This window comes from Scyliorhinus canicula, chromosome 18 (genome assembly GCF_902713615.1).
Source record: "Scyliorhinus canicula chromosome 18, sScyCan1.1, whole genome shotgun sequence".
Lineage (NCBI taxonomy): Eukaryota > Metazoa > Chordata > Chondrichthyes > Carcharhiniformes > Scyliorhinidae > Scyliorhinus > Scyliorhinus canicula.
Genome location: NC_052163.1, coordinates 24,135,836 through 24,257,731, shown reverse-complemented (window position 1 = coordinate 24,257,731; position 121,896 = coordinate 24,135,836). Strand labels below are relative to the sequence as shown.

Below are 121,896 nucleotides of genomic sequence, written 5' to 3'. Positions count from 1 at the left end.
AGGAGCTGTTCCGATACTGTGGCCAGATTAGAGGGATTCAAATGTAGGAGTTCCAGAAAAGGCAGGCAGCGACGTGGGCGAAGACATTGTCCTTGAGTTTGGGGAGGAAAAGGATGGGGGCCACCTGAAAAGTGTCACTGAGAGAAGAGAAATGAGGTGATAATAAAAGGATTTACACGCACACAAAACAAATGAACACAATCACTTCCCAATGGCAACTTCTGTTTCCCTGCACCTCACCTCACCGCTGGTCCTAAGGTGTGTGAGAAATGATAGATTTTACGAAAAGAGTGCAAGCAATTTACAACTGAATCTCAGAACATTTCCTGGGCAAATAATAATTTCAAATCATCCTATCCTTCAAGATTTGACAAGTTGCCCCAAGTTACTTGAATAATTCCGAGTTTCGAGTCACTGTGAGATGAAATACCTTTGGGATTTACCAGATTAGTTTGTCAGTGAACCTTGTGAAGTTCCTATCATCGCTCATCTCCGGGCACTCATTTCAGAATAATGGAGCAAGACTCTGTTAACACTTGGTTTGTCAAAATGAAGACCAAACTAAAAGTGTTTTTTTTCTTTTGTTGGTTTTATTCTTTTACTGTTACAAAGTGTAGTTATAAATCTTCGGTTTGTACCATAAGCCCCTTTCCAGCAAAAATGAAAGTTACAAAATTAAACAAAATATGTCCTTGATTCAGAGTTCCCAGATTGAGGATCGATCATCTTAATCCTGGGAACTGCTGCACGTGGCTTGTTGTGTACTATGGAGAAGTGTAGTAAAGGTGAGGAAGCGCTTCTCAATTATTGCACATCGCAAGTGGTTCGGGCAGAGTCCTCAGTGATGGAGAACCCACAGCACAAAACACCCCTAATAGCCTCAGCTCCTGGTTGTCTTCCGTGGGCCATTTGCACTGTCCAGAAAGAGAGAGAGAGAGAGAGAGAGAGAAGACTGCCTCCTCGATGCATGCAATATGTTCATTCCTTTTCCATTTCTGTCCTTTTGGTGTCGTATGCTGGCTGTGAGATTACACTTCAGTTGTCAGTTGATTGTCGATAATATTTTGGGGGAAATCTGGAAAAGAAACAATAGCGTGAGATATTTTATAACATAACTGAGTGCAAACCACTGATGATTTGATTCTGTTTTTACTAGTTAGTCAGTGGACGGAGTGGTAGAATGGATTCCGAAGAGGAAAAAAATAGTTCAGATTAGTATTCTAATTTCCCTGTTTTACTGGGAGTTTTTTTTTCTGGGTTTGAATGATGGCCTTGCACTTCAGGAAAACATCCTCTAAGGTTGATAATGTCCAAGTTTTTTTTCTCTCTGATGACCATGACAACCATATCTTCTCCCAGTGTGTCCGTTCAGCCCCAAACAGTCCTGGTGCTCACATGTTTTAAGCACAAAACTTTGCTTGTCAGCATTCTCATTTCAAATGTCTATATAGGTTTGGTTGGTGTGAGAGATGACACAACTCACACAGGTATAGCAGCTGCTCACAAGGCTTTTGACAGGAATCTTTCCTCTTCAATGATTCAAAAAATGTTTTGAATCAGGTAGCGACAGATGCTGTGGCGAAATTGAAAAAAGTGTTCCCTCAGCTCGATGAACACAGAAGTACATCGTGTAAATATTTTATTAGATCTTTGCCAGTGGTACAAAACGTGGAATTGATTAGAAAGTAATGGAAAAAAACATAGATATGTTCTATCTTAACAAGGTTTCAAAATAATGTTTTCCTGCACCTCAGCAATTCTTAATTATGACAAAAGTTCAAACAATGTAAATTGGAATAAAGGCCTGTTTTCCCAATAAGGATGTGTTCCCAATTCACCTTGAGCAATGTTTCCAATGTGCTGCTGTAGAGCAACTAACCTTTGGTGGAATGAGCTCTTTAAATGATCAAATACACGTCCTTGATAATATTCACAAAGCAGAAATGAAACTGACCATTTCTCATCCAGACCCTCACGACCTACAGTCTGAACTATAATCTCTGGCTGTCTGCTTCCTGCTTTAAACTGTTGATCAAAGGAGAGGACAACCATTTTGGATAGGCTTCTTCCGCAGTCCTGATTGGAGAGTTAATTTCCAACACCCTCAATCCTCAGTCAGCCTCCAATTCCCCATTTGAACACAAAAGTCTGGCCTTCTAACATTTTTTAAAATTAGACTTTGAGATAGAAGCTCAATCTAAACATTTAAGGAGTACAGATGCAAAGTACGCAAAGGGCATGTTGATCAAGGGATATAGTTTGAGTCGCTGTTTCTACTGTTGCCAGTAGGCGGAGTGCTGTTACCTTTCAAGATATGAGAGCAGAGATAGGCATTTGCTCAGATAACATGCATTCTTTTGACTTTAACCACATTAAACGTGATTCTTCCTAATAATCTGGGATTATAAAACACATTAAACTCCTCAAGCACTTGCATAGACAACTAAGCTCATTTCATTATTAAGAGTGGGTGACTTTTAAAAAAAATAAAGACTTCCATTTATATATCTCGCCTTTCATGACCGAAGGAGCTCCCAAAATATTTCAGAGCCAATGAATGTGTATTCATATTTTTAATTTAATGCGGAACTCCCACAAACAGCAACGTGACAATGACAGGCAGCGCGGTAGCATTGTGGATTGCACAAATGCTTCACAGCTCCAGGGTCCCAGGTTCGATTCCGGCTTGGGTCACTATCTGTTCGGAGTCTGCACATCCTCCCCGTGTCTGCGTGGGTTTCCTCCGGGTGCTCCGGTTTCCTCCCACAGTCCAAAGATGTGCAGGTTAGGTGGATTGGCCATGATAAATTGCCCTTCGTGTTGGGTGGGGTTATTGGGTTATGGGGATAGGGTGGAGGTGTTGACCTTGGGTAGGGTGCTCTTTCCAAGAGCCGGTGCAGACTTGATGGGCCGAATGGCCTTCTTCTGCACTGTAAATTCTATGATCTATGACCAGTTGTAAGCTGTTTTCACGGTACCTGTATTTATTGGGTGATTAAAATATTGGCCAAGACATTGAGACTAACTCCCTTAGTCTCCTTCAAAATACTGCCACGTGGCAGGGCATTGGTTTAATGTCTCGACCTATAGACAGCACCTCTAACAGTGCAGCACTCCCTCAACTTCAATGGGAGTGCCATCTTTAAATTCTATCCTCAAGTCCTGGAATGGGCCTTGAAGGCTAATTCTTCTGATCCAGAGGTGACAGTACTGCCACACGAGCCACAGCTAACACCAAAAAGTTAATAAAATGAAGTACAAAATTACAAATGAACCTGCAAATAATGAGCACAATTCTCTCGAGGAATTTCTAAGTGTGGTCTGCGGCTGTAAATGAGGTGCTGTTCCCATTGTGTGGTTCGCAATCCACCCACACTTCATAATTAATTTGGAGGCTGGGGTGAACTGCGCCGGGAATGAACTGTGCGGGACCTGAAAACTCTAGAGGTCCAGGTCTTACAAAAAACAAAACCAAGGGGAGGGCTACCCTCCCAAACCTATAATTCTACCATTGGATGGTGACGGCCGAGCGAACTAGGGGATGGATCAAGGAGCCAGAAGCGGAGAGGGTGCGTGCGGAAGAGGCCTCCTATAAGGGGACCTCCCTCCGGGCCATCGTCACGGCGGCACTCCTATCCCCACCTAAAAAACACTCCAGCAGCCCGGTGGTGATAGCCACCCTCCAGTCCTGGAACCAGCCACGGCAGCAATTTGGCCTGACCAAAATGTCGGACAAACCTCCCATCTACAACAAACATATGTTCACACCAGCACTGACTGATGCCACCTTCAAAAGGTGGAGACAGGACGGGGAGGTCATTGACAGTCAGGGACCTATACACCGATGGCAGGGTTGCGACACTGGACGAACTGGCAGAGAAATTCTAGCTAGCCAGGGGAATGAGCTAAGGTACCTGCAGCTCAGAAACTACCTACAAAAGGAGACAAGGACTTACCCTCCCCAGAAATAGATCTGGCTGGTCTGAAACCCCAAAGACCGCCACTTTCGGGCATGGCTCCACCCTCACCCCACCACTTTGGACATTGCCTCAAAGAAGGCTGTCCGGTACTCCACAAGCCTGGGGCAAGACCAGAACATGTGGGCGTGGTTGGCTGGGCCTCCTTGGCACCGTTCACATCTGGACTTACCCATAACTGCCACGACAGACATTGCTGGAAGAGTTACTGGCCCAAGCATATTAGAGAAAGGAAACTGTAGCAACATGTATGACCGACTGGTGGAAGGGGCCAACAAGAATGAAATGGGAGGAGGATCTGGGGATTGAGATAGGGGGGGGACTCTGGAGCGAAGCACTGCATAGGGTCAACTCCACCTCCACCTGCGCAAGGCTCAGCCTGAAGCAACTAAAAGTGGTACATAGAGCCCACTTAACAAGAACCCGTATGAGTAGGTTCTTCCCGGAGGTGGAGGATAGATGTGAACGGTGCCAAGGAGGCCCAGCCAACCATGCCCACAAGTTCTGGTCTTGCCCCAGGCTTGTGGAGTACTGGACTGCCTTCTTCGAGGCAATGTCCAAAGTGGTGGGGGTGAGGGTGGAGCCATGCCCGAAAGTGGCGGTCTTCGGGGTTTCAGACCAGCCAGATCTATTCCTGGGGAGGAGGGCGGACGCCCTTGCCTTTGCCTCCCTGATCGCCCGCCGTCGAATCCTGTTTGGCTGGCGGTCAGCAGCACCACCCAGAGCTGCAGACTGGCGGGCCGACCTCTCGGAATCTCTCCAAATGGAGAAAATTAAATTCGCCATCCGAGGGTCAGACGACGGCTTCCACAGAACGTGGGAGCCATTCACCCAATTGTTCCGGGACCTGTTTGTGGCCAACGTACAAGAGGAAGAATAGCCAGGTAGCCGAGAACCAAGGGAAAGCAGCCAAAGCATGAAAGGGAGAGATAGACTGGGACGTGAGGTGGGGGGGTGGGGGTCAGGAGGGAAGAGACAGGGAACAATAGAGGAGAGCCAGGGAGGTAGGTGGTGGTGGTGGTGGGGTGGGGGGGGGGGGGGGGGGGGGGGGGGGTGGAGGCAGGGAAACGTTAACTAACTTAACATCCACAGGAACAGAGAAAAAGGAGAATACAGAGGGAAGACGGGAGGGCCGGCTGAAGCGGTAATGAGCACGAGATGGCACCAGTGGCGAAATCCATCCCGGAGAAGCAAGGTGCAACACCGGCACCGGACCCATTCGAGAATTGCCCTCCGGAATTGTCTCTCCAGCACAAACAGATGCTTACTTATATATATCATATCCTGTGTACATAACAGCAAATATACTTTGTTCAAAAATCCAATAAAAAACATTTATAAAAATAAAAACTCTGGCAGGTCCAGCTCCAAATGGCACCCTAATCTCAGACTAATACTGCGCCCCACCCCCAGCCCCACCCCTCCACCTTGCCGACAATTACCGCTCCTCAGTCGGCAGTAGCAGCATTCCCCCCATGTGAGTGACACCTCGTTACGGGTTTGTCAAATGCCCTCTCTTCTAGCTCTGCCAGTTCAGGCCCCATCGCCTCGCCCCGTTTGGGCCCCCACCCCATAAGGCCTCTCTCCCTTCAACCCTCCTTCAGGCCCTGGTCTATCAGTCCCCCCCCCCCCACCCCCCAGGTCCCTTCAAAGCTCCCTTCGGGCCTTGCCCCATGGCGTTGCCAACCTGTAATCCGGGCATTGCCAACTTGTCAGTCAACCTGCTATGGTGTGATGGGGGGGGGGGGGGGGGGGGGGGGGGGCGGGGGGGGGGGGGGGGGGGAAGACGGTGAATGGGTGGAAATGGAGGGAATTGGGGGTGTAGGGGAATGGGGAGAGGGTTCGAGGGAGGGAGGAATGGAAATGTGTGAGGGGATTTGGGGGGAGGGAGGGAAATGGGGGGAGGGAGGGAAATGGGGGGAGTTGAGCTGCCCTGGGGGTGTGCATGACATCCACATGCTGGGGCACTCGGAGATCCCTGTTGTCTTCAAGGACCACCCTAGGATGACAGGACGGTTCATGGGGAACAAGGGATACCCGGTGAGGTCATGGCTGATGATGAGCTGACGGACACAGCCCTGTCCTAATAATAATAATTTTATTAGTGTCACAAGTAGGTTTACATTAACACTGCAATGCACTGCTCAATGACAGCCCAGGTGGCAGCGTGGGCACCATTGTATCGGGTCTCCGCCTCGGTCTCAGGCCTCTGCATCAGCATCATCAGCCATGACCTCACCGGGTATCCCTTGTTCCCCATGAACTGTCCTGTCATCCTAGGGTGGTCCTTGAAGACAACAGGGATCTCCGAGTGCCCCAGCATGTAGATGTCATGCACACCCCCAGGGCAGCAAGCATGAGTTGGAGGTGGTGGTCGCACACAATCTGGCAGGTCCTGAGGAGCCAAGCAAAGCCCTGGGAATTATTTAAAATGCAGTTGTAAAATTTAAACCTGTGACAATCTAATAAAACTTTCATTCAGACACACTGCCCTTGTTGCTGCAAAAAAGTCCACCATTTAAAAAAGTGAATCCTTTACAAGTCCATTAAGTTATGCGAACAAATAGCCATGAAGACTAAAATCACATCAAAGACAGAGTATGTTATTACAACTTCACAAAACTGTCAGGTAATTCTCCTGAGTACCTGCGGCAACAGACCATGAGCTTTCAGAACTCAGTCAAGCATTCATAATGGTTACAACTGTCCAAACATTAGCTTCCAACTGCAAAGCATGAAATTGAAAGGAGAGATGGTCTCTTCTCCATTTCAAAGCAGATTATCTGTCCATCAATGGAAGGGGGCATATCCTTGGATTTTTTTTCTACCTTAAGCTGGAGTTTTTTTTTTACCACCACAGAGCTGTCTGTACATTTATATTCCAGTGCCCAACAGGAGAGTTTACCAACATAGTTTTCTACACTTTTGAATGCATGACACTTGCTTGTCAACATTGATACAATGGTGGTCAATGTAATGGTCAACTCACCTTTGCCAGACAGTACCCTGTGACAAACCATTGCATTAAAAACACATCTGCAATATCAAACATCACCTAATAGTGACATTTGAAGGTGTGAAAACACATTATACTCACCTTTCAGATTGTTGCTGATTCATCAGCAACTTCCCCCAGTATTCATGAACTTTCCAAGGACGTGCTTTTTTTTTTAAAGTGCTTGTAAAACCCACACCAACACATGAAAATAGCATTCGGGAGAAATACAACTTTCCTGGGGTCCTCACATCCGACTCCAGGAGAGGACCATGTGCGATTTGCACCGAAAACCTACCTGACCAGTGAAAAGGCCACATAGAAATAGTGAGAGGTCGGGCAGGCAGAGGAAAATAGTTTTTTTTTTTTGCTAGTATAGATATGTCCAATGTTTCATGAGCCCATTCGTAGCTCCACTGGCAGCTGAGCATCCTGTCCCTAAACCCAAACAGTGGTCCATAAACTAGACACGACCAGAAGGGATCGAATTGCACCTTTGAATGTTTTGATTCGTGCATCAGAAACAGATGATTCAAATCACAGATGATTTTCTGCAGCTTCTTTTTTGATCCCCGCTTCAGCAACTTTCTCTGCGAGCTGCCAAAGATAATACATTCCCACTACTGGTAAACAAGGCCGAATTAGCCACATCTGCCAGGAAAGCAGCAAATGAATTCTGGGCAGAAGAACATTTTTGTGTTCCTGATTGGACACGCTGCAAGTCCCTAAATGCAAGCAGGCGAATGTAGGGAGAATCTGACATCAGAAAAAGCCTGTTGACAGTAAAAGGAAGGGAAACAAGGTGGTGATTTAATCGAGCACTCACCGACCACCTAGGGCAGGGGTGGGCAAACTACGGCCCACGGGCCGCATGCGGCCCGCCAAAGGTTTTTATGCGGCCCACCAAGATCAAGTCATAAAAAAAAAAAAATTTTTTTAATTTTTTTTTTTAAATATTTTTTTTAATAAGGTTAATTGGGGGGGGGGGGCTGTTGGGTTACTGGTATAGGGTGGATACGTTGACTTGAGTAGGGTGATCATTGCTCGGCACAACATCGAGGGCCGAAGGGCCTGTTCTGTGCTGTACTGTTCTATGTTCTATATGAGGCGCCCAGAATCATAACCGGGTGAAGCGCCATTTTTGAAAAGTAGAGAAAAAGAGGGCTAAAGGCAGGATGCCTCCGGGGGAAGCGCTGAGGTATATGCCGCACGCTAATTGGTTACAACCGGGACTATTAATTAATATACTATGCGGCCCTTTAAAATTGTGAATTTCTGAATGTGGCCCTTGCACGGAAAAGTTTGCCCACCCCTGACCTAGGGTCAGAGAGCAGGAAAAGCCAATGGAAATTGTTGGGGCCTAAACAAATGGAGAAATAGCTACCGAGTAGAGAGGAGATAGGCATCTATTTATATCCATAATTGCTTTTCAAAATGTGACTCCACGCACCTTTATGGGTGAAGTACAATGAAGTAAACTTTTACTTTTAAACTGTAAGTTGATGTACGGTGGGAGCTGATACTTTTATCTATTCCCTTGTTATCTCTAAATTTGACTATTCTAATGTACTCTTCTGGCCGTGATAGCTCTGTCTTCAACACACTAGTGGTCATTCAAAACTCTGCTACCTGTGTGCTAACTGGCACCAAACCCCACCTCCCCTATATTCGTTGAAAAACATTGGCTACTGGTTAAGCAATGCCTCAATTTTAAAATTCTCATCCTTGTTTTCAAATCCCACCATGTCTTCGCCCCTCCCTATTCCATTGCTCTCTCTCCCGTGGCCCCTCATCCTGCAAGGTAATTGCTCTCCGCCCCATTCTGGTTTCCCACATGTCTGCATGGGTTTTCTCCGAGTGCTTCAGTTTCTTCCCACAGTCCAAAGATTAGGTGAATTGGCCATGCTGAATTACCCTTAGTCTCCAAAAAGGTTGGGTGGGGTTACTGGCGATTGGGTGGAGGTGTGGGCTTAGGTAAGGTGCTCTTTCTAAGGGCTCGATGGGACGAATGGCCTCCTTCTACACTGTAAATTCTATGATTCTTGACCATCCAATCATTCCATCATTGGCAGCCATAACTTCAGCTGCCAATACCGTAAACTCTGAGAACCCCTCCCTAAATATCGCTGCCTCTTTACCCTCTTTTAAGATGCTTCTTAAAACCTACCTCTTTGACCAATAATTTGGTCATCTGGTCTAATATCTCCTTCTATGGCTTGGCAATGCACTTTGGCCTTTTGTTGTCACATTAGGCAACAAGATTGGCTAAAGGTTTAAATGTTGCCTCAATAAAATATGCTCATTGGATGTATCCCAGCTGTTCGCAATTTATATGAAAATGTAAATTGCTTATTGTCACAAGTAGGCTTCAAATGAAGTTACTGTGAAAAGCCCCTAGTCGCCACATTCCGGTGCCTGTTCGGGGAGGCAGGTACAGGAATTGAACCATGCTGCTGACCTGCCTTGGTCTGCTTTCAAAGCCAGTGATTTAGCCCTGTGCTATATCAACAACTATCTCATAAATACTTCACAAAAACATTCTTCACAACTTACATACGTGGAAAAACACATAAACATCTTTTCACAGATAAATTTGACCCAAAAAAGTCCTACAGTGCTTTTTGAAGAAGAATAGGTGAGTTCTCTGTGTCCTGGCCAATATTTATCCCCCAACCAACGTCATTAAAAATAAATGATCTCATAATAAAAATAATAAAATAAATAAGTAATCTCATTCATTGCTGTTTGCGGACGTTTGTGTGAGCAGATTGGTCATCATGTTTCCTCTACTATAACAATGATACACACAGTGCCTTGTGATTCCATAAAGTGCATTGCCTTGTCTCTTGAAGACACTATCAAGTGACCTCTTACCTTGGATGATGTCTTGCTAGCTCTGTACAGTTACAGCTTAGATGCTCTCTGATTGATACAGTGTGTAAGGTGAGCTCTTTTCTACCATATCGGAAAGTCAGCTTCGCTATCTGTGCAAAGCAAAATCAAGTAACAATATCACTCTGTCCAATGGCTTCTCTCAATATTCCATAAAAAAGTTGCATAGCCGCCAAGAGTAGTGACTCTGTGCTTCCGTAGGTACAGTGTAAAGGAGAAGGTCCTGTGCAGAAGCGGGTGGTGCAGTGGGCTGGAGCTGGTATACGCGTGTACAGGGACTTTACGGTGGAGCTGGCGAGAAGGCGGGCTGCCTTCAACCGGGTAAAGAGGGCACTGTACATTAGCAAGGAGCGGTGCGGCATTGTATATCCAGCGAAGCGGAGGGTGACCTACAATTTCAAGAACTTATATTTTGGGACGGCGGAAGCAGCGGAGGAGTTTGCGAAGGCAGAAGGACTGTGGCAGAATTGAGAAATGGTCATGTACCAATGTAGCCTCATGACTCTATTTTTTCTTTTTTTTTGTTTCACCGCATGCTGGTGTACGGGCTAAAGGAGCCAATGTTGTATATATTTGGACAAGGGAAGAAATGGGACTTTCAGTCGTAATGAGGGTTCTTTGGGGTGTGGGGGTGTATGCGGGGTTTGTGTGCTGAAGGGGTCTTCTGGGCTTTTCCTGGGGCCGGGCAAGGGGGAAAGAGACCCGGGCGGGGACCTCTACGCTGGCCGGTTTAAGCTGGTCAGTGAACAGGAGTGAGGTGGGGGGGGAGGGGCTGCGGCCATCGGAGCCTGGCAGAACAAGTTCCGAGGGGGTCTAGCCGGGGTGGAAAGTTGGGGGGAAGGAACCGAGGTTGGGGGGGAGGATTTTTACAAAAGGAAGTGGAGGGGAGGAGTTGTGAAGAGGGGGTGGAGGGGGTTTACAACTCTTTTTCGCCTTTGTTTTTTCCACCGTGGGAGGGTTTATTTTATTTGATGCATATATTGACCGGTGGGCCGCTGGTTGGGGTGGTGGGAGGATGGGATTGTTGTTGATGTTAAGTGTATTGAATTTGTAATTGTTACCGTTTACTGCTCGTTAGTGGGGTGTAAATTTTGAAGGAAAATGTGAAAATGGCGAATAAAAACATTTTAAAAAAAAAGTTGCATAAAGAAACACATAACATCACATCACGCTGTGAAATAAATATTCTTACATTGGAAAACACCTTTGAAGGAATGTATATATTCAAATCTGTGCACTTTACTGTGAATCTGCTCTGACCACCCTTTCAGGCAGTGCAATCTTGATCATCTCAACTCACTGCACAAAACAAATCTTCATGTTCCTTCTTATTCATCCATCAATTATTGTACAATTGGTCAAGGAAGAAAATGTGATGAACAGAAAGCGCACTGTGTGTGAGCTGGTTTGAATAGATGCAAACTTTATCTCCTTTGATCAGATATAGCAGCGAGCTGGGTGAATTGAAAGACAGGATTAACATGAGAGGGTGCAGGGTGGGAACTGGATGGAGGAGGGAAGAACTGGGTGCAGGAGCGAAGAACTGGGTGCAGGAGCGAAGAACTGGGTGCAGGAGCGAAGAACTTGATGCAGGTGCAAAGAACTGGGTGCAGGAGGAACTGGGTGCAACAGGGGGAACTGGGTGCTACAAGGGGAACTGGGTGCTACAAGGGGAACTGGGTGCTACAAGGGGAACTGGGTGCTGGGGAAACTGGGTGCTGGGGGAAACTGGGTGCAGGGGGAAACTAGGTGCTGGGGGAACTGGGTGCTGGGGAAACTGGGTGCTGGGGAAACTGGGTGCTGGGGGGAACTGGGTGCAGGGGAAACTGGGTGCTGGGGGAACTGGGTGCTGGGGGAACTGGGTGCTGGGGGAAACTGGGTGCTGGGGGAAACTGGGTGCTGGGGGAACTGGGTGCTGGGGGAACTGGGTGCAGGGGAAACTGGGTGCAGGGGAAACTGGGTGCTGGGGGAACTGGGTGCTGGGGGAAACTGGGTGCTGGGGAAACTGGGTGCAGGGGAACTGGGTGCAGGGGAACTGGGTGCAGGGGAACTGGGTGCTGGGGGAACTGGGTGCTGGGGAACTGGGTGCTGGGGAACTGGGTGCTGGGGAACTGGGTGCTGGGGAACTGGGTGCTGGGGGAACTGGGTGCTGGGGGAACTGGGTGCAGGGGGAACTGGGTGCAGGGGGGAACTGGGTGCAGGGGGGAACTGGGTGCAGAGGGGAACTGGGTGCAGGGGGAACTGGGTGCAGGGGGAAACTGGGTGCTGGGGGAACTGGGTGCTGGGGGAACTGGGTGCTGGGGGAAACTGGGTTCTGGGGGGAACTGGGTGCAGGGGTAACTGGGTGCTGGGGGACTAACTGGGTGCTGGGGGAATAACTGGGTGCTGGGGGAATAACTGGGTGCTGGGGGAATAACTGGGTGCTGGGGGAATAACTGGGTGCTGGGGGAATAACTGGGTGCTGGGGGAATAACTGGGTGCTGGGGGAATAACTGGGTGCTGGGGGGGGTGCAGTGGGGATCTGGGTGCTGGGGGGGGGGAACTGGGTGCTGGGGGGGGGAACTGGGTGCTGGGGGGGGGAACTGGGTGCTGGGGGGGGAACTGGGTGCTGGGGGGGGAACTGGGTGCTGGGGGGAACTGGGTGCTGGGGGAACTGGGTGCTGGGGGGGAACTGGGTGCTGGGGGAACTGGGTGCTGGGGGAACTGGGTGCTGGGGGAACTGGGTGCAGGGGAAACTGGGTGCAGGGGGAAACTGGGTGCAGGGGAAACTGGGTGCTGGGGGGAACTGGGTGCTGGGGGGAACTGGGTGCTGGGGGGAACTGGGTGCTGGGGGAACTGGGTGCAGAGGGAATAACTGGGTGGAGGGGAGGGGAGTTGGGTGCAGGGGGGAAAGTGGGTGCAGAGGGAACGACATTCAGGGGGGAATGGGATGCAGGGTGGGAATGGGATGCAGGGAGGAACGGGATGCAGGGTTGGAACGGGATGCAGGGAGGAACGGGATGCAGGGTTGGAACGGGATGCAGGGAGGAACGGGTTGCAGGGTAGGAACTGGGTGCAGGGGGGGAACTGTGCAGAGTGGGAATTGGTGCTAAGTAACGTGAAATGTGTGGTGCTTGCACATCAATTTCCAATAGGTGATGATGACAGTTCCTTGAGGATATCTAGAGACCTCCCACAGCACCATGCAGTAAGAAACTACACATTGGGCAAGATAAAGTGTACAAATGCAGTTGTCATAGGTGATTCAATACTCAGGATAATACTTTTGCAATCACCAGCATATCGCATGGTGTGTTGCCCCTTTCCGGCAGAGTAAAGGACATCACTGAACAGGTGGAGAAAGTTTTGTTGAGGTAAGGGGAGCAGCCAGAAGTTGTGGTCAGTATTGGAACCAATGGATCATGGGCGGCACGGTGGCACAGTGGTTAGCACTGTTGCTTCACAGTTCCAGGGTCCCAGGTTCGATTCCCGGCTTGGATCACTGTGCGGAGTCTGCACATTCTCCCCGTGTCTGCTTGGGTTTCTTCCGGGTGCTCCGGTTTCCTCCCACAAGTACCGAAATACATGCTGTTAGGTATTCTGACAATTTGGACATTCTGAATTCTTCCTCAGTGTATCCAAACAGGTGCCGAAATGTGGCGACTAGGGGCTTTTCACAGTTACTTCAGTACAATGTTAATGTCAGCCTACGTGTGACAATAAAGATTATTATTATGTAGGGAAATTGTTGTGATCCTAGAGGCAGAATTTCTAGAGTAAGGTAGGAGATTGCACCGTTGGACCTCATTGCAAATACAGCCACAAGTCATTCCCCAAAACGTCATGTAAGAAAGAAAAATTGAGAGGAAACATTATCCTGGTAGAGTATGTCAAATCCGGCTACCTAAACGCTGGCCGTGTCTGAAAACTGGACATTTTTATAACATTCTATGCATCAATTTACTTCAGTAGAATATTAAAAATATAAAACTTACCTGGACGATTTGGCTAGCTACTGCATTGACTTGATGTAGCTCCAGACTAGTTACTGGCTTTGCTATTTTGAGTGCCACTCCAGCCTGTGGTCTAAGCAATCCTTGACCCCACCTGATGTGGCCTGACCCAGCTGCCCACTGCCCGAAAAGTCCAACCCAAAAACCAGCAATATCTGAAATCTGGCATGACCTCAGTCCCAAGAGTGCTGAATGTGAGGTACTGCATTGCATTCATTTATTTTTTCAGCACGAGGAGTGGAAACGTAGGGATAGACATTCAAAGCGATATGGGCCTTTATTGTAATGCGTCCCTGTGTAAGAGAGTAGATGAAGGGCAACTAGTAGATGTGGTATATTTGGATTTCTTAGGTATTCTTTAAGATTCCACCTAACATGTTGATATGCATGATGAGGACTCATGTGGTCGGGAATAATTTATTAACAGGAAAGAAGGAATAATTAACAGACAGAAAACACAAATAGGGCATTTTCATATTGGTAGGTTGTAACTAGTGGAGTACCTCAAGGATCAGTTGTGGGGCCTCAATTATTTACAATCTCTACTAATGCCTTAGATGAAGAGACCGAGAGGAAAGTCACCACCATTGCTGACCAAAAAAGTTAGATGGAAATGTGAGTAGGGCACAAAGAGGCTGCAGAGAGATGTAGAGGAGTTAAGGTGATAAGAAAAGAGGTGTTTTTTTTTTAAGGTGTGAAACGTTTAAACATTGATGTTCAGTGAGATTTGGGTGCACTCATACAAGAAACACAGCAAGTTTAGCTTGCAGGTATAGCAGGCAAAAGGAAGGTAAATGGAATGTTGCCCTTTATTACAAGTTGATCGAAGTACAAGAATAAGGAAGACTTGCTACAAGGGCTTTGGCGAGACCATACCTAGAGTACCATGTGCAGTTTTGGCCTCCATGTCTAAGGAAGGATATACTTGCTTTGGAGGAGATGCAGTTCACTAGATTGTTTCCTGGGATGAATGCAGTATGATGAGAGGCTACAAAAATGGGCCTATATTCTCTGCAGTTTAGAAGAATGATGGCCAATCTCGTTGAAACATACGAGATTCAGAGGCGACTTGACAGGATAGACACTGAGAGGTTGTTTCCATTGGTCGGGGGATCTAGAACTTGTGGGCACAGCCTCAGGATAACGAGTCAATCATTGAGGAATGAAGTGAGGAGAAATTTTCTCACTGCAGGCATGTGAATCTTTGCGATTGTCCATCTCAGAGAGGTGGGGATGCTCCAATGCTGAGTGTATTTAAGAAAGAGATCAATGGATTTTTCACCTCAGAGAGTCAAAGGGTATGGGGAGAAGGCAGGGAAGTGGAATTTGGTAGAAGATCAGCATTTTCAATTGCGGAGAAGTCTGATGGAGATGAATGGTTTGCTCCAGCTCCTTTTTCTTATGTTCTTAGGAGAAGGGCTAATAACCAGGAGATCTTTGCGATTTTAAATGAATGGAAGCAGATTCAATAATAACTTTCAACGGGTAATTGGATAAATACTTGAAGTGTTTAAATTGGTAGAGCTATGAGAAAGAGAAGTATGGGACTAATTGGAGAGCTCTTCCCAAAACTGGCACAGACATGATGGGTCCAATGGCCTATTTTGTGCTGGATCATTCTCTGATTGGACGATTTACTGCAGTGAAGTCTGAGATTCAGAATGAGGCTGTGTTTATTACCAAGTTGCTAGGGCAGATCACATTTGAGCAACAGGACAATAGTCAACAAATGGAATGAATTGAGAGTGGAAGTGGTTTTTAAAGAAGTGTGGATTATCATTAGGGGACAGACACTGTACACATTGAACAGAGTAGAAATTGAAGAATATTGAAAGAAACAGAATCTGCGCTACAGCAGATACAACAGAGCTCATATACGTTTAAACATTTAAAAATAAAACCCTGTGCTTTGCATAAATGTTAAGCTGAAACAGTCCAACTTCTCATATTTGTTTTACTGTGGGCAACCTACTGAAGAAAGGTTACCATGAAGCCCAGTCTATAGCCTCTTTAAATAACAGTGCTCTTTATTATTTATTAATTCTAGGTGCTAAATAAAATGTGAATCCAGCAAAAGTATAAAAATCTTTTTTTAAAGTTGGTCAGTTGGTACCATGAAATCCCCTTTATGCACATCCAATATAAGCACGTTCATTATATAAGGAGGTTTTCACTGAGCACTAGATTGCTTCAGCTTGGTCAGTACTGAGTAGGTGTTGTGGGCAGCACAGTGGCGCAGTGGTTAGCATTGCTGCCTCACGGCGCCGAGGTCCCAGGTTCGATCCCGGCTCTGGGTCACTGTCCGTGTGGAGTTTGCACATTCTCCCTGTTTCTGCGTGGGTTTCTCCCCCGCAACCCAAAGATGTGCAGAGTAGGTGGATTGGCCACACTAAATTGCCTCCTAATTGTAAAAAAATGAATTGGGTACTCTAAAAAAAATTTTTTTTAATGTGTTGTGTACAAACATGGTTATGATAAGTTCCTTTTATATTTTCTACACAAATCTTGACTCAACTATCCAAATACATATTTATGTCTTTTATCAAAGAAACAAATGTAATCAGTTACTCTGTTGACTTCTCCACATTCTATAATTCGAGTTGTGATTTAGTTCTTTCTGGCTCACTCTTTTCTCTTAGACACCATTGATGTCCCAGCCACTAAGATGTTGAATTAGTCCACACTATGGCAGTTGGCCACAGCTTGCAAAGAAACCCCTCTTTCATAAGGTTGAGATTACAATTTACTACACCCTTGATCCTTCTCTGAGAGCCACTGCCAGTTTTTTGTAGTTTTCTTTTAACCTCAATGCATTAAATTCTGACTTGCGACTGTCCAAACTTGTTTAGCATAGAACTTGGACATTCATCAAAACAACTTTCAAAAGACCTGGAGGTGTTACATTCAATTCCAAGCTCCACAGGACTTACAGCCATGCCATAACCTACTGCACTATTAATCATCGCCCACAATCTATTTAGTCAACGCGGTGGTATCAGTCAATGCTACTCTCACATTCAAATCAGAAGACTATGGCTTCCGGTCGTGCTCCACGGTTTATCGCACTGACACTTCAGTGGAGTGCCACATTGTCACAGATGCCATAATTCGAGTAAAAATAGGTGTAACTTACCTTGTGTCACGATTTGAAGAATTGCTGAGAACTGAACTCTCAGCGAACACTATCGAAACAGATTAACTGGTCATTGGCTGAATTTATTGTTTGTGACATCTTGCTGTGTACAAAATGTCTGGCAAATTTGTCTACAGAAAAACAGTGACTGCACATTTAAAAACTGGTTGTGAATCGCCTTGCGATATCATGAGGATCAGGCAATATACTATATAAATTCAAGTTCTCTCTCTGTCCAATGGCATTTATTTTATAATAGAAGACAGCTTTAACAAACAAAAATGATTCACAGGATGTGAGCATTGCTGATAAGGTCAGTACTTAGTACCATCCCTAATTGCCCCTGAGGAGATGATGGTGAGCTGCCTTCTTGAATACCAACTGAGTGGTGTGGTGAGATAACCACTGTAGTTATGTGTACTGCAGTAGGGGGATGTATGCCTGTACCTGTAATACAGGTTCCTCCGGTAAGCCCCTGTCGGCTAGCTCCACCCACAGGGAGCTTATGTATAAATGTATGAGAGCTGCTCAGACCCTTAGTCTACAGTTGCAGATGGAGGGACAACATCGTACAACAATAAAGCCTCTATTGAACCAGTCTCTCGGCTTTGAGTATAATTGTTAGCGCTACAAGTGGTTTGCTGGGTCATTGCAGAGGACACTTAAGTGTCAACTACTTTGCTTTGTGACTGTTAGAGACAGGACGGACTGAGTTAGAACATCTGATTCAAAAACAAAAACTGCTGGATAATCTCAGCAGGTCGGGCAGCACTGATAGAGAGAGAACGGAGCTAACGCTTTGAGTCTGGACGACCAACATTAGTGCCATTCCCTCTTCACAGATACTGTCAGACCTGCTGAGATTATCCAGCATTTTTTCTTTCTGTTTCAGATTCCAGAATCCGCAGTGATTTGCTTTTAGCTTAAGAACATCTGATTTCCTTTTTTAAAGAAGATCAGTGAAGTCGCTGAGTTTTTTTGAGATTATCCATGGTCAGCAGTACCATGGTTTTATTGAATGAATCAAATTAATATTCCCCAGATGCCGCGATGGAATTTGAACTCAAGTTTCCAAATCATTAGCTCAATATTTACATATCATGTAAATAAAATTCCCGTACCAGCCTCCCCGGACAGGCGCCGGAATGTGGCGACTAGGGGCTTTTCACAGTAACTTCATTGAAGCCTACTCGTGACAATAAGCGATTTTCATTTCATTTTCATAAAGGGCTAACATAGTTAATGTGTGAACTTGGGATTTTAAGATTTTGGAACTTTTTCTTTGCTAATATATAATGGAGAAAAAGGCAGCAGTTGTTAGGTAGTATTTATTTTAGTGAATCATGGCCTATTTAAAAGCAAGGGCTGGATTCTCCGGTCCTCCAGTCACGTGTTTGTTGGTGGCGGGATTCTCTCTTCCTGCCGCTTGTCACTGGGCTTTCCCATTTAAGCCACCGCACGCCACCGGAAAACTTGCGGACGGGGGAGCACTGCCGGTGGGAAAGGAGAACCCTAATTCTGGCCAAGATTTTAATTACACAAAGCTACATTCAAAGTGGAGCTGAAAGCAGAATGGCCACGTGTGTATAGGGCAAGGACAACAGCCACTAACGTCCCATCGGGCTGTAGAGATGAAGCTATCTGAGGAATGAATTAAACACAGTGCACTAGCCAGCCTGCAAAGTTTCAAAAAAACACACTTGAAATGTGTCACAGAATAGAGGGGCTTTTCACAGTAACTTCATTGAAGCCTACTCGTGACAATAAGCGATTTTCATTTCATTTTCATTTTCAATATGTGAAACAACATTTTACTGCATACCTGAAAGGGCTTATATTTTGCATGAGAAGGAATGCATTTATAGGTCCTGGTGTTACAACAGCCAGAGCAGCGATGTATTTCAACACATGAAGGCCATAGAAAGAAACCCACTGAAGTGGGGTCCACCTTGTACCGAGGAACATCCACCGAAACTATTCTTGTTTTGCATCCAGCTGCTTTTGCATTTCCTTTAGTTAATGAGAAAGGAAAGTGGTAAAATTATTATTTACACTTACAATCTCGGCAAGTCGGCATTAAAATCCTAATTCCCACTCCCCAGTGCATCAGTCTACACAAATCAAATGCGCCAATAGTAAAGGTAACAGTGGCTGTTCTTCCCTCCGAAGGATGGCCCCTCCAAAAAAAAGCATTATATTACAAGAAGACCTGCTTTTCCAGCCAGCTCCAGAGCTGGTGCTGAAACATCTCTCAGCTCCTTATAACAACCATCATCACACATAGAACATAGAACAGTACAGCACAGAACAGGCCCTTCGGCCCTCAATGTTGTGCCGAGCCATGATCACCCTACTCAAACCTACGTATCCACCCAATATCCGTAACCCAACACCCCCCCCCCCCTTAACCTTACTTTTTATTAGGACACTACGGGCAATTTAGCATGGCCAATCCACCTAACCCGCACATCTTTGGACTGTGGGAGGAAACCGGAGCACCCGGAGGAAACCCACGCACACAGGGGGAGGACGTGCAGACTCCACACAGACAGTGACCCAGCCGGGAATCGAACCTGGGACTCTGGAGCTGTGAAGCATTTATGCTAACCACCATGCTACCCTGCTACCCTCTGCTACCCTGCTGCCCTCGGACAATTAACATTCCTATCCTCTTAAAAGAACAAGTCCTTCAATTAAATCACAGGTGGTCTGCAATAAAACAACTCAGGTCCTATTATAAAATAAAACAAAATGTGTTGAAAATAATAAAATCATTGAAATTTATTTCTTTGACATTAAGACAAATTTTGTGCATTGCCTTTGGAGGTAATTTTCTAACTCTGAATTCCCAGCAGGAAGACTAGAACCCCAGCAGCATCTATCACAGTGCTCTGAACACAATGTTCCAATCACTGATGTTCAGAAAATGTAGTTTAAGTACAATTTTTCCCATCCATACGAATGGAAGAACATAAGGAAAAGGTGGGACGAGAATGACATTTTGATAATTGAACCCGTCCCTCAAGGAGACCATGGGGCTCACCGATGACTACAAGATGTGTTTATTTACAAAAGATAAACTTGGCCTCACAATTGGAAACTGTTTTTGAAGCTGTTTCCATCGATTATGTAAAGCACTTTAACATTCCAAATAAAATAATTCCTCAGATAGTCAACAAGACTCCTTACTATATGATACACACTGTACCATAATTCCTGTCGTATCCACCTACTCCTACCGTCTTTCCTACTCTGGATTATGAACAGTGTACTCAGCTGTTTTTAGCAATGCTCTACGCGGCCTTTACTTTCACTGGATCATTTTTCATGAAACTGAAGTTACTCCAAATTTAAATCTTCAGGAACGTGTCAGCTTCAACCAAATTTGAATTTCTTTCTGGTTTTAATTTGAAGGGTTCCTCATTCCAATGGAAATCATGCCACTTCTACTTTTAACCACCGCTGGTATGCTTCTTCAAAACAACCTCCACAGTAGTACTGTCATAACACTGGACGCTACAAATTGCATCTGAAGATGTAGTGAGCACAGCAGATGTTGAAGAGGGAGTTAAAAGCTCTTGATCTTAGGGCAGCACGGTGGCACAGTGGTTAGCATTGCTGCCTACGGCGTTGAGGACCCGGGTTCGAATCCCGGCCCTGGGTCACTGTCCGTGTGGAGTTTGCACATTCTCCCCGTGTCTGCGTGGGTTTCACCCCCACAACCCAAAGATCTGTAGGATAGGCGGATTGGCTATGCTAAATTACCCCTTGATTGGAAAAAATAATTGGCTACTCTAAATTTAAAAAAAAAGAAAAAAAAGCTCTTGATCTTGCAAACATTTCTAACCATTTGAGTTAGATTATGCGGCTTAGCATTCAAATGAATTACAGCTTTTTGAATCCATGTGCCTTATTCCTTATTTTATATATATATAATTAGTACACCATTTTAACTCAGTAGGTCATTTTGATGTCACATTTTCAACAAGGGCTGTATTGCGGCTTCATATTTTCAGACATGAGTTTTAAACCATATCGCTTTGCAAGTTAAGCCTCAGTCATGTTAACTGCAATTACATCTGCTGATAGCCTGAGCAGTTCTTTTAACAGGCAGAGTCTTATGAATCTAACTTTGATCTTGTTTGTGTGAACAGGCTGACCTTTAGAGATGTGTCGGAAATTGGTTGTGCCGCATTTTTGGACACATAACCAACCACACAATAGCAGGGACACGCCTCAACCAAGAGGCCCAAGGCTTGCAGCAAATCAGACCAAGTTTGTACTGTCATGCTTCCACATACAGTTTTCACATATTGCCTGCATGAATGTCAGAGTGCCTGAGGGTAGTTACCTGGACAGGAACAGAGCACCAGAGAGGGATGGATGACAAACACAAATATTGTGGAGGAAAGGAAATACTCCAAATCTGAACAAAACCTCGTCTTTATTGGCAGATACCATGACCATAGTGTCCGCTGAAGAATATTGAGTGTCACAGGTCTGCTGCCAGAACAGCTCATCACAGATCATTCCCTGTTCGTGTCCCAATCTACCTCATTTACATATGTAGAGGGGCCACTGCCTGTTTTGGGCAGCTGACAGGAACGCCTGAAAAATAGCCGAGCCCAAAATGATAATGATAATGATGTCCAATGTCTACTCAAAGATATTGTAATCCTAACTAAAAAATTCCCAGCAAATTCAGTCAGTTATTGGAATGTTGTTCACTCAAACAAGTTCTTTATGCAGTTTTGTTCACATTGAGTTTATGCTTAATATTTCGAGTTTTAAATGGTGAATTATGCATGTTACTGGAGGAATTCAGTTTGTGATAGTCACACACAGGGTCTGTGGTTCAATTCCTATACTGTATTTTTGTTGTTGAATGTACGTCAACTTTTGATCACATTAGTGGTGGACCAGAGTTTTGAAAAGGTTTTGTTAAAAATTCTTCGTGGGATATGGGCCATCCCTAATTGCTCTTGTTGAGGGCATTTAAGAGTCAACCACATTGCTGTGGGTCTGGAGTCACATGTAGGCCAGACCAGGTAAGGGTGGGGGGTTTCCTTCCCAAAAGGACACCCGTGAACCAGATGAGTTTTTACAACAATCAACAATGATGTCATGGTCACCTTTAGACTTCTTAAACCCAGATTTCTATTGAATTCAAGTTTACCAATCTGCCATGGTGGGATTCGAACCCGGGTCCCCAGAGCATTATATTAGATCTCGAGAATACCAGTCCAGTGACAACACTACCATCTTCCCTAAAATATATTCTTCTCCATTTCAGTTACAAAATATGGCTTTTCCAGCATAACTTAGACAGTGCCAAATGCCTGCAAAATAGCAGTATTGAACTTGAATATTTAGACAAGGAACAGTCATGTCACACATAGTTCTTTTACAAATTGTGCAACATCGATTTGCTACTTAAATCGGGCCTTATTCTCCTACAGGTTGAACAGACACTGACATCCATACTGCTGCACCTACAACCCCCTGTATATGTTCTGATTAGGGTAACTGAAAACATTACATCTGAAACAATGTCCATTGGTGAGAATTCAAGCGATCGTCTCTGCAATGTAGCAATTCTGAGACAAGCATTTTGACGGGCATCACTCCTATCAATAATGAGAGGAAAGTTGACTATTAGATCATGGCCAATGCAACTGATTTGCCATTTCCATAGAAAAAATGGACAGAATGCAACTGCAGTAGCTGTTAAAATCCCCAAATTATATGTAGTAAAGATTAAATTTGCTTTATCCGGTCAGTGGTTCTGATTATTGCCCGAACTGCTTTTCAGAGATGTTTGTATCTCGCCTCTCCGAAGTCTGCTCCTCATTCATCTCCAGAACCACATGTTCTCTACCTTTACACTCAAATATACATTTGCGTGGATTCGGGAATGAGATAGGTTCTTGAAAGGCTGCGACAAACAGATGAGAATGACATTAATTTCCACTTCTGGAATCAGAAACGTAAATAGGTGCTTCCAGAAATCAAACCACCATTATGTGGTAGCATTTAGGATAGAGCTCTAAGCCAGTGCATTTGTAATTTCCACATGTAAAACATTTGAAAGGAAAACAGAATGAGGCCCAAACAAGTTGAAGTAACACCTAGCTTACTCTCACCCAACAATACTTGAGGAGAGAGGTGCTCCAGTTGATGAGTAGGATCTTGCTGTCAAACAGGAAATGGAAGCTGAGCATGAACTGGTAGTAATACTAGCAGACCTGCTATAAATGATCGCGGTTGAATCTGCCTTGGCGGTTCTCGCGTTACTGCTAGCGGAGAGGGCGAGTGTCCTTCACGGCTTGCCATTTGTCCAGAGTGTTCATTAGGACCTTTGTTTCTCCCCAGCCCAGGTGGCACACCTTAAAAAACACAAAGCACAAAAACCCTGCTCAGTTCAACAAGCACGCGATGCCAAGTCCAAATCTGCCACCAGACATCACGCAGCAGTGAAAATTACTCAGCTGGCGACACAATAGGCCCAAGCTTGCAATCACAGTCAATGATGAAGTCAGGAGATTCCAGAGATTGTTGAATGTGATGCAACTTGAATAAGCAACAGCACCAAGGAACCACTTTTCATGAGGCAATATTCCACAAAACTACAAAAGCATCAAAATAAGGAGTTGTGAGGAGAAAGTGTTCTCTATTTTGCATACAAGACAGCTGGCACAGCATCAGCACATGCAATAGGCACTTCACCCATTGCATGCCGGATTGTTCTCCACACTTTGGATGCTTTGGTGATTATTGAAGAACATACGCCTGAGTACAGATAGATTGAGTAAATCATTGCATGTTTATTATCAGATCATAGAATTTACAGTGCAGAAGGAGGCCATTCGGCCCATCGAGTCTGCACCGGCTCCTGGAAAGAGCACCCTACCCAAGGTTAACACCTCCACCCTATCCCCATAACCCGGTAACCCCACCCAACACTAAGGGCAATTTTGGACACACTAAGGGCAATTTATCATGGCCAATCCACCTAACCTGCACATCTTTGGACTGTGGGAGGAAACCAGAGCACCCAGAGGAAACCCACGCACACACGGGGAGGATGTGCAGACTCCGCACAGACAGTGACCCAAGCCGGAATCGAACCTGGGACCCTGGAGCTGTGAAGCGATTGTGCTATCCACAAGGCTACCGTGCTGCCAGCAGGGATGATAGTGATTAACAGAGTAAGAGCAACACATAAAGCTTAATACACATTATTCCACACATACTTTAACCCCTATTCATTTGAACAACAAAACAATACCATAGCATCAAAGTGGTAATATTTCTGACCATTTTCATGATTACATGAAAGTCTAAGCGAATTAGCAATGTACACTGACACCAGAACTGCTAGTCGGATTACACCAACCACATGGAATATTTAGTGAAGAAAACAAGACCTTAAAATGATGGGTATCAGTATTAGTGCACAGAGTCCCAAAGGACCATAGGTATCTCTCTCCATCAGAGAGAGAGACAATATTTGGGCAACTCCTAGCTTGAGAGGTGCTACTCTGCAAGCTCCGTGCTTGGTAAGAAAGCAGGATCACCATGAAATGCCACAGCCAATGTGGGTACTGAAGCTGCACTGCTGGCATCACATTCTAACCATTTAGGTAAGTTAGCTAACCGACTCCTGTACAGGAACATAGGCTTTCCAGCCCCGGTGGGTAACGTTGTGTGTTAGATTGGAAAATGTGGAGAGCTGTTGATTTTTAACGGCTCTCCATATTTCCCCATCCTACCCATGATGATGCCCTTGGTGTCGGTCTGGAAAATCCCACCCATAGTGCGCTCCTATTGAATTATTCCATGGGCTAATTTAACTGAGGTATTGAAACACTTATTTTAATTGGATTAATGCCTCTTTTAAAATACAATAATTTTATATGATCCAATTATTAGGGTTGGGCAATAAATGCTGGTCTAGCCAGCGAACCCACACCCCTTGAATGAATAAAAAGAAATTAAGGGCTAATCAACCAATATTCACATCGCATAATCTCAAGAGTCCAACGTCTACCAAATAGACTATCATGTGCAAATCATGGTGGAAACAGGAAACCTCATTAAAACTTATTTTTAAAATCAGTTTCCAAGTCTTAAGGAGATAAATGGTTGAATTATTCAGCGAATGCAAATTCCTTCTTGATGGAACACGTTAAATGGGAAGCGACTACCTTTAATATTTAATCTGATATATTTAATCTGATATTCAGCAGCAAACGGAGGTGGTGAAAAATTTAGAGAAATTTCACCAGTGACCAAAATGTAATTATATTTAATATGTGACAAGGTTTTTGATTAAGGGAAAGTAAAATTAATAAGATAGATTTCAACAGTTGTTTTGGCCCTGGAAATGTATAGACATTAGGCGGGTAATGACACCAAACAAAATTGGAATGTTTTATTCAGAATATAATCGAGGTAGATCACAATGCTATATAGTGCGTACTCAAAATTTAAAAAAATAAAAATGGAATTTCCTTAGTGTTGAATTGTCTTCAAGGTGGCACACTTGACTTTATTCCTAGGAGGGATCTGATACCACAGGCAAGAATATTCAGACTACATCAATGCACTAGTGATGCTGCCAACCTAGCCCTTCGCAGACAGATTACTCAATGGGACTCAGATTCTTCATACTTGGCATCATATAATAAACCCTGCAAGTTAAGCTGGCAGGGTGGTCCAGTTAATCAAGCAGTGAAATATTTACCACTGCACACTGTTAGTTGAGTTTCACCGAAACAGAATCACAGAGTCACCAGCTTGTTGCAGTGCAGAAGAAGGCCATTTGGCCCATCATGTCATCACCAGCTTTCCAAATGAGCATTATGACTCAGTGTCATTCCCCTGCCCTTTCCCTGTAACAATGCACACTTTTCTATTCAAAGAATCACCTGTGGAGGGCAACAGGGGCATTACCCACCCCTTTGGAATGGGTTCATCTACCTATTAGGCTTCAGGACTTTTATATTAATATTCAATCATGAGGTGTGGGTATTGCTGGTAAGGCCAGCATATATGACCCAACCTGAGTTCTCATTGAGAGGGTGATGGCGAATTGCCATCTCGAACAACTTCAGTCCATGTGGTCAAGGTATTCCCACAGTGCTGTTAGTTATGAGGTTACAGGATTTTGATGCAGTGGCGGTGAAGGAACGGTGATACATTTCCAAATCAGGATGGTTTGGGTACCTGGGAGGGGCTTGCAGGCCTCATTATTCATGTGTGCCTGCTGCCTTTGCTCTTCTACATGGTAGAAATCGCAGCTGACCATAAAGAAAATCAGGGGTGCTTAAATATTCGGTAGACATCAAGATAAGCTTAGAGTTCACGGAGCAGAAGTGAGGGTAGAATTATAGGATTCTCTTAGAACATAGAACATAGAACAGTACAGCACAGAACAGGCCCTTCGGCCCTCGATGTTGTGCCGAGCCATGATCACCCTACTCAAACCCACGTATCCACCCTATACCCGTAACCCAACAACCCCCCCCCTTAAACCTTACTTTTTAGGACACTACGGGCAATTTAGCATGGCCAATCCACCTAACCCGCACATCTTTGGACTGTGGGAGGAAACCGGAGCACCCGGAGGAAACCCACGCACACACGGGGAGGACGTGCAGACTCCACACAGACAGTGACCCAGCCGGGAATCGAACCTGGGACCCTGGAGCTGTGAAGCATTGATGCTAACCACCATGTTACCGTGCTGCCCTGCTGACCTTTCCTGGCTGTTCCCTGTCGATGTAGTGCCGTTAAACAAATAGTTAAGATTATTCCAAAAGCTAGAAAGACGAAGAAGAAATTACTAAATTTGTTCGCTTGGCATCAACAGTTGGAAACCAATGGAGTCTATGAAGAAAGAAGTGTGTTTGTCTGAAATCATGGTATTTGATTTCCTTCCCAGTTACACTTCTCTGAATCAATTTTTTTTCCCGAATATTTCTTGGAGTTCTCCGTTTGTTTTTATTTTCTGCCGTTTTTTTGTTCCTTTGCCACGTGAACTCTTTTGCCCTTTTTGTCTCCTTAAATCTCGCCCGTTCCATTCCTCCCACCATCACCTTTTCTGTCAGTGTTTTTTTCCCCTCTTTATCGAGTTTTCAATTTGCTTCTCACTGTTTCATCAGAGGTGCTGCTTGTGGCAATATTGAGCAAGATCAAGCAAGGAGACCAGTCTCCATGAAAAACACTAAGCAAGTTTGAGCAGGAGCCAGAGACCTAGCTCAAGAAAGGATTGAACAAGACTGGGCAGAAAGGGGAATAAGCACATCAGACACTCAGCTACTAAAAAAAAACAGAACCCGAGAGCATTTTGATAATGCGGAGGCGAATGTGATTCATGGCAAACCTAACGCTCAAACTAATCTTGCTTTGAGTTGGATTTTTTACATGAATCTGTGGAGCGTAAACACAAACATAAGAAACTGGTGCACTGTAACTGTTAAATGACTGAAGGAAGAGTCGTTTCAGAAGGCTGTGAAGCTGTTTCTTTGGATTATCGTATCTGAGGACAAGAGTAAATTATGTATATTTTTAAAATTAAGTTCCTGGCTGCAACAGCTTGTGAAATTCTTGAATTGCCACAAGAGCATTCAAGATCAATTTGGCCATTATCAGTCGACTGAACCAAATTACAAAGCCACCAACACTTAATGATACATTGAAACATTTGCAGAGAAAATAGCTTTGCCTAAAGCCACAGAGAATTGAAGGGGTATATCAATGTCGTTTTCAAGAAGAAACAAGTATGTTTTCGGACCATAACTGGACACTTGGTGCATGACCACTCTCCTAGAACTGATAGCTTTTGTATAGTTCACTGATGACTTTGTTAAGAATTTCTAGACTGTTCAAGATGCCCTGGACACAACGGGAAAGCTGGTGAGGAAGAAGGAATGACAATAAGGTAAAAGGGATAAGAATGAGACCACAGTCTGCACATCTGGACACAAAGAAGTCCACACAAGAAGATGCATAAAATTTTAAAGATCATAGCAACTTTAGCAGTTTTGAACACTTGTGATCTTTAGACAGTTGGCCAGCTTTTGCACAGAATTTGTAAGAAGCACTGTGTGTAATGTTCACTAAAATGACAAGTCGAGTAATTGGGTTGTATTTGTACTTGTGGATCAGCCAATAGTTTTAGGTTTCTTCCTCGCATCCAAAGAGCAATTACTTCATATTCTAAAAGTCAACTTGCCCTGCTCGGATCTGTCCGTGAGGTAAATATGGCTGTTGAATGATAATCAACTGAGTAAGTCTTCATCACCTTTGACAAGGAAACACACACAAACATGTGAAAATAAAAGGCAGGAAAAGACCAAGCTACCCCATTCTCATGATGACCAATGCCTGATGACTAGACAGTGCCTGCAGTCTCCTGGAATTGGCAAATAAGCAGGAAAAAACATGGGGCCAACAAGAGCAATAAATGGAAGGCCTGTTGAAACATTTTAACACAAAGATCAGGCTTGCGGCATTTGTGAACAACCAAGATAACAACAGACAGAAATTCTTTAAAAGTATCTTGTTTTGACAATCCACAGAACTCTTCTGGTGCTTCCGAACACCCGCAAAACAGCACTCAGTCTGCAGGGGATGAAGTAAGTCCTCCTCAGCATCATATTTACAAACCACTTCAGGTCATCTGATGATTCTATCTGTTCAATTTCAGATCAATGACTACCCAGTGGACCCTGTAATTTTTACATTGCAGTGTATTATTTAAAAAGTTGTAATTGTTTATTTTCAATGGCACATTTCCAATCCAATGCACAGCTCAGGTGCACAGCGGAAAACCATTTCATTTGCATTAACATGATTTATTCATGGTTTAACAAAACATTATGTTAATAGGTAGACAAAGGTGACATGCATTCATGCATGTTCAAAAATGTAATATTTTTGAATGTAAAAGATGTAATATTGCCAGTAATATAATTTATTTTCTTTGGAAGTTGGCGTCACTGGAAAAGCCAGCATTTGTTGCCCATCCCTAATTGCCCTTTAATTGTATTGCTTGCTATGATATTTAAGGCAGCAGTTAAGAGTCAACCACATTGTTGTGGATCAGGAGTCGCATGTAGGCCAGACCAGGTGAGGCTGGCAGATTTCCTTCCCTGATGGGCATTAGTGAAGCAGATGGGTTTTTACACCAATCAATGATAGTTATGGTCACCATTGCCTAGATTTGTTAATTGAACATAGAACATAGAGCATAGAGAAGTACAGCACAGTACAGGCCCTTCGGCCCACGATGTGCCGACCATTTATCCTAATCTCAGGTCGACCTAACCTACACCCCTTCAATTTACTGCTGTCCATGTGCCTGTCCAAGTGTCGTTTAAATGTCCCTAATGACACAAACTCCACCACCTCTGCTGACAGTGCATTCCACACACCCACCACTCGCTGTGTAAAGAACCTACCTCTGACATCTGCCCTATACCTTCCTCCAATCATCTTAAAACTATGTCCCCTTGTGACAGCCATTTCTGCCCTGGGGAATCGTCTCTGGCTATCACTCGATCGATGCCTCTGATCATCTTGTACACCTCTATCAAGTCAACTCTCTTCCTTGTTCGCTCCAGTGAGAAAAGCCCTAGCTCCCTCAATCTTTCTTCAAAAGACATGCCCTCCATTCAAGGCAACATCCTGGTAAATCTCCTCTGTACCCTCTCCAAAGCATCCACATCCTTCCTATAATGAGGTGATCAGAACTGGACACAATATTCCAAGTGTGGTCTAACTAGGGTTTTATAAAGCTGCAGCAAAACCTCGCGGTTCTTAAACTCAATCCCCCTGTTAATGAAAGCCACCATGCCATACACCTTCTTAACAACCCTATCAACCTGGGTGGCAACTTTGAGGATCTATGGACGTGGACCCCAAGATCCCTCTGTTCTTCCACACCTCCAAGAATCCTGCCTTTAACCCTGTATTCAACATTCAAATTTGACCTTCCAAAATGAGTTACTGCACATTTATCTAGGTTGAACTCCATCTGCCACGTCTCAGCCCATCTCTGCATCCTGTCAATGTCCTGTTGTAACCTGCAACAGCCCTCAACATTATCTACAACTCTACCAACCTTTGTGTCATCGGCAAACTTACTAATCCACAGGGCAGCACGGTGGCCTAGTGGTTAGCACAGCTGCCTCACGGCGCTGAGGTCCCAGGTTCGAATCCCGGCTCTGGGTCACTGTCCGTGTGGAGTTTGCACATTCTCCCCATGTGTGCGTGGGTTTCCTCCGGGTGCTCCGGTTTCCTCCCACAGTCCAAAGATGTGCGGGTTAGGTGGATTGGCCATGCTAAAATTGCCCGTAGTGTCCTAAAAAGTAAGGTTAAGGGGGGGGGGGGGTTGTTGGGTTACGGGTATAGGGTGGATACGTGGGTTTGAGTAGGGTGATCATTGCTCGGCACAACATTGAGGGCCGAAGGGCCTGTTCTGTGCTGTACTGTTCTAAGTTCTAACCCAAAAAAATATGCAGAGTAGGTGGATTGGCTGCGCTAAATTGCCCCTTAATTGGAAAAAATAATTGGGTAATCTAAATTTATTTTAAAAAAACAACTTACTAATCCACCCTTCCACTTCCTCATCCAAGTCATTTATAAAAACCACAAAGAGCAGAGGTCCCAGAACAGATCCCTGTGGGCCACCACTGGTCACCTACCTCCAGGCGGAATACTTTCCATCCACTACCACTCGCTGACTTCTTTCGGACAGCCAATTCTGTATCCAGACAGCCAAATTTCCCTGTATCCCATGCCCCCTAACTTTCTGAATGAGCCTACCATGGGAGCCTTATCAAATGCCTTACTGAAATCCATATACACCACATCCACTGCCCGACCTTCATCAATGTGTCTCGTCACATCCTCAAAGAATTCAACAAGGCTTGTGAGGCATGACCTGCCCTCACAAAGCCAAGCTGACTACCTTTAAACATACTTTGTTTTTCTAAACCATCATAAATCCTCTCCCTTAGAATCCTTTCCAATATTTTGCTCACCACAGATGTAAGACTGAAGGGTCTGTAATTCTCAGGGATTTCCCTATTCTGTTTCTTGAACAGGGGAACAGCATTCGCATCCCTCCAATCATGTGGTACTACTCCAGTGGAGAGTGAGGTTGCAAAGATAATCGGCAACGGCGCAGCAATCTCCTCCCTCACTTCCCGTAGTAACCTTGGGTATATCCCATCAGGCCCACAGGACTTATCTATCCTGATGCTTTTCAAAATTTCCAGCACATCCTCCTTCTTAATATCAACCTGTTTGAGTCTATTAACCTGGTTCACACTGTTCTGATGAGCAACAAGGTCCGTCTCTCCAGTGAATACTGAAGCAAAATATTCATTTAGGGCCTCCCCCATCTCCTCAGACTCTAGGCACAAGTTCCCTCCATTATCCCTGGTCGGCCCCACTCTCACTCTGATCATCCTCTTATTTCTTACATAAGTGTAGATCCCTTGGGGTTTTCCCTAATCCTTCCGCCAGGGCTTTTTCATGCCCCCTTCTAGCTCTCCTAAGTCCATTTTTGAGATCCTTCCTGGCTACCTTGTAACCCTCTAGAGCCAAGTCAGATCCTTGCTTCCTCAACCTTACGTAAGCTTCCTTCTTCCTCTTGACTAGAAGCTCCACTTCTCTTGTCATCCAAGGCTCCTTCACCTTACCATTCCTTCCTTGTCTCAGTGGGCCAAAACTATCCAGCACTCACAGCAAGTGCTCCTTAAACAACCCCCATATTACTGTTGTGCATTTCCCCAGGAACACTTTATGCTCCTCAGCTCCTGTCTAATAGCGGTATGATTTCCCCTCCCCCATACTCTCTGTTCCTATCCCTCTCCATGACTATGGTAAAGGTCAAAGGGTTGTGGTCACTGTCACTGAAATGCTCTCCCACCGTGACACCTGGCCTGGTTAGTTGCTGAGCACCAAGTCCAATATGGCCTCCCCTCCAGTCGGTCTATCTACATATTGAGTCAGGAAACCTTCCTGTACACACCTGACAAAATCTGCCATCCAAACCATTTGCAGGAGGTTCCAGTCAATATTAGGGAAGTTGAAGTCACCCATGACAACAACTCTGTTACTTCTGCACCTTTCCAAGATCTGCCGCCCAATCTGTTCCTCTACTCTGCTGCTATTGGGGGGTCGATAGAAAACTCCCAATAAAGTGACTGCTCCTTTCTTGTTTCTGACATCCACCCATACTGACTCAGTAGGCAAACCCTCCTCAACTACCTTCTTTTCTGCAGTTGTGATGCACTCCCTAATTAACAGTGCCACTCACCCTGCTATTTTACCTCCCTCTCTATTCTTCTGAAAAAATCTAAACGCCGGAACATCTCGCAACCATTCCTGCCCCTGTGAAATCCATGTCTCCATAATGGCCACAACATCGTAGTTCCAAGTACTGATCAATGCTCTTAAGTTCATCTCCCTCCTGACACTCCTTGCTTTGAAACAGACACACTTCAACCCATTCCACTGAGTGCAACTTTGCCCTATCAACTGTCTATCCTTCCGCACAGACTCGTGGCATACTATTTCATAGAATTTACAGTTCAGAAGGAGGCCATTCGGCCCATTGGATCTGCACCGGCTCTTAGAAAGAGCACCCTACCCAAACCCACACCTCCACCCTATTCCCATAATCCAGTAACCCCACTCAATACTAAGGGAATTTTGGACACTAAGGGCAATTTATCATGGCCAATCCACCTAGCCTGCACATCTTTGGACTGTGGGAGGAAACCGGAGCACACAGAGGAATCCCACGCACACACGGGGAGAATGTGCAGACTTCACACAGACCAAGTGATCCAAGCCGGGAATCGAACTTGGGACCCTGGAGCTGTGAAGCAATTGTGCTAACCACTATGCTAACGTTATGCAGCCATTTCTACCTGTTCAACAGCTGCTCCATCCTCTGATCCATAGCTCTGGTTCCCATCCCCCTGCCAAATTAGTTTAAACCCTCCCAAAGAGCTCTAGCAAACCTCCCACCCAGGATATTGGTACCCCTCCAGTTTAGGTGCAATCCGTCCTTCATGTACAGGTCCCACCTGCCCCAGAAGATATCCCAATGATCCACTTATCTGAAGCCTGCCCTCCTGCACCAGCCCTGTAGCACATGTTCAGCTGCACTCGCTCTCTATTCCTTGCCTCACTTGCATGTGGCACCGGTAGCAATCCTGAGATCACTACTTTGCTTGTCCTGCTCTTTAGCTTCTAACCTAACTCCCTAAAATCACTTTTTAGATCCTCATTCCTTTCCTTAGCTATGTCGTTGGTGCCTATGTGCACCACGACATCTGGGGCAGGATTCTCCGAACCCCCGCCGGATCGGAGAATCGTCGGGGGTGGCGTGAATCCCGCCCCTGCAGGCTGCAGAATCCTCCGGCGCCGGAGATTTGGCGGGGGCAGGAAGCGCGCCGCGCCAGTCGCCGGCCATTCACAGCGCCCCCCCCCCCCCCCCCCCCCCCCCCCCCGGGCGATTCTCCAACTCCGGCAATGGGCCGAAGTCCCGCTTGTTCTATGCCGGTCCCGCCGGCGTAAATTGGACTAGCTCCTGTACCGGCAGGACCTGACGGCGCCGGCGGGCGCCGGGGTCCTGAGAGGGGGGGGGGGGGCGTGGGGCGATCTGGCCCCGGGGGGGGGGGGCACGGTGGCCTGGCCCGCGATCGGGGCCCACAGTTCCGCGGGCGGGCCTGTGCCGTGGGGGCACTCTTTTCCTACGCGCCGGTGCTAAGGTGAAACCCCCACGCGCATGCGCGGGGATGACGTCAGCAGCCGCTGACGCTCCGACGCATGCGCGGAACCGCGCCGGCCGGCAGAGTCCCTTTGGCCCCATGTGGTGTGGCGCCAAAGGCCGTCCACGACAGCCGGTGGAGCGCAATCCACTCCGGCGCCCGCTTAGCCCCTGAAGGTGCGGAGGATTCCGCACCTTTGGGGCGGCCCGACGCCAGTGTGGTAAACGCCACTCCGTCCCGCCGGGACCCCCCGCCTCGCCGGGTACGGGAGAATCCAGCCTCTGGTTGCTCACCCTCCCTCTTAAGAATTCTGTGAACCGGAATTCCACCAGCTGCCATGGTGGGATTTGAACCCAAATCCCCAGCCCCTGCCCTAGGTCTCTGGGTTATTAGTCGGGTAGCATTTCCACTCCATCAGCATCTCCCAAAGTCGTGGACTACTTGCAATTCTGCAGCATGGCAATCTGAAAATGGAGGCACTGATCTAGTGATTGTCCTTGGTCATCTGTTTTACAGAATGTTTTACATTGCTGGTCTTTCGCCATGCTTCTCATGAGCTAATACCAGCTCAATTACCTCTCTCTACTCAGTATAAGTCGCGTGGTTATTTGCAGAGATTTATTGCTGCAGAAGTGCTTTAAAAGACCTTTCAGCCAAATGTATGATGGTGATGGCACTGAATCAACAACGTCAAGAGGTCATGGCTTCATGATCCCACCATGGAAAGTTCTGAAATTGGCTTCAATAAATCTGGAAATGATTATATAATAACTGCCAGATTGTGACTAAAGCCCATCAACTGCTGCAGTCAGGGCCTTTCGGGAATGGAATCTGCCAACACTACCTGGTCTGGCCCATATGTGACTCCAGTGCCACATCATGAGGGATAAAAAGGATGGGTAATAAATCCTGCCGGTGGAGTTGCCACCGTCCCAAAAACAAATGGGGCACAAAGTTGATAAGCCAGTCGTTCGTTGTGATCGGTTCGCTTGTTTGACAGCGAACAGAAAAAGGACAAAAATACTCCTCATCCGTAGTTTTCCATATCATTTCCGAGTAAATAACCTGGATAGGTTGACCAGCTGATATGCACTGACGGCTAATCCAAGTCCGTTTCATTGAAGCCAAGTGTGACATCACAAGTTGCGCAGAAATGTCGCACAAACCCTTTGGCATCACTAAGTAATACCTGAGGATTTTTGTTGAGCTGGAGATGGGTCAGAGGTTAAGCTGTTGAATGGATGGATGGGTAGATGGGTGAATCTTTGCCCAGTTTTCTTCCATGTGAGATGATCCCTCAAGCTCACGGCTCAAATCACAAAAGCACAGAAAAGAGGAGGGAAATTGACTCCGTTTGGCTGTGTTTTGCTTTTCCCTCCTCAGATTGTTTATACAACTTCTGCCTTGAGATTAGGCTCTCCACATATCAGCATATCCCAATGCCAAGTCATTCATTCCCACGAGATTATTTGGACGGATTCTCCTTTGGCTACCTTATAACACTGCCTTCCCCAGAGTCTAAGGAAAATAAATTAGAGTCATTTGCATCCATTTTCAGGGCACTCTGAGTGCCCTTAGAGCTCCAAAATGGTGTCCATGGAGCATCACAGAACCTTGGGGCGAATCATACCAGACGCCATATTGGTGAGGGCATTCACGGAATGCCGTGAATGGCCACCAAAAGAGAACAGGGAGATTGTGCTGTCAATCAGCATATAACGCTGATTTGATAATAGTGATGCCATTTTGGAGCTCAACGTCCAGCTAACACCTTGTCTTAACCTCGCACAGCTACACATGCATTCAGCAGCAAGGACTGCCCAGCAATGCTATTTAAAGCGATTGTCAACTATTTATGGATTCATTGTTGCTTGACTTCTTTCAGCTAGCTGCTGCATCGATTCTGCAAGTGATTTGTACTTTTCACAGTTGTTTGAAATTGCAGAAATTCTACAGGGACTGATGTGGCAGGTCCTGAAGGAGCTTTTGGTAACATCAAGGCTTCTGGACAAACTACTTGCTTCCAGGCATGAGTGTACCAGTCACCATTCCCCTTGGAATATACAGGACTTGGAGAATGAGCAGAGATTGCACAAAGCAGGACAAGCTGCTGAAAGAGTGAGGGAGAGGAAGAGGGAAAGGAGGGGTTCTCAGCAGGAGACCATATACCACCGAGGGTGTTCAGGGGGCAATTGTCCTCCCTGAAATGACATGTGAAATGTCTGGGCTTCAGTAAAGGCGCCTCACTGAAACGTCTCACATGCTGGAGCCACAACTGCACCCACAGAGCAGGGCAAGAATTGTTTTGTCAGCAGCTGTGAAGGCAATTGAGGCAATGAACCTTTATGCGTCTGCCTCTGTCCAGGCTGGGGATATTTGTAACATCTCGTAGTTTCCCATCTATTATTATGTAAGGGAAGTCACTGAAGCTGTCCATTTCAATGGGAGCTGACTAAACTTCATTATCCTTGGTCAGAGAGAAGTAGGCGAGCGAGCACAAGGTTTTGCTAAGACTGCAGACTTCCCCATGGTGCAGGAACCATTGACTGCACACACATTACTAAATAGGTGGAGCATAACAACTCTGTCCCTGTACTGCAGTTGAAAACAAATCCACTCCTTTAACGTCCAGCTGGTGTGTGATATTTGCAGCAGATTTTGCAGATCATCACATGATATCCTGGCAGCAGCCACGATGACTTCATTCTGTGCCAGTCTCCTGCGCCAGCCGCATTTGTGCCAGCATGGAAAACCAGAGGGTGGGGGCGTGGTTACAAGGGCTGTCCACTGACAGCACAACTGATGATTCAGGTGTGCAATCCATGCATATGTGGGCAGCATGTATTTAATAAAAGCCATTTTGCCACACGGGTATGTGACAATGGAAACCACTGGCATACGGAAACAGTGGCTGCCTGAACAGCTTTGGAGAAACCCTGGAGTAGTCGGCAGATCGGATGTCAATTTTGTGGTGGCCTACTACACAGTGCACACCTCGCCAAAATGGTGGCCCATACCACCAGCAAAATGGAAAGTAGCTGAGAAGCAGGAGCATGAAGAGCAGGAGGAAGTGGAAGGGGGAGGAATCCTTGACATCCCCTTTTTGTCCAGGTTGTCCATGGAGAACCCATCAGAGTGCAGTAGCAGCAGCTACAACCCTAATTCCCAAATCACCACCAGTCCCGCACCTTACTTCCCCTCTGTCACTGACCAGCACTGTGCTCCCTTGGCCATAATACAAAAATAAAAGTAACCTCAAACTAAACATTCCAAATAAAATTTATAAATGAATTGATGCTGTATTAACCACAAACGTCAACTTGTACATCCCCTTAGTGTCTGCCCTCTATGTGTCTTCGCCTGTCCTAGTGATCCTATGCTGTGCTACCCCAGTGAGAGCAACTTGGTTGATGGAAGATTGATGATTTAGCAGGGAGACTGCAAATGGTCTCTGCAGGCTCTTGAGCTGCTCTAGACTGAGAAGACCCAATTGTGGACTGCACCAACTCGGCATGGGTAACAGCCACTGAGGATGGCTAGCTGACAAGGACACAGGAAGAGTTTCAGTGGTAGGAGGCTGAATGCTGGCTTCCTGAGAAAGGAAAGGAGATTCTTACTCCATGGAGTTACTGCCTCTTTCCTAGGGCGCCACCTCAGGAAACTTACTGGTCAGCTGGTTGGCAGCTAGCTGGGCTGTTTTAACACCCTGTGAGCCTCTTTGCACACTCTAATCGATAACTCCACTGATAGAAGTCTGAGAGTCTCGGACTGGTTGCAGAAGGTGACCATTCGGCCCATCCTGTCTGCACCAGCTCTCCAAATGAGCATCTTGACATAGCGCCACTCTCCTGCCTTTTCCCATAACCCCTGCATATTGTGTCAATTCAAATGATCATCTAATGCCCTCTTGAAGTCCCCCTCTTGAACTTGCCTCCAGCACACATCCAGCGGCGCATTCCATATCCGAACCATTCATTGTGTTAAAAACTTTTTTCTCACACCACATTTGATTCCTTTGCAAATCACTTGAATCTGTGCCCTCCGATTCTTGATCATTTTATGAGCTGAAACAGTTTCTCCCTATCTATTCTGTCCAGCCCCCTCATGATTTCGAACACCTGCATCAAATTTTCTCTTGGCCTTCTTCTCTCCAAGGAGAACAGTCCCAACCTTTCTATTCTATCCTCATAACTGAAATTTCTCATCCTTAGAACCTTCCTTGAAAAACCTCTTCTTCACTCTCTCCAATGAGTTCACATCCTTCCTATAGTTTCGTGCCCAGAACTGTACACGATACTCCAGCTGAGATTTAACTAATGTTTTGTGTAAGTTGAGCATAACCTCCTTGCTCTGGTAGTCTATATTCCCATTAATAAAGCTCAGAATACTGTATGCTTTATTAACTTTTTTGTCCACCTTGAATGATCTATGGACATATAAACTGAGGCGTCTCTGCTCCTGCACCCCATTAAGAATTGTACCTCTTCATTTACATTGTTCGTCCATGTTCTTATCAAAATTCATCACCTCACACTTCTCCGCATTGAACTTCATCTGCCGCCTATCTGCCCATTCTACCAACCTCTTCATGTCCTTTTAGGTTCTACAATCCTCCTCACAGTTTACAATGCTTCCAAGTTTCATGTCATCGGCAAACTTTGAAATTGTCCCCTACTCACGAAGATCTAGATTATAGATCATTAATATATATCAGAAGGCAGAAAGCGCTATCTTGAGTGGCACACTCTAAGCTTCCACACTAGCTCGCAGACATTGGATGATTGCTTGTGCTGCTTGTGCTGCAATAGAAGCTGTAACGTCAGCCAGCAGACACTGTACCATGGTCGCTTCACGAGTTTGTGACTGACCATCACTTCCATACTGGAAAGCACTGTGCCAAGTTGGTGTGAGATTCCTCCGTGCTCCTTCACACTGACCACAGTTTTCCTCACAGGCTTCCCAATCCGCTAAGCATTTCTGTGTGTACCCATCAACATTCCCCGGTGGAAGCAATAGCCATCTCGATACTGATTATCACTGGTCTCTCCCTGGGCTTAGGATATGGTGCCTTGGGGCTATGCCCCTCCATTGGCCTCTGCAGCTATCAGCTTCCACTGCTTTCTGTACATTGGTCTGGAGGGTCTCCTCTGGTTGCAGGGCATCTCTCCTTCCCGCATCCTCCTCCAGCAAGGCCTCAACGCACAGTCTGAAGAATTTGGAGCCCGAGCTCTCCCAAGTTGGGCCATTCTTCATTGTTTCCCAGGTGAGATTCACTTCCTGCATGTCTACTAGCACCTGCTCCAATCACAATGCAACTCCCTGATGCGACCATCAATTCACACAAGACAGAGAGTTGAAGTGAACAGTGGTTTTAATCAGCTAGAACTGTGCCTGCCTGCGACTGCTCTGTACTGTGAGCCGCCTGCAGGCAGCAGGTCTATATACCTCCCCCAAGGGGGCGGAGCCAAGGGCGGAGGCCACAAGGGCACCAACATGATACAATGCAATGTAATGTAATACAGTGGTGAATGGTTGCCATAATACATTCACCACACTCCCCTTTGATTGGTGCAGTGTAGCTATAAATGGTGCTAACCACATTGTCCCCTGCTGATGTGTCCAATCAATTAACAGTATGGTTAGTGTTGGCTGAATGCTGAAGTAATTGAAATGCGAAGGCAGCATGACGTTGGTCTGGTGTGGGTGCTGCGATCAATGGATGCAGGTCAATCACTATCATGATCCCAGCACTCATTTTTGGCACTATTGTACGTAGCCCCCTTAGAATGTTTTCTGTTGCTACTTTGTCTCTGAATAAATATGAGTTTCCCTCCCCTATTTTACTCTGTCCTCCTTTTCAAAACTTGAGTAATTAGCAATAGGGGCAGCACGGTGGCTAGCACAGCTGCCTCACAGCGCCAGGGACCCAGGTTCAACTCCAGCCTTGGGTGACTGTCTGTATGGAGTTTACACATTAGCAAACTCCAGGTGCTCCAGTTTCCTCCCACAGTCCAATAATGTGCAGGTTAGGTGGATTGGCCATGCTAAATTGCTCCTTAGTGTCCAAAGATGTGCAGGTTAGGTAGGATTATGAGAGGTGGGGGCTAGTTAGGATGTTCTTTCAGAAGGTCGATGCAGGCTCGATGGGCTAAATGGCCTCCTTCTTCACTGTGGGGATTCTATGGATTCTAATGTGGCTTTCAGCGCAACTCTCCTGTTTGCAGACTAAGTACTCGTGCCAGCAGAAAAACCAAAATGATTCCCACTGGCGCTAGAAGCACCGAAGAGGCGAGATTCAGTTCCCGCAAATGGGCGATCACTCTTCCCACTTGAACCTCGTCAGATTCCCAATTCCCCAGGCGAGTGATTCTCTGGGGTCGGGAGTCACCTGTTCTCCTTGATGAGCTGGAGCAGCTTTTAAACTTTCCCCTCAGCACAGACTATCTTTCCAGAACTTCCTGGATGCGGACATCAGTAGGTGCCGGTTCAACCGCGCATGTGCGCACCCCGCGGCGCTGGGTTCAGGCCGGGAGCAGCAGCTGGGGCGGCGGAGGCTGCCCCTGCGCCATCCTGGTCGCCTGTGGGCCGCCGAATGGGGTCCTGGAATGGATGCCGACGCCATGGAGGAAAGTACAGGCACGCCACCCCAATGCCGGATGCAATGCGGAGAATCGTCGCCATTGGCGCCGGCGAGGTCAACGCGGCGCCGCTCGGGGTATGCATCAATTCACTGGCCCGGATGGGCCGGGTGGCCATCAACAAAATGCCGAGTCCCGCCGGCGCCGTTCTAACCTGCTCTGGGCTGGCGGGACCTCGGCGTTGAAGGGTCCGGGTGCGGCCTGCGGAGGGGAGAGGGTCCGACCCCGGGAGGGGGGGGGGGCCTCTGTAGTGGCCTGGCCCGTGATCGGGGCCCACCGATCGGCGGGCTGGCCTCTCTGCCCCCCAGCCTCCTTTCCTCCGCACTGGCTCCTGCACGCTCTCCGGGCAGCTGGCACAATGCATTCATCCTGGCACACTCGAAGGTCCCCGGCGCATTCGAGGTGCTCCCTCGGAGGGAGGCATTGACTAGTGGGTGATGAGGCTTAACCACTGAGGTCATGGCTAATAACACCTGTGTGGAGTCCCCAGACCAAATCGTGGAACCATTACAATGAAGCCCACTCTGCAATCATTTGGCATTGTGGCCGCGGCGGGGAAGAAGGCCACTGTTCATGCGCTAGTTGGTGCCGGTTCAACTGCGCATGCGCGCACCACGTGGCGCTGGGTTCAGGCCAGGATCGGCAGCTGGGGCGGCGGAGGCTTACCCAGCGCCATCCTAGCCCCCTGTGGGCCGTAGAATGGGATCCCGGAACGGGTGCTGACGCCGGAGTAAAACACTCCCGTTTTTACTCCGGTGTGGGCACTTAGCCGCCCGTTGGGAGAATCCTGCCCCCTATTTCCCAGAAGACACCAAGTCCATGTCAAGTCCCAAACCTGGGACGAGGTGGCAAAGGCCGTGGGTGCTGGCAGCATGACTAGGAGGACTGGCCTGCAATGCCGTAAGAAGATGAATGACCTCCTTTGGGCTACCAGGGTGAGTACCCATCTGTTCACCCATGGCATTACTCCCGTCCCTAACTTCTGGCATCTGCCCTTAAATCCTTGCAACCCTCTAACACATCCCCCTCAGAATCCACCCCCGAGTAATCCCAGCACAATCCCCTTTTGAGCAGCCCAATGCAATGCTCAATGGCACTCCTGGTTGCAGAGTGGGCTTCATTGTAATGGTTCCACGATTTGGTCTGGGGCTCCACACAGGTGTTATTAGCCATGACCTCAGTGGGTAAGCCTCATCACCCACTAGTCAATGCCTCCCTCCGAGGGAGCACCTCGAATGCGCCGGGAACCTTAGAGTGTGCCAGGATGAATGCATTGTGCCAGCTGCCTGGACAGCCTGCACATAGTGCATGTTGTGCAGTTGATGATCATTCACCAACTGCACATTCAAGGAGTGGAACCCCTTCCTGCTAATGAAGGGCACCTCTGTCGAGCCGGTGCTCAGATGGTGACATGTGTGCCATCGATTAACCCCTGGACGTGAGGCATGCCAGCAATGGCAGTGAATCCTGCAGCCCGGGCATCCTGCTGGGCCTGTTCAAGGTGAAAGGTGATGTAGTCTGATACCTGAGCGCATGGGGCCTCCATGACATCGCGGATGCACCTGTGTGCAGATGTTTGGGAGATCCCGCACAGAACCCCCTCGCAAACTGTAAAGAGCGAGAGGCAAATCATTTCAGGCAGCATTTACCTTGACAGCCAACAGGAGCGGGCGTCCTCCTCCCACTCTGTGCAAGGCCTGAGAGAACCTGGCACAAGTACCACACAATCTCCTTGTTAAGCCAGAGTCTTTGATGGCACAATGTGTCCAATAGCTGATTAAAAGACCAGCAACTCCTAAAGACACGCGGCTTATTGTACTGCTGCCTTGGTTCAGAGCCAGCACTTGAGCCTCACCACAGGTCCCTGCTGTTCAGGGACAGGCACCTGTCGTGCAAGGTCTGTCTGGGCTGGCCCTGGCACTCTCACTACCGTGCATCAGTGACAACGGCATTGGCCAGATGGACAGCTGTTAAAGGGGACAGCATTCCAAAATCCACCTTTCATCTGTGAGCAGGGGAGGTGAGAAAGCGAGCCAGTCAGAAAGCTCTTGCATCCTTTGACCCTCCATTTCCCCCCCATTCTTATGGTCATCCTGTGGCTAGGCAACCCTCACCATTCCCACCTCCCAGCGCAGCATTGATGAGCTGCTCGTCATGTCAATCAGTTTACACGGTCACTTACACAGCCGCACGTCCCCTAATGTTCATCCACAGCATCAGTCGGAGTGACCCCTCCCTTCTCTCCCTCAGTAATGGTGAGCCTCAAGTTCTGGTGAATTCCAACCCCCTTCCAGGAGATCGATTTGACACAGAAACCCTATCCCAGTCAGTGACTTGTACCCACCCCTTACTCTGCACATTTCCATTCCTCAGAATCCCTCTTGCACAAATGGAGAGCCTCTGGGCGCGACAAAGGATATTTGTGATGGGCGATGTGGCCCTTCTCCTGGGTTTCCTGAGTCTAATGAGGGGGGGTCCAATTGAGTGACCCTTGTGCCTTCTTGCCAGAATTGTGGCAGCTGTTTGTGTGGTGGAGATGTTCATACTGTGCTGTCATGTGGCTCTATCTTAAGAAGCTGAATCGGCCTTTTGCCTAAGATCAAGTGTAGTATCTGCTCTGCCTTTTGGCTCAGATCTGGTACCCTTGTGGGGACCATGAATTGGTTTCAATTTGAATTGGTTTTTGGAGCAGGCAAGGAGCTGGATTAGGGGTTCGCCACTGTCCACACTCTGAGCCCTAGCTTTGTAACTCAGAAAAGGTAACATAAAAAAAGCTGAATTGAGGGCACTTCCTAATGATGATAGTTGTTGAGAGATGTGCGTCTTTGCTGGGAACTTTGCAGCAATGACATATGCAGCCAATGTTTAACACAGAGGTTGTGTCGGAAAGCAGTTTAGGTCTCCTGGGTGGGTCGGGGATTCATAAACTGATACTGTGTGATACAAATGGGGCTAGATTAACATGCAGGACCGGGAGACGTCACCTATGCCTTAAGAGAGCATTAGTTGATTAACTCAACAATGAAGTCTTTACTCTGTCAGGGGCTGTATGCCAAAGAGGAATTCAGCAGCTACTGGTGCATCTAACCTCTGCTAATCGCTGCTTCATCTGCTGTAGAGCTGTGCATTTAAAGAGTCCAATAAGGTGTCCCAACACCTACCTGATGGTCCTGAGATTAACCATGCCAACCTCTTTGAACGGCGTGCTGATACAACTATGAGGGTCTCCAGATGGGAGGGGTGCGTGGAAATTAACATGAGGAACAGAGCTCACAGCTCTTCAATGAAACTGACATCATTCATCAGCATTACCAGTCAGGTGCCTGAAAGTTACATCTAAGGAGTGAGTTGCTGGTCTTTCACAGCAACAGTAGAGGTTCAGTGATGGCACCCCCATTGCACCCCTCCAGAGTACAATCACCTGCGAACAATCCTTAGGTAACCAGACAAACCCCCCTCTGCAAGCCAGATTACATTTGGAAAGTCATTTACTTCCCTACTCCCCCTCAGAGTCCGTGACCCAGGAACCCATTTTTAAATTCTTGCACCAAATCGCACCCATGTGATTCATGGCTGGGTAGGGCAGGGGCGGGTGGGGAGAGGAGCATCACAAGCACCAGTTATATCAGGCTTCCAACCCATTCATTGCATTCAAATAAATGCAGATGAGCACTTTGCATGATCCCACCAGCAGGGGAGGGAATCCCATCATGGCCGGCGGGGCAGGTCAGGAGACTTGAAATGGATTTAATGCTCGGTGTGAATCCCGTTTTTAACCCTATTCAGCGGGCCATCGGGATTTCCTTGGCTGCCGGGAGGCCCCAGAGAATCACAGCCTTTATTGCATTCCAACCATACCCAGTGCATTAAAGATTGGATATCTTTAATTGGCACTGTTGGCGGCAGGTTGCTTAATGTGACACTTCTATTATCAATTTGCAAATTATAGAGGTACAGTTTGAAACCAGCTGGATGTGTGATGGAACTGTAAAACAGCTCATATTGTTCGAAAACCAAACTTCAGAGAGAGAAAGTCGAGCATTATTTTTTTTCAAAAGTAAAACAGATCACCCCTCTGAATTTTAGTGCCAAGTCATTTACTCTCATCTGCTTGTCTGGACTCAGCTTGAACATGGATAATACAATTGAAACCTTCCCACCCACGAGATTTAAACAGACAGCCCAAGAGTATATACGTGAGGCCTACCTATTTTGTACGTTGGTCTGAAGCCAGGAGAATCTGTGGAAAAAAAATAAATTTTAAAAAGACGGATGCAAATATCTGGGACATGTTTTTGAGGCTATTACTAAAACAATTGCAATCCAGTGACACATAAATTTGAATAACGAGTGTTAATTTGTTGCAATGTAGCTTCGGTGTACAATGAAGCTCATTATTCATTGGCAGAAGAATTTTCACCAGCTGCACAAGCATAAGCAAGGGTATGACACATTGCTGAAAGTGTACACAAACGCATTTAGCAAAGCGCACACAAGATTAATACCAAGCAAATGTCTGAATTTCAAAACCACACATAGTTAATCCTCTGGGCAAATAGAAATGATGTGCTCAGCCTAACAAGCAGTTCACCTTGCAATTTGGCAGATAAAATAGCAGTGAGCTTGTTAGAAAGCAAAAAGGAAACTAAAATGAAAATAAATTGTATCAAAGACATTTTCAAGTGACATATTTACACAAGGTTAACCAAGTAAGTTTGAAAGGATTGATTTACTATCCTGACGAATGCCTGTTCCCGTGTCGTAAGGCTGATGCAATTTTGGAATTTTAATTATTGAACGAGTTACACATTTAACCCCCTCAGCAATGTCACAACTTGGTAGCTGTATTATTTAGGTTTATTTCCCAATCTGTTATTCCATCACCAAAGCAGGTGGTTTCACAGTATACGTTACTTATTAATCACTAGCATAGTTTCAATGCCAATGTCTACAACATTTAAACCCCAGGTATGATGGGCGGGATTCTCCAATCCTGCGGCAGAGTGTCCACGCCGTCGTAAATGCCGTCGCGTTTTACGACGGCGTGAATGGGCCGCTCCCACAACTAATTCTGGCCCCTCCAGGGGGCCAGCATGGCGCTGGAGCAGTCCGTGCCGCTCCAGCCGCAGGTCCCGGTGCGAACTGTGCGCCGCGGGATCCGTGCATGCGCAGTTGTGCCGGCGCCAACAAGCGCCTGCACAGTGGCCTCCTTCCGCCAGCCCCAACGCAACATGGCGCAGGACTACGCGTATGAAAGGAGGCCCCTCCCCCCAAAGGCTACCTGACCCTTACATGCCGAGGTCCTGCCAGCTCAGAGCAGGTTAGAACGCCGCCGGTGGGACTTGGCTCTTTTTTTACGGCTGCTCGGCCCATGCGGGCCGGAGAATCGGTGGGCGAGCCGCGTAGAACGGCCCGCGACCAGCGCGGGGTTGGAGAATCCCGCCCAATATTTTAGGCAATATCTAAAATCAATCACCTCACTCGTATAAAACTTACATGATATTAAAAAGAAATAGGAGGAGGTGCAATCAAGGCTCTGTCTCCTCAAATATGGACTGTTTGATGGAACTGAGCCAAAATTAAAATTTAATGGTTCAGGCTTAGGTGATTATTTCATCTTTTATTTGCAAATGGGGGTTGGAATTCAGCCAAGCTGTTCCTTTCACTGAGTTGAAGGAGACAACAGAGACCTTGTGGTTTTGATTTGGCACCAAGTTGTCCTCTTACCCCAATGGAAAAATGCCATTTAACCTGAAATGTGTCTGCAGACTGACTTTCAGCAGAGCTGCGGAGACGCAGCCTGTAATTCCTCGGTAATTCTTCCTTTAGGCAAGCGTGGCACTCTCTCTTTTCAATATGTGTGGGATGGTCCAAAATTGGCAAGAACAATGCTGCACAAATTCCTGCTCTTCTTTCCTGAGTCAATGTTTGCCACCCTAGTTCAGTTCAGGATTTATTTTTTAGACAGTCGCAGAGTGGGCTGGGAGCAGACACCTTCAGGTAACACTGTGACAGAACTGCGGGATGCATTCAAGAAGGAAATGGGGAGAGTACAGGGCCAACTTGTTTCATAGAACATAGAACAGTACAGCACAGAACAGGCCCTTCGGCCCTCAATGTTGTGCCGAGCCATGATCACCCTACTCACACCCACGTATCCACCCTATACCCGTAACCCAACAACCCCCCCTTAACCTTATTTTATTAGGACACTACGGGCAATTTACATGGCCAATCCACCTAACCCGTACATCTTTGGACTGTGGGAGGAAACCGGAGCACCCGGAGGAAACCCACGCACACAGGGGGAGGACGTGCAGACTCCACACAGACAGTGACCCAGCCGGGAATCGAACCTGGGACCCTGGAGCTGTGAAGCATTTATGCTAACCACCATGCTACCCTGCTGCCCAGATTCAATAATGTTTCAATAAAGAAAAAGGGTGGGACCAACAAATCCAGTGAACCCAGGACATGGACTGTGATAAAGTAGATTTACATAGACAGAGAGGAGATTCCGAGTGTCTGGCAGTAGATAAATCTCCAAGGCCAAATAAAATGTCTCCCAGGCTGTTGAGTGAGGCAATAATTTTCAGTTCCTCTCTGGCCACAGGAGAGGTGTCGGAGGATTGTAGGATAACCAATGCGGCACCATTATTCAAGAAGGGATAAAGCATGATACCACATTTCAGTCAGTCTGACCTCAGTGGTGGGGAAACTATTGGAAGCAATTCTGAGATTAATAATTAATCTGCATTTGGAGAGGCAGGGATTAATCAAGAATGGTCAATATGATTAACCTGATTAAATTTTTCGAAGAGGTGACCAGCTGTGTAGATGAGGACAATGCTTTAAACCTAGTCTACTTGGACTTCAGCCAGGCTTTTTATAAGGTCCCACATGGGAGACTGGCAGCAATGGGAAGAGCCCATGAAATCCAAGGAAAGTTGGACCCAGAATTGGCTGAGTGGCAGGCAGCACTGGGTGATGGTCGAGGGGTGTTTTTCTGACTGGATACCTGTGTCCAGTGGGGTCCCGCAGGGATCAGTGTTGGGGCCCTTACTGTTTGTGGTTTATATAAATGATTCAGACATTAATGTAGGAGGGTCGGATCAGTAAATTTGCGGATGTTATGAAAATTGGTGGTAAATAGTGAGGAGGATTGCCTTAGATTACAGGAAGATATAGATGGGCTGGTCAGATGAGCTGATCTGTGGCATATAGACTTCAATCTGGATAAATGTGAGGTGATGCACTTGGTGAGGACGAACAAGGCAAGAGGATACATTTTTAAAAATATTTTATTGGAGGTATTTTCAAATATACGAAGAACAGAAACAAGCAACCAACAACAGCAGCAGTTAAACATGCACAATCACCTCCATTTTCCCATACAACACCCTCCACTCCCTCTTTTTACACCCAGCCCCCATAACCCAAACAACCTCGCTCCACCCGCCCCCACAGATGAGCTACTGTCCCTTAAAGAAGTCAATGAATAGCCTCCACCTTGTGGAGAACGCCTCCTCTGCCCCTCTCATGGCGAACTTCATTTTTATTCCAGGCGGAAGAACTCTGCCAAGTCGTCCACCCATGCCCCTATTTTCGGCAGCTCCAAGTCCCGCTCACAAGATCCACCTCCGGGCTTTCAGGGAGGCAAAGGCCACCACATCAGCCCCTCCCCCCACCAGCACTCCCGGACCCTCCGACATTCCAAATATCACCACCCACGGGCTCGGCGCCACCTCCACTCCCAAGATCTTCGACATTACGTTCGCAAACTCTTTCGAGAACCCCTCCAACTTCAGACATGCCCAAATCATATGGACATGGTTCGCCGGACTCCCTGCACTCAGCCCACCCCTATCTTCCACTCCTGAAAAAAACATACTCATCCTGGACCGTTATATGAGCCCAATGCACCACCTTAAACCATATGAGACTCAGTCTTAGAACATAGAACATAGAACAGTACAGCACAGAACAGGCCCTTCGGCCCTCGATGTTGTGCCGAGCAATGATCACCCTACTCAAACCCACGTATCCACCCTATACCCGTAACCCAACAACCCCCCCTTAACCTTACTTTTTAGGACACTACGGGCAATTTTAGCGTGGCCAATCCACCTAACCCGCACATCTTTGGACTGTGGGAGGAAACCGGAGCACCCGGAGGAAACCCACGCACACACGGGGAGGACGTGCAGACTCCACACAGACAGTGACCCAGCCGGGAATCGAACCTGGGACCCTGGAGCTGTGAAGCATTTATGCTAACCACCATGCTACCGTGCTGCCTACGAAGAAGGGTTGCACACGATGAAGACGGGTTTATCCTCCTCAGCGCCTCACTCTTGCATCGCCGTTCTCAACTCCTCCTCCCACTTGTGCTGGACCCCCTCCACTGGAGCTCCCTCTCCCTCAGCTCCCCGTATATATCTGACACCTTGCCCTCGCCTATCTCATCCTCAGACAGAAGCTTGTCCTGCAGTGCTGGAGGCGGCAACTGCGGGAAAGAACCCAACTCCTTCCTCAAGAACCCCCTCACCTGCAGTTACCTGAACCCATACCCCTTCGGCAGCAAGAACACCTCCTCTAGCTCCTCCAATTCAGCAAATGGTGTCCCCCCCCACCCCCACCCCCACAAACAGATCTCGAAAATACTCTATCCCACAATCACCTCACCCCCGAAAACCCACATCCAGTCCCGCCGGAAGAAACCTGTGGTTGCCATACATCAGGGCCCACACGGACATGCCTTCCATCCTATAGTGCTGCCGACATTGATTCCACACCCTCAACGTTGACACCACCACCTGGAGTACCTGGATCGTGGAGTACTTGGCCGGTAAGAACGGAAGAGGTGCCAACAATAGCGTCCTCAGACTGGTCCCTTTACAAAGCCTCCGCCATCCCTCCCCACACCGACCTCTCCTCCACCACCCACTTCCGTACCATAACTATGTCCCCGCCCAATAGTTCTGCAGATGCGGCAGCATCAGCCCCTTTGCCCACCTGTCCCTTTCCAGAAACAGCTTCCTGGTCCGGGGAAACTTACCCACCCAGTATCAGCTTATTCACCCTACAAAAAAAAGAATTGCGCACGAAAATTGGAAGATTCTGGATCACGAACAAAACCTTCAGGAACACCTTTATCTTTGCAATCTGGACCCTTCCAGCCAATGACAAAAACTACACATCTCACCTCCTAATGTCCTCCTTCATTCTCTCCACCACTTTGCCAGATTCAATTTGTCTGGCTGGGCCCAGCTCTGCGCCATATGTATCCCAAGATACCGAACGCCTGCCCCTACCAATCTAAACGGTAACCTCCTTAAACTGCCACTCCCACCTCACCCGGGTGTTCATCGGGAATACCTCACATTTCCCCATATTTAGCTTATACACCGACAAAAGACTGAACTCCTCCAAGATCCCCATAATCCTGTCAAAACTTTCAACCGGGATTTCAACACATATACAAGAAGTGACTCAATGGTCCACCCCCCCCCCAATCCCCGCCCCCCACTCAATGCCCAATTCACGAACCCCCCCCCCCCCCCAATCCCCGCCCCCCACTCAATGCCCAATTCACGAACCCCGCCTGGTCTCCCCTTATTGCCCCGGCACACAATTCTCTGCACTGCCAGCACCTTAGCCAATAGCTTCGCATCCACATTGAATAATGCTATCGGGCAGTCCGACCCACACTGCTCCAGGTCTTTATTTTTCTTTAAAATGAGCGAAATTGACGACTGATACAGCATGGGGGAAAGCTCAGCCCTCCCCACCGACTCATTGTACATCTCCCCTAACAGGGACCCCGTACCACCCTTCCGAACAGGTGCCGGAATGTGGCAACTAAGGGCTTTTCACAATAACTTCATTTGAAGCCTACTTGTGACAATAAGCGATTTTCATTTCATTTCACTTTCATTTTCATTCAGCTCTGACCCAAACCTCTTACAAAAGTGGGCAGGGAACCCATACAGGCCTGCGGCCTTCCCCGATTGCATCGTCCCCACAAACTCCATTACTTCCCCAGACAAATCAGGCCCCCAGCCCCTATACCCTCACCTCATCCACCCTCGGAAACTCCAGCCCATCCAAAAACCTACTCATGCCCTCATCCCCGCCGGGGGCTCGGAACTGTACAACTTACAATAATATGCCTCTAACATCCTATTTACCTCCTCCGGCCCCAGTATATATTAATCTATAATAATCTTTATTGTCACAAAGTAGGCTTACATTGACTTTGCAATGAAGTTGTGAAAAGCCCCTAGGCGCCACATTCCAGCCCCTGTTCGAGTACACGGAGAGAGAATTCAGAATGTGCAAATTACCTAACAGCACGTCCTTCGGGATTTGTGGGAGGAAAGCGGAGCACCCGGAGGAAACCCACGCAGACACGGGGAGAACGTGCAGACTCTGCACAGACAGTTTTTCAAGCCGGGAATCGAACCCGAGACCTGGAGCTGTGAAGCAACAGTGCTAATTGCATCCCCTGTCCTTCATCCATCCAATCTTCCTCTCCACCGCCTACCTCTTCAGCTGATGCACAAGCATCCTGCTCGCCTTCTCCACATACTCATAAACTGCCCCTCTGGCCCTGCGTAGCTGTCCCACCACTTACTCTGTTGACACTAACCAAACTCCATTTGGAGCTTCTGCCTCTCCTTCACCAGCGCCTCCTCAGGCCCCACCAAGTGTCTTCCGTCCCCCATCAGCCTCAGCCTTTCCACCCGCTCCACCCCAACCATATGTTCCCTAATCGAGATAAACTCCCCTCTAACCACTACCTTCAGCGCCTTCCACAACTTGGCCTGTAAGACCTCCCCAGTCCCACTATGCTCCACATAGTTCTGGACAGCTACCCCTATCTTCTCACAGACCTCCTTATTGGCCAATAACTCCCTTCCACCCTCCCGAACAGCATTATAAATCTACCCTCCGGGTCCGCAACTATTCTCCCCACCGCAAAGGACATCCTCTTATTACTAACATTGCCAACCCCTCCGCCTTCATACCCAGTCCCGAATGAAACACCTGTCCCACCCATCCCTTCCTCAACTTGATCTCATCCGCCACCTTCAAATGAGTCTCTTGCATAAATACAACGTCTGCCTTCGGATTCCTCAAATGTGCAAACACACAAAACCTCTTAATCGGCGCGAACAATCCATGAAATCAGCTGGGTCGTCCCCCCCCAGGAATACTGCATCTGCCGACATATTTTCCTTGAGAAAGTCGACGAATGGCTGCCACCTCCGGGTGAACCCGGCCATTGACCCTCTTAAGGCAAACTTTATCTTCACAAGAAACCCAGCCATGTCACTAACCCAGGTCTCTACACTCGGGGGCTTTGAGTCCCTCCACATTAACAAGATCCGTCTCCAGGCTACCAGGGAGGCAAAGACCAAGACATCGGCCTCTTTCGCCCCTGAACCCCGGCTCTTCTGACACTCCAAAGATCTCTACCTCCGGACTCAGCACCGCCCGTGTTTTTAGTACCGTGGATATTGCCTTAGCAAAACCCTGCCAAAACCCTCTAAGCTTCGGGCATGCCCAAAATATGTGGACATGATTTGCTGGGCTTCCCGCGCACCTCGCACACCTATACTCTACCCCGAAAAACTTGCTCATCCTAGCCACAGTCACGTGCGCCCGGTGGACTACCTTACATTGTATCAGGCTAAGGCTGGCACATGATGAGGAGGTGTTAACCCTGCTTAGGGCATCCGCCCATAAACCCGCTTCTATCTCTCCTCCTAGCTCGCCCTCCCACTTGCCCTTAAGTTCCTCCACCGAGTTTCCTTCGCCTCCGTAAGCTCCTGGTAAATATCTGAAACCTTCCTGTTCTGTGCTGTATTTCTCTATGTTCTATGTTCCTCTCTCCCACCCAGGTACTGGAGACTACTCTGTCCTGTCTCCCCTGGGGCGGCAGCAGCGGAAAGGCCGGAACCTGCTTTCTCAGAAAGTCTCGTACCTGCAAATAGCTAAACCCGTTTCCTGCTGGCAATTCAAATTTATCCTCCAAGGCTTTCAAGCTGGGAAAGCTCCTGTCTATAAATAGGTCCCCCATCCTTCTAATTCCTGTCCTTTGCCATCTCCGAACACACCATCTAGCCTAGTCGGTACAAACCGATGATTATTATAAAGCAGGGTCCAAACCGATGCTCCCTCCACTCTCTTATATCGCCTCCATTGCCCCCAGATTCTCAGAGCCGCCACCACCACCAGACTTGTGGAGTGCTGGGACGGCGAGAAAGGATGAGGTGCCGTTATCAGTGCTCCCAAACTGGTGTCTTTGCATGACGCCGCCTCCATCCGCTCCCACAATGTCCCCGCTCCCACAATGTCCCCTCCCCCACTACCCACTTCCTAATCATGGCTATATTAGCCGCCCAGTAGTAATTGCAGAAGTTCGGCAGCGCCAACCCACCCACCCGCCGACTGCGCTCCAGCAACACTTTCTTCACTTTATCCGCCCACACAAAGCCCAAAATAACTTTATTCACCTGCTTGAAAAAGACCTTTGGGATGAAGATGGGGAGGCACTGAAAGACAAACAGAAATCTGGGGTGAATCGTCATTTTCACGGTCTGTACCCTCTCCGTCAGTGATAGCGGGAGCATGTCCCATCTCTTAAAGTCCCCTTCCATTTGTTCTACCAGCCGGGATAGGTTTAACTTGTGCAGTGCCTCCCATTCCCGGGCCACCTGGATTCCCAAATATCGAAAACTCTTTCCTACCATTCTAAGCGGCAGCTCTCCCAGTCTCTTCTCCTGTCCTCTTGCCTGGATCGCGAACATCCCGCTTTTCCCATGTTCAATTTATACCCGAAAAATTGCCAAATTCCCCCAAGATTCACAATACTTCCCCCAACCCCTCCAACGGGTCTGAAATATACAAGAGCAGGTCATCTGCGTAAAGCGAGGCCCGGTACTCTTCCCCCCCCCCCCCCCCCCCCCCACGCCATGGCCAATGGCTCTATGGCCAGAGCAAACAGTAACGGAGAGAGGGGGCATCCTTGCCACGTCCCTCGGCGTAGTTTAAAATACCCCGACCTCAGCCGGTTCATACGCACACTCGCTACTGGTGCCTGATAGAGCAACTGTGTCCAGTCAATGAAGACCTTACCAAACCCAAACCTTCCCAGCGCCTCCCACAGGTAATTCCACTCCAACCGATCAAAAGCCTTCTCCTCATCCATTGCTACCACCACCTCCACCTCCTCTCCTTCTGAGGGCAACATAACAAACATTCAAAAGCCTTCGAGCATTGGCCTTGAGATGCCTGCCCTTTACAAATCCCGTCTGGTCTTCCCCTATCACTTCCCCATACACCCCCAGTATCTTAGCCATCAGTTTGGGATCCACATTCAGTAGAGAAATTGGCCTGTATGACCCGCATTGCTCCGGTTCCTTCTCCCGTTTCAGGATCAATGAAATCGAGGACTGCGACATTGTTGGGGGGAGGACTCCCTTCTCTCTTGCTTCATTAAATGTCCGCACCAGCAGTGGGCTCAATATCTCTGAAAACGTCTTATAGAATTCCACCGGGTAGCTGTCAGGCCCCGGGGCCTTGCCCGACTGCATGCCCTCCAGCCCGTTGATTATTTCCTCAATCTCAATTGGGGCCAGCCATTCCCAGCCCTTCCACCAGATCCTCATCTACCTCGGAAACCTCAATTGATCCAAAAACTGCCTCATCCCCTCAACCCCAGCCGGGGGTTCCGGTTCATATAATTTACTATAAAAGTCCTTAAACACCTCATTCACCCCCATTGGGTCCAGGACAGTATTCCCGCCTCAACTCTTTACTTTACCTATCTCCCTGGCTGCCTCCCTTTTCCTGAGCTGGTGCGCTAACATTCTGCTTGCCTTTTCCTCGTACTCATAAATCGCCCCCCTTGCCTTCCTCAACTATTCCACTGCTTTCCCTGTGGTCAACAGCCCAAACTCCACCTGTAACCTCCGCCGCTCCCTCAGTAGCCCCGTGTCCAGGGCCTCCGAGTATCTCCTGTCCACCTGGAGTATCTCCTCCACTAACCTATCCCTCTCAGCCCGTTTCGCCTTTTCGCTTTGGGCCCATAGCAAGATTAATTCCCCTCTGACCACTGCCTGCAAAGCTTCCCAAACCGTCGCTGCAGAGACCTCCCCCGTATCATTTGTTTCCAGGTAGTTCTGGATGGACTTGTTAACCCGCCCACAGATCGCTTCGTCCGCTAGCAACCCCACATCCAGTCTCCACAGTGGGTGTTGCCCTCTCTCCACACTAACCCGTAGATCGACCCAATGTGGGACATGATCCGACACTGCGATTGCCGAGTACTCAGTATCTACCACGCCCGGTATTAGTGCCCTGCTCAGAACAGAAAAGTCGATGCGAGAGTATACCTTGTGGACATGTGAGAAAAAAGAAAACTCCTTCGTCCTTGGCCGTGCAAACCTCTATGGGTCTACTCCCCCCATCTGTTCCATAAACCCCTTCAATTCCGTTGCCACGGCCGGCCTCCTCCCTGTCCTGGATTTTGACCGGTCCAATTCCAGATCAATGACTGTGTTAAAATCTCCTCCCATGATCAGATTATGTGACTCTATGTCTGGGATCTTAACTAACACCCGCCTCATAAATTCCACATCGTCCCAATCAGAGCATATATGTTCACGGGTACCACCGGCACCCCCTCCAGCTTCCCACTCACCATTATGCACCAAGCCCCCTTGTCTGACACGATTCTTCCTGCCTTGAATGCCACTCATTTGTTGATCAAGATCGCTACCCCCCTGGTCTTTGAGTGCAGCCCTGAGTGGAATACTTGGCCAATCCACCCCTTTCTCAATCTTGCCTGCTCTATAACCTTTACGTGTGTCTCTTGTAGCATTGCCACCCACGTTTGCCTTCAGCCCCCTCAAATGTGCAAACACGCGAGCCCTCTTGACCAGCCCATTCAGCCCTCTGACGTTCCATGTAATCAGCCTGGTAGGGGGGGCTTCCACCGCCCCGCCCCCATCGACTAGCCATCACCCTTTTTAGGCCAGCCTCTAGCTCACGCCCTCCTCTTCCTCGAGCCCCCCCTTGGGCATTCGCAGTACCCGACCTCCCATTTGTCCCCTTGTCACAGTTCCCCTCCTGTCAGCAAAGCAGCTCCTGCTCCCCCTTTCCCCACCTAGCAACAACACTAGAAACCCAACCCCCCAAGTCAAGCTCCAGCTTAACACCTGCTCACCCCCCACTGCACTTCAGTGAGTCAGCTGACCCATGCTGACTTGATAGCGCTCGCCCCTGGCACCAAGCAGTCTGTCTCCCCATTGTTCTCTCACCTCTCCCCCTCCCAACTTGGACAAATATATTAAAAGCATCACATTCCCCAGTAAACAAACATCAGAAAAAACAGTGAAGAAACAGCCACTTTAGAAAAATAAACACCCAAAAACAGAACCAGCCCCAAAGACCACCCCCCCTCTAACCAGCTCCCTGCAAGACAAAGTTACCATTAGCCATCCAAACAGCCCCTTATTACACATAACACTACTTCCACTTGTACAGCCCAGCACAACAAATCGCCACCACTCTCCAAGGCTTCAGTGTCTTTTAATTCACCTCCAGCCTCTTTTCTTTAATAAAAGTCCATACTTCGTCTGGCGTTTCGAAGTAGAAGTCCCGTTCCTCATGTGTGACCCACAGACGGGATGGGTACAACATCCTGAACTTCACCCCCTTCTTAAGAGGGCCATTTTTGCCCAATTAAACACAGCTCGCCTCTTGGCCAAATCCACGCCCAGGTCCTGATAAATGCGCAGCTCACTATTCCCCCACCCGTGCTGCTCCGTTCCTTCTTGGCCCACTGCAGAACGTGTTCTTTGTTCAGGAATCAATGAAAGGGTACCACCATCGCCCTCGTCGGCTCGCTCGCCCGGGGCTTCTTCTCGAGGGCTCTGTGCACTCTATCCACAGAAAATCACAGAAAAACTTCACCAGCTGCTCCGTCGATCACTGTGCCGTCTCCCCGCAGCCCTTGCTCTCCGCCATGCTTTCCCCACGTTACCGGCTCTGCTCGCGTCTTCCTTATAAGATTTTGCCTTCTCACACGGCCACTTCTAGTCTAATTCTCCATACACCGGAGGGGGATTTCTCCTCACTGTCTCATTCTTCACCAATTTATCCCACAAAATCAAGAAAATAAGGGGGGAAAAAAGGTCCAAAGGTCCGTCACAGACGGGAGCTATCAAATGTGCAAACTACTCCTCCATTGCCGCCACCGGAAGTCCGCCATCATCCCTTAAGGAACAGCGCCATACCAACTCCCTCCACGTCAGCAACCCACCCCTCCCCCCACCATCCACAACAAAGAACAAAAAACAAAAACGAAAACCGGGTTTAAAGTAAGGAGGCAGAAGATTTAAAGGGGATGTGAGGAAAATTCTTTTTACCCAGAGGGTGTTGGGAATCTGGAACTCACTACCCGAAAGGGTGGTAGAGGCAGAGAACCTCATACCATTTAAGAAGTAGTTAAATGTGCATTTGCGATGTCATGGCATAAGAAAATAAGAACTAGGAGCAGGCGTACTGGCCCCTTGAGACTGCTCCGCCATTCAATAAGATCATAGCTGATCTTTTTGTGAACTCAGCTCCACTTACCCGCCCGCTCCACCATAACCCTTCATTCCTTGACTGTTCATAAATCTATCTATCTTTGCCTTCAAAACATTCAAAGAGGTCACATCAACTGCTTCACTGGGCAGGGAATTCCACAGATTCACAAGAAGGCTATGGGCCAGGTGCTGAATAATGGGATTAGACTACTTCGATGGTTGTTTTTGACCAGCACAGGCGGGATGGACAGAAGGGCCTTTTCTGTGCTGTAGATCTCAATGACACATTGGCAAGCAACCTGTCCATAATCTCTTTTAACAAAGACATTAACCTGCTGCAAAAGAATGGCATTAGAATTGTCGACAGTTTTGCCCCATTGGAGAAAGGAGGGTGACTTAGTAACAAATGGTGTCAGCAGTAAATGACTGACCTGCAAAATAAAGATTAGTTCCACAACAACAGCGAATTGTATCATGTGACATGGATTCGAAGGACTGTCGTCACTTTCTATGCCCCAGGGACTTTTAAAACAGCAACAGACCAACATTTTCCCTTGCACTTGGAGTTTTGCTTGTTTACATCTAGTGCTGCAGTATTTTATGCACAACATTCCTTGTACTGCTCGTTTATTTCCTTGCTCCAACATTATTTTAATGTATTTTATTACAAACATGTGTAAAAGGAACAGTAACATACACAACGACAAACTTAATAACCTACAGTTTGTACCATTTTTCCCATTTTATCCCCTATCCTTCCCCCTCAACAAACAATTCCTCTAACATTGTCATGAACAACCCCTACTGCACCTTAAAGCCCTCCTCCAACCCCCTCAACTCAAATTTGATCTATCCAACCATAGAAAGTCATACAGGTCTTCCCAGCCAGGCCGCCAGCCCCAGTGGCGTAACCGCCCTCCAATTCAACAAGATCCTCCGCCGGGCAAATTAGCGAGGGAAAGGCCGCAACATCGGTCCCCTTCTCCTCCATCGGCTCCGGCACTTCCCAACCTGGGAAACGACTTCCCACTCCTTTCTTGCGAAGTCCTGCACTTGCATATACTTAGGTTCACTCCCCCTCTCAACTCAAATCTCCCCGCAGCTCGTCCAATCCTGAAAACTGCCCTTCCAGATACAAGTCCCTCACCCTCTCCAGGCCCGCCTCCCTCCACCTCGTCCATCTCCCCCGGCTTAAACCTATGGTTCCCGTAGAGTGGCGTCAGCACCGACATCCTTTCCAACTTAAAGTGCCTCCTCCGCTGAATCCACGCCCTGACCATGGACTGTATCACTGGGCTCCCTGTATACATTCCCGGAGCCAATCGAAGTGGAACTGTCACCATAGCCCTCAAGCTGGCTCCCCTACAGGACCCCTCCCCTCACCTTCTCCATGTCAGTTGTAGTGTGTCCCATCTCTTAAAATTCCCCCTAACCTCCTCCACCAACGTTGTCAAATTCCACTTGTGCACCGTGGCCCGTTCCTCATCACCTAGATCTATTGGAGATGTGCAAACCACCCCATAAATCAACATCTAAACCGGCCTACATGTGGACAAGCACGGTTGATAATTTATAAAACTGCCAACCCCGATGGAATAGTTACCGTTTATTTTCAACTACTGCCAGCTTTCCGAAAAATAACCAACTTGGCTGTAAGATTGTGCTATATCTTACGTTGCTCAGGCGGGCACGTGGCCGATTTGAAAGGGAATAAAATCGTGCGCGCAAGGAGACGTTGGGCGCGTGTCTCTCCTTCGGCAGTGTGCGTTTGACAATAAAATCCTGTTGACGACGCAATCCCAAGCAGGAGACGTGCCCCGAATGCAAAACTCACATAATAAGTCTGTGGCAACATAATTCTACTGGAACACCTATGCAGGATAATGGCATGCAAGTGAAGAAATAATTCAATGGTGCAAGCTTAACCACCACAAACTCCAAAGTGATTGAGAACCCCCGGCAGAGGATGTTAAATGTTCACAAATTCCTAAATTTCCTTTTAGTTCAGGCTGCATTTAAATCTCCCCTGGGCCTTTTGGGATTATTCATGTGAATTTATTAATTAAGTGGGTGGATGTTTCCAGCAATAATTATCATTTATCATTATTTATTTGGCTTTACCACTTTCATTTTCCTGTTTCTGAGAAATTAAACAAATTGTTAGGTCTTTTCAAACTAAAATCTACTTTCCTATTTTTGGTACCATCTTGGCACAAAGATTATTTAATAGATATTTTGCCATCTGATTGCATCCAAAGCAGGATCTGATATTTATTGTCTATCATTTCATTTTAATTCCATGTCATTTTCCAAGCCTGCAATGAGCAACTCCTCATTGAGCGATTTTAACCTGCATCTCAAACCCTCCAACGTTCGCTCCACTGACTTGGCCACATTTCTGTACTTCCCAAATCACTTTCTGAACTTGCGAATCACAACACCAGGTTAAAGTCCAACAGGTTTCTTTTGAATCACTAGCTTTCAGAGCACTGCTCCTTCCTCAGGTGAATGAAGAGGTGGGTTCCAGAAACATATATATATATATATATATATATAGACAAAGTCAATGATGCAAGACGATACTTTGAATGCGAGTCGTTGGAGGTAATTAAGTCTTTACAGGTCCAGATGGAGCAACTGGAGAGAAAGAGATACTCACAGGTTAAAGAGGTGTGAATTGTCTCAAGCCAGGACAGTTGGGAGGATTTTGCAAACCCAGGCCAGATGGTTGGGGTGGGGGTGAATGTAATGCGTTGGTCAGGTCTTGGCAGAATTCTTCCCTACATATTCGGATCCTCCAGATAAAGAACCTACATTTCATTGGACCTTTATGCTGATCTTTTGCACCTCACCACTTCATTTTAGTGATCCATGTACATTAACCCCAAAACCTCTCTGGACATTCGCTTGCCCTAACTTTTCACCATTGAAATGATTTTCAATTTTTATTCTTTTTTGATGTGGTGCAAAATGGTAGCCTCTGTTTTGAAATTTATCTCCCACATTCTCACCCACTCACATAATCTACAAATACCTTTTTGTTAATTTATGCTCTCACCTACACTACTTCCTATGTCACCAATCTTTGTGTCAAAACTAAATAATTCAATAGAGAGCCATACATCTAAGTCATTAAAAAATATAGTGAAGCGCAGAGACCCCAGTACAGGTCCTTCCAAGATGCCTTTATTCACTTCCTTCCAATTCGAGTGCATATCCATTATGCAGATAACCAGCTCTACCTCTTCTCTTGAACCTTCACCTGACTTTGTGTTTGACCAACACCAAAGTCTAGAATGAGTCATAATTTCTCTCTACTAAACATCAGGAAGAATAAAGTGATGTCTTTCTCCGCCCCCACCACTTTCCCACAACATAAATTACATTATCTTTCTACTGTCTGCATCTCATTCCCCATCTACGTTCTCGAGAACCACTGCATACCATTCTCAACAATGGCATCTTATTTCACTCGCAATGTCCTATGAAGAGAGGTTGGGGAAACTAGGCCTGTGTTCTCCAGAGTTTCTAAGAATGGGACATACTCTCATTGAAACTTAAAGGAATAGACAGGTAGACAGGGTAGGACTGAAATTGGGAGAAACTCATTTATCATAGAATTCACAGTGCAGAAAGAGGCCATTCAGCCCATCGAGTCTGCACCGGCCCTTGGAAAGAACACCCTACTTAAGCCCACCCCCCCCACCCAGTAACCCCCATCTAACCTTTTGGTCACTGACGGGCATTTGATCACGGCCAATCCACCCAACCCGCACATCTTTGTACTCAGTGGGTTGTGAATATTTGGAACTCTCTACCCCAGAGGGATGTGGTAATTCAGTATTCGAACATATGAAAAAGGAGCAGAAATAGGCCATTCAGCCCCTCAAGCCTGCTGCCATTTAATAAGATCATGGCTGATCTGCCTCCTGCCTACCCTCTGGTAATCGATCACCCCCCTGCTTACCAAGAATCCATCCACCTCCGCCATGCTTCCACTGCCTTATCAGAAAGAGAGTTCCAAAGACTCACGACCTTGAGAGAGAAAAAACAATTTTGCCTCATCTCTGTTTTTTTTTAAATGTAGAGTACTCAATTATTTTTTTTCCAATTGAGAGGCAATTTAGCGTGGCCAATCGGCCCAACTTGCACATTTCCGGGTTGTGGGGGTCAGACCCACGCAGATACTCGGAGAATGTGCAAACTCCACACAGTGACCTGGGGCCTGGATCAAACCCGGGTCCCCAGCGCCGTAGGCAGCAGTGCTAATCACTGTGCCACCGTGCCGCCCCGCTCATCTCTGTTTTAAGTGGGCGATCCCTTATTTTTAAATAGTGAACCCCAGTTCTAGATTCGCCCACAAGAGGAAACATCCTCTCCACAATAAATCCAGTCAAGACCCCTCAGGATCTTCTAGATCGAGTATGTTTAAAGCAGAGATTGACAGATTTTTTATTGCCAATGACATCAAGAATTATGGGGACAGAGTGGGAAAAGGGTATTGAAGTGGATGATCAGCCATGATCATTTTGAAGGTGGAGCGGGTTCAATGGGCTGAATGGCACTACACCTGTTCCTATGTTCCTGTGACTGAGTTTGAACTGGATCTGACCTGAATCCTCCATTTATCTATGCACGAGAAATGTTACTTCACCGTTTATCTTCATTAGCTGGTTTGTCTTTCGGGAAATAAAATTACATTTTTACAGTAGCCCAAAAGTGAAATTAAAGTAGTTAGCCATTACAGTAACTTTTCACTGTACCTCGGTACACGTGACAATAAACAAATCCAATCCAATCCAATCTTTTTTAATTCCAAAATTTTTTTAGTTTTTTAATACAAAACAATATGGTATAACATTTGTCTCAAACCGGAGAAGTCAGAGACGCCATTTCAGGCTTGCCTTGAACCTCTCTCTCAGTATTTTTTGTGTGAACTGCTGGCCCTTGGTGTGTGTTTCACAGATGAAAGGCCTGGGAAGAGCTTTGGAGCTGGAATGGGTAAGGTGTGATCATGGTGCCTATGGATTAGGGAAATGTGCCTGCTTAGGTAGCAGCAGCCACTAAAGAATTTTGAATGGTGCAGGTTTGATGTCTGTGCTGTGCATCGCTGTCCAAATACTGTGAAGGGACGTAAAGGAGCAGGCTGCTCATTTTCATACTTAAAGGACCTCATGGATGATAGGCACCAAGACAAAACTTCAGATCAGATGCTTTTCAGGCATGGAATCATAGAATTTACAGTGCAGAAGGATGCCATTCAGCCCATCGAGTCTGCACCGGCTCTTTAAAAGAGCACCCTATCCAAGCCCACACCTCCACCCTATCCCCACAACCCAGTAACCCCACCCAACACTAAGGGCAATTTTGGACACTAAGGGCAATTTAGCATGGTCAGTTACCTAACCTGCATATTTCTGGACTGTGGGAGAAAACCGGAGGGCCAAGAGGAGACCCACGCACACACGGGGAGAACGTGCAGACTCCGCACAGACAGTGACCCAAGTTGGGAATGGAACCTGGGACCCTGGAGCTGTGAAGCAATTGTGCTAACCACCATGCTGCCCCTAGTGCATCTTTGTGGCACTAAAATTGGGCCTGGCTGTGTTGGTCTTAAGGCTATAAAAATGGACACAAGGATGTTCCATTTTACCCCAGTGAAATTCAGTTCAAAATTGTTCTAGATCTCGATCACGGAATTGGCCTTCCTCGTCGGTGAGTGTCTTGTGATCTTGTAAACATGTGGTAGCCTTTGCTGATGAACCCGGTCAAACATACTGCTACTTTCTCTTGCCTGGAGCTGAAAATCTGGTTTCGATTTCAGTTTCTTATGTAAGTCTAGTCTGATGGTTGAACTACAACAGCCTTAAAGAACTGTGAGAATAAAGTGCATTGAATTTCAAGAAGTTCTGCAGGTCACTGTTTCCCTAGCTGAGCACATGCCACGTTAGCCAAAATCTGAGTCTCAGATACAAGGAAGAAGAATGATAGCCAGTGCTGGGGTGATTTGAGCAGAATGATTACGTTCATTGAACACATTCAAACCTCATTTGCATATCAATAACTTTGCAGCCTTAAATACACAATATCCCTCTGTGGGTTCCGTGGGCTTTATTGTAGACTGAAAGCAGGGAGAAAAAAAGATATTTACAGTTTCAACTCACAGCCAAATAGCCACTGCTATAAAACTCTTTCCCTGGCTAAGAAGTAAAAAAAGTAGCCGGTATTTTTCTTAAAAAATGATCATCCTGGGAAGCCTCAATTTATGTTCTTTTAATTATTCCCAGCTTGAGCAAGGAAAACAGTTTGATAATAAAAATAGCGAGAGCACAGAAGTAATCTGCCACAAGTTATGCTTATATTCTCATGAAATCTATACGTTGGCACTTGCTTTTTGAAGTAAACATTAAGAACTTCTTCAGACAACTGAGAATGTTTGACTCCTGATTTTTTTTCAATTAGAGCCTGAGCTAGAGCAATCAATCTATTAGCACTCGTTACCCCTTCCGCAGATCCAATCTGTTACTTTCCAAGTGAGTTTTGTCGGTTCATTTTCTGCCACCTTGTCCAATGATGCCCGATTGAAAAGGCAAGATTTAACATGGGAAGGAAAATGTCATGTCTATATCTCCAGGTCCTTTTATATTAATAATCTTTATTAGTGTCACAAGTAGGCTTACATTAACACTGCAATGAAGTTCCTGTGAAAATCCCCTAGTTGCCACACTCCGGCACATGTTCACGTACACTGAAGGAGAATTCAGAATGTCCAATTCACCCGACAGCATGTCTTTCAGGACTTGTGGGAGGAAACCGGAGCACCCGGAAGAAACCCACGCAGACACGAGGAGAACATGTAGACTCCGCACAGACAACTGGGAATCAAACCCGGGTCCCTGGAGCTGTGAAGCAACAATGCTAACCACAGTGCTACCGTGGCATGGGAAATGACAACATGGCCATGCATGGTGGCAGTGATGGAAACATGCAGCCCTCCCAACCAAAGGAAGCTGGAGGCCTGAATATAAACTTTGAATGTATCAACTCAAGGGCCAGCAGAAAGATATAGTGACCAGGCATGATTCTTAAAATCTGTAAGACTTAGACACCGATTTTTGCTTATGATTTGAGTGTGCAGAGTCTGGACATTTCCCAGCACCCCAAACCCAACCCGGGAAAAAGAGGCCCAGAAGTTGAGATTTTCAGCTTGGAGGGGGGTGGACAGACTGGCAAGTGTAAGAGATGAGCTAGGCAGAAGTCCTGTCTCTGTGCACCGGCACTGTGAAAGATTGAAAAAAGAAAATCCCTCCGGCCCTCACCCCCCATACATTCCACATGTCACCTTATTCTCCCACCCATATATCATGGACCCTTCTACCTTCTGTGCCAACCTATTCCCCTGTACCCAGCCCAAGGGCCCCCATGCCAATCTATGCCCCCTTGCATCCCCATGGCCAACTTAGTGCCAACTCATGCCAACCCATGACTCCATCCAGCAACTCTTTGCCCTCACCCCCTCCATGCTAACTCATCTAGGGTCGACAATGGACAAACATCAGGGGTCATTTTGGCCTAAAGTAAAGTTGGGTGTCTATTGATAACACCACTTTTTAAAAATTGATTTGGAAAAAAACATTCAGTACATTGAGATTCCTTCAACTAATCTCTTATGAAAACAAACGTCTCTTTCCTATAACCTCTTGGCGCTGTCAATCAAATTGCTCATTTACCAGGTGGCCAGCTGTGAGAACATCAAGTTATAAAAGCAATCATATAGCACAAATCCTGGAATGACAACCCTCAAGTTTATTAGAACTGAAAAGTTAAATAGCCAGCACTTATTTTTTTATTAAAACTCCACACATATTATTAATTTAAAGACCATCAACATTATAGCCCATGACAGTTCCAATGAGCTTTGACTGTTCCAATGTTTTTGACAGTTCTTTTGACAGCTTGACAGTTCTTTAACAACTTTGACAGTTTCAATGAGTTTAGGCACTTCTCATGCAAATTCTTGTCTACTAACAATACCAGAGGGCACCTGGCCTTTCCCCAAAGGACCCTTACCTCTCCCAAAGGGTACCTTACCACTCCCAAACTTTACCTCCACCAAAGAGCAGCTGGCCACCCCAAAAAGTGTCCTTGTGCCTATATTGAAAGGGATAGCTAACCACTCCAAAGGGTACCCTGATTATGCAAACAATTTCACAAGTTCAAACCTGCGCCTACAATCTAATGTCTAACTGTTTACGCTGCATGCTTCAGGTTTCAGTCACCTAACTCACCAAGGTCACACAAGTGGAGGAAGCTGCTTATTCGTATGGGCAGCTGTCCTCAGGGACCATGGATGTGCAATTTAAAGCCTGCCCCCATTTTCCCCTTGAGAAAATGGCAGAGGCCCGGTTCGGGACTGGGACTTCTAGATTCAGGCCACTGCTGGCATTTTTGCACAGGCAGAGAACCTCTCCAATTGCATGAAAATTCAGACCATCAACTCAAAACACAACCAGCAGGACGACAGTCTTTTCTTATTCTGACACGAGCAATAGGCCATTGTGAAGCAATTTTGACACCACCTTGAAAAGAAATCACTCAACAGCATTTGCAATAAAACTAACAGTTTTGAAAGGCACATATTTAGTCCCGTTAAAAGGTTTTGTTGAAGTTTCACAAGCAGATTATTATTGCTAAAAATAAATTTCAGAAGAAAAACATTGAGTGCATGAGTTGCTGTATACAAAGCAGTCATAATTAAAGGACAGTTATATAAATTTGACGTGTCACTCAACCCTCAATGTTCTACGTAGAAAATATTATCAGAAAATGTATTCCATATGTACGCCAAACTGAATAATATCATAGGAATGAGTGGTCTGCCTAAGTAAAAATTACAGATTCAGCAGCTTATTATTGAGCCCTCTAATTATAGAGCAAGCTTTAAGAAGGATTAGGCGGGGATGTAACGAGAATGAATCTAAAGTCTTCTTTGTATTGAATGTCAGGGTGTCTGAAGATATCAAAAGGATCGATAACGGCCAAAAAGATGCTAAGTGTGAAGAATCCTCCTGTGTCTGTCTCTATCTGTGTGGGTAGTAAAATAACAGTCAGCTAACTGTGGTATCTGCAGCTTCCTGTAGGAATCCGGATTGTGGAATGAGAAAGGGGCCTGTGGATGGCTGAAAAGGTGGGGAGGCCGTTTGTCGGCGTCCTTGTGGAAAATTAATCGTCAGCAGACAGGGTGCCGGGGGGGGCAGCTTAGGTTAGAGTAGGGGGTTAATAAGGGTGGGACCTGTACAAAAGGTGAAGGGTTTTTGCTTTATGTTTATAAGACCATAAGACCATAAGACATAGGAGTGGAAGTAAGGCCATTCGGCCCATCGAGTCCACTCCGCCATTCAATCATGGCTGATGGGCATTTCAACTCCACCTCCCAGCATTCTCCCCATAGCCCTTAATTCCTCGCGACATCAAGAATATAAGATTATGATTTCATGTATATTGTTTATTTTGTCGTTGCTACCTCAATAAAATGTTTATTAAAAAATAAGAAAAGAAAAGGTGGGGAGGGGTGACAAGGGTTAGAAATTTGTGGCATCTTCCATGGCAATGATGACAATATACTGCAGAACAATTAGTTAACTTGAATAAAAACAGTGAGCTGAAAGAAGTAATCATGAGCAATTAATGCTGGTTCCAACTAAAACTATCGAAACACACTTTATCTATCATGAAAATGCTGTAACGGCAGATCTAAAGCCTGTTTAACTTAAGGACTACGGGAAAAAGTTGCCGTATGTAGAAAGTAGAAATTCAAAATTATTCTTAGGCCCACCAAATTTGCAGCAACCTTCATAGAGCTAGTCTTTTTAATGTTTGTATTTGACAGTAATTGCTCATGATTTATATTTTATTGCTGGTTGATGGCAGCAAGTTTATTCAATACTTTAAGTTGCCTTGAATGAAGAGCATCTTTAAAATGGAATACCAAGTGGGTTTAATTTGATGATTAATGCTTAGGGTAAGACTAGTTGCTGGTAATAGATGGTTAATGAGGTATTGCACCTTCTGTAGGAGTTTATGGTTTGCAAGTTTTTGATATCTAATAATAATAAATAATAATCTTTATGGTCATAAGTAATATTAACACTGCAATGAAGTTACTGTGAAAAGTCCTAGTTACATTAGTGTTTTGGCTTATAGATGCTTCTACATCCTTCAAATTGGTACGAGAAAAATTAACATTCAAAAACAATACCGAGTCTTCACTCCCTCTGGAAATTCTCCAGCCTTCTCCAGATAGAAAAAAAGAGCACAGTGTTTCCCTCTCCTAAACAATGTAACATCATACTATGCTCTATATAATGCATTCAACAGAATTTGCAATGAATGTATTCAGGTCTCGCACATAAGCAGGGATACATCAAGAGTTATCACCCTGATGATCCCAAATTATTCATTCCACTTTAACAGCTCAGCCAATGATGATTGGAAAAATTATCTCATGGAGTTAGTAATAGGTTTAAATGCCTCAGTAGTCCAGAAAATAAATATCACAGCTGAGGTTCAGGATCCATTTCTACTTTTAATTGTGAGGTCAAGGTGCGTGCAGATCTTTGCAGAGAGTAGACATTCAAAGATAACGGTGTCAAAATCTTTTTTTAAAATTTAGAGTAACCAATTCATTTTTCCAATTAAGGGGCAATTTAGCGTGGCCAATCCACCTACCCTGCACATCTTTTGGGTTGTTGGGCTGCAACTCGTGTAGACACAGGGAGAATGTGCAAACTCCACACGAACAGTGACCCAGAGCCGGGATCGAACCTGGGACCTCGGCACCGTGAGGCAGCAGTGCTAACCACTGCACCATTGTGCTGCCCTAATGGTGTCAACATCAATGGTGACTGCATATTTTTGCACTATATTAGTAGTCTCTTTGGTGCATTGTGGAGTTTTTTTGCTAGTATTAATAATAAAGCTGAAAATCTATTCCATGAATACAGAATCCTCCTTCAGTGATATTATGTATTTCCATTCCAACAACAACATGTCACTGGAACAAAGGTTAATCGTCTATTAATGTGTAACATCTGCTCCTAGGAAACCTTTAACAATGGGTTTTAAATAACTAAATGAGGGACAAGAGAGAGCCACCATCAACTGAAATTACACCAGTCTTTCTTTCTTTGTACAATATCATCACAACAGCACAAAAGGAGACTATTCAACCCATTCATGCCCGTTCTCCGCAGAGTAATCCAGTTAACGCCCTTCCTCACTCTTTCCGCAGTCTTGTGAGTTTATTTCCCTGAATATTGTCTATTTGTCTAATGAATATTGTCTAATGAAGTATTTATTGTCTAAAATTTATTTTCATACATCAGATGCCCTTACTTGTTTCACAGTAAATCCTTCCAACAATACTTTTCTTTCAAATCCTGAGTGGCTATCTGTAAAGCTAATGCATGATTTTTCTTTATTTATTTGTAGAATGTGGGCAACTGTTGCCCATCCCTAACTGCCATCGAGGAGGCAAATACAGCTTGCTAAATAATTTCATAGAATCACATTGTCCTGGATCTGAATTGCATACAGGGTGAGGATAGTAAATCTTCTTCTCCAAATAAATGAGCTGGGTGTGTTATTATGCCAATCAGGGAGTTTCATTCTCACCATTAATGATACTAGCTTCTGAAATAGAAAATATTGGAAATATTCAGTAGATGAGGCAGCATCTGTGGAGAGTAACAGAGTTAACGTTTTAGGTTGAAGTCCCTTGTGACTCACACAATTAGGCAATAATTATTGTTGACAATTCCATCCATGTATGAAAGAAATACATCAATGAAATTGTAGTTTAGCTTCTGAAGAACTACACTACCCAGAATACACTGTAACAACTCACAGGACAACTGAACAAAAACTTACAAGTAATTGCCGTTTGGAAAGGGATTTGTTTTCAGTGCTTTATTGGAAGCTCCCACTCCCGTTAACAAATCTCAAAATTCTGTTTGTGTGACAGCGACACTTCGTATTTTGTTGTAATGTGACAAATGTAGGATTTCAGGAATATTATAGGAATAGGATTTTAGGAATAGGATTATAAATATTGGGCAATGAAAGGGTTGGAGTGTGTATGACTGCAGTGGTCATGTTTTTAAAAAGGACATTTTTTGCAGGACCTGGGAGCTCTTAGCAGCCAAAAGGTGAAATTGACCAGAGGAATTTGAAAATGAAAATCGCTTATTGTCACGAGTAGGCTTCAATGAAGTTACTGTGAAAAGCCCCTAGTCACCACATTCCGGCGCCTGTTCGGGGAGGCTGTTACGGGAATTGAACCGTGCTGCTGGCCTGCTTGGTCTGCTTTCAAAGCCAGCGATTTAGCCCTGAGCTAAACAGCCCTTGTTTCCAGTCTGGGCTAATGCGCTGTAGTTTGACTAGGGAAAGTCCCTGGGAAGTTAATGTGCGTTCCACTTGGAGAGTTCTTTTGTTTTTCAGCTTGGGGTGATGATGTCATTTCTGAGTGGAACTAAAGAAAGACATTTTGAGAAAGCTTTAGAGAGAAGTTGGTATGGCAACCCTTGTTCTGACTACAAGTAAAGGCAGTTTTCTCTCCCAGGAGGATATTTATAAAATAGTAATAACATTTAAAGCAGAGCAATCTTGTCTGAGGACAAGGAAGAAGTTGAAAAAAGCCATTTAAAACAGCTTTTTGAAGACCGCCAACCAGACTCTGCAGTGGTTCTAACAGGAGACCAAATCTGTTCTGTAAAGCAAGTATTACTCTATGCTATGCTGGATTGAAAGCTGTATGTTTCTTTTCTTGTTGTTAATGGGGAATTGAGTAGTAGTATTTAAGGTGTAATTGTAAGTTGGTCCTTTCGGATGTAAAGTTAAAGAGTTTAATATTGTATTTATAATAAAGTTTTGTTTTAAAATACCTGATCCCAATTTTGTCATGCAATTACTCCTGGAGCAAACCATTCTTTCCACATAGTCTCACAAAATAAACAAAAATATTGGGGTTTCGGCCCAGTATCTGAGCCACTATTGGGATCTGTTCTGTCTTGTTATGCTCTCAGTGTGGCATAAGCGGCTTCCTTGTGGTGCACTTGACAAAGGAAGGTTCAGACGTGGAGATAACTTCAACACGTTTATTAAACTATATACACTTCTGTTACTCGGGTTCGACACTACTGCTTATCCTACGATAGCTACCCAGACTGACTAACCAGTCTGCTACAATCCACGTGGTGGGAGTGATATTGAATCAACCCTGTGTCTGTACTCACTGACTGTCTCCACTGGAAAGAGGCAGATCATGTGTGTGGTGTCCTTTATATATGGGTTGGTGTAATGCCCTCCTGTGGTCGTGTCACCTCTGTGGGTATCGTGAATGCCCACTGGCCGTGCCCTATCTAACTGTTCTATTGGTTGAGTGTCTGTGTGTCATGTCTCTGGTGCTCCCTCTAGTGTCTAGCTAGTCTACATGTATTTACATTAACCCCTTGTGTATTTACAGTGATGCACATCACCACATGTTCTGGGATTGTAATAGTAAGATCAACATTCATGGTATGCATATCAAAGATTTGAAAGCAATGTGATGTGGATGCAACTCACGCACACTATTAAAAAGCTGCTCTTCCCTTCATTGACCTGGCAAAATCAATAGGCTGGATCAGCGGGACAGCAACTGTGCTTGCCACTGTCCATAGAACTATAGAATTCCTAGCGTGCGGAAGGAGGCCATTCGATCCATCAAGCCTTCACTGACCCTCCGAAAGAGCACCCTACCTAGGCCCACTCCCCGCCCTATCCCCGTGACTCCAAATAACTTGCACACCTTTGGACACCAAAGGACAATTTAGCATGTACCAATCCACCTAACCTGTACATCTTCGGATTCTTGTAGGAAGAAACTGGAGCACCCGGAGGAAACCCTTGCAAACACAGGGCGAAACTCCAACATAAACAGTCACCCAAGGCGCTGTGAGGCAGCAGTTTAGTGTGAACCACTGTGCAACCGTGGACTTTGTAGAAGACCTGCTGACCTCTGTGGCCTAGATTTCCTATTTCCAACAACTGTTTGTTTCAGGCACCAAGACAATGGGGATCTCCAAGCACCCAACAGTATTGATGTCATCAAACAAGGTAGCTAATCACATTGAAGTATTCTCACAGAATCAATCTAGGAAGTTAAAAACCATTGAATCCATTAACTCTTAATCTTAAAGCTTTTACTGTTTCTGTGCTGTACTTTTCTTTGTTCTTTGTTTAAAATAAATTATTGGAACATGCGCAGGGGATTAAAATGGAAAACAAAATATTAGAAATAAACTTTTTAAAATTATTTTGAAAAATGTGGGATTTCTTACAATGGAGAAATGTGACCTTAGTAATTAAAAACCTAATTACATCGCATTCAACAAGGTGTACCTTTTTCAAGCATTTTTGCATTGAGCCTAAAAGCGTAAGAGTGGAATTTCTCATTAATTCATATATTTCCAATTGATTATAATCTGGTGGAACATTTAACAGTGCACTCTCTGGGGAGGTGTAGAATTAATGACAGCACCATCAGGATTTCCAGGCTTAACAGCACATGTGCAGACTCTGGAAGTTGCTGTTAGCTTCAGAGAAGGCTCATAGTGGATGCTGACAGTTTTACCATCACCACCACCACAAAATCTGGGCCATTAGACTTTTTCCAGTATTGTTCCCAAATACACCATATGATGCTCATGGCATTCATGCCAGTTGTCACCGAATGCCATTGTTTACGAGCAATTTCCTTGGGGGTGCGGAAGTGCACTCTTCTGAAGATGGCCAAACCCACTGGCTGATTTTCTGCAGATTAATTAGATTAGACTCATTTGAGACCCATGATCTAGTCAGTCAGCTGCAATCTTTCCAGACATTGTAAAACAAAGAACCCGACTGTATTCAGAACACAGTGTCTACCTCTTCGCTGTTAGGAAACTTTTAAAATCCTGCAGCAGCACCAGGTTCCTCAACTACCAACAGACAAGCTCCCAACCACAGGCATTTAAAAGCCAGGAGCTCCCCTATGTTATGTTAATTAGGTCCATAGTCAAAATACACGTGGGATCAATGCACTAAATGTCCTGCTGTCTTCTTACAACAACAGCCAATCTCTGGTCAAGTGTTTTCTGAATCTGAAAATATAGTTGTCATAAAATGGCAGTGACGCATCGGTGCATGATTCTCAGCAACTCATCCACTGCAAAGTTGGCTGAGAATATTGAGACCATCGAATCTCATTTAACGACAGGTTCTCAGCTGGTGAAAGATCATCAATGTGAATCCCTGTTTCTCTTTCCACATATGTTCCGTAACCTGCCGAGCGTTTCCTGTTTTCCTTTCCAAATTTCCTAAAGTGGACCATGGTTTGCTTCAACTTTGCAGTGGATGAGTTGCTGAGAATCGTGCACTGATGCGTCACTGCCACTTTATGACGTCTAGATTTTCAGATTCGGAAAACACTTAACCATGGTTTGCGTCCGTGTGGCTGGATTGAAACTTCACCTCCACAAATAAAAGATGGCCGTCTCTTCTACTCTACCTCCGAAACACCTCACTTAGAAATTTACTGTCAAAATCATGCTCTCAGATGGATTAAATTACAAGTCACTTAGAATCTTACAAAAAAAAACAAACCCTTAGTGTTTATCTCTACACAAAATTCTTCCCACCTTAATCTCACCGTGTCAACATATTCTTCTGTTTCTTTCTCCCTCCCCCCCCCATACTTCTATTGTTTCCCCTTAAATGCCTCGATGCTATTCACCTCAATTTGGTAGCAAGCTCTACATTCTTCTTCCCCTTACAGTAAAGAACTTACTGCTGCATTTCCTATTGGATTTATTAGAAACTATTACCTCTAGTTTAGGATTCTTCCACAAGTGGAAACAAATTCTGTTAGTCCACTCTTCCAGAATTTTACAAACCTCTATCAGATCACCTCACAGTCTTCAGTTTTCTACAGAAATGAATCCCGGCCTATTCAGATTTTCCTGACTGTTGTACCCTCTTGGCTCTGTTGTCATCCTCACAAATTCTTAGTAATACTGTTGTAGAACACTGACCTTTGGCCTCAACATCCAAGAGGTCTTCCAGGTCATTGATACTTCTGATATCTGCTTGAGCGATCATCCTCAGCACATCCTCTGGGAGACCTTCTTCTGTATTCATGTTTTTTGGCATTTGCTGTTAGAGAGACACAAAACAGTTATGAATGCCCAGGGAAATAAATCAATATGGAGCCAGTAATACATCTTTTCTCTGAGTTTCAATTGTATCCCAATGTTATATTAAGAGAGAGAAAGAGAGTGTTCTTTGTAATTTTCAAACAAATGATGACAGAATCACAGAAATACAGTGTGGAAGAGACCCTTTGGCCCATCGAGTCTGCACCAACGCATGAAAGATACCTGACCTGCCTACCTAATCCCATTTGCCAGCACTTGGCCCATAGTCTTGAAAGTTATGATGTGCCAAGTGCTCATGCAGGTACTTTTAAAGGATGTGAGGCAACCCGCCTCTACCACCCTCCCAGGCAGTGCATTCCAGACCATCACCACTCTCTGGGTAAAAAAACCTTTTCCTCAAATCTCCTCCTGCCCAAGACCTTGAACTTGTGTCCCCTCGTAATTGATCCTTCAACTAAGGGGAACAGCTGCCCCCTCTCCATCCTGTCCATGCCCCTCATAATCTTGCACACCTCGATCAGGTTGCTCCTTAGAAACAAAGTCAAGTAATGAACGGACAGTTTGATTTTGTAAAATTGAATGTCAGGGGAAAACTATCTGCTCCAATTTGCCTGCTATAATAAGCCATGTTGCCATAAAACATCACAAACCCAAATGTTCCCTAGCCACCAGCAACCATATATTAAAAGCGAAATACTGTGGATGCTGGAAATATAAAATAAAAAGGGAAGTTTTTACAGAATGTCTTCAGCAATGCTGCAGAAGTGTCATATGGATTTGAAATGTTAACTCTGTTTCTCTCTTCAAAGATGTTGCCATAGCTGCTGGGTTTATCCAGCATTTTCTGTTTTTATTTCAGCAACCAGGTAATACCTGGGAGAGAAAAAAGCTTGGGGAATGAAAGAGCTGGGCAATCCCTCTCTGATGATCAAGATGAGTTCCAGGAGGGTCACCTCGACAGCACTCCTGCCTTACAACTATGTTTCATATGCTGTGCTATCAGTCATGACCAGAACTTGGCCAGCTCTCTTTCAAATTCTTGCAGCAAATATGCATTCACGACACAAGCCAGCAACTTGTTCCAAAGGTCGTCAACCCTGTGTGAAAAAACAAACCTCCTGCCCTCTAACCCCATTCTATGCCATGTGACTTATGTACATTTCCTGTTTATTTCTAAACCTATCTAATTCAAACAGTCTTTCCACATGAACACAGTCTAAGTAAAGTCTAATACCAATTCTTCAATTAAATTTCTCCAAAAATACATTTCTTTAGAATAAAAAGATCCAGCTCTCCAAGCTTATTGTGCTAGTTAAGATATTTGAACTAGCAGCCAATTTTGCTAAATCTTTTCCAGCGTCTCCTCAGTACCCATCCTGTGACTGCACAGTGGCATAGTGTTTAGCACTGCTGTCTCACAGCGCCGGGGACCCGGGTTCAAATCCAGCCTTGGGTGACTGTGTGGAGGGTGCACTTTCTCCCCGTGTCTGCGTGGATTTCCCCTGGTGCCCCATTTTCCTCCCACAGTCCAAAGATATGCAGGTTAGGTAGATTGGCCATTCTATATTACCCCCTTTGTATCCAGGGATGTGCACGTTAGGGCAGCACGGTGGTGCAGTGGTTAGCACTGCTGCCTCTTGGCGCTGAGGACCAGGGGTCGATTCCGACCCCGGGTCACTGTCCGTGTGGAGTTTGCACATTCTCCCCGTGTCTGCATGGGTCTCAGCCCCACAACCCAAAGATGTGCAGGCTAGGTGGATTGGCCGCGCAAAATTGCCCCTTAATTGATTTTTTTTAAAAAAAGGTTAAGTGGGGTTATGTGGATAGGGTACATCAGTGGGCCTAGGTAGGTTACTCTTACAGACTCGATGGGCCGAATGGCCTCTTTCTACTGTGTATGAATTCTATGGGTCTAAATTTGGACACTGTGTTCTAGATGAGGCCTAACCAAGGTCTTTTTGCAAAATCATAACAACATTTTAAAGATTTTTTACAAATTTTTCTAGATTATTCTACCCAATACTCTTTTCCTATTTGCTCCGGAGCACTGCTTGTGAACCTTCATGGATTTGTTATAATACCTAAATCTCTCTCTTGTTGAACATTTAGCTGGAATCCTTCATGGCGTACACAAGCTTGGCGTTAGGCTGATCTGTGTGCATAACATTATATTTATTTTCATTAAATATCATGTGCCAGACATGCCAGACAGATTGAACTATAATTGGGTTATTTTCTCTCTTTTAAGGTTTAAAAATCATAGCAAATTTTTGTGTCATTTATGAACCTATGAATAGTCCCCCCCCCCCCCCCCCCCCCCCACCCCGCTCCCACCTCCCCCCACTCCCCCAAACCAGGACCTTCAACCAGACTGTTGGTATTGATGGTGAAAATCAATAATCTTCACACCAGTCTGTGCACTGGTTAAAGGCTCCATGCAGAACCATTACTGGGTGACATCCTAGCATAGCAGCTGGGACTGTGCCATTGATTTTTTTTCAGAAAAATCGTGACGTTCATGTGGAAAAACCACTGACTGAGTAGACAAGTCTACTCAGCTTGTACGCACGATCAATTCTACAAATGCATCTACCATCAGTTAATGAAAGGTTGTGCTGCACAGCGGCCTAAGACTTCAAGGTATCATTTTACCTGTAATTCAATCCAGTAAGGTCATTTGGCCTGTAAAAGACGGTCTGACAATGTAGTATTTCCTGTCACCCAAGGTAATGAGAGACACTGTGACCTTCCTAGCAATCAGTTTACAATAATCAGATTTAAGTGTCACACCTGCGCTGTGCTAACCCAAAATATTGCAGAGAATAAAAGCCCAAATTTCAAACCATTTATGACAACAGTTGTTTAACAATTTACACAGGTCGAGGTAACATGTCCAATGAGGAATAGCTCCTTTTCAAATAAATGCTTCTGTTCAGAGAATCTGTCACTTTCCAGTCGTCTCTCTCTCTCTCTCTCTCCCAATACACCCACTCTCCATCCACCATCCTATGAATAAGTAGAAGCTATATGACTAATGATGAGCTGGTTGTGTTCAAACTTGTTTATGATGGAAAGTTTCGCTCTCCATAGACCAGGTCAGCGTCCCAGTTACAATGCGTCTCTGTAAAACGAATAAACTGAAAGGATTGCGGTTATCCCTTTAACTGGCACAACCCTATATTTAGGATTGGGCCTATTGCCTATTGAATGTTTCAAACATCCATTTGGGTTGTACAGCTGTCTTTTCACTTTTAAACTCTCAAAAGAGCATTTCTGCTGCACTGATGAATAGATTCTGCACAGTGAGAGCCGAGCTATATAGTAAGAGTTTCAGCACAAGAATACACGACTTTAAAGAAATGTTGACCTTATTGAGATGCTCCAACTATAGCTCGCATTTGGAACTATTTTCCTCGGCACTAGCCTTTCAAAAGAAGTAGAGGTCTGTTCTCTAAAAGCTATTAAGTCATATCTAGTGGGACAAAGCAAGACTCTCCAGCAACAAAGTAGGAACTTCAGACCACTTCCCTGAAGCTAGTCGTACAATTGGATCGGAGCTGCACAAGATTGGACTCGCAGATATTGACCAATAATATTTAATTGTTTTGAAAGATCTAATCAAGTCTCTAAAACAAGTGAATTCAATTTTCTCCATCTGGAGAAATTCCAACAGGTCGGACAGCCAGTCGGCAGCTTTGGGTGGTGCCGCTGACCGCCAGCCGAGCAGGATTCTCCGGCGGCCGATTAGGAAGGCAAAGGCGTTGGCTGTCTTCCCCATGAAGGGATCTGGCTGTTCTGATACCCCAAAGACTGCTACTCTTGGGCAAGGCTCCACCCTCATCCCCACCACCTTGGACATTCGTCATCAGAGGGTCAGTGGAGGGCGTTCACAAAACATGGGAGCCATTCACTCGGTTGTTCCAAGACCTGTTTGTAGTCAACAACTATGAAGCCAAAGAACAGGACCGAAACCGACCGATATGTAAATATTTTTCTTTTTCCTCTGTCCCCTACTGTTTGTCCATATTTATCCTTGTTTTGTATACCACAAAAAGAATCAATAAAAACTTTTTTTTTTAAAACTTTTTCTAAAACAGAAAACATCACAGAAAGGTTCAGAAAGTATACTTTGTGCACATTTAGCATTCAGTGTTCTGATGGACAGGTTTGACATAAATATCTGGTTAAAAAGCTTAACACCAAGTGAACGGTGATAATGACTGAAAAGTTTGTGATGACACTCGAGTTGTGGCTGCATAAAATAAATATTACTGAAGTTAAAGTACAAAGCCACATGATCATAATCAAAAGAAGTCATAGAGCGGGACTTTAAGAGCTGATCAGGTGATATATTGATGACATCATCAGCCATTGCACAGGAAAACTGGCAATCTATCCAAGCAGCCTTTCGAGTAAACACCTTGCCAATAAAGCTCTTGTTTATTTATACCTTTGTGGTCTGAAAAACTATCCTTTGAAAGGGGCGGCATGTGGCACAGTGGTTAGCACTGGGACTGCGGCGCTGAGGACCTGGGTTCGAATCCCGGCCCTGGGTCACTGTCCGCGTGGAGTTTGCACATTCTTCCCATGTCTGCGCGGGTTTCACCCCCACAACCCAAAGATGTGCAAGTTAGGTGGATTGGCCACGCTAAATTGCCCCTGAATTGGAGAAAAAATAATTGGGTATTCTGAATTTATTTTTTAAAATACCACAAAGAAAAAGTGGCGGCGAGGTGTCGGAACCACGCTAGCAGACTCCTGGAGAAATCTTTTAAAACAGATAAATTGTCGATCTGTGCGCAAAGGGTTAAGAAGTTAAAAACTCCACTACACCAAAGCTGGTGATGGAGGAGTGCCAAATATCGATAGCAGCCATCAAAGGAACTAAAATTTTAATGTAGATTTCGGAGGAAACAACATCAAAAAGAAGCTCACCACGTGCTCAGCCTGGGAAGATATGAAAGGTACAGGGAGCACTATGGGTAGCAACTACCCTGCAACAAAGTTTAGAGCTGGGGGGGTGGTTCCAAAACCCAGAAGGAAACAGGTTGAGTTCAGGTGCTGGAAAAAAGTGAGATAGTGCTAAAAACTCCATAGGACGTCATGCTTACACAAGCCCTTTCCATGGCAAAATGGAGGGAATTTTTGGTGCCGTGGACCACATGATGAGAACACCGAGGGGTGGAACTCATATACTGAAAGATTCAATTATTTTGGCCAAGCGAATAAAATTGCAACGGATAGTATTGTCGTTGAAACTTTCCGGAATATAATGTGGGAGAAAAATTCAACCTCTTGTGAAGGCTGGTGCAGTCAGAAAAACCAGGCTCGAAAACCGATGATGAAATTGTGGAAATATTGCAGGCGCAAGAGGTTCATGTTCCATTAACAGTTCATAACTACTTTGAAGAAATTAGCTGAATACTGTGAATTAGAAGGTGTCTTGAACAACACCTTTAGAGACAGACGAGTGTGTGGGTTAAGAAGCAAAGTTATCCAAAAAAGGCTGTTAACAGAAAGCAACTTAAACCTAAAGAAAGCTTTATAAGTCACAATATTTATGGAATTAGCAGCTAAGGAAGCCCAACCATTACGTTTGAGCACTAGAATCCATTAAATGTCGGCTGAGACGCAAACACAGACACAGGATCGAAATTGCCACCGATGTGCAAAAACTGGGAATGCAGGAGCAGACTGCTGGTGCCAAGATACAAAATACGTCAATTGTGGTTAAAAAGGGGCATATCTAATGTGCGTATTTGGGAAAGAAACAAGTTCCAAACAAGAGCCATAAAAAGCAAGAACTAAGAGTATCTAATGGAAAACTGAATAGAGGAAAATGGATCAAGAAATCCAAAAGGGTGCAAGAAAGTCAGATAACAAAATGTCATTGAACATACTCACCATTGCGGGCACAAAAAAAATATTACTGGGTCACTCCTTTACTGGACAAATAACTGGTCAAAATGGAGGTGGACACTGGAGCACCAGAAACTGTTTCCCATTAGCAACCACAACGTATTGTCTTAAAACCCTCAAAGATTACGAACCTCACTGTCCGTGTGGAGTTTGCACATTCTCCCCGTGTCTGCGTGGGTTTCGCCCCCACAACCCAAAAATGTGCAGAGTAGGTGGATTGGCCACGCTAAATTGCCCCTTAATTGGAAAAAATAATTGGCTAATCTAAATTTAAAAAAAAAAGATTACGAACCTATATTGGGGAAGTGGTTCCGTTGCGTGGCTGTATCAATGTAAATGTGCAGTTAAATGGACAGATCGTAGACTTGTCCCTGCACATTGTTAAAGGTAACTATTCAACCCTAATGGGGAGAACCTGGCTGTAAAGAATCAAGCTAAAATTGGCCAAGGCGAATCCCATGTCAGAGTCCGAAGTAGGTCCACCGAAGATTTCAACGAAACATGCCATTGTCTTTAATGGAGAGCTGGTAGGCATGAAAGAGATCTCAGTCAAGCTAAAGATTAAGGACGAAGCCAAGCAAGGTGCTTAAAGGTCCAGTCAGTGCCGTACGCCATTAGGCCCACGGTCAAGGCAGAATTAGAGAGGCTGGTCAAGACGGGGGTCTTTGAACCCATTAATCTAAGTGATTGGACCATGCCAACAGTACCCATGATGAAGAAAGATGGTTTGGTATGCTTATGTGGCAATTTCAAAGTCACTATCAATCTGATTCTGTGCACAGAGCAGTACCCTTTACCTTTAATAAATTTTTTATTTGCTAGGTGGTCTGGATGCCAGCGTTTCAGTAATGCTGACATTAGTCAAGTTTATCTCCAGATGAATGTGGATCCAGATTCTCAACAATATTTGACAATCATGACACAAATATAATATCAGATGTAATAGGGGCTGGTTTAGCACATTGGGCTAAATCGCTGGCTTTTAAAGCAGACAAAGGCAGGCCAGCAGCATGGTTCAATTCCCATACCAGCCTCCCCGAACAGGTGCTGGAATGTGGCGACTAGGGGCTTTTCGCAATAACTTCATTGAAGCCTACTCGTGACAATATGCGATTTTCTTTCATTTCATTTCATTCATTTCATTTCATTTTCAAAATACTTCCATTTGGCATTGCGTTCGCACCTACGTTGTTCCAACATGCCATTGATCAAATTCGAAGCGGATTAGAAGGAGTCCAGTGCTACTTGGACGATATCTGAGTTTCTGGAATAAATGAAGAATCTTCAAAATTTAGAAGCTACACTCCAGAAACTAGAAGATTACACACTACGAGTACGGAAGGATAATTGTGAATACTTCAAATCTTATTTTGAATACCTGGAACAAGTTGTAGCTACAAAGGGACTGTACAAATCAGTTTCAAAAGTAAAAGCCTTAACTGAGGCAACTGCACCTCAATCTTAAATCAAACGTCGATCGTTTTGGGTTCATTAAACTATTATGGAAGGTCTGTCCTTAATCTAGCAACTATTCTCAAGCTTTTACACAACCTTCTGTGTCAAAACGGGAAATGGAAATGGGTCGATCAGTGAAAGAAGGCTTTCGTACGAACCAAAAAGGAACTACTAAAGTCAGAGGTCCAGACACACTTTGATCCGTAGGTACCATTGCAACAGGTTTGCAAAGCATCACCTTATGGGTTGGGAGTAGTGGTTTCTCAGATAGTGGCTGATGGTGAAGAGAAGCCAAAAGTGTTTGCATCAAGATCCTTGAACAAAGCAGATGTCAATCATTTCTCCATGGGACTCTCTAATTCAGTCATTTTCAAACTCAAGGTCTTGTGGCGCGGCATTCCTAATCACGGGAAAAAGTGCCCAACCGGCACGACCAACTTTAAAAAACGCCGGCTGTAACCAGCTTTCAGAATGCTGCTGTACCGTGCAGGCGTGCCCCCTCAGCAATACACAGCCCGGTGCCAGCAAGGCAGACCGCCTCCTCCTGACATCAGTACGCTGACCTAGGAGCAGACTCTTTTTAAAGATCGATGGCGTCTTCTCTCCAGAAGGGGCAGTGGAGAGCAGGACTCGCACCCTGTATACTGACATCACGTGCTCTGGGCGCGCGAGAGAGATTCCTCTAACTTGTAGCTGCCCGCAGTGCCGGTGTGAGCTCCAAGGCCTCTAGTGAACAACCCATGAAGAAGAAGCTGAAATCAGGAACAAATCAGGATAAATAGGTTTTCTTGAGGTATGGGTTTATTAATTTTGCCAATGCAACTCAGAGCTTATGTGTGTTAAATGCAGGGAAGTTCTGGCAAATGAATGATTAAAACACTCAAAACTTCAAAGGCATTTGAAGACTAAGCATGGTAAGTTTGATTTTTTTTCAATGGATGCAGTGGGAATTTATATCATCGGCTTAGCAGAAATATAGCATTGAATGACAAAGAAAGTGAGATTGTGAGGACTAAGCAGGCTCACCTGTCATATTAAAGGTAAGCAAAATTGGCGGATTCTAAAGTTTGGACAGCGTGGGTCGCGAAGGCCAGCCGGCGTGGATCCCGAAGGTCGGCCGGCGTGGGTCGCAAAGGGTGGCCGACATGGGTTGCAAAGGTCAGCCGACGTGGGTCGCAAAGGTCGGCTGGCATTGGTCCTGAAGAACAGCCGGTTGGTAAAAATGGGTCCCAGGCAAAAAGGTTTGAAAAACACTGCTCTAGACTATCTTTATTTAACAAGTCGTCAATAGTTTGAGTGGTAGTATTTTCTATTTCAAAAAAGTCAATAACACTCTGTAACCACAGGACATGCTAAGAAGGATACCAGAAATAATCCACTTCTGTTAGATGTTATGGACATGGTACTTCACGGCAAGACCGCGGGAGCAAACCCAGAGTTGAAGCGGAGTTGTTACCTGAAGACTCAAACTATCCGTACAGACTGGCTGTCTCCTCTGCGGAATGAGGGTCATCATTCTGCCATTGTTCAGGAAACAGGTCCTAAACTAACATCATGAAGGTAATTTTGGGACAGTACGGATGAAGGAGATAGCCAGAAGCTATTTTGGTGGCCAGAGCTCGATAGCGAAATCAAGGAGAAGGCAGGCACGTGTCCGGCTTGTGCAAAGGATCAAAATCTTCCACCACTAGTACCATTACACCCATAGGAATGGCCAGAAGGGTCATGGTAAAGAGTTCACATAAATAATGCTGGATCATCAAAGGACGCATGTTTTTTTATTGTGGTAAACGCACACTCGAAATGGCCTGAGTCGCCATTATGAAGACTACATCCTCAGAGAGAAGAATAGAAAGACTGGGTGAGATTTTTGTAATGTTCAGTCACCCTGAACAATTTGTTTGTGACACGGGCCACAGTTCATTTTGTGAGAATTCACATGCTATCTAAAGGAGAACGGAATCCAACAGATCTGATCCGCTCATTATCATCCTGCCACAAATGGACTGGCCGAAAGCTTTGTTCAGACAGTGAAGCATTCCTTGAAGGTAACCTAAGTGCAAGGACCGTTGTCTAAAGGACTAAGCCAATTCCTGATGATGACATACAGGAATATAACACATTCGACAACCCTAAGTTTTCAACCATTACTCATGGTAAAATGCCAGTTACGCACAGCGTACTGAAGCCACATAAGACAAGAGAAACTGTTGAGAGGAAACAGCAAAGTTAGGTTTTGTGATGTGTGAACAGGGCTAAATGCTGTGTTTTTCAGAAACGTCAGGAAATATTGGCAAGGAACTATACCACCAGTGAGAAGTGGATACCTGCCATCGCCTTGGCACAGACAGAACCAGTGTCCTACACTGTTCAAACTCCAGGTAGCAGTCAACATGAAAAGGCAGGCGCCTGAGGTTCACCGACAACCACACAGAAATCGCATCCTCTGAAGTGTCTAGCTCATTGACTGTGGTGTTTATTAATTGTTCATATTATAAATTTTGATTGTTAATGTTATATTGTGGTTCATTGCAAGGACCTCTAATGTAAAAGGGGAGTGAAGTGTTGTGTACTCATGTTTGTTCCTAGTTGGAACAAGGTCACTTTAGGAGTCCGACCACGGGACATATTGATGATGTCATCAGCCGTTTGCGCTGGCAAACAGGCAGTCTGTGCTAACAGCATGTAGAGTAAACGCCTTTCCAATAAAGTTCTTGTTTGTTTATACCTTTGTGGTCTGCAAGCCTATCCTTTAAAAATACCAGAGTTGCACTTTGCTTCCAAGTCTCATAGCCGCAGACACGCCCTTTTGGCACTTCATGCACCAAGGTCATAATGGTACTCTATACCGAGGGTGGGCCTGGAATACAGCAGAAATCTCCTCATCCTACCTCCCCCCCCCTCCCCCCCCACCCTTTTCACTTAATTTCTCCCCAGCTAATTCTCTCTTCCTGTGGTAACTTGACCACAAGAAAGGCAGTTGAACACGTTGCAAAAGTTCAATCTTCTTTACTTCAGAAAACATTGAGGTAATAATACAGCTTGGCTTCAGACACCAGCAGCAGCTAAACACAACTATACACAAACTCCTCATGGCTAAACTGAAAATCCACGCCAACACGTGCTCCCAATGATGTCATAGGTGCATGCACACTTTTGTTAAAGAAATCCATACACATAATTAAATACGAAGATGCTTATTAAAACACTACTAAAACAAGCTATAACACTTCCCAATTCACAAATACAATCTCCCTGCCATTTCCCAGTTGAAATAGGCATCCATTCTCCACTTCTATAAAATCATAAGACATAGGAGCAGATGTAGGACATTAGGTCTATCAAGTCTTCTCCACCATTCAATGAGATCATGGTTGATCTGATTTAATCCCCAACTCCACCTTCCCCGCCTTATTCCCACAACCCTTGATTCCCTTACTGATTAAAAATCTGTCTCATCCTTGAACTTCAACTTTCCTCTCTTGGGCCTACTGACAAAGATATACTATCCCTCAGTCTGAGTCCATTAGTTATAATAACATTCTCTTCATCTTTCCTCTTGGCAACACACCCAACGTTCCATCTCTCCTTCCAGTAAAACTTCCAGCTCCTGCCTTTAGTTGCTGCCGCTCCAAGGGATTGGGAGCCATCACACTCTCAGTGCACAGTCTGAAGAAACAGCAGTAAGAGAGAGGTGATGAGCGTTGTCCTGAGTAAAGGTGGCAGTTATTGATTTTCATCCAAGAGCACAGGTAAACATTTCCCAAAAACGCTTCTCTCAGGAAATGAGAATTCCTGGCCTTCTGAATGTACGTAATTTACGACAGCCAGGCACCTGTAAATTCACAGAGGCTTGCATGTGGAAGATATAGAAACATTGAAAATAAAAGCAAGAGTCAGTGATTCAACCCTTCCCGTCTACTCCGCCATTCATCATGATCATGGCTGATCATCCAACTCAGTAACGTGCTTCCGTTTTCCCTACATATCCTATGACCCCTTTAGCCCCAAGAGTTATATCTCACTCCTTCTTGAAAGCACATAATGTTTTGGCGTCACTCACTTTCTGTGCTAGCGGATTCCACAGGCTCACCACTGTCTGGGTGAAGAAATTTCTCCTCGTCTCAATACTAACTGGTTTACCTAATTTCTTTAGACTCTGACCCCTGGTTCCGCACCCCTCCGCCATCGGGAACATCCATCCAGCATTTACCCTGCCTCGTCCTATTAGGATTGTATAGGCTTCTTTGAGATCCCCCCTCATTCTTCTAAACTCCAGCAAATATAATCAAGACCGACACAATCTCTCCAAATACGTCAGTCCCGCCATCCCAGGAATCAGTCTGGTAAATCTTCACTGCACTCCCTCTATAGCAAGAACACCCTTCCTCAGATAAGGAGACCAAAACTGCACACAATATTCCAGGTGTGGTCTCACCAAGCCCCTGTACAATTGCAGCAAGACATGCCTGCTCCTGTAATTGAATCCTCTCCCTATAAAGGCCAACATACCATTTTCTATCTTTACCACCTGCTGCATCTCCATGCTTACCTCCAGCGACTGGTGCACAAGGGCACCCAGGTCTCATTGCACATTCCCCTCTCTCAATCTATAGCCATTCAGATAATAATCTGCCTTCCTGCTGTTGCTACCAAAGTGGATAACCTGACATTTATCCACATTATACAGCATCTATCATGCATTTACCCACTCACTCAACTTTTTAAATTGTGCGGTTACATTAGCTACACTCCAATCTATAGGAACTGTTCCAGAGTCTGTAGAATCTTGGAAGTGATCACCAATGCAACCACTATTTCTCGGGCCATTTGCTTAATTACTCTGGGATACAGATTATCAGGCCCTGGGGGTTTATCGGCTTTCAGTCCCATCAATCCCCCCCAACAACATTTCCCTACCAATACCAATTTCATTCAGTTCCTGTCTCTCACTAAACCCTGTGTTCCCCAACATTTCTGGGACGTGATTTTGTGTCCTCCTTTGTAAAGACAGAAAAAAGTTATGTATTTAGTTGGTCAGCCACTTCTTTGTTCCCTATTATAAATTCTGATAAGGGAGCTACATTTGTCTTCACCCACCTTTATCTCTTCACATAACTAGAGAAGCTTTTAAAGTCAGTTTTTATGTTCCCAGCATGTTTACCCTTGCACTCTATTTTTCCCTTCTTAGCCAATCCCTCTATCCACAGTGTACTCCACCTTTAAATTATGTTTTCATTATATAAGAACTCAGGATGCTCGAGAAGGTACATCCAAACAAAGTTTAATTTGACAACAAAGGTAAAGGCCGTATCTTGGCTTACAGTTTCAAAACCCCATTTGGGATTACTGTTCATGCCAGTCCCAGTTCGGGCCAGCATTTATGGGCAATTTCTACGAGCCGCAGCTAAAGAGCCTCTGGCCACCAGCGGGGAAGCTAGTATTCTACGAGATCCATGGGGAGATCAATTAGGATGCCCCCACAGGTCTCGTGAGAGTTATTACACATTCACCCCAAAGTAAGCTTCCTCTCCTTTTATAACTCCTCTTCCACACAGTGGGAATTGTTCTCTTACAAAGAAAGCAGCAAACAGCAGAACCATCTGCTCCCAAATTTCTGCCAAGTTTGCCCCAGAGGCAATCTGTTAAGTGTAAGAATTGATTCTGATCTTTGTTGTTCTGCCTGAAGAAAGGACGCACCTCCATGGAAGCCCAAGCAAGATCAGGAATTCAGAGTGCATGATCCTCTATATGTGAACTTCCGCTTTACCATGCCATGGTCTAGCAGATTGACTTGTTACCTGACCCAACCCCCAACTTAACATCTTACATGGAATGGATTGCTTTGGCTCGGCAAAATTCAGGAATGTAGGATGCAGGATAGGATATTCAACAATAGCCAAATTATCGCGCCAAGTTTTAATTTACGTGACCTATCGGTTGCCTGAATAATGGAAATATTCTTGATGTTTAAGTTGTTCTGATGGACCCGAAATAATTCATCTTAACTAATCCTAGAAAACATTACAGCAGCTTTAAAAGTAGGGTTAGTAAAATGTAGGGCAACCACACGCCATCGGGTCATGAGAATAAGGTTTTACCTCCATGGCACTGAGTTCCCAGTCTTAGCCACTACTGTGTTGGGAGGCACCAATTAGAAGTCCATTGTAGGGGAGAGGTAATTACAAGACTCGTTCCTGGATTACTCTTACTTGGCTAAGTTGGCTGTCATCTGCTAGTTTGGGCTAGGATAGATGGACGTGCCGACAAGAAGGATTTGTACATTTATTAAAACAAGAAGTAGCTTGCATACTTCTCTGATGATGCTGTTCACCCATGTTTAGGATGAGTCATTTCTTGCACCAAGCCATTTGTTATTGCTCAAGCTTTCACTGTACTTGGGATTTTTAAAAGGAAAATTGTAGTTCTTGGTCAGCAAACCAAACTAGACATTGTTGTAAGTGCAGAGATCAACAGTAGCTTCACTGAAGAGGGGAAAGAGAAGCGAGCAGCTTAGCTGGAATCTCTTCTCCTACTGTTCCCCGAGTACACAAAATGCAATCACGTAAAATCCCATTGGACAACAGATCTAAAAACAAAGGGGATAAATTACAGAGAGATAGAGGTTACGCATACAGGTGCACTTGAAATATAAAAATATAGTTAACAGTAAAATTGTGTTTTAAAAAAATGGCGCTCCTCCAATTATCACTTGTTATGTTGTTGCTCATATTGAGCACTCCCAAAGGAGGTTATCAATCTGCTGCTGCTGACTTTCAACAACTCGGACACATTCACAAAGATGACAAAACAAAGCCATTTAAACCTTGCTGCTTTCCCCCCGCCCCCGCCCCATTTCCTTACTATGGTGCATTTATGTTTCAAAACTATTGTTGTACAGAAATGTGTGTGTGTGCGTCTGTGTGTGCAACCTCTGGGAGACGGAACAAGAGGGAGAGAAAGAGAATTGGAAGACGGTCATTTCTGAAATGGAGATCAGGAAATGTTGTACTTTTGCAATACTGCCGAAATGAAATGAAATGAAAATCGCTTATTGTCACGAGTAGGCTTCAATTAAGTTACTGTGAAAAGGCCCTAGTCGCCACATTCCGGTGCCTGTCCGGGGAGGTTGGTACGGGAACGTGCCTGCATTACTGTACACCCTGTTCTTCTTATATTTCTATAACTCTCAGGGGCTCTTTGCTCTGAAAGACAGAAAGAGTTGCATTTATATAGCTCTTTTCATGACTACCGAGTATTTCAGAATGCCTTACAGCCAATAAGATAGTCATTAATAAGTCCAGTGAAGGGCGGCATGGTAGGATAGTGGTTAGCACTGCTGCTTCACAGCTCCAGGATCCCAGGTTCGATTCCCGGTTTGGGTCACTGTCTGTTCGGAGTCTGCACATTCTCCCCATGTGTGCGTGGGTTTCCTCCGGGTGCTCCGGTTTCCTCCCACAGTCCAAAGATGTGCAGGTTAGGTGGATTGGCCATGCTAAATTGCCCTTAATGTCCAAAAAGGGTAGGTGGGGTTACTGGGTTATGAGGATAGGGTAGAGGTGTGGGCTTAAGTAGGGTGCTCTTTCCAAGGGCCTGTGGTGCCACGCAGACTCGATGGGCCGAATGGCCTCCTTCTGTACTGTAAATTCTAAATTCTAAAGAATTCAGGAGAAACATCTTGACCCAGATAGTGACTAGTATATGGAACTTACATCATACAAAGTAGTTGAGGTAATTGGCATGAATCCATTTAGATGGGTAGATGGAAGCTCAAGGGGTACATGAGGGAGAGAGGTGTATGTTAAAGGACCAGATGAAGTAGGAAAGGAAGAGGCCAGTGTGGAGCCATTGACCATTTGGGCTGAAGGACCTGCATCTATGCTCTAACTTCTATGTAATTCTCACAAAGCACAGCTGTGGTGCCAGCAATTGACCATCGTACAAAAAAAATCATTTTTTAAAGAAGAAAATATGTATCTTGGTAACTGAGCAAAATTAGTAGGCAAGGTAATGGAATACTGAGGGACAGATGGCAAGTACAAGAGATGAGGAAGTAACAAAAGTTGGGGAGAATCTGTGGACAGTTCCACATAAAGGAACAGTTTGAAGCAACACTATAGGAGACAAGAACATAAGAAGTTGCAAGAACAGAAAGTGTTGCAGAGAAATAGAAAAGCTTCGGTCAGTATTTCTGAACATCTTTCGTCCCCTGCCCAAGAAACTGAGCCAAACCACGTCCCACAAAACTGAAATTAACTTTGGTCAAAAACTATTTTTAAAAGTTGCATTTTCAGCAAATGTGATTTTCCTGAACACGTTACAATGTAATCAGAATCATAAATTCTTCAACAAATGTTAAATACGTCTAAATTGGGCTGATTTCTCAAGGAATGATGCATCTTATACTTTGATGACAGTTCAGCTGTCACGATCGATATAAGCGAATCAATTCACAATCTGGTATCAGACAGTATGCATTAACTCTCCTGACTCCACGGCAGCACAATGGCACAGTGGTTAGCACTGCTGCCTCGCAGCACCGAGGTCCCAGGTTCGATCCCGGCTCTGGTCACTGTCCGTGTGGAGTTTGCACATTCTCCCCGTGCCTGCGTGGGTTTCGCCCCCACAACCCAAAGATGTGCAGGGGAGGTGCATTGGCCACGCTAAATTGCCCTTTAATTGGAAAAAATAATTGGGTACTGTAGATTTGTTTAAAAACTCTCCTGACTCCTTGCTTCCACAGACTTGCAGTACAAAATCTTATGATTGCACAACATTTCCATTATAAATTCCCATTTATATGTTAAAGATCAACAAAGAAGATAAAGGTGCACATTTGCAGGCAAATTACAGAAAGATGAAGTCAATAAAGAGTAGTGATATTTGGGGGCTTCACTTGCTTTAACATAGGCTGGGATAATAACAGAATAAGTGAGGGGATGGGGGTTGACAGGTTGGGAAGGGGCATTCCGGAATTATGTAAAAGAGAACTTTCTTCTTCAGTCTGTTTCCAGCCCCATGAAGAAAGAAGCATTGTTGGATCTAGTCCTGGGACAAAGTGGAGCAAATGGGGAACGTTTCAGTGGGGGAGCACTTGGGTGATGATTGTGTCAGGTCTGGGACCATTATGGAAAAGGTGAAGGATTAATCAAGAACAAAAATACTTAGTTGGAGGAGGGCTAACTTTGATGAGTTGAAAATGGATCCAGTCAATGTAGACTGGAATAAAGCAGTGGGAGGCTTCCAAGTGGAGTTGGCACAGGTTCAAAATAGACAGAATCACAGGAAACAAAAAGGAAGAACATCCAAAGTTAGAGCTCACTGGATGATTGGATTGGATTGGATTTGTTTATTGTCACGTGTACCGAGGTACAGTGAAAAGTATTTTTCTGCAAGCAGCTCAACAGATCATTCAGTACATGGGAAGAAAAGGGAATTAAACAAAATTCAAGAAAATACAAGAAAATACATAATAGGGCAACACAAGATATACAATGTAACTACATAAGCATTGGCATCGGATGAAGCATACAGGGTGTAGTGTTAATGAGGTCAGTCAATGAGAGGGTTTTTCTACATATTCACAGCAGTAACCACATTAATAAAGGAAAGCTTGGGTAGCACGGCGACGCAGTGGCTATCACCGCTGCCTCACGGCGCCGAGGTCCCAAGTTCGATCCCGGCCCTGGGTCACTGTGGGTTTACAAATTCTCCCCGTATCTGCATGTGTCCCTGTCCCACAACCCAAAAAGATGTGCAGGGTAGGTGGATTGGCCATGCTAAATTGCCCCTTAATTGGGAAAAAAAAATTGGATAGTCTAAATTTATAAAAACAAAAAAATAATAAATAAAGGAAAGCTTAAAGGCAATCCACTTATTGTAATCCACACGGAATCCGATATTCTGTGGAAAATGCAGTTTGTTACCTGCAAAGCAGCCAAAGGGATCTGATGTGAACTCTGTCACTTGTTGGCACACTTTCACATGACCTGTGTGGGAGTATGTTTAAGTGCATGCAGCATGTATTGTGATGCTCCTAAGCAACAAGATGATTAGCTGCAAGTTTTCAAACATGAATGTGGTGGTTTCTGAAATACAGAAACAAAATACCAGAAACCCTGCCCCTAGCCTCATCGAGGAGTGCACTGGAATTCCTATTGTCCACAGAAATACATTACAAACAATTTATAAAACATCTTTATCTCAAATTTATATCAATATCACACCTAAGCTGGCACTGAAAGGATCAACCGGCAATAAGTTAATAATTGCTTCACGGATTCATCTTTCCGATGGAAAATTAAGAAGAAGTAGATTTTGTTTTACAAGACCCGGAGAACTGAAAAGAAAAGAAGGTTGGGGTTGAAATTATGGCAGCCAGCCATATTATTGCAATAGAAAATTGAATACACATATTTTTCCCCCCAAAAAATCACAGAACCAGGGACAGGAAAATAAAGACAACACATATGTACATTGTACAGTAAGATTGAATCTGGATGTAGCTTTACAATTTCACAATTAAACTGTGATTTGGCAACTCGGGCATTGAAACATATGCAACAAAGTTCCGAAATAATATTTTCCATATTTATTTGGGTTTGTGGTAAAATGAAAATTTCAACATCTGCTTGGTGGGTTAGATGAGAAGCTCTGAAATGGTAATTACTGTAACTGTGAGCAATTTAGTTATTAAATATGGAATAATTCTATCTGTTTAACAATGTTTCCTGGTATTATTTTACACAACAGTGTCGTGAATGCCTAAAAATCATCTGCCATAGAGATGTGGAGGCTGTTAAGACTGCAGGAACAACTTAAATAGACGAAGCCTATGCAATAACTTCATCTAAAACATCACTCAAAGAAACGTATATGGCCCACTTTGACATTGTTATAACAAAGATTTTTAATAGTTTAAAATGCAGAAAACGTCATTATGTTAATAAAAGCACAGGACAGAAATGGATCATTGTCACAGTCTTTGATACTTCCAACCTTCATAGATTTTCGTAGAAGTTACAGTGCAGAAGGAGGCTATTCGGCCCATCGAGTCTGCACCGGCTCTTGGAAAGAGCACTACCCACACCTCCACCCCATCCCCATTACCCAGTAACCCCTGTGCTGTACTGTTCTATGTTCTAACACTAAGGGCAATTTTGAACACGAAGGGCAATGTAGCATGGCCAATCCACCTAACCTGCACATCTTTGGACTGTGGGAGGAAACCGGAGCACCCGGCGGAAATCCACGCACACACGGGGAGAATGTGCAGACTTTGCACAGACAGTGACCCAAGCCAGGAATCAAACCTGGGACCCTGGAGCTGTGAAGCAATTGTGCTAACCACTATGCTACCGTGCTGCCCTTATCATTGTAAATAGTACAGAATTGCTACAGTGCAGGAGACCATTCGATCCATCATGTCTGTCAGAGATTCTATCAAGAGTGTGGTTTTCGGGGTATTGAATGAAACAATTCATATTTTCCTCTTAATATCTACTCTGTCTAGAGGCAGCACGGTGGTGCAGTTGTTTGCTGCCTCACTGCGCTGAGGTCCCAAATTCGATCCCGGCCCTGGGTCACTGTCCACGTGGAGTTTGCACATTCTCCCCGTGTTTGCGTGGGTTTCGCCCCCACAACCCAAAGATGTGCAGGGTAGGTGGATTGGCCACACTAAATTGCCCCTTAATTGGAAAAACTCAATTGAGTACTCTAAATTCATAAGAAAAAAATATATACTTTCTACTCCGTCAGATAGATTTTCTAAAGCTGTGTAATCTTGTGGTTTAGAATGGTAATGTGAGGGAAATAACATAGTGGGTAGATAATGGACTATTAGTTTATGCAAACTATTTGTTATGATTTTAGACTGAACTCTCCCCTCCTTTCGATCAATACAACAGTTCTCCCAAACATTGTGCAGGGGGAAGAAATTTCAAAACTCTACCCTGAAAAAGAAAAGACAAAACTAAAAAATAAGTAGAGTTTTAAAAAACTAAGGCTGCATTACCTGTGGTTCTCCACGCCATCCTTTTTTTCAAAATAAATGTACAGTACCCAATTCTTTTTTTCTAATTCATGGGCAATTTAGCGAGGACAATTCACGTACCCTGCACATCTTCTTGTGTCTTGGGGGTGAGACCCACGCAGGCACAGGGAGAATGTGCAAACTCCACACGGACAGTGATCCGGGATCCAACACGGGTCCTCACGCGGTGAGGCAGCAGTGCTAGCCACTGCGCCATCCCTTCCATGCCATGCTGTGAGGATAAAGTCTACTGCTGAAAATTGAATTTTGCACTAAAAAATGAGTTATTCAATTATTAGAATCAAACAAATAAACTACAATGTGAATTTAGTGTCAAAAAGGTTAAACTATCAGATAATTGGAATTAAGTGGTAAATTTGGAGTAGGCAGTACAAGATGAAAGGAACTTTGAAATGTGTGAGGTCATATTAACTGACTTGCTTATTTCTGCTTTCCACGAAATGTTAAAACAATTTATCCCTTTGGATAAGCTCCTGTTGGGATTTCTCCTTTGGGACTTAAGTGATTAAATTTATTGGACCAAATTTTAGGGTGGGAAGAACGATGAGGCTCACAGCACTCTGTGTTATTTAATAACATGGTAAATTTTAACTGTTGATGACCAACCTCTCTAACATTGAAAATTAACTTTTATAAATATGGGGCGTAATTCTCCGACCTCCGCAGGGTCGGGGAATCGTCCGGGGCTGGCGTAAATCCCGCTCCCACCGTGGCCGGAATTCTCCGCCACCTGGGAATCGGCGGGAGTGGTAATCATGCCCCGTCGATCGGTGTGCCCCCCGCGCCGATCGGCGTGCCCCCCACGGCGATTCACTGGCCCGCGATGGGCCGAAGTCCGCCTCTGACAGGCCAATCCCGCCGACGTGGTTTAAACCACTTCTGTGCCGGCGGGATTGGCAGCGCGAGCGGGCCCCTGGGGTCCTGGGGGGGGCGTGGGGCGATCGGACCCCAGGGGTGCCCCTACGGTGGCCTGGCCTGCGATCGGGGCCCACAGATCAGAGGCGGGCCAGTGCCGTGGGGTCACTCTTTTTCTTCTGCAGCCGCCATGGCCTCCAGCATGGTGGAGGTGGAAGAGACCCCTTCCACTGCAAATGCGCCGGTGGTGACGTCAGTGGCCGCGGATGCTGCGGCGCATGCACGGACCGGCGAAGGCCTTTCAGCCAGCCCCGATGCCGGGCAGTGTACCGCCAAAGGCCGTTGGCGCCTGTTTTGGCGCCATCAGCGGAGCGGGAGCCACTCCGGCGCGGGCCTAGCCCCTAAAGGTGTGGAGAATTCCGCACCTTTGGGGAAGCCCGACACCGGAGTGGTTGGCGCCACTCCGCTATGCCGGGACCCCCGCCCCGCCGGGTTGGGGAGAATTTCGCCCATGGAGTCTCATTTCTTTGGATTTTAATCATCATTGGAAATTTTAAAAAGTTAACAATTTTACTTTTTTTTTGCCCCTTTAGCTTTCTATCAATCTAATCTATTTTTCCTTCTCTATTTTGCTTTTTATACTTCATTTGACAGTGTAAAAAAGAAAGATATGCATTTTTACAGCCCTTTTAAGGATCACCCGAAATGGATAGGGAGATTGGGGGGGTGGAACACAGCAGGTAGGCAAAAGTAAAGATCGATCCCGGGGGAGGTCCACTACACTAGTGAGCAAGCTAGCAGAGGGAAGTACGGGAGAAGGGGGCAGGGGCAAGTCACAGCTCCCAAAGGGGGAGAGAGTGCCTAGCAGAAGGGGGGGGGGGGGGGGGGGGGGGGGGGGGGGGGGGGAGAAAACTTTAGGTAGCGGGGAGGAAATGGGGGAGGTCCACAAGGGCATGGGTAAGGGGTTAAAAGGGGGTTGACAAGTACAGGAGGGGAACCAGGGGGTAGGAGGGGGGAGGGGTGTGGGTAGAACACTAGCTACGACAGCGCGCACATGGCATCAACAGAACCATGTACGCCATGATCAGCCATCCTGAATGACTCCCGGACAAAGGAAAGCCCCTGAGTGCAGGGACGCACCCACAAGGTATGGTTGACCCCGCAGAAGGTGGGGACAGAAACCCCCCCCCCATCAGGATAGTCACCTGGAATGTTAGGGGACTTAACGGCCGAGTAAAAAGATCCACAGTCTTCGCCCATTGAAAAGTCCGAGGGCTAGTGTTGTCTTCCTCCAAGAGACACAGCTGAGGGAAAAGGACCGACTGTGGGTAAGAAAGAGCTGGAGGGACAGGCTTACCAAGTGGGCTACGGGGCGAAGGTTGCCATAGTGCTCAACAAGAGAAATTAAATGACATTCTCCCACACACCGTAATACTATGTTATTTATCCAGTGAGCTATAAGATGCTAGTCATCACTCCAGCTTCCCAGTCCATCATTGTTTGCATCTACATGATAAAATAATTTATTTATCACAGTACTGCAATTACTCCATCATACATTGTTCATTGTACAGCACCACCACAACCCATTCCCCTTTTCTGTACAGCTTTTTCTGACATTGGTTATATCTCCTTCATTTGGATTATTACACACAGCATTATGCCAGCGTACAAGCAAGTGAACTACATTCCCCACATCTTCACCCGTAAAGGTCCAAAGCACAATGGGCTGAATGCTCCGGTCATCGACGGCAAAATCAGAGAATCAAAGTTACCGACCAAATCGGGGGAGGCGTTGCTTTCGCGATGCTCTGCCCCCTCCGAGGCACAGCCCTGATGCTCCGCCCCGGACTGGCCGAGTTCCCGACGACATTGGTTGCGTGTGGTCTCATTCGTCGGGAACTCGGCATGGTGGCTGTGGACTCAGTCCAGCGCCGTCACAGTCGGGGGAGGGCCGATCCGAGGGCAGAGGGGGAATTATCAGGGGCTGGGGGCACTGTGGGGGGGGGGGGGGGGGGGGGGGGGGGGGAGGGGGGGAGGGGGGGGGGGTCCGGGGTGCACGAGCCGGCCGAATGGGGGGGGGCCTATTTCACGGGTCCGCGAGCGGCGGGCGCCATGTTGCACGGTGCAGCTGCTGCAGGCCGCCGCCATGTACATGCACAGCCACGGACCCAGCAATTCTCAGGGCTGTATCAGCAGCTAGAGCCGGGTGCTCTACGCTGCTGCCATTCTAGCCCCCCCCAGCAAAACGGAGGATCGGTGGCCGTTTTACGCCATTTTTTCTGTCGGAAAACGCCACCATTCCCACGCCGGCTTGGGGACATAGCCTCAGAATCGGAAAATCTAGTCCAATATACTTCACCTTTGTATTTTTTAGAGGTATATTCTCATACATTTCAATTTTTTTCTGTTAGAACATGAATACTAACTTTTATAATCATGCACTTTCATTATCAAAGTGACTGCACTTCAAAAGTACTTCATTGGCTGTAACCCACTTTGGGAAGTCCTGAGGTGATGAAAGATCTTATGTATAACCTCAAGCCTTTTTGTCTTTTGCTTTGTGCTGTACCAATGTCACCACTTGCTTGCAGTTGTTCTCTACTAATGTAGTGAAATATGCCTTAATGCTAGATCTCCTTTCCATAAAAGTAAATGGAGATAAGTAGATACCCATCATCGCCCATTGATTTTGGAATCGTAGACAGACTCTCAGCTTCATGATTTGTCCATATGCTGACCCTAAACAAACCCAGCATCATCTACACATCTGCAATTCAATCCTAACCATCTATTATTTGATAAAAGCAAGTTATATGTTGAGCAGTGTGCATCAAAACCAACAAAGCACACACACTGTTCTATGCAATACACGCGGATGGACTAGTAAATTGCACATAACAGCATTTGCACACAGCAGGACTGACTATAATTTGCATAGATCAAGACATCGCAAGCTATTTCCTTCCATCGCAATTGAATCTACCGTGGATGTAACTATACTTAAGAGTTGCATTACAATTAACAGTACAGTGCATAAACCCAAATCAGCGTAGATGCTGAGACATGCAAAGATTTCTAGACATTACAGGCTGTTCGGTCTCACAGCAATGTTTATTACCTCAGAGATGACTGTCCAAAAGCAGAAGAGAGATAAGAAAACAAGGAGCTGAGATTTCATGTTGCTTTCAGTTGTTTTCTGCAAAAGATCCATTTACTGCGAGCATGTGGTAAAGAACTGAATTATAGTCTCGATAATTACAGGTATTTAGTCCCTTTTTCCCGGGCAGCCTGGCAATGTTTGTAAATCAGATCCTTACATTCTGCTCCCACACTAAACCCACGCCCACAAAAACCCAGTGGAATTTGTTAGTGAAGACTTCCCCTTTTAACTCTTAGACTGCCAACTTGCATTGCTCAACAAATCACAGAAATTACCACGGTGGCATTTTTAAAAATAACTTTATTTTTACTAGATTGTATATAACTTAGTGAAAAGTCAGAATTCTCCTAATCAAGGCTGATATGGCTAAACTGATTCGAAGATCACATTTAAACAGAAAGTCCTTTTTAAAGCTACAGTTTTGGAATTATTAAGAGGAGCTTTTCTGAGGCTCTCTTGATTGCCCAATGGATATGGGCACCACCCAATGTATCACTGTGAAATACAGGCCAGTGTTCTGCAGCAACTGGGATGCTTCAATTGATCTTGGCATCTCTTGGCAAGAGAGGGAGGAGTTATCATTCCTAATGCTTCTCATTATATTTAATGGACCACCCCTGTTCCCAACAGAGGGCGGGTGGGGGCATGGGTGAAGTTGGGCACTTGTCTCAGACCTTACACACTCTTTCTCCCTCCCCGCCAGGGATACTTTGTCTCATTGCAGCTATGTTGAGTCATGAAAATGAGCGGCAACGCATCAGTCCCATTTGCCTAACTGCATTCCAGTCAAGGCCTTTGGAAAGGGCATTAAAAGAGAAAAAGCGCTCCAAAAGCAGGGGTATGACAGCAAAACTACTCCTCGTGAAGCCTAACAGGACTCAATACTGCTGTCTTATGTAATATTTTCCAACAATATTCATGGCAAATTAAATAATTGGTTTAATTATAAACAGTACTGCAGCAAAGTCTACTGTTTACGTTTAATCATTTTGTCCACTTTTAGCATTCAGTAGAGTCCAGGGAGTGGTGTACAATCTGTGTCAACAACAGGTCCTTAAGTTATGCCACAACGGCAAAAGCAATTCATTAAATATGTGTGTTCAACCAGTTACGTGCAAGATACATGAAAACAGAATTATTGTGAGGGGTATGAGTAAAGTCAGAGGAAGCGCACACAAAACTGTTTCCATTAGCGGGAGAGTTGGTATCCAAAGGACATGAATTTAATATAATTGACAAAAAAAGCTGATGGGAGATGAGGAGAAATTTATATTACCCAGTGGCTTATGACGATTGCACTCAGTTTATGCCAAGTATACCTTTCCTTAGGGGCAGCAAGGTAGCATAGTGGTTGGCACAATTGTTTCACACCTCCAGGGTCCCAGGTTCGATTTCCGGCTTGGGTCACTGTCTTTGCGGAGTCTGCATGTTCTCCCCGTGTGTGCGTGGGTTTCCTCTGGGTGCTCCGGTATCCTCCCACAGTCCAAAGATGTGCAGGTTAGGTGGACTGGCCATGATAAATTGCCTTTAGTGCCCAAAACTGCCCTTAGTGTTGGGTGGGGTTACTGGGTTATGGGGATAGGGTGGAGATGTGGGCATGGGTAGGGTGCTCTTTCCAAGAGCCAGTGCAGACTCGATGGGCCGAATGGCCTCCTTCTGTACTGTAAATTCTATGATTAAGCAAGGAGACCAAAACTGTACACAATGCTTCTGGTGCAATGTCTCCAAGGCTCCACACAACTTCTTTACTCCTGTTACTCAAATCCTAACGCAATAAAGACCAATATGCCATTGATCTAAATAAAAGCAAAATACGGCAGAATCTGGAAATCCAAAATAAAAACAGGAAGTGCTGGATAAACTCAGCAGGTCTAGCAGCATCTGTGGAGAGAGAAAAGGAGATCACGTTTCAAGTCCATATGCCCCTTCATATTGTTATCGTATGAACTTTTAAGCATGGACGCGATTTAACACGCATAAAATAGTCCCTTTTTGGACACCTATGGCGGGGTGTTTCTTGGCGCGTGCAGCGCCGAGGATGACCCAGCTATCTAACGGAACTCTGCCACTTTTTTAGGCCTCGTAGGGAATGCCCCACCAAGGCTGCACTTACCAAATTTCCTGCACTGACACGCTCAACTTAGCAGTGCAGCAAGATGACTCAAAGATCAGTGCACGATGTTTAAATGCCATCCTGATCTTTCGAGACCCCTCTGCACATCTATCATGGCCTCGGCCTCCCCCCCCCCCCCCCCCCCCCCCCCACTGCCCCAACTTACCCCTTAGGGGGTCCTCAAGCCCACCCTCATCCCATCTCAAATTCAGAGCATCCCCTGGCCTGATCCCTGGCATGGGCACCCTGGCAGTGCCACCCGGGCACCATGACAGTGACAGGGAGGCACTGCCAGGGTGCCTGGGTGACAGTACCAAGGTGGCCAGTTGGCAGTTGGAGTGTCAGGGTACCACCCTGCCCAAAGCCCGCCCACCCAGGGGCCTCCAATGGCCTGGAGACCCCCCCAGGTGCCTTTATGCCTGGTCCACATTTGTGAGGACATGTGCTAAACGGCGCCCTGGATAGGTCTCCCAGGCGAGACCATTAGTGCCTGGGCCTAAGGAGAATCTGGTGTAGACAAATGTAAATGAGCCGAATGGCTTGCAAATGTTACTCAGGATCTCGCCATCACAATGTCTCGGAAGATCTCATTAGATCTTGCAAGGTATTCGGAGCACCACATATGTCACAAGAGGCCTCTCGCGAGATTTAATGGCTTTGTTGCGTCACCGAGTCGGGCAGAACGGGGTCATTAGGACATTCCCTCTGTTTCCCGCCCCACAGATGCTGCCAGGCCTACTGAATTAATCCAGCATTTTCTGTTCTCTCCCTAATTGCTTGGTGCACCTAAATATTAGACTACAACCTTTCTGCCCTGTAAATTCTATGAATGTCTTATGAATCAAGACATCGAGTTCGCTTCAGACTTCAACACTTCTCAATCTTTGATCATTTAAGAAATTCATAGAATCATAGAATTTACAGTGCAGAAGGAGGCCATTTGGCCCATCAGGTCTGCACCAGCCCTTGGAAAGAGCACCCTACTCAAGCCCACCCTTCCACCCTATCCCTGTAACCCAGAAACCCCACCTCACCATTTTGGACACTAAGGGTCAATTTAGCATGCTCAATCCACCTAACCTGCACATCTTTGGAATATGGGAGGAAACCGGAGGAAACCCACGCAGACACGGTGAGAACGTGCAGACATGCAGAGAGTGACCCAGGGCCAGGATTGAACCCAGGACCTCAGCGCCATAGGCAACAGTGCTAACCACTGCGCCACCGTGCCGCCCTGAGATAGCAGTGCTAACCACTGCGCCACCGTGCTGCCCTAAAAATATTAAAATTGGTAGCAGATTCGAAATTCAGACTGAGAAAGAAACTGAAATTACCTGCCAGAACAAGTTTGCTTAAATGGTCACGCGAGTGGAAAAGCACAAGAACCGATATGATAAAATGGTCGATGAAAAAGATGCTGAATTGAAATTCTGGAAGGAGAAGAAATGGAGGGATTGATGCAGCTGGTGGGTAGCTGGAGCCTGCCGTTCTCTGTACAGTCTTTCCTTATTCATAAAATATCATCTGCCGTGGTAGAATTTGAACCTGGATCCCAGAGCATTTCCATGGGTCTGTGGATTACTAGTCCAGCATCAATACCACCACGCCACTACCTCCCCATCTGCCTTGGCCTCTCTAACTGTATTGACTGTTGGTGGTGTCTTTTCACATCATCATCAGCTACATTTCTGACAAAATGTCTCTTAATGTTCACTTTCTCCTTATTTCACTGAGCGAAAGTAAAGCTACCATAGTCCTAGATGACCATAGGCTGATTTCCCCTGAGGGGGGAGAGCTGACTGGTGGTGATTTACCCTGAGGATCACTACACCTCTGGTGAGGGGCAAGGTTGAGACGACAGGGGCCTCATGAATGATCTCAACCAGTATGGGAATTGAACCTGCGCTGTTGGACTTGCTTAATTGGAAATGTTCTCCCTAAATTCTCTGATTTGCCTGCCTTTTCTCAATTTAACTGTCAGGAAACATTAACAAAATGATCTGTTTAGCACTGGAGTGTGTGCCATTATTTTAGAAAAGAAACAATGGGCACGATTAGAGTCCCGATTTGCAGTGCCGAGAACGACCCTGCTATCACGCTACCGCCTTTTAATTTGGCCTCTCCCCCTCTGCTCTTCCACTGCTGCCTCCTACCCCCTCCCCCACTGCCCCAGTTTAGCTTTTAGGGGGTCCTCGAGCCCCCTCTCACCCCACCTCTTAAAGGCCTGATCGGGCATCCCCTGGCAAGGGCAACCTGGCACCTGGGCACCTTGACATGGTCATCCTGGTATTGCCACCTGGGCACCCTGGCAGTGCCAAGGTGCCCAGGTGCCAGTGGGAGTTCCAGGGTACCACTCTGCTCAGAGCCGACCGCCCAGCAAACCAATGGTCTGGGCGACCACCCCCAGGCTGTTATGCCTGGCCTATGTTTGTGTGGACCAGTGCCAAACGGCACCATGGCAAAGTCTCCCAGACAAGACCATTAGTTCCCAGAGAATCTGACGCTGGCATGTTTAAATGAGCCCAATGGCTCATTTAAATATGTACATCTGGGTCACACCCAGTGAGGGGAAGATCCAGATTGCAACGTCTCGCGATAGCACAGAATCACAGAATACTACAGTGCAGAAGAGGCCCTTCGGCACATCGAGCCTGCACTTAAGGGCAGCAGGGTAGCATGGTGGTTAGCATAAATGCTTCACAGCTCCAGGGTCCCAGGTTCGATTCCCGGCTGGGTCACTGTCTGTGTGGAGTCTGCACGTCCTCCCCCTGTGTGCGTGGGTTTCCTCCGGGTGCTCCGGTTTCCTCCCACAGTCCAAAGATGTGCAGGTTAGGTGGATTGGCCAGGCTAAATTGCTCTTAGTGTCCTAAAAAAATTAATGTTAATTTGGGGGGGGGGGGAGGGGATATGTGGGTTTGAGTAGGGTGATCATGGCTCGGCACAACATTGAGGGCCGAAGGGCCTGTTCTGTGCTGTACTGTTCTATGATGCGTGAAAGGCCCTGACCTGTCCCTCTGATCCCACGTGCCAGCATTCAGCCTTGTTCATTATGACGGGCCAAGTACTCATCTAGGTGCTTTTTAAAGGATGTGAGGCAACCCACCTATACCACCCTCGCAGGCAGTGCATTCCAGACCATCACCACCTTCTGGGTAAAAAGATTTTTTCTCAAATCCCACCTAAACCTCCCACCCCTCGCTTTGAACTTGTGTCCCCTCGTAACTGACCCTTCAACTAAGGGGAACAGCTGCTCCCTATCCACCCTGTCCATGCCCCCCATAATCCTGTATGCCTCAATCAAGTCGTCCCTCAGTCTTCTCTGCTCCAGAGAAAACAACCCTAGCCTATCCAACCTCTCTTTATAACTGAAATGTTCTATCCCAGTCAACATTCTGGTGAATCTTCTCCGCACCCCCTGCAGTGCAATTACATCCCTCCTATAATGTGGCGAGCATAATTGCACACAGTATTCCAGCTCTGGCCACACCAATATTCTATACTGCTCCATCACGATCTACCTGCTTTTGTAATCTGTGCCCTGATTGATAAAAGCGAATGTCCTTTATGCCTTTTTCAGCACCCTATTAACCTGCCCTTCTGTCTTCAGAGATCTATGGTCAAACACGCCAGGGTCCCTTTGTTGTTCGGAATTTGCCAGTGTCAGACCTTTCACAGTATACTTCCTTGTTAAATTACTCCTTCAAAATTAACTCCTTCAGGGTTAAATTACATCTGCCACTTATCCACCCATTTGTCCATCCCGTCTATAGCTTCCTGGAACCCAAGATACTCAACGTCACTGTTAACCAACCAGTCAATCTTTGTGTCATCTGCAAACTTGCTGATCCTACCTCCCACATAGTAATCCATATCATTTATATAGATGACAAACAATAGGGAGCCCAGCACGGATCCTTGTGGTGCACCCCTGGTCACTGGCTTCCAGACACTAAAGCAGCCATCTATCATCACCCCTTGTCTCCTACCGCTAATTATGAATCCATCTTATCAAATCACACTGCATCCCATGTGCATTTGTGATCTTAATAAATCTCCCATGTGTGAGGTTGTCAAAGGCTTTGCTGAAATCCGTGTAAACTACATCAACTGCACGGTAGCATGGTGGTTAGCATCAATGCTTCACAGCTCCAGGGTCCCAGGTTCAGTTCCCGGCTGGGTCACTGTCTGTGCGGAGTCTGCACATCCTCCCCGTGTATGTGTGGGTTTCCTCCCACAGTCCAAAGATGTGCGGGTTAAGTGGATTGGCCATGCTAAATTTCCCGTAGTGTCCTAAAAAGTAAGGTTAAGGGGGGGTTGTTGGGTTACGGGTATAGGGTGGATACATGGGTTTGAGTAGGGTGATCATTGCTCGGCACAACATCGAGGGCCGAAGGGCCTGTTCTGTGCTGTACTGTTCTATGTTCTAACTGCACTACCCTCATCTATGCACTTAGTTACATGCTCAAAAAATTCAATCAAATTTGTTAGGCATGACCTCCCTCTGACAAAGCCATGCTGACTATTCCTGATCAAACCCTGCCTCTCCAAGTGGAGATAGATTCTCTCCTTCAGAATCTTCTCCAGTGGTTTTCCAACCACTGATATACGACTCATTTGTGTGTAGTTCCCTGGCTTGCCTCTACAACCTTTCTTAAATAGTGGGACCACATTAGCTGTTCTCCAGTCCTCTGGCACCTCCCCTTGGTCAGAGAGGAATTAGAAATTTGGGTCAGAGCCCCAGCAATCTCCTCCCTCACCTACCACAGGACCCTGGGGCACAATTCATCCGGACCTGGAGGTTTGTCCACTTTTAAGCCTACCAATACCTTGTCACTCCCTATGACAATTTGCTCAAGAACTTCACAATCTCTCACTCTCCAAGTTCCATAACTACCTGCTCATTCTCTTGCGTGAAGACAGATGTGAAATATTTGTTAACCACCCTACCAATGTCCTCTGGCTCCCCCCACAGATTTCCCCATTGGTCATTAATGGGCCCTACCCTCGCCCTGGTTATCCTCTTCCCATTGATATACTTGTTGAATATCATGGGATTTTCCCTACTTTACCAGCCAGAGCTTTCTCATATCCCCTCTTTGCTCTCCTGATTGATTTCTTAAGCTCCATCCTGCACTTTCAGTACTTCACTAATGTCTCTGCAGGTTTTCACCCTTTATACTTGTTCAAAGCCTCTCTTTTCCTTCTCATCGTATCCTGAATGTCTCCGGTCATCCATAGTTCTCTGGGTTTGTTCCGCCTTCCTATTACCCTAGAGGGAATATGTTGGGCCTGTACCCTCTCCATTTAATCTTTGAATGCCCCCCCCCCCCCCCCCCCCCCCCCCCGCTCCTCTGTGGGTTTCCAGGCTACCTTGGCCAGGTCCTGCCTTATTTTGCGAAAATCTACTCTCTCCCAATCCAAATCCTTGTTTTTGCAACTTGTCCATTTCTTTGTCCAGAACAAATTTAAATTGAACCATGCTGTAGTCACTATCACTAAAATGCTCCCCCACCAACACATCAACCACATGTCTGGCTTCATTCATCAGAATTAGGTCCAACACTGCACCATCCCTTGTTGGATCCTCTACATATGGAGCTATAAAGTTATCCCGTGTGCATTTTAAGAACTCTACTCCATCTTAGCCCTTAACATGATGGCTATCCCAATTAATTTCGGGAAAGTTGAAATCACCTAATATAATTACCCTCTTATTATTGTTACACCCCTCCGTGAATTGCGCACATGTTTGCTCCTCAGTTTCCTGCTGACTATCTGGAGGTCTCTAATAAACACCTAGCGACGCAGCTGTCTAATTTTTATTCCTAAACTCTACCCACAAAGATTAATTTGATGCCCCCTCCAAGATATCTTCTCTCCTTACTGCAGTAACTGCCTCCTTAACTAATAATGCAATGCCTCCTCCTCTTTTACCCCTCCTCTGTCTTGCCTGAAGATTCTATATCCCGGGATGTTGAGCTATCAATCCTGCTCCTCACTCAACCATGTCTCTGTGATAGCTATTAGATCATAATTACACATGTCAATCATCACCCTTAACTCATCCATTTTACCTTCAATACTTCTGGCATTAATGTAGAGGCCATCCAGCCTTTTCTTACTCCCTTGAAACTTACTACCGTTGTATTCCCTCTGACTTGATTGCTTTTCTGTGTTATACTGTGCCCCAATTCTGCTATCAGTCTGTGTCCCTCCCCCGCCAAACTAGTTTAAACTCTTCCCAACAGTACTAGCAAACCCACCAGCAAGGATGTTAGTCCCCGTCTGATTTAGATGTAGACCGTCCTGTTTGTACAGGTCCTACCTTCCCCAAAATGGTCCCAATGGTCCAGGAATCTAAAACCCTCCCTCCTGCACCAACACTTAAGACACGCATTCATTTGCGCTATTCTCCTATTCCTATACTCACTAGCAGGTGGCACTGGGAGTGATCCAGAGATTACAACCCGAGAGGTCCTGCTCTTTAGCCTATTGCCTAACTCCCTGAATTCTTGATGCAAGACCTCATCCCTCTTTCTACCTGTGTCATTGGTACCAACATGTACCATGACCTCTGTCTTATCATCCTCCCGTTCAGGATGCCCTGCAACTATTCAGTGACACCCAAGACCCTGGCGGTTATCTGTGCCCCTGACTATGGGGTCCGCTATGACTATTGCTTTCTGCGCTTTGACCCTCCCTGCTGAACAACAGAGCTAGATCTCATTAGATCTCTCGAGACATTCCGAACGTTGCAAATCTCGCAAGAGGCCTCTCGTGAGATTTAATGGCCTCATTGCATCACTGAGTTAGGCACAATGAGGGTATTAGATCACACATTAATTTCTCTAAACTGGGTCCTTTTGTTTTTATTACTCAAATCCATGAATTCCATAAATCTTAAGCTGGAACATAAAAAGTTGACTTATAATACACCTTAGTGAATCTTTATTAAGCTTTTCAAACTGCAATAGTCATCACCTGCTTGCTATTATTTAGATATTAGTTAGTTTAGGCTGGTCAGGCTGGTTTAGCTCACTTGTATAGACAGCTGGTTCGCGATGCAGAGAAAGGCCAGCGACACGGGTTCAATTACCGTACTGGCTGAGGTTACTCATGAAGGATCCCCTTCTCAACCTAGCCCCTCGCCTAAGGTGTGGTGATCCTCAGGTTAAAGAACCACCAGTCAAGGGGCAGCATGGTAGTGCAGTAGTTAGCACTGCTGTCTCACAGTGCCAAGGACCCGGGTTCGATCCCAGCTCGGGGTCACTGTCCGTGTGGAGTTTGCACATTCAACCCCCGTATCTGCGTGCGCCTCACCCCCACAACCCAAAGATGTGCAGAGTAGGTGAATTGGCCACACTAAATTGCCCCTCAATTGGAAAAAAATAACTGGGTACTTTAAATTCCAAAAAGAAAATCACCAGCAGTCAGCTCTCCTCCTCAAAGGGGAAAGCAGCTTATGGACTTTGGCGACTTTACCTTATCTAATATTTACAGCAGTCGTTTGCACAAATCTGAGTTTGGGATATCGGTGTAGGTTGTCAAGAAACAAAAACGAGTGGTGAGAATATGGAAATGGCTACCACAGGGGGTGGTAGAAGTGAATTGTATAGATACATTTACGAAAGCATATGAGGGAGAAGCAAAATAGTAGGTTTAGATGAGGAGAGGCTGGAGTGTAAAGTAAACAACTGGCATGGACTGACTGGGGCAGCTGACCTGTTTCTGTACCATGTACCTTACATAACTCTGTGCAGGGACTTACCCCCAAGATCCCAGATGGGAAGGCGTCTACGGTGCATTGTCTTACTTACTTTAGTGAAGCAAGCATCATAAACAGCTCAACATGAGTCGTCAGAATAAGTGCTCTAACCACCACTTTGAAAGTGAAGCAGGCAATTTAATAATCTGAAAGTTAAAAGAAAACATCCTAACAAAGTCAAGAACATCTCATTTGTTGCGCTGCTGGTTATGAGCTAATCATTCCACTGAGTTTTAATAAAGCTTTAATCACAGCTGGGGGTGCTGGAAGCTGCACTGCAATGAATTAGAGTCTTTGATTTCACTAAACGCATAGTTACTTCACAACTTAATCAGGAGTATTCACATTTATTCCATGGTCTAAATCTTCCAAAACAAAAAAGTGTTGTTCCACACAGCTTCAAAATGGAAAGCTTTCTAGACGCAAGTTTAATATGGAAATCCGTCTTTCAAAAATACAACACTAAAACAGAAAAATATCTTCATGTATGTTACTGAACACCACATATGATCTAGTTTGCATGTGGCTTTTACTAAAATATGTTGTGGATTTAAAACACAATTAACATGGGATAAAAACAAATTGAATTCAGATTTACCAAAACATTTCAATTAAAATGCAAAAGCTTTTTAATTCCCATGTGTCTGCTTTGCCACAAAATCTCCTCAAGTACTTTCAGGGAAATCTCTGGAAGGTTTTTTTTCATAAAAGGAAGCAGAAATACTAAGTGAAACATCACTGCAAATGGGTTATGTGGGGGCATCCAAGTTCAGCAAAAGAAAAGTCTCAAGAAATTGAATATCTCAGACATGATTGTAAGAGAGTCCACGCTGTGCTTTATTTTAAAATTAATTTTATCTGATTGAGCGGGGGCGGCACGGTGGCGCAGTGGTTAGCACTGCTGCCTCTTGGCGATGAGGATGCGGGTTCAATCCCGGCCCCGGGTCACTGTCCGTGTGGAGTTTGCACATTCTTCCCATGTCTGCATGGGTCTCACCCCCACAACCCAAAGATGTGCAGGGTAGGTGAATTGGCCATGCTAAATTGCCCCTTAATTGGCAAAAAATAATTGGGTACCCTAACTTTATTTTTTTTAAAAATCTAATTGTGCTGCATTTTGAGTGATTTGAGTCTTCAACTCACACGTTAATAAGACAAGCCCTAAAAATTACAAAAATGATGCACATTTGAAGACTGAATTACAGTAACAATTACCCCATGAAAATAAATGTCCAGCAATTTAAACAACATTAGATTTTTATTTTGTTCACCTCATCAAGACGCTTACTTCTTACTCATCATCTTTCACTTCTATTATTTTACTTTTATACTTCCAACAAATGAGCCCTATGTTCTATAACTTCCTACTTACATATTCAAACTACTACATTGCCATTTTCCAGTGCCTCCTGGAACTCATAATCCATTTTGGAGGGCATGCTAACATTAGCGAAACTGAAAGCAAACTTATGGGATGAATTTCTCAAGAGATCATGATCCTTAAGTCAATAGATCACATAATAATCATCTTTATCAGTGTCACAAATAGGCTTACAATAACACTGCAGTGAAGTTACTGTAAAAATCCCCTAGTCGCCACACTCCTGCGTCTGTTCGGGTACATTTGAGGGAGAATTCAGAATGTCCAATTCACCTAACAGGCACATCTTTCAGAATTATGGGAGGAAACCGGAGAGCCCGGAGGAAAGTCACGCAGACATGGGAAGAACGTGTAGACTCCACACAGTGACCCAAGTAGGGAATCGTACCTGGTGCTGACATATACCAATAGCTTGGCTTTTGATATGTTTCAGAGCCTCCAACCAAGAAGCAATAAAACACGATGAGTTACCTCACCCTTGAGGCCAATAACATGATTGTACCCTGACAAGATCTCATCCACAGACATTGTGATGACTAAAACAAAAATCTCAAAGACTAATAAGGGAATCAGGGATTATGGGGAGAAGGCAGGAGAATGGGGATGAGAAAATATCAGCCATGATTGAATGGCGGAGCAGACTCGATGGGCCGAGTGGCCTAATTCTGCTCCTATGTCTTATTGTCAATAATGTTATCTTTTCTTTTATTCATTTATGAGATGTGGGCATTGCTGGCTAGCCCAGCATTTATTGCCATTTCTAGTTGTCCTTCAGAAGGTGGTGGTGAGCCGCCTTCTTGAACTGTTGAAGTCCCGGAGGTGTAAGTGCATCCACTATGCTGTTAGCGAGGGAGTTCCAGGATTGTGACCCAGCAACCGTGAAAGGAAGATGATATATTTCCAAGTCAGGATCGGTAGTGACTTGGAGGGAACCTCCAGGTGGTGGGGTTCCAGGTAACCGCTGCTCTTGTCCTTCTAGATGGCTTCTGACTTGTGCCTTGTAGATGGTAGAGGCTGGTTTAGCACAGGGCTAAATCGCTGGCTTTGAAAGCAGACCAAGGCAGGCCAGCAGCACGATTCAATTCCTGTACCAGCCTCCCAGAACAGGTGCCGGAATGTGGCGACTAGGGGCTTTTCACAGTAACTTCATTTCAAGTCTACTTGTGACAATAAGCAATTTTTCTTTTTTTTTTTCATCGTCATGGGTTTGGAAGGTGCTGCCTAAGGAGCATTGGTCAGTTCCTGCAGTGCATCTTGTAGATGGTACACATGGCTGCCACGTTTTGTCGGTGGTGGAGGGACTGAAAGTTTGTGGAAGGGGTAGCAATCAAGTGGGCTGCTTTGTCCTGGATGGTGTAGAGCTTGAGTGTTGTTAGAGCTGCACTCACCCAGGCAAATGGAAAGTATTCCATTACACACCTGACTTGTGCCTTGTAGATGGTAGACAGGCTTTTCTCAATTTTCACATTTTCTCAATTGTGGCGTGCAATGTCATCTATTTTTTATGAAACACTTTCATTCGTTTTGAATGGGCATCAACAAGGAGCAAAAGCATTGCGCCCAAGAACAGCCCCACATAATCAACATGAATTTGTACCCATGGCCATGTAGCAGGCAAGCATTGTTGCATTTGTCACTGTTCACAACACTTCACCAGACTCTCAATGTTGGCATTGATGCCAGGCGACCATACACAATTCCTGGCGAGCATCTTAGATATCCCTGGATGGGCACTGCAAAATTCAGCTCGGGGCAACTTCTTTCCTAGTACATGAATGACTACTCTAGTTCCCTAAAGTATGATGCCACCTTCGCAACTTAATTCATTCTTTCATATATATAGTATGGTTTCATCTCTTCTGAAACTGGCTTACTGGCCTTTGGTATGCTGTGCCTCACTTTGACAACAGCAGATACCGGCTGGTCTAATACTTGATTTGCTACACAGAAACCTGCAACGTGCCAAGAAATTCAACACCATGACAATTTCCTGCGGCACTTAGGGAGGTACTACATTTTATGGTCAAGGCAGATGAATAAGCACACCCACATTCACAGTTTATGTTCCAGGCCAATGCTTGAATGCATATTCATAAGCATCCGTAACAACGGTAAAGTACCTCCCATATACATACTGTGTGGAACTTCTTCACCCCATAAACTATTTACAAGCCTTCTTTTTCAATCTGAGAGTAACCTCTTTCGGCCTCTGAGAGGTTCTCAAGGCAGACCGTATAGGGCTTTCAGATCCCTCGTCCACCTTCTGGGACAATACTGCACCAACACCATATGGAGTGGCGTCAAAGGTTAACACCAATTCCTTAGACAGATCGAAATGCACCAATAAACTCAATGAATGTGACAATTGCTTTACTCTTTTAAAAGCTTCTCTCTGGGTGTCTTCCAAACTAGTGCTTCTTTCATAGCATATGCAAAGGGACCAATAATTTTGAGATATCTGGTAGAAAACACCCATAGTAATTCACCATTCCCAAGAATGACTTGAGCTCAGATGTGCTTTTGGGAGCTGGTGCCTCCTTTATTACTCTGGCCTTGTCTTCCAAGGGGTGTAATTCTTGTGCATCGACACAATACCCCAGAAAGTACATTGTTCCTTCTTGAGGCCTAATCCAGCCTCTTGAAATTTCTTTTGCACCTCCTCTAAGTTAGCTGGCTGATCAACTTCTGACAATATAGTTATCAAAACATCATCCAGGTACACTATGACTCATGGTACACTTTGCAATAGACTTTCCATTATTTTCTGCAAAATAGCCGATGACACACCAAAGGGTAGGCATATATACTGAAACAAAGCTGTGTGCGTGTTTATCATAACATAACCTCAAGAAGCCTCATCTGACTCAAGCTACTAATATGTGTGACTCATATCTAGCTTTGTATAAGGTTGACCTCCAGTCAGCTTTGCATACATTCTGCCCCCCTCACCCATTCCAACCTATCTCCTTCCGAACTTTCTGCTCTTCACTCCGTCAGGTCTAACCCCGACTTGGTCATCAAACCTGCCGACAAAGGGGGTGCTGTTGTCATCTGGTGCACTGACCTCTACCTCGCAGAGGCTGAGCGCCAACTCTCAGATACTTCCTCTTACCTCCCCCTGGACCATGACCAGACCACTGAATATCATGCCATTATCTCCAACACTGTTAGAGACCTCATTTCCTCCGGATGCCTTCCCCATAGTCTCCCAGCCCTGGACTGTCCACTTTTCCCTACTTCCCAAAATCCACAAAAAGGACTGTCCCGGCAGGCCCATTGTGTCAGCATGTTCCTGCCCCACCAAACTTATTTCCTTTTGTCATGACTCCATCCTTACTCCTCTGGTCCATTCCCTCCCCACCTGCATCCAGGATTCCTCTGATGCACTGCGTCATATTGACAGCTTCCAGTGCGCAGGCCCTAACCGCATTCTATTCACCGTGGATGTGCAATCCCTCTACACCTCCATCCCACACCAGGATGACCTGAGAGCTCTTCGCTTATTTCTCGAAAAGAGGCCCGGACAATTCCCATCCACCACCACACGTCATGTTCTCACCCGGACCTGGAAAAATTCATCAACTTCGCTTCCAGTTTCCACCACTCCATCACTTTCACCTGGTCCATCTCAGACACTTCTCTTCCCTTCCTTGAACTTTCTGATTCCATTTCCAGCAATAGACTATCCACTAATATCCACTACAAGCCCACTGACTCCCACAGCTATCTGGACTAGAGCTCTTCACACCCTACACCCTGTAAGGACTCCATCCCTTTCTCTCAACTCCTTCTCCTCCGTCGCATTTGTTCCGATGATGCCACATTCCAAAATGTGCTTTGAAAATGTGTTCCTTCTTCCTCAACCGCGATTTCCCACCTACTGTTGTGGACAGGGCCCTCAACAGTGTGCGGTCCATCTCCCACGCCACTACCCTCAACCCCTCCACTACCCTCAACCCCTCCACTCCCTCCCAGAACAGATAGAGTCCCCCTCGTTCTCACATTTCATCCCACCAGCCTCGTATGCAAAGCATAATCCTCCGCCATTTTCACCAACTCCAGCGTGATGCCACCACCAAACATCTTCCCTTCATTCCCTCCGTCAGCATTCCGCAGAGACCGTGCCCTCCGAGACAATCTAGTCCACTCCTCCACCATACCCAGTACCTCTCCCATCATCCATGGCACCTTCCCATGCAATTGCAGAAGGTGTAACACCTGCCCCTTTACCTCTCCCATGCTTAACATCCCAGGCCCAAAACACTCATTCCAGGTTAAGCAGCGTTTCACTTGCATATCTTCCAATCTGGTCGACTGCTGCTCCCAATGTGGTCTCCTCTATATCGGAGAGACCAAACGCAGACTGGGTGATCACTTTGCTGAGCATCTTCGGTCTGTGCGTATTCAGGACCCTGACCTTCCTGTTGCTTACCATTCTAACAAAAGATCCTGCTTTCATGCCACATATCTGTTCTTGGCCTGCTGCAATGTTCCAGTGAAGCGCAACGCAAACTGGAGGAACAACATCTCATCTTCCGGTTAGGCACGCTACAGCCTTCCGGCCTGAACATTGGATTCAACAACTTCAGATGATCAGCTCTATCCCACCTCGACCCATTTGTTTTCATTTCATTTTAAGTGTCTTTTACAATTTCTTAATATATATTTAATTCTCCCCCAATCTTAACCACCTTTCCTTCACCTTTCTCCTCTTTGCTTCCTGCTTCCCCTCCCCCCCACATCTACAGTTCATCCTCTGATGTTAGTTTCCCTGCTGTTAGACCTTTCACATCTTTTGTCCTCTCTGGGGACTGCCATTAGCACTCTTCCCCCTTGGTTTCTGTGGCCATTAGCACCCGGTTTCCCTGGGTTTCTGTGGCTATGTCTCATCTTTCATTCTCACTCCACAGTACAAATATTTCCCACTTTCTCTGTCTGTTAGCTTTGACAAAGAGTCATCGGACTCAAAACGTTAGCTCTTTCCTCTCCCTACAGATGCTGCCAGACTTGCTGAGATTTTCCAGCATTTTCTCTTTCGTTTGCATACAAGTATTGGGGATTAGATATTTATCTAAATCTTTGGATCTTCAGTCTTCAGGAGATCTTCTGGAAAATAGTCAATGTTGTTCCTTTGTTTAAGAAGGGTAGCAAGGATAATCCAGGGAACTACAGGCCGGTAAGCCTTACGTCAGTGGTAGGGAAACTACTGGAGAGAATTCTTCAAGACAGGATTACTCCCATGTGGAAGTAAGTGGACGTATTAGCAAGAGGCAGCACGGTTTTGTGACGAGGAGGTCATGTCTCACTAACTTGATAGAGTTTTTCGAGGAGGTCACAAAGATGATTGATGCAGGTAGGGCAGTGGATGTTGACTAGATGGACTTCAGTAAGGCCTTTGACAAGGTCCCTCATGGCAGACTGGTACAAAAGATGAAGTCACACGGGATCAGAGGTGAGCTGGCAAGATGGATACAGAACTGGCTAGGTCATAGAAGGCAGAGAGTAGCAATGGAAGGGTGCTTTTCTGATTGGAGGGCTGTGACTAGTGGTGCTCCGCAGGGTTCAGTGCTAGGACCTTTGCTGTTCGTAGTATATATAAATGATTTGGAAGAAAATGTAACTGGTCTGATTAGTAAGTTTGTGTACGACACATAGGTTGGTGGAATTGCGGATAGCGGTGAGGACAGTCAGAGGATACAGCAGGATTTAGATTGTTTGGAGACTTGGGCAGACAAATGTGAGGTAATGCATTTTGGAAGGTCTAATACAGGTAGGGAACATACAGTGAATGGTCGAACCTTCAAGAGCATTGACAGAGTATTGACAGTCAGCGAGATCTAGGTGTACAGGTCCACAGTCACTGAAAGAGGCAACACAGGTGGAGAAGGTAGTCAAGAAGGCATACAGCAAGCTTGCCTTCATTGGCCGGGGCATTGAGTATGACAATTGGCAAGTCATGTTGCAGTTGTATAGAACCTTAGTTAGGCCACACTTGGAGTATAGTGTTGAATTCTGGTCACCACACTACCAGAAGGATGTGGAGGCTTTCGAGAGGATGCAGAAGAGATTTACCAGGATATTGCCTGGTATGGAGGGCATTAGCTATGAGGAGAGGTTGGATAAACTTGGTTTGTTCTCACTGGAACGAAGGAGGTTGGGGGCGACCTGATAAAGGTCTACAAAATTATGAGGGGCATAGACAGAGTGGATAGTCAGAGTCTTTTTCCCAGGGTAGGAGGGTTGAATTACTAGGGGGCATAGGTTTAAGGTGCGAGGGGCAAGGTTTAGAGGAGATGTAAGAGGCAATTAAAAAAAAAAAAATTTTTAATTTTTTTTTTTTACACACAGAGGGTAGTGGGTGCCTGGAACTCGCTGCCGGAGGAGGTGGTGGAAGGAGGGACGATAGTGACGTTGAAGAGACATCTTGACAAATACATGAATAGGAGGTATTAGAGGGATACGGACCCAGGAAGTGTAGAAGATTTTAGTTTAAACGGGCAGCATGGCCTGTTCCTGTGCTGTACTTTTCTTTGTTCTAACTTGGCAGCTTGATTAACTGTTATTTGTAGTCTCCACAGATGCGAATGGTCTTGTCAGGCTTTATTACGGAGACTATGGGTGCTGCCCTTTCCGCAAATTGAAGTGGCTGGATAATACCCAATTCTTTCAATTTCTTCAATTGCATGTCCAACCTTTCTCACAAGGCATATGGTACAAGTCTCACTCTAAAGAAATGCGGGGTTGCCTCTGGATCTACATAGATCTTTGACTGGAGGCTCTTTATTTTATCTAACTCATCACAAGACATGTTCACATACTTCTTCATTAACTAAGGCCTCGTGACATACTTGGAATATCCCCATCCAGTTTAACTTGATTACCGTTAGCCAATAACAGCCCAAAAGACTTTGCCCTTGGCCTGACAGTATTATTATTGGGAGCTGAGCGAACCGCTGCTCATAGCTTGCAGGTATTGTGGTTGTGCCTTTATCTTGCTGGCTTCTCCGGTGTACATTGTTATTTTTCTGCGATGCCCCTCAAACTCAATGGCTGGACTCCTTGTAAATTTTGAAGTTTGTGTTCTCCTCTCACCATGGCAGAGGCTCCAGTGTCAACCTCCATCTTGAAGGGCCTACCATTTACAAAAAGCAGTGATGAGAGCCACTTTTCCCACTTTCACATTGAACAATGAGTGAACATTCAAATCTGTAGCACTGAGCTCCATATTATGCACTTGCAATGCAGTTCTAACTCTGTTACTGGGTAGACTTGATCTACTTTTACATCGGAGCCTTAAGGGACTTTCCTTGTGACGGAATAAACATTCAGCCTCTTTATACCATCAGGTTTCAGTGATTACCCCCGCACTGGTAACACTCCACTTCAATCCTAGGTGATGGATTGCCTCTTTTAAATCTTCTCACTCTACTCATGGCTGAATTTGCTTCCCGTTTTAAAATTACATCTTAACTTTTGGCACTACAGCTGACTGTAGCTTCCCACTTCATTGGTGGACTGCATCAGTTTGCACACGAAGTTGTGTGAACCTTTTCAACACTCTCCATTGTCAACACTATCTCCAGCACCTTCATAAAATATATTTTTGGCTCTGCTAATAGCTTCTTTTGGATGGCCTCATTATTTATCCCACAGACTAATATTTTACCCTAAATCCTCAGACTGTGACCCCTGGTTCTAGACACACCCATCGTTGGTAACATCTTCCCTGCATCTACCCTGTCTAGTCCCGTTAAAAGGTTATAAGTCTCTATGAGATCCCCCCTCATTCTTCTGAACTCCAGCGAGAACAATCCCAATCTCGTCAATCTCTCCTCATCTGACAGTCCGTCATCCCTGGAATCAGTCTGGTAAACCTTTGTTGCACTCCCTCAAGAGCAAGAACATCCTTCCTCAAAAAAAGGAGACCCAAAATGCACACAATGCTCCAGGTGTGGCCTCACCAAGGCCCTGTATAATTGCAGCAACTCATCGCAGCTCCTATGCTCGAAACCTCTCGCAATGAAGACCAACATGCCATTACTTCTTTACTGCCTGCTGTCCCAGCATGCTTACCTTCAGTGACTGGTGCACAAGGACACCCAGGTCCCGGTGCATACACTCCTCTCCCAATTTACAACCATTCAGGTAGCAATCACCCTTCCTGTTTTTGCTTCCAAAGTGAATAACCTCACACTTATCCAAATTATACTGCATCAGCCATTGATTTGCCCACTCACCCAACCTGTCCAGATCATGCTGTCAGGCAGGGAGGATGTTGTCGAGCAAGGTAACCGTGGTTTACTAAGGAAGTTGAAGCACTTGTCAAGAGGAAGAAGGAGGCTAAGGGATGAGACATGAAGGCTCAGTTAGGGCACTTGAGAGTTACAAGTTAGCCAGGAAGGACCTAAAGGGAGAGTTAAGAAGAGCGAGGAGAGGATGCGAAAAGTCGTTGGTGGATAGGATCAAGGAAAACCCCAAGGCTTTCTCTAGGTATATCAGGAACAAAAGAATGACTAGAGTAAGATTAGGGCCAATCAAGGATAGTAGTGGAAAGTTGTGTGTGGAATCAGAGGAGATAGGGGAAGCGTTAAATGGATATTTTTCGTCAGTGTTTACACTGGAGAAAGACAATGTTGTCGAGGAGAATACTCGGGTACAGTCGACCAGGCTAGATGGGATTGAGGTTTACAAGGAGGAGGTGTTAGCAATTTTGGAAAGTGTAAAAATAGATAAGTCCCCCGGGCCAGATGGGATTTATCCTAGGATTCTCTGGGAAGCCAGGGAGGAGATTGCAGAGCCTTTGTCCTTGATCTTTATGTCGTCTTTGTCGACAGGAATAGTGCCGGAAGACTGGAGGATAGCAAATGTTATCCCCTTGTTCAAGAAGGGGAGTAGAGACAACCCTGGTGAGCCTTACTTCGGTTGTGGGTAAAATGTTGGAAAAGGTTATAAGAGATAGGGTTTATAATCATCTTGAAAAGAACAAGTTGATTAGCGATACTCAACACGGTTTTGTGAAGGGTAGGTCATGCCTCACAAACCTTATTGAGTTTTTTGAGAAGGTGACCAAACAGGTGGATGAGGGTAAAGCGGTTGATGTGGTGTATATGGATTGCAATAAGGCATTTGATAAGGTTCCCCACAGTAGGCTATTGCAGAAAATACGGAAATATGGGATTGAAGGTGATTTAGCGGTTTGGATCAGTAATTGGCTAGCTGAAAGAAGACAGAGGGTGGTGGTGGTGGTTGATGGCAAATGTTCATCCTGGAGTTCAGTTACATAGACATAGAATTTACAGTGCAGAAGGAGGCCACTAGAAGGAGTTACTAGTGGTGTACCGCAAGGATCTGTTTTGGGGCCACTGCTGTTTGTCATTTTTATAAATGACCTGGAAGAGGGTGTAGAAGGATGGGTTAGTAAATTTGCAGATGACACGAAGGTCGGTGGAGTTGTGGATAGTGCTGAAGGATGTTATAGGATACAGAGGGACATAGATAAGCTGCAGAGCTGGGCTGAGAGGTGGCAGATGGAGTTTAATGCGGAAATGTGTGAGGTGGTTCACTTTGGAAGGAGCAACAGGAATGCAGAGTATTGGGCTAATGGCAAGATTCTTGGTAGTGTAGATGAACAGAGAGATCTCGGCATCCAGGTACATAAATCCCTGAAAGGTGCCACCCAGGTTAATAGGGCTGTTAAGAAGGCATATGGTGTGCTAGCCTTTATCAGTAGGTGGATTGAGTTTCGGAGCCACAGGGTCATGCTGCAGCTGTACAAAACTCTGGTGCGGCCGCACCTGGAGTACTGCGTGCAGTTCTGGTCACATTATAGGAAGGATGTGGAAGCTTTGGAAAGGGTTCAGAAGAGATTTACTAGGATGTTGCCTGCATGGAGGGAAGGTCTTACGAGGAAAGGCTCAGGGACTTGAGGTTGTTTTCGTTAGAGAGGAGAAGGCTGAGAGGTGACTTAATAGAGACATATAAGATAGTCAGAGGATTAGATAGGGTGGACAGTGAGAGTCTTTTTCCTCGGATGGTGATGACCAACACGAGGGGACATAGCTTTAAATTGAGGGGTGATAGATATAGGACAGATGTCAGAGGCAGTTTCTTTACTCAGAGTAGTAGGGGTGTGGAACGCCCTGCCTGCAACAGTAGTAGACTCGCCAAATTTAAGGGCATTTAAGTGGTCACTGGATAGACATATGGATGAAAATGGAATAGTGTAGGTCAGATAGGCTTCAGATGGTTTCACGGGTCGGCGCAACATCGAGGGCCGAAGGGCCCGTACTGCGCTGTAATGTTTTATGTTCTATGCTGTAGGATCCCTGCATCTTCGCCACAGTTCATCCTCCCACCTAGCTCGGAATCATCTGCAAACTTTGAAATGTTACATTTTGTTCCCTCATCCAAATCATTAATATATATTGTGAATAGCTGGGGTCCCAGCACCGATCCCTGTAGTACCCCACTGGTTACTGCCTGCCAATTTGAAACAAACCCATTAATCATTACTCTTTGTTTCCTCTCTGCCAACCAGTTTTCTATCGACCTCAATGCATTTCCCCAATCCCATGCGCTTTAATCTTGCACAATAATCTCTTATGCGGAACTTTGACAAATGTCTTCTGAAAGTCCAAATATACCACATCGACTGGCTCCCCTTGTCAACTGTACTGGTTACATCTTCAAAGAACTCCAACAGATTTGTCAAGCATGATTTTCTCTTCATAAATCCATGCTGACTCTGACTGATCCTGCCACTGCTTTCTAAATGTTCTGCTATAGTCCTTGATAATGGATTCAAGCATTTTCCCCACTACCGATGTGAGGCTTAAATGCCCATCACAAAGAATGGCTCGATTGCACCCTTACTGGCCAAGCTTGCTGAGTGCTGAAGGGCACAAACGACAAATATTATATAAACCTTTGTTAATGCTTTTATTTCAGGTTTTGAGTACTCTGCATATGTCACCAGGTAAGAAACAAATGTAAAATAGTCATCTATACTGCATAAAGTTTTAAAAATGACTATTAACTGCTCAGGCACAGGTACCTTGGGCGCAATCATTTCTAAGTGGCATTTTGGGCATGACTGACGGGGTATTTCCCGACAGCTATGGCAAGATCGCAGCCCGTACTTAACAGCACTTAGTAACAGAAATTAGCCCCCATGAACTTCTCGCTATCACTGATTCTCACCGTCTGATTCGCCAGACTCGTGACTCATCGTCTTGCTGCTAGCAAGGGGTGTTGCTTTTAAACGCTCCTTACCACTCCCTCCCAGTCAACACACAAGCACGGCAGTGCGCATACCTGCTCTATTCTTTGGGAATGCCGACCTGTCCAGGCTTCTTGACACTTGGATGAGTCGGGACCAGCAGCAAGGTCACCAATATTGCCTGGGAGGCAGTGGCAGCGCCTGACAGTGTGGGCACCATGACCAGGAAGACCGCTGTCCAATGTAAGAAGATGGCCAACAATCTCCACCAAGCTGCAAGGGTAAGGTACCACCTCTCTCCAGGCATGTTTCGCATGCCACCCCTCAAATTCACAACATTACCCCCACCCCAACAAATCACTGGCTGACACCTTGCACCCTCGCCCATTCCAAACTTTGTGCTTGCTCCTCACAATCCACTGGCACCCACCCGCACAATCCCTTCATGTCCAGGTGCGGTGCCCACACATGCCACCTGCTACAGACCCTCTCCCCGACGCATCAAGAGTGCAGCTCACAATGCCTTCTTTGTCCCCGCAGGAGAAGATAGCTTATAATAAATGGGGAAAGACGAAGATGGGAGAGGCGAAGTACCAGATGTTTGAATCCTCACCCCCTGAGGAATGGGCCCTGGAAATCCCTGGACCGAGGAGCTATCACCGGCGCCAAGGTTAGCCTGTGCCATACGGGTGAAGATCCACTGCCTCTTCACCCAGATGAAAACCAAACACACTGCATCCCCCCATGCAGGTCCTCAACAGAATGAAGGAGCCTTGCTGTGCGGTGGTTTTACACATCAGTCTCTGTCCATGAGCCCCCACTTTTACGACCTGATTTCATCGGAACCGAAGCTCGATATCCACATGATCCACTGCCATTTAAGGTGCTGTAAAACAGCCTCGACATCCAGCGTGTTTGTCTACCAGCGACGTGTTAGTCAACATACATCACACCACTCTCAATAAAATCACCAGCAATCTACAAAAGCATTTCTTCAACACCTTCACCAGGTTGCTCATTCAGATCGATTCTCTCTCTCCCTCCTGCAACTTTCCCAAACAATGGAAAATCACACCGCCTCAGGGCACATCAGAAGAGAGTAAGAGTTCCCTTCCCCTTCTCCAGCCCAGCCAGCAGGTCATCTTGCCACCCTTCCTTTCTTTACTCTAGGCCACAAAAGCAAAGGGGTGGCAGCAAACACACAACCTCCATACAGTTGCAAGCAGCAAATACAGCTCACTTAGCTGAATCTGCCCCTCTCCTCCTCTTGCAACTCTCAGCAGTAGACTCCTCAGCAATGGAAAGCTGCACCGGCCCAGAGCACACCAGAAGACAGAAAGAGCTCCCCTTCCCCAGCCCAGGCAACAGGTAATCTTCCCATCCTCCTTTTCCATACTCTAGCCTACAGGAAAAGGAAGAAACAACAACACCAGCCTCCAGGCATTTGCAGCCACAAGCAGCAGCAAACACAACCAACAGCACCACTTGAGAATATTTTGTTTATTAATCGGTCAACATTACCTTCATTAAAGAGATGAAAACCAACTACTGAACAGTCCATATATCACACTAACCATTAATCATCATGGAAAAGGCTCCGTGACATACACAGGAGATCAGTACAAACTACAGGAGATCAGTACAAACATAAAACTACGAGTTCATTTATACAAAATACACCATCACCCCTCGCAGGTGCTCAACAAAATGGATGCTCCTTGCCATTCAACCGTTTTACGTATCAGTCTCTATCCATGAGCCTCTATTGTACAAGCCTTCATATACGGCCCAATTTCATCAGAACTGAAGCTCGGTATCCATATGTTCCACTGGCGTTTAAGGTGCAGTAAAACAGCCTTGACGCCCAGTATATTTAACTCCCAGTGACGTTAGTCTCTACACTTAAAAGAAAATAACCAGCAATTTGCAGAATCATATAGAATCATAGAATTTACAGTGCAGAAGGAGGCCATTTGGCCCGTCGAGTCTGCACCGGCTCTTGGAAAGAGCACCCTACCCAAGGTCAACATCTCCCCCTATCCCAATAACCCAGTAACCCCACCCAACACTAAGGGCAATTTTGGACACTAAAGGCAATTTATTATGGCCAATCCACCTAACCTGCACATCTTTGGACTGTGGGAGGAAACCGGAGCACCCGGAGAAAACTCACGCACACACGGGGAGGATGTGCAGACTCCGCACAGACAGTGACCCAAGCCGGAATCGAACCTGGGACCCTGGAGCTGTTAAGCCATTGTGCTATCCACAATGCTACCGTGCTGCCTTTCTTCATGTTTTCATGTCTTCAACACCTTGCTCATTCGGATCTATCTGCCTCTCTCCCTCCTACAGCTCCCAGCAGAGCACACACAGAAGAGAAGAAGAATGGCACTTCTCCTTCCCCAGCGTTGACAGGTCATCTTACTATCCCTTTTCTTTCCACAAAACCAAAAGGATGGCAGCAAACTCGCAACCTCAAGACAGCTGCAAGCTGCCACAAGCAGCAAACACCACTCATTCAGGTCAATCTGCCTCTCTCCCCCCTTCTTGCAGATCCCAGCAACAGACTCCTCAGCAGTGGAAAATCACACTGATCCAGAGCATGCCAGAAAAGAGAGAAAAATGTTCTCCTTCCCCAGCCTAGGCAGGTCATCTTTCATCCTCCCTTTCCTTACTCCAGGCTACAGAAAGAGAAGGTAACAGCAACAGCAACCTC

General features: G+C 45.8%; 1 protein-coding gene and 1 long non-coding RNA gene across 4 annotated transcripts; one reads left to right on the top strand and one right to left on the bottom strand.

Annotated features, from left to right (window-relative positions):
* Positions 1–579: 579 nt before the first annotated feature.
* LOC119953465 (platelet-derived growth factor subunit A-like) lies at positions 580–96,876 on the bottom strand. 3 transcript variants are annotated; one of them, XM_038777778.1, is made up of 7 exons: positions 96,659–96,876; positions 73,134–73,254; positions 44,631–44,663; positions 23,235–23,375; positions 18,812–18,999; positions 9,847–9,956; positions 580–1,075 (listed from the first exon to the last, which is right to left on the bottom strand). In XM_038777778.1, exons 1-7 carry the CDS (start codon positions 96,749–96,751, stop codon positions 1,036–1,038), a joined length of 726 nt encoding a protein of 241 aa, XP_038633706.1. In that variant the 5' UTR covers positions 96,752–96,876; the 3' UTR covers positions 580–1,035. The 3 variants fall into 3 exon arrangements, with proteins under 3 accessions (XP_038633706.1, XP_038633708.1, XP_038633707.1); XM_038777780.1 differs by lacking the exon at positions 23,235–23,375; XM_038777779.1 differs by lacking the exons at positions 73,134–73,254; positions 96,659–96,876 and adding an exon at positions 45,015–45,164.
* LOC119953466 lies at positions 66,527–77,589 on the top strand. Its single transcript, XR_005458026.1, has 3 exons — positions 66,527–68,318; positions 70,940–71,178; positions 76,918–77,589. It is a non-coding gene; the product is annotated as an uncharacterized LOC119953466 (long non-coding RNA).
* Positions 96,877–121,896: the final 25,020 nt, after the last annotated feature.

What these genes read in the sequence shown, in the direction of transcription:
- LOC119953465 (XM_038777778.1), bottom strand. Translation starts at nt 96,751, where the DNA reads ATGGATCTTTTGCAGAAAACAACTGAAAGCAACATGAAATCTCAGCTC. An exon ending in CTTGGATGTTGAGGCCAAAG is followed by an intron (nt 44,664 to 73,133) that starts GTCAGTGTTCTA and finishes TTTTTTCCACAG; the next exon opens with ATTCTCCTGGCTTCAGACCA. An exon ending in CAAAATATAAGCCCTTTCAG is followed by an intron (nt 9,957 to 18,811) that starts GTATGCAGTAAA and finishes TGCTTTGCACAG; the next exon opens with ATAGCGAAGCTGACTTTCCG.